The following is a 124,917-nucleotide window of genomic DNA, read 5'->3' as shown; positions in this document are numbered from 1 at the left end:
TTAGAAATGTTCAAATAGTTTTGAGAATATTTAATTACTTTTGCAATGCTAATTACTCGCCACTTATGGGTTTTGATATCTTGATTATAACTTGTTCAAATAGCTTTTAGAAAATGTTTCAAATGATTTTTAGAATATTTGAGTACTTTTTGCAATGCTAATTACTCGCCCTTATGGTTTTTCGAGGGTATTTCTTGGTGCTTCATTATTCTGGATGTACTTAAATAGTTAGGGACATTAAATTTTTAGGTGTAGAGAGAAAAAAAGTATTTTGGCCAAAAAATCGCTAAGGCTAGACTTACAATTTTTGTCATTTCGTAAAATGGATTTTGTTCAAAATTTCAGTATAATTACTCCTAGATATTAACAACAAGGATCTGTTAGCAAGAATTGATATCTGATTATAACTTGTTCAATGGCTTTTAGAAAATGTTCAAATGATTTTAGAATATTTTAATTACTTTTTGCCATGCTAATTACTACTTCTTACGGGTTTTTTCAATTAATTTCTTGGTGGCAACTAATATTATTCTGGATGTACTTAAATAGTTAAATACATTAAATTTTAGTTCAGAAAAAAGTATTTTGGCCAAAATCATACAAGAGCTTTAGTCCTTACAATTTTTCGTCATTCGGCCAAAAATGGATTTTGTTCAAGGAAATTTCAGTATAGGTACTCCTGAATATTGCTTGAAGATCATTGGCAAAATTTGATATCTTTGATTATAACTTGTTCAAATGGCTTTTTAGAAAATCATTCCAAATATGATTTTTAGAATATTTTAATTACTTTGCAATGCTAATTACTCGCCACTTATGGAACCGAGGTCCATTTCTTGGTGCTTGTATTATTCTGGATGTGCTTAAATAGTTAGGCACATTAAATTTTTAGTTCAGAGAGAAAACGTATTTTGGCCAAAAATCCTTTGGAGCTTTAGACTTTACAATTTTTGCCATTTTCGGCCAAAAAATGGATTTTGTTCAAAATTTCAGTATAGTGCTCCTAGATAGTAACAGCAGGATCTGTTAACTTAAAATTTGATATCTTGATTATAACTTATTTCAAATGGCTTTTAGAAAATATTGAAATGATTTTTAGAATATTTTAAATTACTTGCCATGCTAATTACTCGCTTCTTATGGGTTTTCGAGGTCATTTCTTGGTGCTTGTGTATTGTTCTGAGATTATTGCTTAAATAGTTAGGCACATTAGAATTTTAGTTCAGAGAGAGAAAAAGTATTTTGGCCAAAAGTGTGCAGGCTTTAGTCTTACAATTTCGTCATTTCGGCCAAAAAATGGTTTTGTTCCAAGAAATTTCGAGTATAAATTACTCCTGAATGTGCTGTGAGATCTGTTAAGCCAAAATTGATATCTTGATTATAACTTGTTCAAATGGCTTTTAGAAAATGTTCAAATGATTTTAGAATATTTTAATTACTTTTGCAATGTAATTACTCGCCATATGGGTTTTCAGGTCATTTCTTGGTGCTTGTGTATTATTCTGGATGTACTTAAATAGTTGTTTATTAAATTTTGCTTTAGTTCAGAGAGAAAAATATTTTTGGCCAAAAATCTTTAAAGACTTAGACTTACAATTTTGTCATTTCAATAAAATGGATTTTGTTCAAAATTTCGAGCAAATTACTCCTGAATGTGCTGTAAGGATCTATTAACCAAAATTTGATATCTTGATTATAACTTGTTCAAATGGCTTTTGAAAATAAACAAATAGTTTTGAGAATATTTTGAGAGTACTTTTGCAATGCTAATTACTCGCCACTTATGGGTTTTCGAAGTTGTTTGATGCTTGTGTATTATTCTGGATGTGCTTAAATAGTTGAGGACATTAAATTTTAGTTCAGAGAAAAAAGTATTTTAATGAAATCATGAGCTTTAGACACCACAGGTATATCATTTAAAGCCCAAAAAAATAGGATTTTGTTCAAAATTTTCAGTATAGGTACTCTAGATAATGCTCAGCAGGATCTCTATATTCCTTTAGGTTGATATCTTGATTATAACATTCCATTCTTTTTGAAAAATGTTCCGTGATTTTTAAAATATTTGTGAGTAACTTTTTGCTGCCATGCTAATTCTCGCTACTTACGGGTTTCGAGGTCATTTCATATTTATTCTGGATGTACTTAAATAGTTAAGCTGTAAATTACCTTCAGAAGCGTCATTTTTGGCCAAAATCTGAGCTTTAGTCTTTACAATTTTGTCAATTTCGTAAAAAAGTATGATTTTTGTTCCAAAATTTCAGTATGGAGCGTATTATTCTGGATGTACTTAAATAGTTAGGCACATTAAATTTTAGTTCGGAGAAAAAACGTATTTTTGGCCAAAAATCCTTTAAGACTTTAGACTTACGATTTTCGTCATTTTCGGCCAAAAAATGGATTTTGTTCAAAATTTCAGTATAGGTACCAGGGCTGTGGAGTCGAAGACAAAACCTTCGACTCCGACTCCTCAAATTTTTATGCTTCCGACTCCGACTCCTTGGCCTATTTGTAATAACTATTTCTACCATCCTAATTGTAATTTGTATGTTGTAACCTGCATAGGTAAAAAGTAAAACACCGTGGCTATACTGCTACAGCTTTATTAATGATCTGGACAATATTTAAGAACTACAAAAAGATGATAGGCTTGACTTTCAAAGTTTCAATCAAAAGAAAAATAAATATATTAAGAATTCTAGATATTAACTAGAAAACACCATTTACATGTATATCTAAAAGTTCGATCTCAGCATATGAATTTTGTTTAAGCTCATAATCTGATGTGGATCTAAATGATGATCCTACAATTCCTTTTAAAGTAAAGTTATATATTTATGTACATTAAAGAAATGAATACCTTATTAAGGAAAATGGATAAACCTTACATGATTAAGTTATTAAATTAAATTTGCCTTAATCTCACCAAAAACAGGTTGTAGCTAATTGTTTTGTAGCTGAGAGCCTCTGCAGTTTTCAACGAAACAAAATTTGATATAATTCAAAATTTCAAATGGTAAAGAAGACTATCGTCCAAAATTATAGTGCTATACTGTGCCTGCTACAATAAATTCATAATAATGCTTATAAAATGGAAATAAATTCTTTTAATAATTTAAGAAAATTAGTGGGATCAGTGGAATCACTGCAATGAATATGCCTGAGTTCATGTATTTGTTCTTAGGAACAGAATAGCTTCAGTCGGAGTCTGGACAATTTTACCGACTCCGACTCCACAAGCCGAAATTTCCTCCGACTCCACAGCCCTGGATGGAAGCCCTTCTTATCACCAACCCATTTTTACAGTGGGTACTGGGCATTATAACTAGGATTTTGGAGCACCACAGTTGGCAAGGCAGGGTTGCAACTCTGAGGGAATCAAAGATTACCCGATGTAGGAATCATCTCGAGTTACAGTAAGGTTGTTTGGTTGAATGTTTCTCTTTATACAGTACTGTACACGATTTTAAGATTTTACAGGAACATATCAGTTCATAAAGAGGTAAATTTGTTCATATTTATTCTGAAATTTGGGGTATTTAAGATTGTATTCTGTAAGTGAAGATAAATATATTTTTAACTAATGACATTTTTATGGCTAATAAAGGAAATTAAATTTCTTTACAAGTGTACCTTTGGTGATGGAATTTTCAGTTTTTTTTTAGAAAGATTTGGTACAAATTACTGAGATGTGTTGTTTCATTGAGGAAAATGTGAGAAAACTAAATAAATCTTTATAATTGGTCCCTGCAGTGAAGGCCATTGGTATTAAAAACTATGGTATTTCTGTATAATGGCAGTGTGTGCATTTTGAATTTGTAAAAGTAAATATAAGATACAATGTACACAAGTTTGACCTGGGTTATAGTGTTTTAAGATTAACTCTTATGTTAAGTTTTGATTGTGGTGATAACTTTTTGTCATTCTTCAGGTATCCATTAGAGAGGAAGGTGTACGTGGTCTAGCCAAAGGTTGGGCTCCCACATGTATTGGCTATTCCATGCAAGGCATCTGCAAGTTTGGTTTCTATGAAGTATTCAAGATATTGTATGGCAACTTTATTGGTGAAGAGAATTCATACCTCTACCGTACTTCTCTCTACCTGGCTGCTTCAGCTTCTGCAGAGTTCTTTGCTGATATTGCACTTTCTCCAATGGAAGCAATCAAGGTAAATGTTATAATATTTTATCAACCTTCATACAATACTGATTAACTGGGGAGACACTATTAAGCCATATCAAGAATAATGAATACAATACACTGTAATATGTTAGAAGTATATCTCATACATTATTGAAACTACAGCATGCCCTGACAATTCGCGGATGGCACCCTGAATGTACCCAAGAAAGTCAGCGGTTTGTTTTAAAGTTGCCGGCATTTTTTGTGGCCGGGACAGGGAGCCATTCGTTACAGAGACAGTAATTTTTACTAGGAAAAAATTGCCATTTGGCAACCCAAAGAAATATATACAGTGGTCCCTCGGTTAACAAACGGTTTGATTAAAAAAAATTTGTTTAACGAATTACCTCCCATAAGGATCTTCAATTCGGTTATCGAACAAAACTTCAATTAACGAAATCCTTACGAACAACACGTTTTGTTGTAAGCATCAGCTGATGGGCGTCTGCCAATTCAGTAATCTGTTCTATGTTTACATTCATTTCCAGTTGAGTAAATATCAAGATAGTTGTGCTCTTTAATATTTTTTGCATTTTTTATATTAAAATTATTAGTCATTTTAAAATTTAGTTATCATATTGATAATATATGCAGTACAGGGAACTGGTTTTTTGTGCGCCCATCAGCCGCTTGACTCAGTCACCAGGCGTCAGTTTGGCTTTGTTGAGAGTGGAGTGAACATCTATTTTGTTGGTGTCTTGAATATTTTTGCATTTTTACATTGAAATTATTGGTCGTTCTGAAATTTAGTTAACATATTGATAATATATAGCACAGTGCAGTGTTGATTTAAATAAAATAATCTTGAATTACACCTAGTGAACTTAAAATTTTATTGGTGAAATGATTACATCAAGCATGGGTTCCCTGTAAGGTATATCATTACCTGCTGTCGTTTTAGACATTAATCATCATTATTATTATTTTATTTTTTCTTCAGGTGCGTATCCAGACCCAGCCTGGCTTTGCGTCAACTCTGCGTAGTGCAGCTCCTATTATATATGGCCAGGAAGGCTTGTGGGGCTTCTATAAGGGTGTAGTCCCTCTGTGGATGCGACAGATTCCATACACTATGATGAAGTTTGCTTGCTTTGAACGTACAGTGGAAGCACTGTATCAATATGTGGTACCTAAGCCTCGTGACCAGTGCAGCAAATCTGAGCAGTTGGTGGTCACCTTTGCTGCTGGTTATATTGCTGGAGTGTTCTGTGCTATTGTCTCTCACCCAGCAGACACCATTGTTTCAAAGCTCAACCAAGATAGTGGTTCAACGGCAGTTACTGTTGCAAAGCAACTTGGCATGAGGGGTAAGGGCCATTGTAATTTATTATTGAAAATTTATAGAAGTAAATATTAATGCATGAATTTATAATTGAATTGGCTTTTTGTAAGAGTCTAATTTTTTATTACATTTTAAATCTTGGGAGGAATATAATTAATTTTGGTGGTACAAAGTGATAGACTGCATGTCAACTTTTATATGCAAAGTAAAAGTCCTTATTTTTGGTAAATATTCCAAATGCTGTACAGTACTGTATTAGTAATCATTATTTTGCCCACAGGTCTGTGGAAGGGTCTCTTCCCACGTATCATCATGATTGGTACCTTGACTGCTCTTCAGTGGTTCATTTATGATGCCGTCAAAGTAACCTTAGGACTGCCTCGTCCACCACCACCATCAATGCCAGAATCACTCAGATTGAAGCTCGAGGCAAAGCAAGCATGAGGTGTTCCTTCAGCATTCCATATTTGACTCCCACATTTTAAAAATCTCAGACCTAATGTGAATTGAACATTATACTTAGACTTGAAAAAAAAAATATTAGGTTTATGGAAGTCTAATCCTAATCAAGGCTTTTTCATGGCCCGATTCCAAACATTTCATCTCGACTATTGAAATTATTGAGTAGGTAATATCTTGCTCTATAATTTGGTAAGCTGCCGTGCAGAATGCTTTCGACATAAGATATATGATATCTTATCCATGTAACTTCTGCACAGTAGCAGGAAACAAGTTAAAATTTAACAGTGGCAAGATTTTAGTACATGTTTGTCTGGAATAAAAAACTTAGGTTATTTTTATCCTAAACTGTATTTATACATTTCTGAATGTGTCATGTACATAGTAAGATACAATTGTATAAAATTAAAATAAAACTAAACAGTAAGACTTCGTATTTGTCTTTAGGAAACCATGAAATAAAGTTAAATTGCAATTACTACTGTTAATGTTATTGCTGAATCTTGTACTCTACAGTACAGCCCAAATGAACAGTTTACGTTCTCTCGATTTAATGGAATCCGATATAACGAACTCTTGATTTAGCTGAAGGAATTTTTTTTTGATTTGGTGAATTAGTTCGCTAAATCAAGAATAATTCCGTTGGTACGCTCACACCTACAGAGACACCTCAGACACATTATACAGTAAAGCCTACTTCAGCCTATGGCAAATGCACTAAATGTATAAAAACAATAAATAATTCTATACAAAACACCATATAAGGTTCACCACATTTTAGTAGGGAGTATTTAGGAAACTTACCAGTAACATGTAAAACCACACAAAAGGGTAAACACTGGAGCACCTTAGCTTTTGTCTTTAGTCAAGACATCTTCAGAGGCAGCTGAATTTACAAGGACAGAGGCTTACATACATAACTTCAGGTCAGGTTAGTAACATGATATCCACTAATCCAAACACAACCTTCACCGCAAACGAAATAATAACATAAAAAATTGGGTGACATAACAGGTCAGGTCAAAAACAGGAGATCCACTAATCATTTACCTACATCCACCTCAAATGCTTTCATAGCATTTTTAACCCAAGGCCAGTTATTTGTTAATACCACATCTAAGAGTTTTAAGTCTTTTTATGTGTGAGACACTGAGGAGGGAGGCTGGCTGGCTGGAGTGTTTTATCATTGATAATATGAAATATTAAACACTATAAAAAAATTAATAATTTGAGATAAAAATTACGTGACAAGCCGAATAATCCAAGGCAATTTTTCACCCAGACCTCCACTGAGCTGAGGCTGAATAGTTTTAACACTGCATGTACATGTTGCTTTCTGGAGCTTGAATTCATTTGAGAGCACTTCTGCAGCCACTGTTGATTTCCTGCAGAAGCTGATGAGCTTTGATGCTTTTGCAAGAATTTGCTCGATTTGGCCATCTTGCTCCATGCCATCTTTCATCACTAGCTGCAAAGTATGAGCGAAGCATGGACTACAGTTTGGGGGTAGACATTCAAACTTTGTAGTGTCATCATGTGGTTGGATATCACAGTCATTATCATCAAACTCATCATCATCAAGTTGTTCCACTGGGAATAGGGTGAATGCCTTCACCATATTTGCTGCATTATCAGTAACTATGGTAGTTACTTTACTTCCAACATCATAGGAGGCCACCGTTTCCTGATATATGTCTTAGATATTGTCTGAAGTATGGGAGCCTTTAAAGCGATGACATGCCAACATACGCTATTCATGGCGTGGTCAAGGATGAAGTGACCAGTCACACCTATAAATGACCTCATATCCCTACTGGACCACAGGTCGATGGTGAGATATAGATTCTGGACTTATAACTGGGTCTTCAACCTTGTCTGAACAGTGGTTGAATCACACTACTCAGATGCTTACGACTGGGCATTGTGAACATCAGCTCTGCAGTTGCCATGAGTATGCGGAATCGCTCACTTCCATGCAGAGATAGGGGAAGGAGATCATGGACAATAAATGCCAAGATACAATTAGTAAGTTCCATCTGTCGTAAGTCGGTGGATTTCCACTTGGTACCGGTACTGTTTCTTGTGAACTTATTCATGGGGTGTTGTTTTGGATCAGCTACTGGATCATCGAGCTTTGCATAGATGTCTGGATGGTTCTTCTGAAAAGAAAAACAAAATACATATAATTAAGCTTGCATTACCCTGAACAAGCTTATCACCAATGTTCTTCAGGTTTAGAATTCATATTTTCCATAAGAACACATATCACTGACAGAATTCTATAACCATTACCTTTTATATCTCAATTCCATGCTATGTCCATGATATTATTCCATGACAATGGTATGTCTTTTGTGAAATGGCAGGATTCTACACCCGACGAATTAATTTTGTAGGTGTTACCGCAAGCAGTAATGAGTAGGATGACACATAAACAAACATTATGTTATGTTATGTACATGTCATTTTTAAGTTCATTTGTTGAAAAATATTGATTAAGACAAAAAAATTATGTCCGACACTTAGATCGATTTTTTTTTTATTGGGCACCCCCCCCCCTCCTACATCCTTGTGTAAGGTTGTGGGGTACGTGATGTTTGGGTTTGCATATTAACTGCAATAAATACACATTTAGAAAAATATATAAAATATTGTGATACAAAATTGCAGGAGTACATAACTGCATTAAAGAAAAAGGATTGGAATTTTCTGATGAAAAAGGGGGGGGGGGGGGAGTTCAAACTCCCAAGACCTTCCCCCCTGGATCTGCCTTTGGATAAACATATCAATAAGTATGTAACCCAAAATATATACTGTATTGAGGTACAGGGTACATTTGATTAAATATCTTGAAGTATCTAGTAACAATGTGCATCTGGAATTGTCTGGCATCTGTAATAGTAGTAGAACTGTACTGGAAATTAAAAAGATGTCGTCCCTGATCGACAGCGCATTTTATGCTGTGCTTAGAGGACCCACTTTCCTATCTTCTGTACAGTATTTTATAGTCTTTGGTATATTTCTTACAGCTGCTCTCACACTTGTAACACTAGTATTCCTCACTAGTTTACTGGTACAGGGGGTCCCCGGGTTACGAACAGGTTCTGTTCCAGAGGACGTTCTTAAGTCGGAACACATACTATGTTCATAACGTACTTACAGAGCAATGTTTAAAATCCCACTATATCATAACCTAAGTCCTTAAATACATCTAAAATCACTTAATTTAGGACCAAAGAAGAAATAGAATGACAAATTAGAGGAATGAAAGTAAAAAATAAGTCATCAGGTAAATAAAATACTGTACGTACTGTAAATTTTAAGTTTAACCCTGTTCGGAATTGGCGGGCGTTCATAAATCGGGGACCTCCTGTACTTGGTTAACACTGCCAAAGTTTTCACCCCATTATAACTTAGCTAAAAGATTGGGTTTATAAATATTCTGGCTTGATAATTAGTTACAGTATAAGAACTTTAGTTTTACTGTAATTATCTCCATTAACTTGTAACATTAATTACCTGTATATATTTTTGGGGGTTATAAAATCGTACATAAATACTTGTATGTATTAGATTAAAAGTAAATACAAAAAAAAAAGTCCAAATATACTAAAAGCTGATTTTATTAATTAAAATGAAAAACATATATTATTTTTGTTAGGTTACTGAATATCTGATGCCTCTCAGAATAGAAAGTTCTGGGAACTAAAAAATCCATTGAATTACAAATTATATTAACCTTCTCCTACATACTGTACTATGACCCTGAAGGATTATCCACCTGGTAAGAAAAGGGAGAAGGTTGAAGAATTTTTTGGTAAATAAAGGATCTCTAACATAAATGATTCATTAACATAAACTGTAAAAACTTTAGGTCCCAAAGAACTCTTCAGAGTCAGCTCCTGTCAGCATTCCAAAGGGAACAGGAAAGGATACTAGTTGTTGAATCCAGACTCGGTCATACAACTTAACTTCTCAGTGCAGATTAATTCACAGCACAACCATTAGGAAAACCCCAGGCCAAAAGTTAATCGTACTGGCAAGTTGCCCCCCACCATTAGTAACAAGGTGATGTACTGTCTGTCTACTGTCATTCATGAACAACAGTGGTGTGGATGGACCCCCAACCTCCTAACCTAATGCAAATGCACCCTTGTCCAACACTACCTATACTTGTAAAATGGATACTAATTCCTTAATGCAGATCATAATTAGCAATATGATGAAGCCAATTCACATAACTAGACAATTACCAATGAAAAACCTCATAATACACTTTATGTTACAAGGTTATGTTAGTCAGCAAATTGCAGTAGCTCAATGGGAGCATTATTTGTAAAGGAGCCTATATTTAAGATCCCTTTACATTACCTAGAATTAGGCATCGGACCAAAGTCCAATATGGAAGACACCACTGTGCTGCAGAATGGGTAGATCAGACTTCTGGGAAGGAGGACAATTCACTTATAGCAACAACCTAGTTTGCTCCAACTGAATGACCCGGATCTGACCAGCCGACTATCAAAACCCTTTTAAGGATTCCCGTTAAAAAAAAAAAAAAACATAAAAAATAAAGGATCACATAAAACCTTAAAGAGAACAGTGCATGCATATTTTATATTCCTTTAGTAAAGATTTTTGGTGTTAATGTCTGAAGTGGAACTTCCCTAAAATTCCATGCCATAAGTCCCTCTCAGATACATATATCTCCTTAGAACCCAAAGACCATATCCCACATCTAATATACAATATGCTTATGAAAAATAACCTGATACATGTACTGGGCTTAATATTCTCAGTGTATGGGGGGGGAGTAGTGTTAGCCTCATAACCAACTTACCATAGACAAAAGGGAAAACTTTTCAGCAGACACCAACAAACAAGTATACATATTAGACCACCTACAGTATGTCTACATTTGACAGCAAAACCTTTACGCCTTCTCCCTTTTCAGGTACTCTTTGCCAAGATGATATCCTCTGAAATCCTTCTATGAAGGTGAAGGATAGAGTAAGCATTTAACTTATTAGATTTTTCAATGTCAGTCTAAGTCAAGGTTCAGAGATCTGGGTTTTCAACCTGTGCATATTTACAGCCTACACAGCTACTTAATTCATATTTAATGTACAGTAATGAAACATCCTTTAAATAAAAGAGACTCATATAAGAAACAATAGTAGGCCATCTGTTTTTCACATGGTAAAAAAAATTATTTGATTGAAAATACAGGAGGATATTTATATATCTATTTTGATGTCTTTTGAGAAAACTACCATATACATACACAATCTCATTAACTAATATACTTTAAATGGGATGAAAAGATTATTTATACAAAAGATTAATGAGAACCCTTACAGATTTATCCAAAGGAGAGTACCAGTTTACCGTCTGGCCACCTTAGATTAATCATACAAGTCTTCTAGTTGTTTCCTAAGGCATAACTTTAGTTGAGAGACTTGCTGACGAGAGTGGGGTGTCATGGGTGCCAGAGAAGGACGCTCGCAGTTACCAGCTAGCTCTGTGAATGTTGACTTATCCCATGGTTTTTCATTTTCAAATTGTTCATCTTCTTCTTCTATTTGAACAGGTGTCTGGTTGATAAATTTCTTTGCTGGAACACTGGATGGTGTTCGTAAAAATCTGAGAAAAACAATGCAAATACAGTACAGTAATACAAAATTGATTCATGTAATATAATACACACAACCTGGGTAAAAACACATACTAAATATCTTCCTTAGCCAGAATCCCTCAAACCTGGAACTCTCCTATTGACAGAACTGAAATTTGCATTGAATTTTTCCAGAAAATCTCTGAATTCTGGGTTTGGGAACAAATTCTAAGGTTGAAAATCAGGTGCATTTTCAGAAAATTTCAAGAAAAAATCTGTGGGAATAAATTTTCAGGACATTCCAAAAGATTGCATCATGCTCCAACCAATTCCTACATGCCAGGTGCATGGGTGGCCCATCTGCTTGGATCGCTTAGTTCATATTCTGCTGCCATTGTAGAAGCTTGTTCCCTTGATAGCTGCTGTTTTGTGTACAGTTTGTGCTGTGCAGTGCTGTACATAACTGTATCAGAACAAATTCAGCTAAGAATAGAGTGTTAAAAGCAGTGTTAAGAACGTATAAAGTGATTACAGTTACGTGCACTATACTGTACATTCAATAAGTGGAAAACACTGGAGCACCATATCTTTCATCTTTATTCAAGACATCTTCACGTCATAAGACACACAAATCCCTCACCCCAACAATGAGTGACCTGATATTGCATTAGGTCAGATCAGTAACATGACCTACTAATCTCCCACCCAACCTCCATCGCAAATGTTAAGACGTGATTACAGTTATGTATTGCAGTCAGCTGAGAATGCCTCAGCATAACTCCTCTTAGCAACCACCTCCATTCTATTGGCTACTTCCTCAGTCTTAGCAAGGATCTCTTTCCCAACTTGCTCTAGTTTGGCAACCAGCAAGGCTCAAGCTTCATCTATTTTCGTCCCTAGGGAACTCGTTCCCTTATGGCTTGCAATCGCCTCTTTCACCTTGAGTATGCAGTCAGGGCAATACCAGCAACAGCCTTCATGCTTTACGGCAGTTAGCATCTTCCTAAACGTTGCATTAGTCAGGCCTGTATCCTCCATATCCGACGTCCCCCTGCGATAATCACACATCATACTCATGGTTGTTGTTGTTGTGGGGGGGGGGGTCAAACAGCACCCATGACCCTAAAATGTTCTTTGCTTTGTTTTGAGAATGCTTCTTAGGGAGGCTTCTTAGCTCAGAACCCCCAAATTTTTTGTCCGAGTCTTCCAAAATCTGGATTTACCGAGTCCAGATCTTCGAGGGTTCACTGTATACAGAAAAAATCCTCAGGAAAGCTGTTGCCTATGGCTATATACTGACGTGTTTATTGCATAATTCATATTATCTATGTAGCTATGCATGATTGTTCTACCCCCCTTCATTTAGAGGCCCTTCTGCTTACATAGCAAATGCTGTAGAAAAGTATTTATAATAATATTTTGGTGTAAAGTAATACCAATCACTTGGTAAAAATCATTATCTGGCACCTTTCTCAGCTAGCTAGCCAGGGAGACCGTCATCACGAGAGTCAGTGACCCATCAAACATATGAAAGTTAGGTGCAATCGTGAGTTGCTCTCACGCCACATTTATTGGCCAGCTTCTCAGAACAAGGTTTTCTAACCTTCAAATTCCTAAGGCTCAGCCATTTATGGGCTGATTCTAATAAAACAAAAACTATGTAGCAGAATAACATATTGTGCATGGCATAACATATAGGTCTTCTTTATATTTGGCCTGGTTCATTATTTACTGATTTAACTTTACAAATATTTGGAGATAAAAATGGTAAGTTAGGGAAAAAATTCATGCACCCAAAAAGAAAGCAATAATCAGAAATATATACATATATACATGTTATGTTCAAGAAGAGTAAATTACCAATATTCCACATTAATTTCAATATAATTTAGCAAGAAGTTATGGAGAAGTAGGATTTTGAAAAATGATATGAATAAAGGGGAAAAATCAGGGATTAGGGATTAGGCAGAATCGATTCAGGGGTATTATAGCAACAATGTATCTGGTGTCTTTAATTGCTGACAGGAAATTGATATTGTTTATAAATTAATAACGATTTTCGTGCTTCAGCCAGATGCTCCCCTTAAACTGTAAACAAGAAATCGAACCAAATTACTGCAATATACAAACATGTGAATGATCCCATATTATTTTAACACAGTATAATATAATACCATTTTCTGCCCATAAGACAATATTTTGTTAAACATAAACAAATTTAAAACTGCTAACATACCTGTTATCATGTTTCATAAGGTTCCAATATGACTGACTTGCATTCAAATAGTTTGTTGTGTTTAAGATGCTAGACTCAAGGACACTCGAGTCTTGAGTGACAGAACCACCTGCCTTTGTGTTTGTGTCATCACAGCAAGCCGCACTGAATACTGATGTTCCATGAGAGATTATAGTCTCATCCATAGCAAAATCATTTTCCTATGAAAAAAATAAGAAATATTAATACAGTAAGGTCATGTACTTCGCGAGTAATATAGACTGGAAAAACTGCGCCAAATTCAAATTCGCTAAATGCAAATACATAAACTAAAGGGAAAAATAACAATATAGACTGGACACTCTACATCAACCTCTGATTTTCCCATTTACAACCTCCAAATGATACAAATTCTGCCTTTATTGACTTGATTGTGCTTTCCGGAAACTAGTTTTTAGACCTTCCTCAAGTAACTTAATCACACGCTGCTTATCCTGCATCGACTACTTGGCAAGCTTAACTCCCTTATGATGGTCCCGCTTCTCCTTTTCCTTATTTGGCTGCTTAGGTGGGTTTGTCCCACCCCCACCAGCACCAGTAGGACCCCCAGTAGAGGCAGAGGCCATTATCTTGACTCGACAGGTGGTAGCACACAATAACACTCCTGGCGGTCTCTAGGATGGCGCGGGCTACAACGCGATAGTTGCGTTCTTGTAAACCTCTTTTACGTTCACCACAGGCAATTCAATCACCAGAACGCTTCTTGGAAACATTCTTCTCATCTTGTCTTTCCATATTTATCGCTAACACAAAAAAATTGGAGAAAATAGCGAAAATCACGGAGCAATTGACAAAAACTCGGCGATTCAATTGATCACGTGATGTAAACAGAGAGCGCTGGTGTAAACCGTAATTAGTCCTCACTGCGAAACATTCATTTTACTTATTCGTTTCAAACATTAATTATGGGTAACAGCTAAATTTGAAGAAGAAAAAGAAAAAAAAAAAAAAAAAAAATTACAGAGTACGTATCTCAAAAGACACTTCACAAACAAAAGACACGAATCAATTGAACATGTGATGTCGAACGTGAACCGCAAACATTGCATAACCCCGCCCCGAGCTTAAGATGTTGAGGATGGAATCAAAACATTGAGGATGGAATCGCGCTATAGCCAACATTCGTATGTAAAAGTTCGCAGTTTACAAACAGCGTTCCCCTGTTCATCAATCGCGTTACTTAAGTCCTACTATATATATATATATATATATATATATATATATATATATATATATATATATATATATATATATATATATATATATATATATATATATATATATATATATATATATATATATATATATATATATATATATATATATATATATATATATATATATATATATATATATATATATATATATATATATGTATATACAGTAGTACCCCGCTTTACGCGGTCAATTGAACCCACAGGGTACCACGTTAAGTGAAAACCGCGTTAAGTGAACAACAGAACATATGGGATTAATTCCAATAGAGACTGGCCCGACCCCCAAACTCTACTTTTTCCGACACAATACCTATGTTCTAGTAAAAATAACATCTTAATTTTATGATGGTACATGCACACAATTAATACTTAAGAGAAATAGAGAAATACAGTCGCCAAGTTAATGTCCATTCAAATAATGGACTCAACTCCCTCCCTCTTCTCACACTACACTGCTGGCTCTTCACTCTCTGAGAAATTTTTGGGGGAAAACCACTAGATTTTAATAAATAATACCTCAAACTAAAGTTAAGATAATGTAATTGACATTGCTGGATTCCTTGTAAGACCAGGAATATTTTGAATATAAATGTCATATATTTTGCACAAAAGATAACATATTTACTCAGAGTAAATATTATATCTAAAATTTGTATGTCAAATGCAAAATCTATGATGTTTATATTCAAAATGATCATCAAATTGTAAGAATTCCAGCAATGTAAATTATATTCTGGCCGGGTAATTTGTATGAATTTTATGAGCTAAAACAAATATCTTCAGTTAATAATAAAAAAAATATTCTTCACGACACTATCTGTCAATCAAAGTACCCCACCTTGCCTCCGCCCCTCTTCCAACCGCGCCAGATGGTCGGTCCGTTCCAACCCTCCTTACAAGAGAAATGTTGGGTGAAAAACTAGATTTTAACATTTAGTATTAAATAATACCTCAGATTAAAGTTAGGATAATATAATTGACATTGCTGGATTCCTTGTAAGACCAGGAATATTTTGAATATAAATGTCATATATTTTGCACAAAAGATGACATATTTAGTCAGAGTAAACATTATATCTAAAATTTGTATGTCTAATGCAAAATCTATGATGTTTATATTCAAAATGATCATCAAATTGTAAGAATTCCAGCAATGTAAATTATATTCTGGCCGGGTAATTACACACAATTGCAGAGTTTCAATTGCTTCTCTTCCTTTGACAACACAACATACATACAATATAATGTTTCTCACCTTTGATCTTTTTTCATTTTTTCATTTATTTATGGTTGGTTATTTAAAATAAGGCCAATTCACTTCAAGTATTGGCATCAAATTTTACCGGCTGGTGTACAGTAGTGTAAACACTAGTGACTCACTTAAGCATCTGTTATTTAACTGGAACTATTGTCGGTGTGAGTAAAATTTTTCCATTTACTGTACTTGAAATAGATTTACCGATTTATTTGTTTATTTATTTATTTATAATATTATATTAAACACACTGCAAGTATTTTCTTTAATTTATATACTTGTTTCGCAAAAAAGGGAGGCTACCACAGTCAAGGTCACTTTCCCTTTCTTGTCACTGGCAAATGGGTGTGTGTGTGTGTGTGTGTGTGTGTGTGTGTGTGTGTGTGTGTGTGTGTGTGTGTGTGTGTGTGTGTGTGTGTGTGTGTGTGTGAGTGAGATGATAGCAGCTGTGTTTATTACCGGGGTATATTGTTCTTTTACGGTATGTTAGACTGGTTTATAATACATTTTTATTATTTTAATATACCGGTAATCTTAATTTTAATCCAGCTTCCCAAACGTAAGTTTCAGTATAAAATAATTAGTGGTAGGACCTTGTGAGTGGTTTACCATGTTTCCATCACCACTCTTGACACGCTAAACCGCAATATTTAAGAGGTAAGAATTTTATATTTGGTGCTTAAGACGACCCCCTAACTTTGGGCTGATTTTTTTATGGTTCAAATTCCGTCTTATAGGCCGAGATATATGGTAAACAAAAATAAGTTATTATACATACCAAACCTTTAGGGGTGAGAGAATCATTGCTTTCTGTAGCATAATCTTCCTTGTTCTGCAACATCATTCGTATTCTTTTCAAAGGCGATAAAGAAGCCATAAAACTTTCCATCTGTAAAAAAAAAAGTTATAAAATAAACAAATCTTGTTCAGTTACAAAATGCATATAATTCTTAAGACTGGATGATTAAGATATACTGTAAAATCTGAATTTATGTATAATAAATTGAAACATTATTATTTCCTATACAAATATACCATATCGAGATATTCAAAGATAAATTGTTGCAAATTTTATCACTGAAAATAGCACCTAAGCAAATACGGTCATTAGTGATGTTATAAGTGAGAAGAAAACAAAAATTGCCCTCGCCAATTACTGTACCTTTAGCCACAAAAATGTTTATTTTAGACATAGCTACTCAACATACAGTACAATGTGAGCAACACCTGGCTTCCAAGGCTGAGGAATATCTTCCTACACTAACACTGTCTTCAGATGAATCAGGAGATTTCAAGCATAACTTGATGTTTGTCTATGCTTGCTTAATTATTATTAATTCAATAAAGTCTATGAGAAATCTGTGACCATGTGGTCCTAAAACCCTGTTTTCCTGTGACACAATACTTCTGAGAACACAATTTCATATAATGCAGTGTTTTCCCAGAGTGCAGCACCAGCACTGCTCTAAGTCAAGGTTTACTGTACTGTACAGTAAACCCTCACCCTTTTATCATGGATACCCATGACAGGGGGTCGGCCTCCATCCACCCCGGACATCTGCAAACCTCCCTCAAGGTTCTAAAAGCTTCCCAAGTCCCAACATAGAAATGTATATGGCATGGGTGGATTCTCAGGTTGTGCAGTGTGAGATGAAGTGGATGTGTAGTGTGAGAGGGTTTACTTGAGGGTTTACTGTAATTTATTTGACAATTTATAGTAAAAAAAAGAAGTGTTGAAACATTATGCAAGAGCCCAGCCATCTTATTACCTCCCCTAAAAGATTCTCTCTCCACTTAATGAAAACTTATTCTCTCATTTCATTCATTCATTAATTGTAATGCAGTAACACCTGCAGTTTATTGTACAGAACTAGAGTGCAGCTTAGGTTGTTATTAATGACAGGAGATGTTAGTTCCCTCATCAGAGGAGGGAAGTTCTTTTCTTATTTTTGTTCTTTACAGAGAGACTGTGGTAAAAACAATGCACATCATATCAAGTTCTGTAATAACATGGGTTTAATATATATGGAATCATTTAGTGACAAATGCATTTAATTAGGAATGCAGGAGTAGTCCTTCAACTGATGGCATTAACATAAATATTTAATGTCACTGCACTTACCACACCAGACTCCTTCATCTGTTGGCGTCTTGTATGACTTTGCTTCATCAACAAATTTGCCTTTTTATTAATTTCATCTTGTTCCTTAAGTAAATTTTCTATTTCAGTTGTAAGTTGAGGAGCAGAACTCTGGCCAATGATAAATTTAATTTGTGTGTTGGTTGCAGCATCACATGTATCAACTTTCTGAATACATGTACTAGTCATATTTTCCTTTCCTGGTTCCTGCAGTGGAGTTTCAGTATCAACATGAGTTACATTTCTTTTATATCTATCTGAAGGTCTTTGTACTGGTTTGCCAATAATTGGTTGAACATCACTTGGTTTGGGTAGCTTTGAGGCGCTACGACGTCTTGGATTTTTATTATTTTTATAGGTTGGTGTTCTAACTCTCAATGCAATGGCACTTCTCCTCCTGGGAATTTTTCTTGCAGATCTCTTTTGTTCAGAAAAGCTCACTTTTTTTGAGAACTTTTCATTAACATTCCAGGAAGCATTATTAGTTTTGTCTTCTTTATTCAGTTTCTTTGGACTTATTGTTGATGTGTGCTCATTGCTACTCTCATTAACAGCCTCTTTAGACTCTACTGTCTCAATACTGGAGTGAGAAGTCTTAGCCTCATCATCTATTATACCAGTCTTAAATATCACTTTCCTCTCTTCTTCACTGTGTACACGGGACTGGCAGATGTAGTTAGGAAGTTTTTTATTTCGAAGATTATAACCAGTTTTCCTCATTCCAGAACTTGTGTCAGCTAAGTTTAGGAGACTCTTTTTTATAACTGGTTCTGGGATTTTCTTTGGCTGTTGTTGATGATACGGGGCTTGGAGAATGGATGCTTCTGACTGAAAAACAAATATGCTGTACCAACAATTTAAGAATCAAATGTATAAAGTATATGAGTGAACTGCTGCAAGAGGAAAATAAAATCAAGGTACTGTTTACTAGAATAATCAGACTAAGAGTTATTAAAATACTGAAGGTAATGAATTAATGGAAGATTTATTTAACCAATATTTCATATACATCATTAATAAATATGAGCCAAAATCTTCATAAACACTCACAATTACAGTTGTCATATCCATCATGTTCAGAGGTTCAGTGTGATCTTCTGGACCATCTCCTTCATCTCCACTTTCAAACTGCAGTGTACGGCAACATTCCTGTATGAATTAAAATTCTGTGGTTAAATGGTGAATGGTATGTACAGTAGTGTACAAACTACTGTACTGTACTTTGACAATTTCATCATTTACCCACATTGTAATTGTGTTTTTTGCAAGACTCGGAGCAAGACAGTTCACGCAAAAGTTTCATCCGTAAACTTAATGACAATCACTACACCTTAAGGATTGACAACAAGGTTAAACATCTTACTTCGACATGGGATAGGGTGGGTGGAGAAGGTGGTAAGCCTCCATTTTACTTTTAACAAATTTATTAATAAGTGTGTGTGTGTGTGTGTGTGTGTAAGCAATACTTACCACAGACAGTCTTAGGAGTTCTTACCTTTCACCTAATTAAGTGCTACCAGTCTGCCAATATAAGTACTTAACCAGAAAGAACATGTAATGGGTTACCTGTGATGACTGTACGATGCCCAAATGTCTCCGGGCCTCCTGGGGATTTCTTGATAAAAAAGGACCTAGAAATCAGAAACATAATTCATAGTTTTATTTTATGTATATGAATGGCAAAACTCACACTGTATAAACAAACATTTAAGAAATTTAACTCTAATTTTCTTACAATCTTAATATAATAAAAGTCATGGGCTGTGACATCACCTGATGGTCCCTACTTTATTAAGAACTTTATCTTTATTATTATTGAGTCACGTACAGCACCATAATCATTCTGATCCATGCATTGTTGGACATTGACATTCACTCATTTAAACCAAGATAATGAATTTAATCCAACCCAGGCGTAGTTTCACACAAGTATGTCAACTTGCCAGTCACCTGGATGTTCAGAACTATACAGGGCGGCATATTCTCTCATAATCATATTCTTATTAAAGCCTCACCAGAATAACATAGCTATGACTCAATACAGGCAAAGCCCCAACAGAACTTTATAAAGGACTCATCACCACTTCATATGAAAATTCAACTAATTATCTGGCAGTTCTGTAGAGAAAGGTTGATTATGCATAAGTGGGGTTGTAGGTTGGTAAGCCTTGTTTTACAAAAATTAATGTGATTTTATCTAATGTCAAAAGACCCATAGTATTTTTTTTTTTACACTTTGCAGTATATGGTAAAGTAAGTTGTGATATTCTGATAGTGGAGCTGCAAATCCTTTACTCAGTATTATTTGTGTGGTGATGGAAGTCATCCTTACTGTACTAGGTATAATACTGTACCATATACATTATAATGTTTTGTTAATTTTGTAAAGCACAAAAATAAAACAAAACACATTACACTTGGCCCCCAAAAATATATATTTTGCTGGCCAATCACCAAACCCTATTTTTTCCATTTATTGTATTATTTACTATTCAACAACAGAAGGGCTTTCAAAGAACCTAACCTATTCAGCTAGCGAGGGATGCCTGTACAGTATGTGTAGTGCCTAAGAAGTATAGTACAGGTATAGAGGATAATAAAAGCATGAGACACAAAGCACAGCAGCGAGCCCATTACCACTCCTGGTCTTCCAGCAGCAACAAATCACCATGTGACCATCTCTTATTCCTGCTACAATACTTCATTACTCACACATGTTCAGAATTAAACTAGAAAATTAAATACTATACATACATTATAAATATACTGTACAATGATATAAAGGTGTCCACATTGTTTGGCTCTGATGCAAAATATTTATAAAATGTTAGCTTTTATTGTGGATAGACTTTGGTGACCTTTAGTGAGAAAGGAGCACATCCCATTTCTCAGTGTTCAGCAAATTACTCGGCACAGTATTTTCAAGAAAATTATTACCGTGTTTTTATTGAGAATTTACTGACTAGCCATAAATTTTAAGGCCAAGTCTGGATCCAGCCAGCTTGAAAACTTTGCTTCCCCCAGAGTCAGTGTGGAAATTTACTGGGAATGAATTGGAGTCAAATCCTGAAAACCATCATGGCCGACACAAAAAGAAAAGCATGGTGGTCATTGGCTAAGTGAGGTCAGGTGTTCATTGTGCCTCCTCCCTCTAGTTTAATATAAGGGGAACATTTGCTTCTACTCTCAGTGTTCAGGAGATGGCTGCAGTACAGAACACAGCAATCATAATATTGGAACCAACATGACCTGCATCTAAGCCAATAACTTAGTGAACTATTAATTAAGTCACTTGGTTCCAGGCTCAGCCATACGATGGGACTTCAAGTTCAATCCTTCATTCTCACATACACTATAACACAAATTGGAGGCATCATTTAATATATAAACATAATGAAGAAAAAACTACCTTTCTTCTGAGAAAACCTCGGAGAGACTCTCAAGGAGGTCGGCTTGGCGTGACTGCCTATCTCTTTCTTAGCAGACAGCTTGGAGTTAGACTTCTGTAGCGAGTTCCGCTGTTGCCCGTGTATCTCTTCCATAATGTGTCGGAATTTCTCCATGTTTTCCTTCTTTCCTGTAAAACATAAAATCCTCATAAGTATTTCTTAAACATTTCTTACGTGCATGGGAGTTATCGAGCAGATCGTGGGAGGAGGAGGGAACAGCATTGAACATCTCAGCCCTTCCAGTCTCCCGTGTCCTCACATTTACTGGTACAGTACTACAATATACACACGACCCTGGCCCCTAATAGCCTTGGATAATGAGGAGTGTATATCGAAAAATAAGTGGTGAAAGTTGCTGTCTGGAAAAACATCCCCCCTAATTACACTGATTCTTATGGGGACAATTGCCCTGATATTTGCAAATTCGTTATTCACAATGACTTTTAGGAGTGCATGCTTTACGATAACCTGTACACAGCTATAAAATCTGACAACAAAAGAAGCCTTTCAATTTATGAGCTTACCTTTCAAGATTATCGATTATGGACAACAATAGTGGGCTGACATCCTTTCCAGTAATGGGAGTGATCAGTGAAAAGCATAATCTACCACTGACAAGATTGGTTTCATAGAGTAATAATGAATGACTTACTTCTTGGGCTGATAGGCTTTGTATTGTAAAAACTAAAGATGTCATCTCTAGGGTTTCTTGTAGATCTCTGCAACTGTTGATCCATCTGAAATACAAAAATATTTTCTGACAATGATAGTAAGTCAAAGGTTTTGTTAACCCATAAAAAGAATACAGTGAACCCTCACTTTAAGCGGTTAATTCAACCCACGGCGGCCCGCGTAAAGTGAGAAACGCGTAAAGTGAACAACATAACATATGGGATTAATTGAAATAGAGACCGGGCCGACCCCCAAACTCCACTTTTTCAGACACAATACCTATGTTGTAGTAAAAATAACATCTTAATTTTATGATAGTATGCACACACAATTAATATTTAAGAGAAATACAGTTGCCAGGTTAATGTCCATTCAAATAATGGACTCAACCCCCACCCCCCCTCTTCCCATGCTCGCTGGCTCCTCCCTCTGAGAAATGTTTGGGTGAAAACAGTACAGTATATTTACATTTTTCGTAATAAATAATACCTCAGACTAAAGTTAGGATAATCTAATTGACATTGCTGGATTCCTTGCAAGACCAGGAATATTTTGAATATACATGTCATATATCTTGCACAAAAGATAACATATTTGCTCTGGTTAACAAAATTCTTACATTAGATCTAAAATTTGTATGTCTAATGCAAAATCCATGATGTTTATATTGAAAATGATCATCATATTGTAAGAATTCCAGCAATGTAAATTATATTCTGCCATTACTGTTAGGAAAAGAGTGAATTGTGGGATAGGGTGGGTGGAGAAGGTGGTAAGCCTCCATTTTACTTTTAACAAATTTATTAATAAGTGTGTGTGTGTGTGTGTGTGTATGTAAGCAATACTTACCACAGACAGTCTTAGGAGTTCTTACCTTTCACCTAATTAAGTGCTACCAGTCTGCCAATATAATTACTTAACCAGAAAGAACATGTAATGGGTTACCTGTGATGACTGTACGATGCCCAAATGTCTCCGGGCCTCCTGGGGATTTCTTGATAAAATAGGACCTAAAAATCAGAAACATAATTCATAGTTTTATTTTATGTATATGAATGGCAAAACTCACACTGTATAAAGAAACATTTAAGAAATTTAACTCTAATTTTCTTACAATCTTAATATAATAAAAGTCATTAGAATATAGAGGAATGAAAAATTAAATCCCAGCTTTTGGCAAATATGCGATGGGGAACATTTGCTTCTACTCTCAGTGTTCAGGAGATGGCTGCAGTACAGAACACAGCAATCATAATATTGGAACCAACATGACCTGCATCTAAGCCAATAACTTAGTGAACTATTAATTAAGTCACTTGGTTCCAGGCTCAGCCATACGATGGGACTTCAAGTTCAATCCTTCATTCTCACATACACTATAACACAAATTGGAGGCATCATTTAATATATAAACATAATGAAGAAAAAACTACCTTTCTTCTGAGAAAACCTCGGAGAGACTCTCAAGGAGGTCGGCTTGGCGTGACTGCCTATCTCTTTCTTAGCAGACAGCTTGGAGTTAGACTTCTGTAGCGAGTTCCGCTGTTGCCCGTGTATCTCTTCCATAATGTGTCGGAATTTCTCCATGTTTTCCTTCTTTCCTGTAAAACATAAAATCCTCATAAGTATGAAATATTTTCATATTACAATGAAAGATGATCACAGTCACTCAAAACTTTTAAATAATGATGGATCCTTAAATCCAATTTTACAACAGAACCAATAACTGTGACCTGTGCTGTAAGTACTGTTGCTCACTATGTCTACAGACCTTAGTGGCCAGCAAGTAATCTATTAAGGGCCCCATACAAGCCTGCACAGTACTTGTAGTAGTATACAGGGGATCCCTAGGATACGAACAGATTCCGTTCCCGAGGAAGTTCGTAAGCCGGATTTGTACGTAAGTCGGAACACTCTCTCTCTCTCTAGCTTTCGTCTTTATTGAAGACATCTTCAGAGGAAACTGAATTTACAGTGACTGAGAGAGGCTTAAGTTACATACAATGGGTTCAGGTCAATAACATGGGATTCACTAATCCACACACCACCTACACCGCACACGAAAAAAGAAATTATAAAAATGGGCGACGTAACAAGTCAGGTCAAGTCAGGTCAAGTCAGGTAAAAAATAAATGAGACCCACTAATCATCTGCCCGACATCTAACTCACATTCTTTTAAAGCATTTTTAACCATGGGCCACTGACAAATAAATTTACTGAACATATCAGTTTTGTACTGACTGTGGGAAATATAAAATCCCACAGAAGTATTACCTGTCGTCACTAAAAGAAAACGGATCTATAAGGTTCGATAATAGTGAAACAAACTGAATCCATTGAACCAATTATGAAAGAGGAGGCGATACTTATGTATAGATGTAAATAATTGTGAATATTTTGGGAATGGTACTGTAAGTAACTAAGAATTACTTCGTTAGTATTATTTGTCATTACTAAAGTACAAGCATCCCCCGTGTTACCGAACCCCGGGTTGCGGAATTTTGCTCTTACGAAATTTGTAAATTATGACCAATAATTTCGTGATATGGCCTGTAACTCCGCCCTTACGGAAATTGGGGGAAAAATAAAAAAAAAATAAAAAAAAAATCACCATATAAAATTAAAATTTTTGTTAAAAATTATAATTTGTTTGGTGTGGATTTCTTGGTGTTTGCTACAGGTTGACAATCCCTTATTCGAAATCCTTGGGACCAGAGGCATTTCGGAATTTTTCGGTTTTCAGATTATTATTATTATTATTATTATTGTATTATTATTATTATTATTATTTTTTTTTGTATTAGCCCATCCGGGCACAAGTCACTGACCCACATTGGGGCCTGAGGGGCAAAAATTAAATACTCCTGTAATAATAATAATAATTCAGATAAGTAAAAAAAAAAAAAAAAGAAGCTGCCTATCTACCTATTGGACAAACTAAAATCGTTCCGGACCACGGGAGTTTCCGGACCACAGAATGCCGGACTAGAGAGGTACAACCTGTATATGTAAATTAGATATCTTACCTGTAAGAGAGGATAGCATCCTAACCAACCACTTGGATAATTTGTAAGTAACAAAACCCACAGAACTCATGATAGGACATAATGGATTATAAGTTTATGTGTTTTGATCAATCCACACACATAAGGTAAAGTGGGATTGATCTGTGAGAACTGTTTAATGAGATTTGGGCTCTTTTTCAATAACTCCTTCCTTTTAGATGACTTATTAACATTTTTCCAGGGGATCTTTTCTAAGCTCACAATAAGTGCTTTCACCACTAAGTAAGGAATTCATCTTTTCATTATACAGTGATATCCCAGGTAGCAGGAACAATTGGTGCAGAGCACTTCAAAGGATGAGAGATTTCCATGTAACCAGACGACTTTCTCAAACCCAGAAAAATTTCTTATCCAAGGAATCTTTTCTGGTTACTTCCCCAGAACATTTCTGGGTGCTGGGGATGTTTTCCTTGAGTCTAAACTACTGGGTTCCATAAATGCAGTTTTAATTAAGTAAGAAACTCCATTTCTTTACTATAATAATCCAGAATAATTCATCTAAAAGTCTGGTTAATTAAATATATGTAAAAATTAAAAATGACTTTAGGAGTGCATGCTTTACGATAACCTGTACACAGCTATAAAATCTGACAACAAAAGAAGCCTTTCAATTTATGAGCTTACCTTTCAAGATTATCGATAATGGAAAACAATAGTGGGCTGACATCCTTTCCAGTAATGGAAGTGATCAGTGAAAAGCATAATCTACCACTGACAAGATTGGTTTCATAGAGTAATAATGAATGACTTACTTCTTGGGGTGATGGACTTTGTATTGTAAAAACTAAAGATGTCATCTCTAGGGTTTCTTGTAGATCTCTGCAACTGTTGATCCATCTGAAATACAAAAATATTTTCTGACAATGATAGTAAGTCAAAGGTTTTGTTAACCCATAAAAAGAATACAGTGAACCCTCACTTTAAGCGGTCAATTCAACCCACGGCGGCCCGCGTAAAGTGAGAAACGCGTAAAGTGAACAACATAACATATGGGATTAATTGAAATAGAGACCGGGCTGACCCCCAAACTCCACTTTTTCAGACACAATACCTATGTTGTAGTAAAAATAACTTCTTAACTTTATGATGGTATGCACACACACATAATATAGAAGAGAACAATCAATAAGAGAATAATATACTGTAGGGTAGGTTAGAAAAAATCAAGGTTAGGTTTAACACTTACGTTAGTAGAAGAGATGGGTCGGCGTACGGGAATGGAGGCTGGTTCCGAGGCAGAGGGCCTTTGTCTTGCAGAAGTCGCCAGTCGTCAATGTGAGTGTTATTTAAGATGTATTTACTATAGTTTTTCCTTTATTAATAAGTAAAGTAAAAGAATATTTATTGTGAGTTACCCTGTACGGTATATGATGGTTCCCCTAACCTGTACCATTTACATGCATTCTTATGGGAAAAATATGTTTAATTTATGAGTTTCTGAATTATGCGGTGATTTTCAAGAACGTAACCCCCGCGTAAAATGAGAGGCGGGTGTACTGTATTGCTTATGAAGGGTACACGTATTAATAAGCATAGATTATTACAGTAACGTATCTGTACGAATTAATGAAAAACAAATAAACATTATTGTATCATGAATGAGGCAGTATTTTAACAAACAGTGAGGCGACCCTTTGTGGGAGGGGATGGCGCGGTCACTTTTACCCCGCCAATGGACCCTTCAACCTCTTCCTAATTCACAACAAACGGAGCATAAATTAATGCTTATAAAATGTCACTGACTTGACTTACGAGAATATAACTTGCATTGCTGGAATTCTTGTAAGATATTGATTCATTTGCACCATACATAATCATTTTAGTAATTAACTAACCTAACCTAACCTAACCTAACCTAACCTAACCTAACCTAACCTAACCTAACCTAACCTAACGTATATATACCTGCAGTGTCTACTGTACATACACTTTGTATACCAGCATTATCTAACTACATGTTGGGCAAATAAGATCGTATATGATGACTAACTGGAATATCTACAGTTTTTAATATCAAAAACAGCTCAACATTTCTATCATAACAAACTATAATTTAAATCAGGTAATTATATAGGACTAACCCTCGAGGGAAATGTTAAAATGAGGATATATTTAAAATAAACGCTACTTAACATTTGTGGGTATGATGAACAGACCTAACCAACCAAACCTACCTAACCTTATCTAACTTCCCCGGTATATTAAAAAGAAATGACTTACTATATGGTGAAATCTGAGGTATTTAATGGACGTGAGATAAGGCCTCATCCCTGGTGGGTTAGTCCTATACATTAACCTCAACTCATTACACACAGTTAGATTACATACACTAAACCTTCACCACTTGACTTAAGGTACAGACAATGACAAACGGTATAAAACTATTAATACTAACCACAATAGAGGTAATAAGGTTGAGTCTTGCCCGCCAACTATTTGTAAAAGTAAACATTAACGACGAGACAGTGTTGCCAGATGACTGTACCAGGAGTAAGAGGAGAGACATTGGCTACACTGACAACTCTTCACAGCATACATATCTAAACATAAATTGAAACAACTACGTATTTTAATGTTTTCCACACAAATCGCTTTTTTCTTACCTTTTAGTAACATATAAGAATATAAGAATGGAGGAAACTACAGTGGGCCTATTAGTCCATACTGGGCAGTCCCGTTTACACCCAACCCCTATTGCTCATCCAGCGTGTTCCAGTTAATAATGATATTTGGTAACTTGTTCCATTCATCCACTATGTTTCCAAACCAGTGTTTACCTATTTCACGCCTAAATCTAAATTTGTCTAATTTAAAACCATTGTTACTAGTTCGCTCCTGGTTGGATAGTTTCAGTACCTTTGTAATATCCTCTTTGTTTAGCCCTGCCTTCCACTTATACACCTCTATCAGGTCGCTCCTCGCTCTACGTCTCTCGAGGGAGTGCAAATTAAGATGCTTTAACATGTCTCTATACTCAAGGTTCCTAATGCCCGGGATTAGTCTTGTCATTCTCCTCTAAATTCTTTCTAGAGATTCTATATCCATCCTGTAATACGATGACCAGAGCTGAACTGCGTAATCCAGGTGTGGTCTCACAAGAGCAAGACACAGTTTTAGGATGACCTCGCTAGTCTTGTAACTAACACTCCTTTGTATGAACCCAAGTACTTTATTAGCCTTGTTACGAGCAAAAACACATTGTTTACTTGGCTTAAGGTTCCTACTTATCATTACTCCTAAATCTTTCTCGCAGTCGGATTTCTCTATGGCATCGTTGTTCATCTGGTATCTGGTTTCCCTGTTTACATCTCCTATACTGAGTACTTTACATTTGTCCATGTTGAATTTCATCTGCCATTTTTCAGACCATTCGAAAAATTTGTTTAGATCTTCCTGTAGTTTTGCTGAGTCCTCGTCAGATTTAATAACACGTCCTATTTTAGTGTCATCAGCAAATTTACTTATGTTGCTGTCTATGCCGATATCTATGTCGTTTATGTATATAATAAATAATAATGGTCCAAGTACTGAGCCTTGGGGAACTCCACTTGTGACGTTGCTCCAATGGGACTTAGTGCCGTTAATGCTCACTTCGCTGTTTCCTGTCCTGTAACCACGCCCTAATCCATTTAAGGATGTTACCTTTGATGCCATGAGCTTCTACCTTTCTAATTAGTCTTTCGTGGGGGACTCTGTCGAAGGCTTTGCTAAAGTCGAGATATACCACATCATAATTGTGCCCCTCGTCCACCGATTCGAAAACTGATGAAAAGAATGTTAATAGATTAGTTAGACAAGAACGTCCACTTGTGAAGCCATGCTGGGAATCATTGATCAATCGGTGCTTCTCCAGGTGATTTCGAATAGAGTTTGAAATGATTGCTTCCAGTAATTTGCCTACTATTGATGTTAGACTGATTGGGCGGTAGTTAGAGGATAGTGATCTATCCCCCTTCTTGAAAATCGGTATTACATTCGCTATCCTCCAGGATTCTGGTACTACACCTGTTTTTAAGGACATGTTAAACAACTTTGCTAAGGGCATACTAAGCTCTTCCTTACATTCCTTTAATACTCTGGCAAATATCTCATCAGGACCAGGTGACTTATTAGGCCTTAGTTTGTCTATTTGCTTACTAACATCGTTACTAGTCACTACTATCTCGCTTAATTTGTTTTCTTCACTATCTCTGAATAAAGTCTGTGCCCCGGGTATCATGTTTAAATTTTCGGTGGTGAAAACTGTTGAAAAATATTTATTCATATTATTGCTCATTTCTCTGTCGTTATCAGTGAGCTCGGCGGTGTCTGACCGTATTGGTCCAATCTTTTCTCGTGTTTTAGTTTGATACATTTGGTAGAATCCTTTGGGGTTCATTTGCTTCCTTGCTATCCTTACCTCATTATTCCTCTTTGCTTTCTATGTCTAGGTTTTAACCCTACTATTAACCCTTCCTCATTATTCAGTGAGTTTGTACTGATTTATCCTTCTACCTATAGCAACTTCCTTTGACGTAGTGATGTTCTTTAAATAATTATTTATCCATTTAGGGTCATTGTTGTCTGATCTGAGTTTTTTGTATGGTATGTTCTGCCTTTGTGCATTAAGTAACTCACTATTTAAATTGTCGTGGAACTCAGCAATCTCAGATCTCGTTATCAGGTCGGTGTCATCTGTCAGGTTCACGGCCAAGCGCGACGCCCCCTCTCTCAGCTGCCTCTTTAAACTGTCAAAGTTCGCCCTTCTGAAATCTGGTACTTTAGTGGAATTTTCCTTATGTCTGCCCTGAAAATCTAACTGGAATCTAATTTCTTTGTGATCGCTGTTTGCAAGTTCGTTCCCTACCTCGACACTGCTAATGAGGTTTTCTCTGTTTGACAGAACTAAATCGAGTATATTATTCCCCCGTGTGGGTTCGGTTATATGTTGACTTAGAAAACAGTCCTGGATCGTTCCGAGAAAATCCTCTGATTCTGAGTTACCCGTAAGGTCAGTCCAGTCTATTTGGCCAAGGTTTAAGTCGCCTACTATACAGACTTTGTTGTGTATGGAAGCCCTGTGCATTTCATCCCAGATAAGTCGCTCATTGACTCTTATCAAGATTAGGAGGTCTATATATTACTCCTGTGATTAATTTTTCCCTACCGTCGATTAATTCTATCCAAATTGTTTCTGTATTCCGCTCAGTTTTTATTTCCTTATTTATTTCACACTTCAGATTATCCCTAACATAGATTGCTACTCCGCCTCCTTTCCTGGTCTGCCTATCGGTATGGAACAATTTGTAACCCGCAATTTAGTATTCGACAGGTAACTCACGTGTGTCTAGGTTGATCCATGTTTCAGTGAATGCTATTATATCGATTTTTTCGGTACATACCAAGGCCCTAATATCATCCATTTTGTTTCTCATACTTCTACTGTTCGCGTAGTATACATTTAAGTTAGTCGTGTTCTGAGTCCTCCCTTTACCGCGTTTAGTTTTAAACTCCCTGTCTAATTTAGTTTTGTCACCATTCCTAACACTATTTCCCTGTAATTTTTCACTTTGTTTACCCACTCCCACTGCAGTCTCCTCCACCCCCGTGCTCATATGTTCTCCTAGCAGTTTAAAGACTTCGATATCTTTTGAACTGCCCCCTCTAGAGCCCCAGCCAGGGTTGCTACTCCATCCCTAGCATAAAGGTCCCTTCTGCCATAGAAGTTGTCCCAGTTGTCAATGAATGGGACTGATATTGACTTGCAATATCTGCCAAGACGGTCGTTGACACCAACCGCCATTGACAACCATTCACCGCCAACTCTCCTTCTAGGCAGGACACCGCATATGATAGGGATCCCTCCCTTAGTCCTAATACGATCTATAGCTGCTTTGAACTTATCAAGAAGCTCCTCGCTCCTACACCGGCCAATATCATTGCCTCCTGCACTGAGGCAGATAATGGGTTTGTTCCCATTACCAGACAAGATATTGTCCATCCTGTCAATTATATCCCCCACCCCAGCTCCTGGCAAACACACCCTCATCCTATTTTCGTTTTTACCACAAAAGGCCCTGTCCATGTACCTTACCTGTGAGTCACCAACAATTAAAGTTTTTATACCTTCCTTGTCAGCCCTGTCCCTGACTGTACTAACGTCCAATTCGTCTATCAAGGGACTGAACGGGTTGGTACACTTAGCTGTTGTTGTCGTATCCTTGGTGTACTTCTTTACCACCAGCTTCATCTTCCCACTACTCACCACCTTCCACTCGCTTGAGTTTTCGTCAGACACTGGCTCCCCTTTTAATTTCGCCAGCTCTTCCTTTAATTTCAGGTTCTCCAACGTGGCCCTCTCAATTTCTTCCGTGGCCCTCGCCAATTCTTCCATGGACCACTCCAGTTTGGTCAACAAACTCACATATCTTGTAAGATAATGTATAGCACGTCATCATCGTCTTCATTTTCTTCAGTGGACAATGTCGAAGCTTGTCTGGTGCATTTTTGTTTGACTACTCATACTTATGACCATAATTTGAAAAGTCATATGTTACGCAAGTTTCTGACATCCTTTTAAGGCCAAAGTGAATGTAAAGTAATGCATTAATGGTGTCTGTTTTCATTTTATTCCTTAGCTTTTACTTTTACTTTTATCCTCTTCACCACTGATCGGCTCGTTAGCCGCTAGCGCGATAGGTTGTGGGGTACGTGATGTTTGGTTCACACTCAGGATGGGATGGAGAAAGGAAACTCACAATGTGTTCTCTGTATACATATTGTATTGGATGTACAATGCAGCTTGGTGCTGGGAAGGCAGCATGGTTACAAGCGTTGAGTAGTGTATTTTTGGGTAGATATACGTAACTTTCTTCGTTTATTTTTATTCATTTGCATGCACACACCATCCTAAATACATAGTGTGAAAAAAGTAAAAGAAATAACTGCCCTAAGGGCAAACCCGTATTGTACTGAAATGCACTAAATAATTCCTAAAATTTTGTCAAGTGCAAACTATAGCATAATTGTATTGAAATTAATCCACATTTTACAAGAATTACAACAATGTAAGTTATATTCTCCCAAGTCAATTCAGTGACTTTTATAAGTGAAAAAGTTAAACTTTCTCTATATGACTGATAAGAATCCTTAAAGAACTGCACACTGGGTAATCCCCCCGCTGGCTGGTCAATACCTCACCCCCTCTCCACCTCCATACCTGGCTGTCAACCTCACCTCCCCCTTCCCAGGGATGAAGGTAGTTTTCAGCTTAAAGTTTTTACCTTATAAAAATTCAGACTAAACTTAGCAGAATATAACTTGCATTGCTGGAATCCTTGCAAGATAGTGAATAATTTGAGTATAGACATTACATACTGTGCCAAGAATGATAAAATTTTAGTCCTTTAGTGTAGTTGTAGTACATCAAGTACAAATGAGTACAGTAATATGTTGCTCCAAATTATGACTTTTTCACAGGAAAAAGTCTGCAAAACTAACCCCAGTAGTGAGGATAATATGTACTGTATTTTTGTTGTTTTTTATATCATTATTTATCGTTTTTATACATTTAGTACATTCACCGGAAGATTCAGACGATTGACTTTTCCAGACAGGTGGTTCCCCCCTTTAGTCCTGATCTTCGAGGGTTCACTGTACTTTTACACCAGAAGGAATGAAAGACAACATATGAAGAAATAACATGTGCGAGTACGGTATTTACTTTTATTTGGCCTCCCTGCATTAAGTGGGAAAAGCCTTGAAAGAGTTAAAAAAATAACTACAAAAACAAATTTCTTCTCCATAAATAGAGGAAAGTATATGAGATAGCTGTTAATCCTCAAGGTTCTATAACACCATATAACATTCTAAGCCACAAACATACCAAGTCTATTTTTAGTTTCTAGGATCGATAAATCTGATTCGCAAGAAGTTTTGCTGCTGTCTCATGATCAAGTTAGCACGAAGAAGCAATGCTACATGTTCCTTTTTAGTGGTGTCATCAATGTCAATATATGGGTCATTCTGATTCACTAACATCTGTGTAACAAGGCGCTCCAGGAGACTCTCCATTGAATTACTTTCATCCTGAAACACAAAATATAAAATTAGTCATTATTATAATGTACTAAATACTGTACATCAATCCAATATAAGTAAAGAGGAGAAGGAAGAAGAGAAGGCATTGGGGTGGAAGAGAAGTCACCCCATGGCACCATTTCACCCATAAAATGTTAGTTCTCTTGGTGTATTTCATGATTATTTTCTTTAAATCAACACTGCACTGCATTATATATTGTCAATATGCAAAATATATTTCAAAATGACCAATAATTTGCTTGGAAACAGAAAAAAAGCGTTTAGTTGAAGAGAGTCTCAAGCAAGATGTTACCTCCAGTGAAAACAGAGAGAGACTAACGCCTGTTTGCTGTGTTAAGAGGCTGGATGCCGCGCATTAAACTAGTCACTTTACCTTCAATTATGTTCAATAATTGTTAAAATGACTAAAAAATTGAATATTAAACTTTTAAAATTATTGAATAGTATAAACTTCTTGATATTTACTAAAATAGTAAGGAATTTAAACCCTAGAACCGATTAATGTATTGGCGGACTGATACTAAAGCTGGTTGCCCGGTCAGTGCAAGCGAAAACATGTTGAGGTCGGTTCGTAAGAAATTCGTTAACCGAATTTTTGTTCGTTAACCGAATTGAAGATCCTTGTGGAAGGCAGTTCGTTAACCGAAATTTCGTTAACCGAGGCGTTCGTTAAACGAGGGGTCATTGTACATCACGTTTCAGCAAAATTACTATTTATTTCTGAGAATATATTCATTCAGGCGCAGTTTAGGTAAAATATACATGTGATGTAACATTTTTTTAACTGAAAACGATTCGAAAAACACGTACCCTCTAGCCCTGTTCATTGAGAAGACTGGGAGGAGCTGTTTGGTGCTTAAGACGATGACAAGGAAAATGATTTTGGTGGATTTTAATGAAAATATTCAGAAATATGGTATCGTAGTATTTATTCAAGTGAATTAGGATAGAATATTATTGTAATACAACAGCAGTGACGATGTGGAGGAGGTGGAGGGATAGAGCGGGGAGGAGTAGTGACTGGCGGGAGCAGCGACGAGTGGAGATGCCAGCCAGTACATTACGGGTGTACAGTATTAATTGTTTTTATAGCTCTTTTTGCATTTTAATATTAAATACTGTACATTACGTTTCAACAAAGCTACAATTTATTTCTGAGAATATGGAACTGTAATATTTTTGCTGAAATGACGTACGTATTACAGTGGAAAGTGGGATAAAATTGTGACGAAAGCAATGACTTTCGCTTTCTTTCGTTCAAAAGATGTTACCGTAATTGCTTTTCGAATGGTTTTCAGTTGTGGGATTATGTGGCTAATGATAGGATAGAATATTATTGTAATACAGTACGGTACAACAGTTTTTTAACTGAAAACCATTCGAAAAGTGATTACGGTAAAATCTTTTGAACAATGAAAGAAAGCGAAAGTCATTGTTTTCGTCATGATTTTATCCCACTTTCCACTGTAATATGTACGTCATTTCAGCCAAAATATTACATTTCCATATTTATTTCTGAGAATATATTCATTCAGTCACAGTTAAGGTAAAATATACTTGTGATATAATATTTTAATGAGAATACGGTATCTTATTTTTTTTTTTTCAAATTTAATTAACAAAGATTGATGTTTCAAATGTAATGAACAAAAATTTATGTACAGTATCTATAAACAAACTTTAAAAAAAGAAAACTTTGTTTTACATCGTCCTGTGCATACCATACCATGAATTTGGCTACCGCGGTACTTTGGGCTTGCTATGATGATGCAAGAGATCTGCCCTGGCAACTGTACCGACACTCACAGCTGGTGGTGCGTTGGTGCGTAGTTTCCATTGTTTACTGGTAGTTACTGGTAAATATTTTTCAACCTAACGAAACTATTACCCGTTTAGAGGTCGACCCCCAATTTTTTGCCAAATAATTTGGTCTTAAAAACTCGAACTACACACAGGTATATACTGTAAATAAGGAAATGGGGGGCCAGGGGATTTTTAAGGGGGGGGGGGGCAGCAAAAGTACACGGATTTTTAACATTCACAGGTATCTCTGTTACCTAACCCCCACGTATGTTAAGGGCCGACTGTAGTGAGAAACAAAATATGTATGTTGTGTTGTCAAAGAAAGAGAAACAATTGAGACCCTGCAATTGTGTGTAAATGAGACAGAAAGTCAGATCAGCAACCTGGGACTTGGTCACAATTTTCGTGATGCCATATGGCAGCAGGGTCTACCATTAGACAACACATTATGCTTCCAATATCTTCCCAGGCGGTAGTACCTTCCTGTTTGATAGCTGCCTACTACCTACTGCAGGTATATTTAAACAACATAAGATCCATATGATACAGGCAAGAATGGAGCTGTGTAAAGGGGTTAAATAACTAGCCATTCATAGCATATCCCCAGTGTTACCAGATTACCTGCCTCATACCATGCAGGTTGGCTTGTGGCTTGAGATTAACTTTAGCCATTGACTGTACCTAGTGCCACAAGTAGGAACTTTCTTACCTAAAGTACTGTACTTCCAAACTATAAAGAAAAAGTGATACAGCGCTATCTTGAAGGAGGAGGAGAAAAAGAAGAATAAAAGTGTGTGTGAGTCAGGTGTTTCTAACTCAAGGCTTTAACGTACAGCAATGTTGACAAGTTCTCTAAACTTACTTCCTCCGGATAGAACTCAGAAAGTAATGTGTGCAGATCACTTCGTAGTGTCTTGAAAACCACTGCTGACCGCTTAAACCTGCAAGAATAAGAAAAGTAAATATCATTATATGAACATCTAATAGCCGAGAAAACTCATTCAATCTGTTTATTTTATCAACATTAGCTGACCATTCTGTACACACGTCAGTTGAAGATGAATAGGGGGCTACAGTCCTTCTACACACTGTACTGTCTCTTAAACTGTTTCCAACTTTACGGGGAAATCACAAAAGATATATATAGCTTAACTTAACATTCTCTACTATCCTGAAGGAATACAAGTAGGTATGTTTATTATGATCATGGGCCAGAAGAAAGTGACCTCAGTGATCTCCCTGCCAGAACAACCCTTGTCCATGGGGATTACTGCATTCTAAAATACTGTAGTGAATCTTTCCATTTGAATCAGAACTGGGTTGATTTATTTATGTTGGGCCGCCAAAAGGTTGGAAGGTTGTTTCTAGGGTAAAACATCTCAGGAATCTGAAAATCCATTTCTTACAAATATCCACTTGGACGTTTTCTTGGAAAATTGCCATAATCTGACCTAACTGCATCATCTGATTTTTGCTCCTTGGCAGAAACAATGAGCATCATATCTATCATCCTGGGCCTTTAAAGGCCACTTTTCATCATTTGTGCAAACAATCATCTTGGAAAAGTATTCTTTGTTTAATCACGGTTTACTTGACTTGCTATACTCGTACATACTGAAATCAGCACTAAAAATGTTTCTATCCCAGTTTTTTATTTCCTGGCTTCTTTAACAAATCTTAACTACATCCAGAATTTGATTGATTGGTTTAGCTGTGCGATATTGTTCAACTGATACACCTTAATCTTTGCTTATCAGTAGACCGATCATTATTAATATTCCAGATGGCCACGAGGACATTGTCTCGTGTGTTATTCACATCAGCCAGAAACATCACATTGGAGAGACACAGCTACATGGAACCAAGTCAAGACTGCTGATCACTTTAGGAGGAGACACTTCAAGATATCTAAATATTTAGCAGTAAAACTTCCTGCTACGAGGATTTCACGACTGTTTCTGCCAAGAGTGCAACGGAAGATGGAAGACATCTTATCGAGGAGCAGCATCGCATACTGAGATCTGACACTAGTAACATCGCCATTAGTCAGAATCCCTCTTTAGGGGAGTGTTCGGCTGGAGCATGAAATTCATTAACAATTAATTGATCAATCAATATCAATTTCCTGTCAGCAATTAAGCACACCAGATACATTGTTGCTATACCCCTGAATCGGTTCTGCCTAATCCCTAAGCCCTGACTTTTCCTGAAGGATGCTTATCCTGAAGGATCCTCATCCTGAAGGAAGCTTATCCTGAAGGATCCTCACCCTGAAGGATCCTTACCCTGAAAGATCCTCGCCCTGAAGGATCCTCGTCCTGAAGGATGCTTATCCTGAAGGAACCTCGTCCTGAAGGATGCTTATCCTGAAGGATCCTCGCCCTGAAGGATCGTCACCCTGAATGATCGTCACCCTGAATGATCCTCGCCCTGAATGATCCTCATCCTGAAGGATCTTTGCCCTGAAGGATCCTCACCCTGAAAGATCCTCGCCCTGAAGGATCCTCGTCCTGAAGGATGATTATCCTGAAGGAACCTCGTCCTGAAGGATGCTTATCCTGAAGGATTCTCGCCCTGAAGGATCGTCACCCTGAATGATCCTCACCACGGCGGATCCTCACCCTGAAGGATCCTCGCCCCGAAGGATCCTCACCCCGAAGGATCCTCACCCTGAAGGATCCTCGCCCCGAAGGATCCTTGCCCTGAAGGATCCTCGCCCTGAAGGATCCTCGCCCTGAAGGATCCTCACCATGAAAGATCCCCACCCTGAAGGATCCTCGCCCTTAAGCATTCTCATCCAAAGCAATAATTTATCTGGTTAAGTGACTTATTACAGTAAAGTTGCAGAGAACACTATAGTTATTTTACCAAGATGACTAAAGTGTAGGCAACACATACTGACGGAGCAGGCAATACAAGTTTATGACCAAGAGGTTCAAGGCAAGTGAGTTAATTCACATATTTTCCTAGCACACAAACTGACTTGCTAGCTCTTGTATTTGCATAACCACTAATCCATCGTTTGGGCTTGTTTCAAAAACCCTAGTTTAACTGGGTGAGTTGCTATTTATGAAGTCTTTAAACTGTATCAGCCATGACAATGTTCAGTACCAGCCCCAGTTGCAGAAGCCCCCTCTGAACAAGACAATTTCATTCAAGAATTTTTTGGCTGGTAGATCTTACAAGTAACTTATGAAATGGTGGATAAACTACAGAGCTTTTAATATTGCAGTTGGCATGGAATAAGACTGAAAAAATGAGGTGGTGTAATAATAGGGTGAGGGAAGTATTGGATAACAGGGGGACAGACATCCAGGAAGCAGTCAAGTGTAGGCAGGATCATTGGGTATGGTGGCATGTGGTTTATGGAAATAGACTTGCTGCTGATGGGTGAGTCTGAGTTGTATAAAGTGACACGTAATCTAAATGTAAATCTTAGGGTCATATTTTAGAAGGAGAACACCAGCCAAAAAAAAAAATAAATACAGACAGCAGCTAGAGAAAATGAAATAAAGAGAATAATAGGAGAATCTCTGTCAGTTAAAATAATACAGATGTGTTGATATAATTAAATAACACACTTATAGATTGGATTAGAATAAATTTCTGTTTGAATTAACTAGTAAACTTACTCTCCACAAGCCAAAAATAGGTAACTGCTGATTTCTGATTAAGAAAAACGAGGAAAAGAAATACCTTCTTTTTAATGTCTCCAATTGGTCCTTCTCTGATTTGTTTTTGAGGATTTGGGTCAGGTTTTCATTAACAACAGTTGCCATCCTTAGCCTCTCCTGACACTGCTTCTTTTCCTTTTGTAATTCCTTCACCTGAAGAACAAGAAATTACAGTACCTGAAAATTAATACTATTTATATTAACAACAAGTCTTCACAAGGTCTGTATTACTCAACTAGGGTGTGAACACAGCAGGAACATGACACCAATGAGAAGAAACAGTAACTACATGTGACTGTAATTCTTATTTTACTGAACCCAATTGTCTTGAGCTTCAGGGCCTGGAACAATTCGGCCTCCACGTCATGGTCTTTGTCGTCTCCCTCACTGCTGCTGCTGCTCTCAGTCTCGTGCACGGACTTCTCCACCAACCTTTTTCCTGACTTGAAAATTCAAATCTGTAGAAAGCTGCGCAGGTGCGATGGCGGCGTGCTCAGCAAAATCTTTCCAGTTCGTCTTTATAACAAGATAATTCAATATCGAACTTGGAAAAATAAAATTTTTTAGAAGTTGACGAACAAATTGACGCTTGACGCTCCGCTCGGGTGAAAAGTTGACTGCGTCACATGCCCAAAAAATTTATGGCGTCAGCGTTAACAAAAAGTTGCCGCCGTCCATTGACGGTGTTAAATTAACGGCATCAAATTACCACACTGCTCAAATCAAACTTATTTATTCCACACTATATAAACAACGTGGTTAAGAGATAAACAATTTAGTGAACACAAGGTTAGCCTAATTTGAACAAACTTCAAATTGTATGTAAAAAAATAAAATAAATAAATTGCTATGGTAAATAATTAAATTGATACATAATACTGCACATATCATAAAATACAATAATACTACATATATTTAATTCTTAAAAATTGAAAATCCGAGCCAACTTTAGCCAAAACTTGGCACGGATTTTAAAATGTTGTCTTTTCTTTACTTGTTAAAAATGGAAAATCCAAACTAACTTTGGTCATTTGTACAGCATATCACTTGTTTTTGCTCTCCCCCCCACCCAAAAACCCAGGATTTCCCACAGGTTCCCAAAGACTGTTAAACGAAAAAACGAGTCATTTGCGATAGAAAGAAAAGGTCAAAATCGTTCAAAACTCACCAAAAACCATCGGAAAAATGTAAGTTTCATGCCCAAAACCATTATAGCCAACTTGTAAAAATTTACTACCATATGTGTTAAAAAGTAGTTATTTAAAAGTTCAAGTTAACCTAACCTAACCTTAACCTAACATAACTTGGTGAATATTGACGACTGACTTGCGGATGAGTTATTTGTTTTACTGTTTATTTTTTTTACTTTATTTTCATCAGTGAGTTTGGATTGATAATCAATTCTTGTACAAATGTTTCGTTTGGTGGGTAATTAGGCACATACAGTACTACTTTGTCTTCTCAGTGGTAATGAGGTGATGACCTCTCATCCCATGATGTAAACAGCCAATTATATTGAAGTATTTAAAAAAACTCCGCCACCCGGTCTTGATCAACGCTGGTGCTTAGTGTATGCTTAAAAACGGCTGTTCTCACATCCACAAAAAACTTAAAATTACACCATATCATAATAGGTTCTTTCTGTTTAATATACTGGGGGTCCAGGAGGCTTGGCTAGGTAGTTAGATAAGGTTAGGTAGGTTTGTTTGGTTAGGTTGGTGAGGTCTTCTAACAATGCTTCTGCTGCTTGTTTTTCATATTAAATAAGGTTAGGTTAGATTTCAGTTATAAATAACTACTTTTTAACACATTTGCACAAACTATGACAATGTCCACTATAAAACACAGTGAAATTGTGGCATTTTTATTACCGTTTTCTATGAAATATCGGCCGTGGGTCAGTCATCAATAATTACCGTACCAATTACCCCAATGGTTTTTGATGTGTTTTGAACACTTTTTACCTTGATTTTTATAGCAAATCTCCAGATTCTGCGATGGGAGGGGGGGGGGGCTTATCTCAGAAACTATTGATTTGCGCCAGAAATGAAGGTCAAATTCGTTCATAACACAACAAAAAACATCGGAAAAACATAGGGTAAAAATTTACGAAACCGTTATCACCAGAAGGAAATGAGCGATTTGGTTTCAATTTTTTGTACACACTATTAGCATGATATTAAACACAGAAATGGAAATGACAATACATAGAACCTGACCTAACATGCCCATAGGCTGGGTATGTTAGGTCAGGTTCCTTTATGTTTTATGTATATCGTGTTAATTTATGTAGATTAACAACTTACCTTAATATTTAGGTTGATATACATCAGCAATGGCGAGGAGGAATTTGTGGAAGCGTTCACTATCATTTATAGGAAAAGTCTATTCAGCGAGGTAAACCAAAAAAATTGGGGCTGGGAGAATTGTGAATTGGATAGACTAAATAAAAAAGAAAAAAAGGAAAGGTGTAGACATTAACTACCACCAGGAGTCTGTTGAATTTCTTTATTTTTGCTTTACTTATTGTTTTGATGTTTTTAAGTATATTAAAAGAAACGACAACTTTCTATTATGATTTTAATTATTTTTTTTAGGAATTTTTTTAAGTACTCTATCCTACAATCATAAATTCCTTGTTAGTGGGCAGGGTGAACACGGTGAACACTGATATTATGGCATTAAAATTAAGTCTCTAGGTGCATTTGTGATGCCAAAAATCATTTTCATACCTTTTAAAGAGTCCGGCAGCACAATTTCCCTGCCTCCGCCATTGTTCGTTGTTGCATAAATTCTGTATTATTAATCCCGATCCTTTAAATAAAATAAATACGCATCTTTATTTAATTTACATTACGTTAATACCGGTCTATTGTTCTTTTGTTTAGTTATTAAATGCATTCAGCCTTCTTTTCATATCATCTAAATAGTACCTATAAGTGATGTGTGTCATATTTTTACTTTTACAGGATCTTTTAGACTGATTCCAATCTCTTTTAATTGTTTTGAATACCGTTAACAGTCGTCACAATTCTCTAATAACTGTCTCTCCTCACATTTATATGTATCCTCGGGGTGGGGGGGGGTTGTACATCACGTGGAAAACTGTCTCTTGAACATCATGGCGAAGTACGAAAGTTGTGATTATTCATATCGTGATTTATCAAACCTAGTTCTTGATGAATCTCGCTTGATATTTTTCATTTGTGACCGTGGGTTAATTAAGAATACTTGCAAATGTTCGAAATGCGGAAGACTTGCATATTACAAACAACAACTTTTAATGTAATACGCGATCCTACGATTATGTCCACAGATGCCTGGTGTATATAAATCTCAATATTATGGTAAATTGTTCAAGATTTCCATTTTTGTGTTTAATATCATGTTATTAGCATTAAACTAAAATCATACATTTAAAACTTTTGCATAGAACCTAATAGAACCTGACCTAACAAAACCTGGGTATGTTTGGTTAGGTTCAATAAGGTTAACAAACCCTGGCTATGTTAGGTCAGGTTCTATACATTGTTATTTCCAATTTTGTATTTAATATCATGATATAAGTGTGTATTATGTGTTTAATAATGCATAGAACCTAACAAAACCTGACCTAACATACCCAACCTATGGGTATGTTAGGTCAGGTTCTATTAGGTTCTATGGATTGTCGTTTCCATTTTTGTGTTTAATTATCATGATATTCGTGTGAAGAAAAATTTTCAACCAATTTGGACAATTCCATCTGGTGGTAGCCCATGTCTAAACCTTAAATAAAAATACTTAAAATTATAATAGAAAGTTGTCGTTTCTTTTAATATACTTAAAATCATCAAAACAATAAGAAAAACAATTTCTACTGATAACGGTTTCATAAACATTTACCAAACATAATTTCTACTTCAATTTCATATAGTAGCAACAAGTGAAATTTAAACCATAAAAACATGCAATAACTCGAACCTTTTTCCTGTAAGCAGACAAAGTCCTAGCATTAGTAATGGCCATTATCTCTGAATCCTCCTTGACTATCCTCATCAACAACTGGTTATCAGCTGGCAGCTCTATTAATCCTGTCTTCATAGTGGCTTCTATTTCACTCTCGTGTTCCATCTTGATCTTCCTCAGGTCCGTCTCATTACCTACTGGTGCCTTGGTACAACTTTCTCCAACTTCCTCCTTTAAGTTCTCCAGTTGTTCTTGTATTCTGGTTATCAGTTCTTCAAGGCTGTTTCCCAGTCTTGCTGAATCAACGTTTTCACTCCCTGATGCCATTTCAGTGACATGCCAACTGACACTTATGACAATTTGGTTTGTTTACGTCGTCATGAACTTCCCGCCAAGACCAACCCGCCAGGATCCCAACCCACGGCCCACTAGCCCATGACTGTGACCGGGGAACGCTAACAACTGGACCACAAAGCCTGTTCAATGAGCTTATGGCGCCGTGAACCTCTAATGGGGACTACCCGTATACCGTAGGTGGTCAGAGTAACGTTTCCAAGCCGGATTTGGTAAAACGTTACTTCATCTCTGGTGATGAATGTTCTTTTGGGCATCTTTTTCAAAAACAGCCCAGTTTCATCCACATTGAACACTTGATGTGGAAGATAATTTTCTTCTTCCATCAGTTCTTTAAATTCCACTAAAAACTTTGCTGCCCCTTCCTTATCAGCACTAGCAGCTTCACCATGCCTAACAACACTGAAAATGTCACTTCTTTTCTTAAATTTTTCGAACCAGCCTTTGCTGGCCCGAAAATCTTTAAATTCTGTGCCTGAAGAACCAGGTTGATCTGTCTTTAAATGTTCGTAAATCTCCCTGGCTTTTTCACAAATAAATTCAGTAGAAACTGAATCACCTTTCATCTGTTTTTCCCTAATCCAGATGAGATGTAACCTCTCAGTTTCTACAATTAGGGATCTATTTTTAAACACTCTGGTAGATTTCTCTCACTTTCACTTCATTAAATTTGTCTTTCTGTGCAAGAATTGTCGACACAGTTGATGTCGACATGCCATATTCTTTGCATAGTGCATTTGTTCTAATGCCTTCTTCATGTTTGTTTATAATTTCGTGCTTGGTTTGGATTTAAATCGCTTTTCTTGATCTCTTAGGCCCCATGCTGGATTAAAAAAGCTCAACACGTGATATTTTAAGTTTAAACTTGGTGTAATTCAAGATTATTTTCTTTAAAAAACACTGCACTGCACTATATATTGTCAATATGTAAAATAAATTTCAAAATAACCAATAATTTGCTTGGAAACACAGAAAAAAAGCATTTAGTTGAAGAGAGTCTCAAGCAAGATGTTACCTCCACTGAAAAGACAGACACCGCATTTACAAAATTGATAATAACATGGTTATATTTTGTCCGATTTACGCTATGTCATCTTTCCTATTTGTCACAGCTGCCAACAATATCTCTGTCAGTATTCATTCTTGAACTTTTACCACAGCCTTATTCACCTTCACTTACGACAGTTCCTCATGTTGCACTGAAGAGGCTGGGTTTAAATCTATACGGTTGATTTACTCCGTGTATTGGTAATGTCAAAACAATGCGATGAAATGGGCCTATGTTCTTCATGAAACCATCTCCGTTCGTCGTTCTCAACGCTATCAACAGTTGGTCAACGGTTGTCAGTATTTATCTCTCATATTACGCAAGAACATAAGAATGGAGGAAACTGCAGCGGGCCTATTGGCCCATACTGGGCAGTCCCATTTACACCCAACCCCTATCGTTCATATATCCATCCAACCTATGTTTGAAGCTATCCACCGTATTGGAGTCAAATTCAAATTCAAAACATTTATTGACAAATAGATCAAAAGGAGCTGGTTAGCATGCTAACTAGCCCGCCCAAAACTAGTCTTAACAAGGCCTCTTTAACATTCTACTCATCATAAATCAGATATGTATACAACAAATAGATATGCATAAAATCTACAATCTTATGTTAAACTTACAGAATTTTTTCATAATATTCTTGACCATATTTTTGTTTCTAAAATAACAAACCGTCTCTGTAATATCAGTAATACGTTTGCTGCCGGATATGGAGCGACGACTCTGCCAGACAAACGAAGTTGACCCTGGGACCCTGCAAGTAATCTTCCTTGAGTACTTCATACATGGCTTGACAAGTCGCAGGTATTATGCAAGACAAACTTTGTTTTGATATCCTCGTTCTATACTGAAGTGACGTATAGGTGCACCCAGTTGAAAGATACAGTATATGCGAGTTGCCTCTAGACGAGCCTCTGCAGATATACGCTCCCTCATATTGGTATCCTGATTTTTTATATATGGTTCCACTTTCGCTAGAAGTTTGTAAAAGGTGTTGGGGTCCATTCTCATGTAATTGGTGAAGTCTTGCTCATGTCCATCTTGCAGTTCACGTAAAATCGTGGCATGACTTCCCAATACTTTTCTTCGACCTAACCACTCTTTGCACCATTCCCTTTTCTGCATTTGGTTCTTCTTTTTGCACATAGCAGCAATTATTATAGTACACAACGCTATGCTCTTCGCTTTAACTGTCCGACGATTATTCCTGCGACACACCATGGTGATCGTACCGCACCCGCCACTCCCGACCACCTACTAGTTACCGGCGCCCGACTATGACTGCCGCCAACCACCCCCGTGTGTACATCAACACACAGGCACCGAAATAAGAACATTCTTCTTGACATCGTCCCTTGGATTTTCCATATATTCCAAGACAGAGTAAAAAATGCTCGTCCGATCACCAAGCATTTCCTTGTTTACTATATTCTCTTTAAAAACCGAACCAACTCTATTTCCTAACTGACTATGATTACCATTTTGCTCTAGATTGCTATCCACAATATTCGAATCCATCTCTACTAATGTTTCACTTTCTTTTGAACTATCTTTATTAACAACAGCAACATCACTATATGGCACAAGATTCACCAAGCATTTCTTGATATCCAATACTGCTCTTTTTTTTACGGGTATTAGCCCACCCGGACACAGGTCACTGACCCACATCGGGGCCTGGGGGGCGAAAATGTAATAATAATAATAATAATAATAATAATAATAATAATAATAATAATAATAATAATAATAATAATAATAATAATAATAATAATAATAATAATGTTTGAGCTCATCAATTTCCTTACGGAGTTCTACTAGTATGTTAGGGGCTATAAGGTTATTGCCCCCATTACCTATGTCCTTCTCTGATGCTGCATTACATATTTCCATACGCTTTTCCCACACATTTACAGCACTTGGTGTCCCTGCAACATCGCTCCTCACAGCGTCACCTTTATCCTCTTGATTAGTGGACTGAACTCGTGATTGCAATTTATGAACTTTTGGTTTTTTAGGACACACCCACGAGCTGGCATTGTGAGCCCCCCCACAATTACAGCATTTTGGTGAAATTTTCTCCTTCGCTTTAATTTTATCTCCACATACCTTAGAATCATGCATTTCTCCACAGAATCTACATCGAAAATCATTATGGCATTTCCACGCCATGTGCCCCCACTTGCAACACTTACCGTACAGCATATTACTGGAGAATCGTTGGAGACAGCAACCCGTTTATACCCCAAACACCTTTTCTGGCGCTGAACCTTTGATTAGCGCAATTAGCTGCGGCTTAGGTACTAGTTCTCCATCAAATCTAATTACACGTCTCTTGGCCCAAAAAAATCTTTCGGCAGCCAAACACATCTTGCACTTAAATTTGTCTAATTTAAATCTACATTTGTCTAATTTAAACTAAATTAGCATTGACAACGCTCCATTTTTACTCTGAATTGTGTTGTTTCTCAATATTGTTGAATTTGTTCGGTTACAGTGATGGTTAAGTGACATCGACTTAAGCTGCGAGGTTGGCAAGTTCATAATCTTGATTTAGAAACACGGATCAGGTAGGATGGCGAGACTGTTTCACTTTCTTTTGGCTTAAGTGTTGTCTGAAAATCGCAACAGTAAAAAAAAAGACGATTCAAGAAATACAAAGCTGTGTAATATATATTAAATTGACTGATAAACAAACTCTAGAGGTTGTTCAAGTCTGGCGGCGCTGAAGCATTTTCAATACCTAGGGCAGAGTCAATGGTGTGAGGGAGTGATTGACTGTGTCCTGCTCTTATTTTCCTTTATTGTTTTGCTTTGACTCAGTATGTGTGGTCGTGCTGCTACAAGTTTTACTTATAAAGACTCAGGTTTGATGTTGCTTGTGTAGTTGTAAACGATTACAGAATTATGAACATTTGGACAGTTAGCACGTATGACTGCACTTGTCATGCCATGGTGGATGAGTCAACAACTTTTAAAGAAGCAACCTTGAGTCATGTGGCATAGCATCATATTAGCCCGAACTGGTAAAGAAAACTTATGCTGGCTATATTTACATCGAGGACAAGTTGGCGCAGTGTGGCATGTGTTGGCAAGGCGCGGGTGCCTCCACAGTACACACTGGGGCACGCTTTGGGCATCAGCTATGTTGCACAAGTCTTGTTTACTGTTGTCCACCAGGAGGACGCCGCCACCTCCACTTTGTCTTCACCTACCACATCCCATCCATGGTGTAGCCAACTTCCTACTGAGGCTGTGTCTCACAGTGGCCCAGCTGTAGTGGCCACTACCGCCACCTCTTGGTCAGCGCCGCTCACCGTGCGGCGCCCACACCTGGCCGCCAGTAACACATGTAATGGTCACTGTATTTACTGCTCCACTCGCCTGTGATTGTTAAACAAATGTGTTATGGGAAAAAATTACTGTTAAAAAACAATTTATAATAATGTGTCGCTGCCACCCGTATAAGATACGACGCGCTTTAGCCAATTTTATTATTTTATTAACTTGTAGTAATGGATATCTTCATGCGGGAATTTTGTGAAGGGGGCGTGATACAGCAGGCAGCGTGAGACAGCGTGAGTTCGCACACAGCTTTAGTCCCAGCCTTGGAGACATCATGTGACAAATGGAGACAGGTCGAACCCATTTATTAAGGTATATTTTTGCTGGGTAACTGATGTCATCTGTAGCCTACTATTTACAATTCAAAGATATAAGATGGGTGTGAGCACAGCTGGTGAGGCTGAGGCTGAGGGCACCTCCCACTGCGGCTAACCTGCCGCCGCCACTGTAATACCACACTACTGTTGACGCTATAACCACGATCAGTGCCAAGCACTGTGATATCGCCCAGAGAAACAATTGGCATCACTTTGGCCCGAAAAAGTTGGTATTCACAAGAGGTGCCGCCACTAGCAAGGTGCGGTGTCCAGTAAACCTCAGTACAGGCCAACGCCCTGCATGGGCACCTCATTCACAGTAGCGAACCTTCTCTCAAGAACTCAACACTTGGAATACCAGACAAAAAATGTGAAATAAATTAAGAAGTTTGTTTGCGTATATACTGAAATAAGAATTGAAATAAAATATGGTGTGATTTTAAATACGTGAGCTATTTGTTGAGGCGATAAAGAGAGGGAAGACAAGTTTATAGCGACACACGAGTGACTAGTACCCCAGTGGTCGCCTGTGGGCGCAAGTGAGCTACTACACTACTCTGTCTGATTAACTTGAAAGAAAACACAACTACAGGAAACAATTAAAAATATATATAAATACATGCAAACGAGGTGATACAGAACCAGTGAGCGCGTCACGCTAGACCAGCCACCGTTATAAGATGAATTTTATGTACTATAAAGGCTTCACCGACGACAAGACTACTACTTCACACGTCGGCTACAAGAAGAAGAAGGATCCTAGGAAGAAAAATAACGCCTTTCAACATGGACCAGAAGGTAAGTGTGTGATGATGAGACACAAGAGTCCAGTCCTATAACACCAGGTTAAGGGACCAAACTAACAACCTTAAATCCTTCATGATGTACAAGCTTAAATAAACGACTTTGAGTCAAGAGTGAAAACGGTAAATAAACTATTTATTCTCTACGCTTCAGTAAAGGTGATGGGTTAAAATAAAATACAATTAAAAGTATACAGAACTTTAAATAAGAGGAAGTTTAGATAGTATCATCAGTGTTATGACAGGTACACCACGAAGGCCGTACATGAATCTGAAACATAAGTAGGAGCAAAAATTAGGACAGCGTCTTATCATAGTTAAATGTTGACTAAACGTATGAAGATATAGACAAACGGAGGGTGTACGGCAAAAATGGCGAAAACTCAGTATTATAAACAAATAAAATCGGCAGCTCTATGAAATATAATTTTTAGTAAAATATCTTAAGTACATGTAGGTGTTGGTTGATTTGAATGCTAGAAGTCCTGAGTAAGTAGACACAGATCGGGAAGAAACCAGAGTGTAAATGATCATGATATTGACTGTTGAAGAGAAATGTCAGAAAAAATATTATACAATACGTTTACGAGATGTCATAGTAGTTAACAGTGTGAAGGACGAGGAAGAAGTTAGTGCTGGGAGGAAGATAATGTATGATTATATACCCACCACACCCAGTGTATGATTATATACCCACCACACCCAGTCTATGATTATATACCCACCACACCCAGTGTATGATTATATACCCACCACACCCAGTGTATGACAGGTTAGCTTCGCACAAATGACAATGTTGCCAACCTCACACACGAGTGTTGTAATTTCCTACATTTAACTGTGTTTGTAGTCTCCTAGTAACATGTGTTGCCAATCAAATTTATGTGATTGTTGTCAGACTTTCCCATGTAACAGTGTTGCCAGTTTTCTTACATGTAAGTTTTGCCAGCCTTCCTCACGTGTTATTATTGCCAAACTCCCTATATAATATTGTTGGCAATCTCCCATATGTAACAATGTTGTCAACCTCCCACATGTGACAATGTTACCAACCTCCAACATTTGACAATGTTGCCAACATCCCATGTGTAACAATGTTGCCAACCTTCCACATGTGACAATGTTGCCAATATCCCACATGTGACAATGTTGCCAACCTTCCACATGTGACAATGTTGCCAACCTTCCACATGTGACAATGTTGCCAACCTTCCACATGTGACAATGGTGCCAATCTCCCACGTGTGACCCTCCATGCCATAAGGACTGAGCGTGACCTTTGCCTCGCCAGGTACCTACCCTCACCCCCTCCTGAGGAGGCAACAGTCGTTCTCCCCTTCCTCGCCCGTGTTCTCAGGTAAGTGACTCCTCACACTCACCTTCATACTGCCTCTGTACTAATACTGTCCCTTATACTGCCTCTGTGCACTCCTAATACTGACCCTTATACTGCCTCTGTGCACTCCTAATACTGACCCTCTTACTGCCTCTGTGCACTCCTAATACTGACCCTCTTACTGCCTCGGTGTACTCCTCGTAATTACCCTCATACTGCCCGTCCACTAATACTGACCCTCATACTGCCTCTGTGTACTTCTAATAATTACCCTCATACTGCCTCTCTGTACTCTTAATATTGACCCTCATACTGCCTCTGTGTACTCCTCATACTCACCCTCATACTGCCCCTGTCCACTAATACTGACCCTCATACTACCTCTTCGCCTACACACATTTAGATATTGACTCAAAGTCTTTAACAGCTATATATTATACTGTGGGTAATGGAAAATAATCCTTATATTTTCTTATGTCAACCCTCTGTAGTAACAAGCGCACAGAGAGGCTGACCCCGGGCTACAACATGTTACGGGCGATGCAGGTGAGCAATACTGTACTGTACTGTATTGTACTGTACTGTGGTCTTCGTCACGCATTATATACTCTCAGGTTTGTAGGTGATGCTCAGCTGCCATACAGTATGTCAACTAATAATTTTCATCCTTCATATGATAAAGGGTTTGCCTCGGAATTACTGTACTTCAAAATACAATAAGAAAAAATATTCGGTCAAACATTTTTTACATTTACCATCGATCTTGATTTGTCCTGTACGTCTATAGTTATTGATGGATGGCTGACTTAGGTATAATCTAGGTGAAGGCCAGTACAGTACAATAAATCTAAATCTTAATTTGCTCGACTAGGGTTAACTTTACACGTAGCTACATCTGTCTCGGTCCGGTGTACAATATACTGATAAACTATACCGTAAGTTTGACGGCCCCGTGGTTGTCTAGGTCAACTTTCTATGGGATTTTGTTCTATACGACCACATCAGACTATCAAGAGGTGCTCAAGGGGTAAATTAACCCTCCTCCCACGATGCATATATGGGTTATAACCTGTGTGTGTGTGACAAAACATAATTTAACTAAAAGGAATAAATGTGGTTATGAAACTCTCACATAGTCATGCTAACGTGTTGAGAATGTTCTGGGTGGTGTAGAGCTGTGATAGCCTGTGTTGAGACCGTGCTGGGTTGTGTTGAGCTGTGCTAATGCTGGGTATCAGCTGTGCTAGGCTATATGAATGCTGGGTTTTGTAGAGGCGTGCTAGCTTGTGTTGATTCTGTGTAAGTTTGTGTTGAGCTGTGCTAGTATATGTTAGCTGTTCTATAGCCTGTGTTGAGACCGTGTGGGTAGGCGCTGCAGGGAGCAGTAGTAGGCACAGTGGGGACACTTGTTAACAAGACGGATGTAAACTTGGCGGTGAGAAGTGACAAGAATATTAAGCGAGGTGTGTGTGGGTGCTGGTTAATATGTCAACCTAACCTAACCTAACCTAGCCTTTATTACCGGCCACCATAAATTAATTGTGACTTTTTTTCTGTGACTTTTTTTCCTGTGACTTTATTACCGGCCACCTCTCCAGGTACCCGAGGGTTAAGCAGGCAGTATCTACAGGAGGTAATGCTCTAAGATTCAATGTCCTATAATGGTAAATACCTCTTGTTCATTTCTTTTTGTTTGGTCAAAATTCTCTCGAAACCAATGTAATTATTTTCTATCTAACACAGAGGTTTTGAGGCCAGTGTGTCAAACGTATTCCTCCGTGTACACATACAATGCACTCACTAACATGTACACACAGACGTACACAGCAATAACTAGAAAGACAAGCTAACGTGCATATAATAAACTTGCACAAACCCACACATATTCTGGTAATATTTTGCATATATCACAACTAACGCTTCAGTCTCCCTGGTACCAAACAACAAACAGTGTGTGTGTGTGTGTGTGTGTGTGTGTGTGTGTGTGTGTTTGCCAGCTAGTCGGACACTCAAAATTTGGCAGCTGCAACGTTGTAAATAGTCACAGTAAATATAAAAAAGAATTGTCCACAAGAGCTTGGACAATCCAACCTACGTTTACGAACACTTAACTCTGGTTAGATGACCACGGATGCACGGCACTACTCAGATGCCATTATTAACATATCATAAACAGCCACACCACATATCAAGTATGTTTCCAAGACATTGTCCTGTTTCCCCAGGTTTCGTTTTGTTTTAGGCAGGCTACATGAGGCCAGTTGAGCACCACATGCCGCAACTAATCTCAGCACTAAGCTTGTGAAGGAATAGGCGCAGGGCCGTAGCACCACGTAGTTGTCTGGTGCAGTGTAGAACTGGTGTTTGGTGTGGGTGTGTGGCTCTTTCCGCGGCTGGTGACTGTCTTATTTTACCTACCAAGCACACGGGAAGGCTTCTCATCAACATGTTTCACAACCGTAATGTCACGTAGGTTAAATTTATCCTTATAATGTAAGGTAGAAACACGGATGGAGAAGTTTGACGAGTTTGACGACTTGTACAGAGACTCAGTAACTCTGATAATATTTATTTATGTTAGACATTGTTGTGATGACGAGTGTTAAGATGAATACTGTATGTCTCCCCGGCAGGCCACCCCCTGGGGTGCGAGTGCGAGGTGTGCTCCACCGAGTTTCCCCTACGCACCCACCTCCTCATCGACATGTCCTATTCGAGGCTGAACCAGGGCCAGGCGACGCCCAAGACCAGCACCGGCTCAAGGTTCAGCTTTTTCTCCCGCAAAAAAACGTCTTCCTGCTCGACGGCTGACCACACGGCCGCCACTCTTGCTCTGTTGAAGGAACAACGACGCATCAGTGCTGCTAGGGTGAGTGCTGGTGTTGAGGAGGCTGCCAGGATGAGTACTGGTGTTGAGGAGGCTGCCAGGATGAGTACTGGTGTTAAGGAGGCTGCCAGGATGAGTACTGGTGTTAAGGAGGCTGCCAGGATGAGTACTGGTGTTGAGGAGGCTGTCAGGGTGAGTACTGGTGTTGAGGAGGCTGCCAGGGTGAGTACAGGTGTTGAGGAGGCTGCCAGGGTGAGCACTGGTGTTGAGGCGGCTGCTAGGGTGAGTACTGGTGTTGAGGAGGCTGTCAAGGTGAGTACTGGTGTTGAAGAAGCTGCCAGAGTGAGTACTGGTAGTCAAGAGGCTTGTTACAGTTTCCAGTTACCCGTGGAATCACTAATCAGAGGAGAACTGGAAGCAACATTCATAAATGTTTATCGGTTAAGTTTTGAAACCCAAATGGTCTTTTCTCAATTTATTAAGAAAATAAACTATTGCACAATAACTGGTAGATCACCGTAATTAACGCTATGAGCTGTGAGCGTTAATAATGGACAAAGCTTTGGGTATATTTAGCTTCTTAGAGCACACGTCTGGGTGGCTCAGAGTCGGGAGTAGAACTGGCGACAGCTGGCTACTTAATTGATGACTCTGCAATCAAGGTGTGAGGGAACTGTTGAAATGCACTGTCACATGTCCACTAGATGACTACTCACAACTCATAGGAAAGTTACCGTGGGTGATGTAATTTTATAAACCTAATGTATGTAACAGACATTTATATAAGTATTACTGTCTGTTAGACAGGGGCTAATACATTGCTCAGCCACCACCCTCTGAGTTCTACGTGGAGTAAATTTACCACGTAATATAATATAACACCTATGGGTACCTATCCATATTATACAAGATTAAATGTGCTGTAGCTAAACTGAGGAATCTATAACCTGGGGTTAAGAGTCTGAATTCCTGGCCTTAAATGCCTTACATGCCTAACCTTCAGTTCCCCTTATGTAAATTGATTATTTGTATTTGACAGGTTTGACCGAAATAAACTGTATCGAGTTGACGAGGCAGGTTAATCTCCTTACCGGGCGATCATAACCAGCATAAGTAAATTTGCTGATGACACTAAAATAGGACGTGTAATTAAATCTGACGAGGACTCCTCAAAACTACAGGAAGATCTAAACAAATTTTTCGAATGATCTGAAAAATGGCAGATGAAATTCAATGTAGACAAATGTAAAGTACTTAGTTTAGGAGATGTAAAGAATATCACTATTGAATTAAAGAATATCACTATCAGAAAAGAGGATGTTCTTAAGAAGATAAATAAACTAAAGAAAACAAATCCCCAGGGCCGGATGATATTTTCCCTCGAGTCTTGAAAGAGTGTAGGGAACAGATTAGCGGACCTCTCGTAAACTTATTTACAAAATCATTAGACACCACAGCTGTGCCAGACTTGTGGAAACAGGCAAATGTAGTACCCATATTTAAAAAGAGAGACAGAGCATCAGCGTCAAATTACCGGCCGATCAGTTTGACGTCAGTAGTGGGGAAATTTCTTGAATCAATTATTGCAGATAGCATCCGATCGCATCTAGAGAAAAGCAAATTAATCTACGACTCTCAACATGGGTTTACAAAGGGAAAATCTTGTCTAATAAATCTGCTAACGTTTTTTTAGGAAAGTCTTCGAGGTAGTAGATAATGACGAAAATTACGATGTTATTTACTTAAACTTTAGCAAAGCATTTGACAGAATACCGCATCAGAGGCTTCTGAGAAAAATTAAGGCTCATGGTATCGAGGGGAAAGTTTTAAATTGGATAAAATCTTGGCTCACCTATAGAACGCAGAGGGTCAGCGTAGATGGTGTTAAATCTGAGTGGTGCCGTGTAACCAGTGGGGTTCCCCAGGGGTCAGTACTAGGCCCACTCTTGTTCATAATCTACATAAACGATCTAGATACGGTGGGCAACACGCTGGGTCACAAGGCGCATCCACTGGGAGTGTTGACCAAGAGCGCTGAGCCAGACGTCGACCAATCAAAACAACCTTGAGCTGAAGATTGGGGTAGGCTCACCCTGGGGGGTGCCTGGGGGTGGGGTATGTGTCTCGGTGCTGGGGTGTTTCCTATCGCTGGGAATGAAGGCTTGCTAACTTGTTGTGCTTAATAGTCGTAAACAATTATGAGCACATCTTGAAAACAGAGGTCAGGGTGTGGCGGTGCTGCATTGGACAGTGTTGCAACATATTGACAACACAACAGTCATATATTGTTTCTCACTTTTGATTTTTTTTTCATTTTTGTATTTATGGTTCTTTATTATTATTATTATTATTATTATTATTACATTTTCGCCCTCTAGGCCTGTGACCTGTGCCTGGGTGGGATAATCCCCGTAAAAAAAAATAATAATACAAAATATTATGAAGTGATCAATTGTATTAAATCACTTATAATAATAATAATAGATAAAAATTTATACGTTAAACTGGGACGTCAAACAAGTGTTCCACTCGATGTGTAATGTCTCTCACTAAATCATATATCCAAGTGCATCATTGGAGTATGTCAAACTTTAAAAAAAAAATCAGCTTATTTTTGTATGGATTCGTAGATCCGCTGCCACCTTTATGTTACAGTTTCCGGTTACCTGTGGAACCGCTAATTAGAGGTGAACTGGAAGCAACATTCACAAATGTTTATGGATTAAGTTTTGAAACCCAAATGGTCTTTTCTCCATTTATCAAGAAAATAAACTATTGCACAATACCTGGGATATCACCGTAATTAATGCCATGAGCTGTGAGCGTTAATAAAGGACGAAGCTTAGGGTATGTCTAGCATCTTAGAGCACACGTCTGGGTGGCTCAGAGACGGGAATAGAAATGGCGACAGCTGGCTACTTAATTGATGACTCTGCAATCAAGGTGTGAGGGAACATTGGAAATACACTCACATGTCCAATTCATTACTACTCACAACTCATAGGAGAGTTACCGTGAGCGAAGTAATTATATAAACCTAAGGTATTTAACCCACATTTATATAAGTATTACGGTCTGTTAGACAGGGGCTAATATAGGCTGCCAGGGAGAGTACTGTTGTTGAGGAAACTTCAAGGGTAGGCACTGGTGTTGAGGTGGCTGCCAGGGAGAGTACTGGTGTTGAGGAGGCTGCCAGGGAGAGTACTGGTGTTGAGGAAACTTCAAGGGTAGGCACTGGTGTTGAGGTGGCTGCCAGGGAGAGTACTGGTGTTGAGGCTGCCAGGGTGAGTACTGTCAGGGTGAGTACTAGGAGGCTGCCAGGGTGAGTACTGGTGTTGAGGCCAGGGTGAGACAGGCTGCTGAGGAGTGTCAGGCTAGGAGGGTTGAGTAGTACTGGTGTTGAGGAGTCTGAGGAGGTGTTGAGGAGGCTGCCAGGGTGAGTACTGGTGTTGAGGAGGCTGCCAGGGTGAGTACTGGTGTTGAGGAGTCTGCGAGGGTGAGTATTGGTTTTGAGGAGGCTGCCAGGGTGAGTACTGGTAGTCAAGAGGCTGCCAGAGTGAGCACTGGTAGTCAAGTGGCTGTCAGGGGGAGTAATGGTAGTCAGGAGGGTGCCAGGGTGAGTACTGTTTTTGAGAAGGCTGCCAGGGTGAGTACTGGTGTTGCGGAGCTTGTCAGGGTGAGTACACGTGTTGAGGAGACTGCCAGGCTGAGTCCTGGTGTTGAGGCGGTAGGGAGTGTACTGGTGGTAATGATGGTGCTAGGGAGTGCACTGGTGATGGTGAGGGTGCTAGTAAGTGTACTGGTGGTAATGATGGTGCTAGGGAGTGTACTGGTGGTGACGAGGGTGCGAGTGAGTGTACTGGTGGTGACGAGGGTGCGAGTGAATGTAATGGTGGTGACGTGGCTCTGTTGTAAGGAGTTTGCCAAATTAATTCACGTAACGCCCTAAACTTAGCTTGACTTGGCAACCCTCCTGGCTCCTCTCTCCCTCGCCTACGGTAAAGCACACTTGTCTCAGCTGTAGTTCAGCTGACCTGTGATATAATGAGAACCCAACAGCAGCCAACCCAAAGGTAAACATGTGTGTGATTTCGCCATGAGGAAGACACAAACTCCTTGGTGTCGGTCATAGATAGTTCATTGAGTAGTCGGCATTGTATTTGTCAACTGTTACAGTGAAACGAGTTCATGTAAATAAGACGGACACGACGAGAATGAATTGTTGTGTTTTAATGACAGCTTTCCACTTCGTTTGAGTTCCTGCTCGAACGGATCTTCGTTATGTTTAGGACGGCTGGTAGGAGGTATTTGCCTCTCATACTGGTTATTTACACTTGAATCCTCTTTTTCTTTGGGGCTATCAACACCCCCTACTATTTGCGAGAGCAGTTGTTTACATAAAACAAGATATGCTGATCCATCGGTGAATTGTGGGAGAAATTCTCTTGGCGTCTCTGTGTGACATAACTCGGTTTCGACCATGATCACTTATAAGTCCTCTCCTAAGATAATGTCCTCTAACATTTTCGAACATATTGTTACGAGTTGGGGAATTAGAATATAGTTAAAAGTCTACCCCGATCCCAACAGGCAACAACAATGTTCGGATCCACGTATCTTTGTGAAGCTGCATTTTCCACGCTCGTTGCTGTCAAGACCAAGTACAGAAACAGGCTGAACGTTGAAGGGGATTTACGTTGTGCACTCTCTGGCATTCAACCACGCATTCAAGATCTAGTAGCTAAGAAGCAGTGTCAAGTATCTCACTAATTTATACTCAATAAAAATACTAAAAACACAATATTTTTCATTTTTCTTTAAAATCTGGGAGGGAATTTTATGCATAGATGCAAGGGGGGCGTGGAGGGAAGGACCAATTCCTAGAGGGGGCGTGGTAGTAAAAAGGTTAAGAACCACTGCTTTAAACCATACACTCAGCAGAATCAGGGCATCTTGTTGTGCAGGTCGCGTGGGAGGGGGGGGGGGCGGCGCACGTGGTCTCAGGCTCAGATTGAATGTTTGTTCGAGTAAGGCAACGCCAGCACTGTAGTTGAAGCCAGCGGCGATAACAATGTATTGTTGTTACTCTCCTTAACTCTGTCTCTGTACCAGTAGCTATTGTAGTGGTAGTTTTATGTACCGTACTGAAGACTTTAAGGAATGATGGGCGTCTCACGTATTACTCCAACGAAGAACGATATTGCCAGGAATGAACCAACCAATAATATTCTTGTTTTATTTTACCGCCTTTAAATAATTATCATTAACTCAGAGGACCGCGATGTGTCTGGATGACTAACGACTTCCTCGCCATCAGTACAATACTGTCGTGTTTATTCTGTGTTGAAAATCTAACGGTACTTGATTTACCCGGAGCCTTATTGAGAAACCACCAATGTGACTTATTATAGGCAAACCAATATAAATATTGCCTGACTTGGAAAGACAAAACAGTAGAGTACTTTTTTTTCTGGCGCGTTAAGAGAGAACCAACACTTCATCAATTCATACTTAACTCTGGTGTGCCGTGACTACTTAACAGTGAGGAGTTTGTTATCAAGAAATACTAGGTGTGTGTTCCCGCCACTTTAGCCAAAGAACGTTAGGAATGCAGGACTGTGGTCACCAACCCTCAGATATGAGGGCGGTACTCCGAGTGTTATAGTATTTGTCCTTGTTTTATCTTAACTTAAACAGTTTTTACTTAAACAATTAATGATCACTGTTAACGAAGCGACTGGATCAGATTTTGATGTTGGCTTTATCGTTTCTAGTAATGTTTTTATTCGGCCTGGCAAGCTGACGGGCGCCATGACGTTATGTCGTACTCATTTCCTGGCTTTTATCATTGGTTCTTAACCGATGGTGGCTGCGTTTAATATTGTCTTGTAATAATTATACTATACTATTGGGCTGTGAGACCCCTCTATGTAATATCATTTGCCTTTATCCTTTACCTTCGCCAAAGGTGGCACTGTAAAGCGGAAACTCTCACGAGCCCAAGACGGATGTGACCCTACCTAACATGGCAGGTTTTCTCCGGGTACTTCACCCAATACTAAAACTGGACAACAATGGTCATAACAAAGTAACACAGAATAGACCAACCTGCAGGTAGTGACGCAGGCTTATGGGAAATATACGAGTTCATTAATTCACTTCTTGAAACCAACTCCTTCATCCACACCAATTTAAAACCACTGCTACCTATCAGTTATCGTCAAGATCATCGAACTGTCTCCTGGATTTCACAAATTTAAACAGGGTGTTGTGTTGTAGTGCGTCCAACCCTCTGAAACATATTACTGAATCTTAATACCCAAATAAACTTACCTTTTCTAGATAACATTTCAAAATCTTCTAACTGTTCAGTGTAAAAAAATAAATATAAAATTGTCATACACTATTTAAATGTTTTAATGCACATGTGAATAATGATGATATCCACAGTAAAGGTACAAACAAACACTCTTTACGAAGGAAGGTACCACCAGTTTGTTGTGTTGGCAGGCGCAGCAGCAGGCAGAGCTTGAGGCCGAAGAGATGGCAGCAGCCTCCCAAGACCCTGTGACCTTGGGTACGCTCAAGCAGGACTCACTCATGATCCCCGTGGCCAAGATGTCACACTTCTTCCCTGCCGGACACCCGGTCAGTGCCACGCCCCCTCCAATGTTACCTTCTCTCTTATAATGATAATTATAAGAAGAAGAGTAGCAATATCCACGATTTAACTATTAAGGAATGTTTGTGCAACATTGACCATGGTTGGTCGCTTCCCACCCTACGGTGAGTTAAAACAACCCATCACTAGACAGTTATATCTAATTTTATCATCAATTAATTTTCTGACAACTACAGTGGTTTGTTCCTGCTAAGATGAGGCATAGTTCAGTGACGGTGTGATGATTAGAAGGCTTAAAGTGGCTGTAGGCAATAATGTACTTCCCTAGTCAATAGAGATCTTACCGCCAGAGACACTTTTCCCACACGCATTTTGTTTCCAAATTTTCTTGCCACGTCATCGGTGTTTTGCTTTCCGTCACCCGTAATTTTTAGTCTCTCTTGCTTCACTACTACTACTACTACTACTACTAATAATAATAATAATTATAATAATAATATTAATTATACTACTACTACTACTTTTTTGTTTTTGTTTTTTATTAGGTGGCCTCCAGCCTCCCCCAATAGCCACACCTTCGCCACCATTTATTTACCTTAATATTAAATATCCTAATACATAAGAAGCTATCCTATCTGTATTAAATTAGTTGAGCCGCAGATCTATGCGGCATTCAGTGACTGTTGCCTCATAGTCAATATCTGCAGCAGTTGTCGGAGTAGGGGCAGAAGCTCTCGTTCCCCTGAGGCAGAGCAAAGCCGACCGAAGGAGAGAGAAGGACAGTCACATCTCATCCGGCTGTAACATAACTTGGCTACAGTTTCTGTTCGAGATCAACCTGCGAGTCTGGCGCAGAAATGATTCACTTAACGTATCCACCAGAGGTTGTGAACACTAGAGGAGGAAGCTGCCTTGATCAACGTTTTGAATTCTCTCCCCATATGCCCTTCTCTTTGTCGTTCTCTGGTTCTATGTGCAGCATCGAGAGCTAGGTTACGGTGACAAGTGGCCATGGGATCAAAAATCCTGATGTCGAAGAAAGCTCGCTGTTCCCGCGTCCAGAATCCTCGAGCACTGACGTCCACACGGGCTTCATTAGATGTGTTTGAAGTCCTGTGTTGGAAGATCTCACCATCCAGTGGAAGGAGGGTCGGTTCTACCATGACGTCCTGGCAGATTTCCTTCAACATATTTGCTGTGAGATCCCTTACCTCGTCATGCCTCATGCATATGAAGCCCCCCTTCTTGCAAACCATGGCGTGATCGCCATCATAGGAATAGCCACACACGCATTGGGAGGGCAAACCATCTACTGGCCAACTGTACCTTAGAGCAATGGCATCTGTAAATTCTTGTTTGTTAAGGCTGAAACCATTTGCCCTTATCGGTAACGTAGTTAACCAGTTCGGAGGCGCCCAAATTTCCGCGCTTATAGCTACTTTTTTTTTAAAACGTGGCCTCCAGCCTCCCCCAATAGCCACACCTTCGCCACCATTTATTTACCTTAATACTACTAAGCTACTACTACTACTACTACTACTACTACTAATAATAATAATAATAATAATAATAATAATAATAATAATAATAATAATAATAATAATAATAATAATAATAATAATAATATTATTATTAATAATAATAATACTGCTACTACTACTACTACTAATAATAATAATAATAGCAATAATAGTATTTATAATAATAATATTATTAATGATAATAATAATAATAATAATAATAATTATAATTATAAGGCTACGGGAGTAAACCCCGAACGAAAAATGTGAGGTGGAGCCTCAAACTACTGACATTTATTATTTTTTATGCTTTGTCACCCCAGTTTGTTAGTAAACATTCATTAGTATTTAATTTACCATAAAATGAGGGTTAACGAACAGCAGAAATAGCACCGCTTGGTATTTGTGTGTAAATGTGTCTGAGAGACAACTGCTTTCTTGATGGAGCATTTTAACAATGGATCCGAGTTTTAAACCCAAAGATAGCTCATTTCCAATTCTTATTTAAAGGCGTCTATGAACAACAATATTGATAATAATAATTTTACTCCTACTGCTACCTTTTTTATTTTTTTGTTTGTTAAACAACGTGGCCTCCAGCCTCCCCCAGTAGCTACCCAAGCTGTGTTGAGTTAGTTGAGCCGCAGATGTATGCGGCATTCAGTGACTGTTGCCTACTACTACTACTACAGTACTACTAATAATAACAATAACAATAATAATAACACTCCCACGGCGGTAGTGGACAAGTAGGTTAATTATTGTTTTTTTTATCTTTCTACATCATTTGTCTTGTTTGTTTTGGAAACAAATGTAATTATAACGACAGAGAACAAAACAAAAATAGAAGATCAATTAGTTTTCAAAATATTTTACAAATTCATCATCATTATTTAATTTGTTTGATATTAATCTTTAAACTATGGATTATGGAAGTGAAATTTAATTTTACAAGAAAGGTATTGATTATAATTAATTTTATATCAGTGTCCTGCCATGATTTGGGAATCTTTTATTGTTACATTATAGAGGTAAATAAGAAAGGTTTCTCACGAGTGTTCCTCCGCCAGATCCCCACCACGTCGAGCACTGGCCGCCTCAGGTTGCTGGAGGCCCCCGAGCAGCAGCTGCACGTGGTGTTTCACATGATGGGTCACGCCGTCCACGTAACCCCGGCCCTCTGCTCCCCCCTCTACGACCTCTACACCCACCACCGTGAACACGTGGTCAAGGTGACATTCTCCCCCACACATAGTCACCATCACCTCCTCCATAATAGCTATGAACAACATGTAAAAGTTTGACAGTCTTTGCCATGACTAAATGGAGTCTTGCGGTTGAGTGGATACAGAATTCGCCTCACCCTCTGTTTCAGGGGTTGTTAGGGAAGTGAATGCAATAGAGAGCAGTACAGGCCATGCTGCCTCCTTGTGTAATGAAGAATTAGTATACAATGTGCTGTATCCACGCTGTCACTAACGGGTCCCACTTTACTTCACCTAGATTTTCCTCGTTTTCATTATTTTGTATTTGTTCTTTAACGCCATCCATTTAATTTATGATTGACGTTGGCTCTCTCGCTAGATACTCTTCTGATCTGCTCACACAATTATGCTTTAGTCTGTACCACATGGTTGGATCTTTCTGACAGCACATCTTGTATTCCTTACGGATACTAATAGAGGCCCTATAGTCACAGCGGCTAAACCTAAGTGAAGATTATCAACACTCGGTGCTTTCAAATAAAAAAGGATTACGAAATAATGTTTTTAGTATTATCACAAAAAATTATACAGTGGCTCTTGGAAGGAACACTCACACACACGGTGATGTTCTTGTGGCCAGGAACATAAACGCTGCTGTTCTTGTGGCCAGGAACACACAGCCTGCTGTTCTTGTGTCAGGAACACACAGCCTGCTGTTCTTGTGTCAGGAACACATACACTGCTGATCTTGTGTTCAAAAACACATAGGCTGCTGTTCTTGTGGTCAGGCAACAGCAGGTTGCTGTTCATGTGTTCAGGAACACAGGCTGTAGTTATTGTGTTCAGGAAAGCACAGGCTGCTGTTCTAGTGTTCAGGAACACATACACTGATGTTCTTGTGTTCAGGAACACACAGGATTCTGTTCTTGTGTTCAGGGACACACAGGCTGCTGTTCTTGGGGTTAGGAGTACATACACTGATGTTCCTGTATTCAGGAACACATACACTGTTGTTCTTGTGGTTAGGAGTTCATACACTGCTGTTCTTGTGGTAAGGAACACACAGGCTGCTCCTTTTGTGGCTAGGAGTACACACACTGATGTTTTTGTGTTCAGGAACATATACACTGCTGTTTTAGTATTCAGGAACACATACACTGCTGTTCTTGAGATCAGGAACACACAGGCTGCTGTTCTTGTCTTCAGGAACACACAGGTTGCTGTTCTTGTGTTGAGGAACACACAGGCAACTACATCTCTTCCCACAGCCTGCCTTGCACCTTATTGTTGCCACTGGTCGGTCAGTACTGATCGGAAATAGCCTCCCATCTCTGAATTGCCATCCCTACTCGGGAGGAGACAACTCACTACCCAGCCACTGTTGCACCGTTAGATAAGTTCTGTATGAGTGGTACTTGGCAGCAACTGAAGTTGGGGGTAAGCTTTCCAGTTGGAACCCCTCATGTACCGTACACTAGGTAACGATAACTGTCTAGAGAGGTAGACCGAAGTGCTCCATACAACTTTAGTAGAAATAGTTCCCCTACTCGCACAACTTCATCAAGAGTAGAGTCCGGTTGAGAAAATGTATTCACCACTCTCCAATCCTCCTTACCACGATCAAAAATTGCCAATGCTTTCTGTTTACCAAAGTTATAAAAGGCTGAACCAGTGTCTCAACTGGTAATAGCATGCACGAACATACAGTAAGATGGTTCTTGACAAGTCAGAATTCTTGGTTCGTTGTTTCATATTGTTTGAAGGCCTGATATGATCACATCAATGACTAAAGTCAGTTATATGAGAGGAATAAGACACATGATGTAGGGATGTACTGTATGTGTATATCTTTGGTGAGGGTTGAGCGCCGCTTCTCTCTCTCCCTCAGGCGTTCAAGGCGGCAGTGTCTGGTGTGGGAGTGAGCAGTGGCGTCCTCCAGGGAATGGTGCTGGTCAACCTGGAGCGGGGAGGTGAGATGGGCGCAGGTCAGTACCACTCTACCTGTCTCACACACTTGCCCAGTGTATCCGACACACACCTGGCCCCTTTGCCTGTCTCACACACCAAGCCTCTCTACATGTCTCACACAATTGGTCTCTGTACCTGTCTCACACACCTGTCCTTTGTACCTTTGTTTTCAAAATAATTAAGAAACATTTTAATCCCGTAAACATTAATAATGACGGGGTTAATATGTTTCTGGGACATTGATATATTGCTTTCATCTTATGACTATCACTACCTTACCTAAACCTCCACAAGCACTGATGTTCCTCAATAGCTGTGTGTGTGTTTGCAGTGGAGTTCCCGTTCATGATGTTGTGGGTGGTGGACGGACGGCATTGTGATACCCACCAGGTGATTAACAAGGTGCGAAACCTTAGCCTCGAAGCCCTCGACCCCGCCAAGACCGGCTTCACCTGCCCCCACTACTTCGACACCTTTGAGGAGGTCGCCATGCTGGCCCGCCCGCCCCTCGGTATGTTGAGTCCCTTACACCCCATTTCCATCCTTATATCAACACCCAGAGAGCTTTCATGGCTCACACCAACCATTAGTATTATTCTCTGGACACTCGGCAGGCTCATGATGGTCACAGTGAGCAAGTTAACTTGATACCTGCCTCTTACTTGACTCTTTTATGAATCAATATCTTCCAAATGTACAGTTATTTTATTGTGTTAGTGAAATACGTAGAGTTATTTAACAGTCATTCTCATGTTTACTACCACAGTCAATGTGCTCAATATATTTTGATGTCCCCCTGGAGAATCGTTTGCCCCCCCTGGTGACTCTTGACCCTCTGGTAACTCCTTTGTACCCCCTGGTGATTCTTTTGTCAACCTGGTGACTCTCTTGACCCTCTGGTAACTCCTTTGTGCCTCCTGGTGATTCTTTTGTCAACCTGGTGACTCCCTTGTACAATCCTGTTAACTCTCTTGTAGCCCCTGGTGATCCCTTGTACCCCTTGGTGAATCTTTTGTCCACCTGGTGACTCTCTTGTTCTCTGGTGACTCTGTTGTTCCCTGGTGACTCTCTTGTACCCCTGGTAACTCTCTTGTCCCCTGGTGACTCTCTTGTCCCCTGGTGACTCTTTTGCCCCTCTGGTGACTCTCTTTTCCTCCTGGTGACTCTCTTGTCCCCTGGTGACTCTCTTGCCCCTTGGTGACTCTCATTAAAACATAAGAACATAAGAATTGAGGAAACTGCAGCGGGCCTATTGGCCCATACTGGGCAGTAAATTTTACACCCGACCCCTATCGCTCATATATCCATCCAATCTATGTTTGAAGCTATTCAGCGCATTCGAGTTAATGCCGATGATTGGTAACTTGTTCCACTCATTCACTACTCTATTTCCAAACCAATGTTTATCCAACTCGCACCTAAATCTAAATTTGTCCAATTTAACATCATTGCTACGAGTTCGCTTCTTGTTGGAAAGTTTGAGTACATTTGTAATTGTTATATCACCTTTGTTTAGCCCTGACATTCATTTATACACCTCTATAATATCGCCCCTCACTTTATGTCTCCCGAGGGTGTGCAAATTAAGATGCTTTAACCTGTCTCCGTGCTCAAGATTCCTAATGCCTGAGATTATTCTTCTCATTCTCCTCTGAATATTTTCTAGGGATTCTATATCAATTCTGTCCTACGTTGACCAAAACTGAACCACGTAATCCATGTAAAGCCTCACAAGCGCAAAATATAGTTTTAGGATGACCTCGTTTACTATGTAACTAACACTCCTTTGTATGAACTCAAAACTTTTTTAGCCTTGTTGACTTGGTTTAAGTTTCCTACTTATTATTACTCCTAAATCTTTCTCTCAGTCCGATTTCTCTATAACATCGTTGTTCATCTGATATCTGGTTTCTCTGTTAATCTCTCCTAGGCTAAGAACTTTACATTTGACACATTAAATTTCATCTGTCATTTTTAAGACTATGCGAAAAATTTCTGTAGATCTTCCTATAGTTTTTTCGAGTCCTCGTCAGATTTACTTACACGCCCTATTTTAGTGTCACCAGAAAATTTACTTATATATAAGTCGTTCATGTATATAATAAATAGTAATGGTCCACGTGCTGAGCCTTGGGTACTCCACTAGTGACGTTTCCGCAATCGGATTTGGTGCCGTTAATGCCTACTCGCTGTTTCCTGTCCCGTAACCACGCCCTAATCCATTTTAGAATATCTCCTCCAATTCTACGAGCCTCTACTTTACGTATTAGTCTTTCGTGGCGGACTCTGTCGAAGGCTTTGCTAAAGTCGAGGCATACTTCATCATAATCGTGCCCGTCGTCCAATGATTCGAAAACAGCTGAAAAAAAATGTTAATAGAATAGTCCAACATGAACACCCACTTGTGAAGCCATATTGGGAATCACTGATCAACTTGTGCTTCTTCAGGTGATTTCGAATAGAGTTTGAAATTATTGCTTCCAGCAATTTGCCTACAATTGATGTTAAACTGATTGGACGGTAGTTAGACGATAATGATATATCTCCCTTCTTGAAAATTGGTATCATATTCGCTATTCTTCAGGATTCTGGTACTACACCCGTTTTTAATGAAATGTTAAACAAATTTGCTAAGGGCTACTAAGATCCTCCTTACATTCCCTTAATATTCTATCAAATATTTCATTGGGGCCTGGTGACTTATTAGACTTTAGCTTGTCTATTTTTTTTTAAGGGGATTAGCTCACCTGGGCACAGGTCACTTACCCACATCAGGGCCTGGGAGGCGGAGATGTAATAATGATAATAATAATAATAACATGAATAAAGAACCATAAAGAAATACAAAAATGAAAAGAAAATGATCAAGAGTGAGAAGCAATATTTGTATGTTGTGTTGTCAATGGTAAGAGAAAAAATTGAGACCCCACAATTGTGTGTTTTTTTTGAGAATTAACCCCGCAGGCTGGAGTCCATGACCTACAACTGGGCCAAGAGGTGAAAAAACCAAGAACAGAAAGAATTGATAGAAAATCTCTCCACGAGTGCCGGAAAACCAGCTTTTAAAGTGAGACAGAGTGTATAAATGCAAACACAGAAGATAGAGCATTCACAGTTTGGCTGTGTGTGAGAGAGGTACCATAACGGGTTAATCTCATGTGACCGACATCCACAGAAGCAGTGAGCTGTGGGCAAGACGTATGTTACAGACCCACAGCCTTGCCAGCGGTACCTAAGATACCAAATCCACTGAACAGCGTTAAAGTACCTGTAAAGAAGTGAAACAACATTGTGGTGAAGAAAGGAAGAGATATTGGCTATAAAGGAGAGTTAATAAGACGAAATGCCTTTGATTCCACCCTATCTAAAGGTTGGACGAAGAAGAGGCCACTCTAGATATAGAACGATACTCAAGTTAGAACGAATGAATCCTATATACTTGGAAGCAACTGCTCCGGTGGTAACTGCAGCATCTTAGCATTCCCCAACTTTCAGGAGGCAGCTTTGGCTATATTAAGGATGTGTGATTTCCAGGACATATTGGAGAAATGGCTGGGCCTTATGTTATTTCAGAATTTGGCAGGATGGTAGCGATCTGAAATGTGGTAATTGGGTGTCCAATTTACAAAGTGCAATTAGTAAATATTGAGTTTAATACTGTTGAACTTCACCAAGATTTGTACCTCCCCACATTCAGAGATGCTGCTGAGATGCATTGATAAAGTAATGATATCAGTTCTAGGAAACAGATCTAGTTTGAGAGTTAGGAGAGGAAAATCTGAAAGAAAGTGAAGAAGTGAAGAATCATCAGTGTAGAATGGATAGAATTAGTTGTAGTGTAGAATTAAATCATCGATAAAAGAAGGAAGAGAGAGTGGGGGTGAAAGAACAGAACCCTGTGGGACACCACTACTGGTAGACAAAGAGCGAGAGATCGATCCCTCGACAACAACTGCCATGGATCGGTTCTCAAGGAAGCTAGAGATGAGAGAACAAAGTGGGGGAGAGAAACCAAAAGAGGGAAGTTTAGATAGCAAAGACTTGTGCCATACCCTGTCAAATGCTTTGGAGATGTCGAGGGCCACGACAAAAGTTTCCCCATAATCCCTAAGAGAGGATGACCAAAGATGGGTGCTATAGGAGAGCAGATCACCAGTAGATCTCGCCTGGCGAAAGCCATACTGGTGATCCGACAAAAGAGAAAGGCGTTCAAGGTGACGGAGAAAATGGGAGTTCAAGATAGTTTCGAAAACCTTAGAGTGGGATGAAGTTAGGGCAATGGGGCGATAGTTAGAGGGATTAGAATGGTCACCCTTTTTCGAGATGGACTGAACTGAGGCATGCTTCCAAGAAGAAGGAAAAGTTTGGGTTTTGAGGCAGAGGCGAAAGAGGCGAGCAAGCTCAGGGGCCAGGGCTTCAGAACACGAGGGGGTATTCCGTCCGGTCCAGGCAGATTCAGCATCCTGAGACTTGGTCAAAAAAATTTTGATGCCATATGGCAGCAGGGTCTACCATTAGATAATACATTATGCTTCCAATATCTTCCCAGGCGCTAGTACCTCCCTGTTTGGTAGCTGTCTACTACCTACTACCTGCCTACTAGCATCGTTATTAGTCGCTATTATCTCGCCTAATCTATTTTCTTCACTATCTCTGTATATCGTCGGTGCCTCTGGTATCATGTTTAAATTTACGGTCGTGAAAGCTATTGAAAAATATCTGTTCAGATTTTTTTTCATTTATACGTCGTTATCCGTTAGCTCGCCAGTATCTGACTGTATTGGTCCAATTTTGTCTCGTGTTTTAGTTTGATACATTTGGATGAATCCCTTGAGATTTGACTTCGCCTCCCTTGTTTCCTTGAGTTCATTATTCCTCTTTGATTTTCTTATCTCGGTCTTAACCCTACTGGTCAATACCACACTGGCTTTTTGGCTGGAATATTGTCTTAACTAAATTCTCATAGGTCTGTATATTTTCTAAAAAAAAAACATTATATAATTTACTCTAAAAACATGGCACTGTTACAGTGTCCTGGTAACTCCCATGTCCCCCTGGTAACTCGGTAACTCTCATGTTCCCCTGGTAACTCTCATGTCCCTCTCGTGTCCCCCTACAGAGAAGGTGTCCCGTAAGGCCACTACCTCCTCCACGGGTTACATCATCACAGTCTTCCGTGTGTTTGAGGGTGACGACGGCGAGAAATTTGAAAGGAACTGGCTGGGATGGACAGGTATGTGAGCTGGACAGAACGGATGTACAAGTGAGCTGGACAAAATGGACAGGTGAATGAGCTGGACAGAATAGACAGGTGAATGAACTGGACACAACGGATATACAATTGAGCTGGATAGAATGTACAGGTGAGTGAGCTGGACAAACGGATATACAATTGAATTGGACAGAATGGACAGGTGAGTGAGTGGGATAGATCATAGCCAAGCTGGGCTGGAGAGGTGAGTGATTGGGACAGATGAGTAAGCGGGACAGAATAGACAGATGGGCGGTGAGTAGAACAGATTAAGGACTTACTAGGATAGATCTCTCAGTTGGTTTCGGGGAACAACTTGGTTATTTCTAACTTTATTTTAGTGAGTCGAGCTTCAGCTAGTGCACTTGCTATATTAGACCTCAAGATATCACCCTAGGAAGTGAAAAGGCCAATATTAACACATCTAGAATAGTCTAGGCTGCTACCAGCTAGTAGAAAACTGAAAAACTTGAGATAAAGGGTAACCTGCGCAGAAGAGCTCATTACTGCCTGCGACGTACAAAGAGTTTACATTTCGGTCATCATTCTTCCTGGCCTGACTGCTGTAGCTTGACGTTAGAGACTGCTCCTGCTTCAGTTTTTTCTTCGCATTTGGTTTGTGTCTGTTACTTTGCACCATCTGTGAGTTTTTTTGTCAGCAGTTTGCCATGATGTTTTCTTTTCTTAGTTATTTAGGAGAGGGAGCGTTGTGTTGCTGGTTGACGGGTTGTTTAGGAATGCCGGTTCCCTGATCCCAGAGGTTGCCCTGCGGGAATGCTTGGCCGCCCTTCCGACCTTCTTCACGGAAGCTGACCCCCGCCAGTCGCCAGTTCAAACCAGGCACCCTACTCATCAACGACAACAACGCTCGACTTGTACTCCAGCGTCTCTTTGTCGTCTCAATGTCGGCCATTTTCACTCGCCTCCAGTGGGAGACCTTCCTAGGCTCCCTCAACCACACGACAGAGGTGGTTCCCCGGAGTCGTCTGCTTCTCCACTGCCTGACCAGGGAGGTCAATGCAGTCGAACCCAGGGATCTCGCACGTCTCATGCACTCTCCTTGTCCGCCCTTTTTTGCCCCTGGCTGTCTCGCGACGCCCTGCGCCGGTGGACGCTCTGGGTTCCACCAACGCCCACCCTGTTTTGGTGATTTCTCTCGTCCAGGCTCTCGCACAGAGTCGTTACTCGGTTTCGCTGTCTGGTTCGGGTTTTGGTGGCAGAGAGAGACGTCTGTAGTCCTTTCTTCTGCCCTGCTCCATTGTTTTATTTCTCATGTTTGTTTTTCCATCCCCAGCTTCAGAAGGTGCCCTGCTCGACCATGAGGTGTTCGACCAGGTTCTAACAGGATGGCCACTCCGCCTGTGCAGCTCACGCTCAGTGCTTGGAAGACAAGTTCGACTCGAGTCGCTGTACGGTGTGTTCTGATGGGTGGCAGGGTTTCTCAGCGAGGCTGACGGAGATGTGAATTCCTAACACTTTTTCTGGCAACAGACACCGGGGCTCCCTCCTCCTGGAGGCACCAGAATCTCTGCTGCCCTAGGCCCCTCGGGTAGAGACCACTCTACCCAGGATCCCAGGCCGAGCAGCCCTCGTGCCGAGCTGCTCTCGAGCCGATGCCTCGACCCGAGCTGCCCTCGAGCCGAGCTGCCCTCGAGCCGAGCTGCCCTCGAGCCGAGCTGCCTTCGTCTCCTCCTCCTGTCTCCACTGTCTCGGCTCGGGGAGTCACGCTGATTCCTTCTACAACAGGCACCACCACCCCAGGTCGCCTAGGACAGCTAGGAGGAAGCGGCAATCCTCGAACCCCGCGACTCCACCAGGGCCTCAACTGGGTTGTCCGGGCAGCCCAGAGTGTCCTTGGAGAGGCGGTCCTCATCCTCTCCGGACCTCCACCGTTACCAGCCCTTGCCAGGTGTTTCGGCTAGGACGGACCAATCTCCCCTACCGACCTCTTATGGCTCCCTCCCCCCGGGCCAGGCGACCTTCCACGGCGCCGCCGGGTAGGACGGCCCCTCTACCCCCTCCATTGTCCCGTCTAGGTCGGTCCCTGGCCGTCCAACCGTAGCCGGAGATGCCGGCCACCTTGGGTGCACCCACAACCTCTAGCCCTACCACTGAAGATGCTGGAGGCTCTGTCTTTCTGGTTCTGGGCACAGCAGCTGCAACAGCAGAAAGCCCAGGCTCTCCTCCATTCAATATCCTGTGGCACGGAGATCCATCCCTCGCTCCCCCTCCCCGGACCCATTAGTGTTCTCGGAGTTCGGTTCCGAGCCGTAGGGGCCGGGTCCTCACAGGGGCTGCCTGACTACTCCGACTCGGACCAGGAGTCGGTAACTGCAATTCCCCCAGTCCTTACAAGGCCCAGGCCTTCGTCAGGAGAAGGGAACTTCCCCGCACTTACCGACGCTCCCCTCTCTATTAAGACACCTGATGACATCATCAGCCAGGGGGCATACAAGTGGGCTCGGGGTCCCACGGGACTGGTTTGTGCACCGGCACCATGGGAGACTGGCCATTTCTTAAGAGTGTAAAGCGGGGGGAGGACCTAGTTCTCTCTCCCCGTTCCGAACTAGAGGTCCGACGACGGGCGGACGACTTAGGTACGTAGTACTTCGAGTTCCGGCAGCTCCACCTGTCGAGAAGGGAGATGGTCCCAGCCCTGTCAGGACCGGTCGCGGCCCTGGACGCCTCCTGTTCTGTGTTGTCCACAGCAGTTCCGTCCCGAGTGGCAACGCTGCAGGACGGTAGGTGTTGCCTGGGCAGCCGGCCAGGCCAATTTTTCATGGGAAAAGGTTGGCCTGGACCTCCAGTCAAGGTCACCGTAGTCTTATCCCCCCAGGATGACCGGGTGCCAGACCGGGATGCGGAAGTGCGGCAAGGCCTGTTAGGATTGGCACCCTTTGCTTCAGCATAGCAGCCGTTTTCTGCCTCAAGAGGCAGGACACTTCACGTTCAGCCGAACTGCTGTCACACTCGGAGCAGATCTTCAAGGAGGCACACCACTGGAGTATCCACCTGTCCGTTCGATATGTCCCGGGATCGAGAACGTCTGGGCCGACGCCTTCTCCCGCTTCAAGGGGACGTCAGTAGAGTGGACACAGCGTCAGAGTGTTTCAGTCACTGACAGATCGGTGGGGTCGGCCGGAGGTGGACCTCTTTGCCTCTTAGACATCCGCTCAGCTCCCGGCTTACTTGAATCGGTTGACGCCGAAACCACACGGGAGCCCAGACGCTTTCACGGAGGATTAGAACACTAGAACAGATGGACCTACATCTACCTGTTCCCACCCCCTTGCTCCAAGGTCTGCCACAAGCTTCGCAGCTAGGGAAAGGTCCTCCTCCTGGCCCTATACTGGCCGGCTCAACCATGGTTCTCAAAGCTCCTCTACTGGTGTCCGCATCCACTGATGTTGGGGGAACTCCTGCCTTTTCGATCCCCTCGTTGCCAGGCTAAAGAAACCACTTCACTTACACGCGTGTGGAGTTTTTTCCGTGCCTCCCTGAGTAGATTGCATTCACCTAGAGTGGCGGAGGACATCTTGTCAGGACTAATACGAGTCCTGCTGGAAAGCTTCCCAGCAGTACCTCAATGAGCAAGGATCTCCCACGCCCAGTGAAAGTGTAAATCTAGAATTCCTGTCATTTATAGTGCACGAACGAGACAGGTCTATCCCGACCCTCTCCGTCACCTGGCTCCCCTCACCGACAACCCTGGATTACGGATGCGGGGTGAAGGTTAACAGATCGGTTACCCTGCTGCAGCAGAGCCTGTTCCACCAGCGACCACCTGCTAGACCACCCTGGACCTTCTGGTCCTTGGAGAAAGACCTCGCTCTTCTGGGCTCGGATCCATTCACCGCCAAAGGACCGCCTACTACAGAAAGTCCTATTCCTCGTAGCGCTGGCCACGGGTTTTAGGTTCCTCCCAGCTCAAGGCACTCACGAGGTTCAACCACTGGACTTCCTTCGCTCAAGGAGATTCTGCAGTGTCCCTGGCACCTTCTCCCACCTCCCTGGCGAAAAATGAGCGGGAGAACCACAAGCTCCAGCCAGTAATGGTTACGGCATGGAAGGTGGAGGGCGAGCACACCTATAGCCAGCATCATCTCTTCGTTCATCCTTGTCGGGCCGCCCGCTGTCAGTAACAGGATTGGCAGGCAGGTTGCGGCAGGTTATAGAGGAGGCTGACCCTGGGAAGGCGCCACGTCCCCATGACGTATGGGGTGTAGTGGCCTTGCTGGCTTTCCTGAGGACCCACTCCCTCTCACGGGTCCGGGAAAGGGGTCAGTGGAAATCGGCCTCTTGCTTCATAGCAGATACCTGTCTCAATAATGTCAGACGCACCCTTTGTGGCAATGGGTAGCACCCCTCGACCCACAGAGAGGTACGCTAGAAAAAGAAAAGTTAATGTAGCTTAATCTAAGAATAAAATTCGAATGGACCTCCGTGTGCTCACTGTTCCCCTTATATCATAGTACCCTCCTTCCTGTGGAATATAGCAAGTACACTAGCTGAAGCTCGACTCACTAAAATAGGGGCTTTGAAGCTTGCTGAAAAGCCTATTTTTGGTGAGTGAGCGAAGCTAGTGCACGCACTTTCCCGCCCTTCCTTCGGTTTCATCCCCTTGCTATTTTTTATGTAGGTTTTGGAAAGTAATGACCACCGATAAACCAACCCCAGGTTACCCATTCTCTCAAGTTTTTCAATTTTCTACTAGCTAGTAGCAGCCTAAAACTATTCTAGATGTGTTAATATTGGCCTTTTCACCTCCTACGGTGAAATCTTGAGGTCTAATATAGCAAGTGCACTAGCTGAAGCTCGACTCAATTAAAAATAGGCTTTTCAGCAAGCTTCAAAGCCCCTATTATCATCATAAACAGTCATTCTAAGGTAACTCACACAAGGCAGCATCTCCACAAGTTAACGTCTGGTATTAATTTTTTATACAATATTATTCAACATTATTTATAAGTATTTTGTCTGATGGCGACCTTTTGATATGTTGACAATATAATGTAAACGTGAGTCAACAATAATCTTTCAGAAAAAAAATACTGTAAATATGAAGGTGCGGTCAAGGTATTCGGGAGTTGGCCTTTCCCCGCAAGATGAGATTTCTGAAAGGACATAATCCAACGACGATAATACTCCTCATCAATTGGCCTTCTTTTGGTAATATTAGGTACACATTTGTATTACATAGATTAAAATAACCAATGGTCCCATTCACATCACTAAACATGAAACCCAATATTTTTATTATTATGAATTTCTTATTATTATTGTTTATTAATGTCAGGAGCGAGAACGATGTACAAGAGCTTGACGAATGAGGTCGGGCTCCGAAGGCTGACACTGCACAAGTCCAAACCCCAGAACGGCACCCTTCACTACGTCCTCCTCTGTGACTGCTCCAATTTTCTTACCTGCATCCACCAGGCGGTGAAGGCCATCCCTCCTCAGGATGCGGCTGTGTGGGGACATGGGGCTCTACAGACCTATAGCTACTTACTGAGACGTTACTCCTACCTCCTTGTCCTCACCCTGTAGCATACTCTTAATATAAGATATGTTTTACGAACACTTGATCTTGTAGAGAGTTCTATTTATTTTTTGTTAAGAATTTACTGAATATTTTAATAATGTATAATCATTTCTGCAAATATACAAGTTAGTTGTGCAAATGACACTGTGATCAACATACAACGATAGAATAACGCAGCTGTTCGTCTTGTATAGTAGATTTGTAAGTGTTGTGCCAGTGTAGTGGTGAGGGCGCCTGGAACTTCCATTTGATGGTAGCAGAGTATCATCAGTGTTAGTGAAAGTGAAGCATCATGCTACTGCCTCTCACATATATTTAAAATCAACTTAACATTAAAAGTCATAATTTTTTCTTAGCTTTCTTGATTTTTTCTATTTTAGGTACAACTGCTTTTCTTTGATTTTTGTCAGAAAGATTGGAATAATAACGATGACATTGATATGTACAGAAACTATATACAAATGGACTATCTTTAGAAAAGGTGGAATATACACGTCGATAACATTAATTCTGCAAGCTCAGGCCTGAGGCGAACAAGGAGCTATTCACGGGGAGGCGCTAGATCTTGGAGATTATACCAGTTGACAGAATAGTTCAGGAGATTAATGACTTTCTCAAATAGACAACTGACACTAATTAAACTATAAACATCAGATTCTCTGATGTCGGGGCGACAAAATGATGTAACTTCAGGCGCGATCAGAAACTCATGGATACCCCCACGGACGACATAAAATACGCCACTCTAGCTGGCAAACTCGACACTCACTTACTTGACACGTTCTACTAACGATAAGGACAGTTGAAGCATTCTACCCCACTCACAATGGATCTTGAATGTTCCAACTGTAAACAGACATATCTAAGTTGACTCAAAACAAGGGTGTTCTCTCACACTCAAATTCATTTTATAGAGAGGTTGGTTTCAGTAAGTCAGAGAAAATGGGGTAACGGAGGACTGAGGTGTCTTGAAGTGATGAGAAAACGGACTCCTCAGATGGAGGACTCAAACGAAAGCCGAGTTACATGTTTTGTGGGCTATTGAGCGTAATATGAATCATTTGATTTTGGCGCTAACTGAAGTGTAAGACCGTGGTCATTACAACTTGATCAACAAACGCCTTTCCCTCAATACCAATATTTTGTTCTTTTTTCCATCAGTATATAATACAGTTATCTCTTATTTTTCCTCCTCAGTGTACAACAGTTTACATTACCCATCATCATCTCTGACGTTTGCCTCGAGCTGCTGGAGGCTGCCCACCATCCGTGCCTCCACACTCGCCTATTTCATTTTTCCAAGTCGCGCATTTTCACCTATATGAAGGCGCCAATTCATGATATAAGTGTTAACAAATTATGTTTGATGAATATTGTTCACTTCTTTGATAACTGCCCTGTTCACACGGCACGAGAGATGAAGCGCTGGTCAGAGGAAAGGTCGAATGAAATTGACCTTTTGGACTGGCCATCTAAATCTCCAGGTCCATATTCAATAAGTTTCTTTCAGTTAAATAATACAACTTTTTCTTTACCCAATAGAATAATAATGTTGTATTTTTATTGAAACATTTAATATCACAAATATAATATTGTATAGGGCCATTGCTTGTGCTAAGAGATTACTATGACTGTTTGTGAGTGCTACCCAGACCTCAACCCTATAGAGACCATTTGGACCCAGATAGTGAACGCGTGGGAACCTGAAGACAAGCTAAACACTGGTCCAGACTCCTCCTACACACCCAGGACGAGTGTGAGCAATTTGTGAGGAACCAACCACCTATATAACATTGTGTCTCAGTCCCAAGAAGGCTCCAGGGGGCTATATAAAAGGGAGGCCATTGGACAGGCTATTGATATTCTGTATGACCTGTGTTGGTAAATATTAAAAGTAAATGTGATTTCCACCCTCGTATTTTTCAATATTTTTCCTCATATCTACGTTATTATAAATATCTAATTACTGGTGATTAAAACCTGAACAACTTAAAAAAAATGATAAATATAGAAATGGATGGTACATTATAATTGTATTAGCCCGTCAGACAGACCGTAATACTTATATTAATGTGGGCTACAAACATTATGTTTATATAATTACATCACCCACGGTAACTAGCCTATGAGCCGCGGTTAAGATACTAAACGCCTGGGCAATATTTCTATAATGTGGGTCAGTTTTTATAAGACACAATTGAAGTGATTGTGATTGTGGTGATAGTGTAGACTGTAGTGATTTTGGTGATGACGAAGATTGTGGTGATGGTGAAATGATTGTGGTGATATTGGTGAGTGTTTCTGGTGATGGTGAAGTGATCGCGGTGGAGGTGGTGACGCAGTTGTGGTGAAGTTATAGTGGTGAAATGATAGTGGTAGAGTGATTGTGGTTAAGTGATTGTGGTGGTGAAATGATTGTGGCGGTGTCGATGAGAAAGTTGTAACAGCACCTTTTGCATTAAATAAATAGTCACCCAAATGATTAACACCAAATAATTCGCTAAGTTATTAAACAATGACTTGGTAGTTGTTCACGTTATACGCGGCTCACTCACTCTCTCAGAAGTCGAGCGAGGTCACCTGACTAATCAAAACACAACTTGACGCCCGCTTCTCCGCTCACACGCTCGGAGGAGAGGGGCCAGAGTCTTACCACTAGTTAAGGGGGTGAACATGTAACTTAAGTGTTCATTATATAAGTGTACTCAAAACACTTCCCTGGAGATAATTCACAATACATTCTCTCCCAAACTAAGTACTGTGTATATAATTACTTCAACAATAAAGAAAAAACCCCAAAAGAAGTGTTTACCTGAGCCCTGCCACTTAAGAGTTCCAGAACTTATTTATAACAATTAATGTGATACACAACAGGCATTACAAAGTGATAAGAACATAAGAAAACAAGGAATCTGCAATAGGCCGGCGCATGGCAGCTCCTGTCGAGAGTTACTACCACTCTCTATCATCCATGAAACTATCCAACCTCCTTTTAAAACTTTCCAGCATCTCAGCACCCCACTACAAAGTTGCTAAGCTTGTTCCACTCGTCCACCACCTATTTTGAACCAGTTCCTTCCCATCTCCCTCTAAACCTAAACTTATCCAACTTAAATCCGTTGCTACAAGTCCTATCCTGCTCCGGAATACTATAAGAACTTTATCTATATCTCCTTTATTCCTTTCACAGCATAAAATTCATAGACCACTTAAAACACTTATGAATACACCAATGAAGACTGAAGGCATAATGTACACAGTTGAGACATCTCTATTACGCCGACTGGGAACAACCACTTATAAGGTTTGATCATGGACACGATTAGGTGTTAATCTAATGTTCATAATCCTCTAAAGCCGTGTTAAAGGACTCCGTATAAATGCTAAACCGGATAATGGTCTAGGGGAGAAGGTCGGGTTAATCAGCGAGGGTGGTCGCCTTGTTCTGGTACCTAACCTTAAACTCCTACAACCAAATCACGTTGAAATGGATTTCTACCCCAGTGAAGCTGTCAAGATCATTCAGTATAATTAAGTCCCAGTCATCAACATTTCTATACAATTAATGGGCTATCGAATTGACGTAGATTGGAGAGAGAAATAAGTTGTAAGGGAAATATACACAGCGACATACCTTATATTTTTCAACACCAACACACACATGATGGCGTCTGTATTTTATAATCCTTGACAACTGGATGTATTAATTTAGGAGCATTTTGTAAACGTTAACTTCCGTCACACATCCACTAATCGCCTCGACCGTCTCACTACTGGCCGGCTCCCTCCCTCCACGTCTGGCTGTCCCTGGTCTAAAGTTCATCCACATCTCCACCACACACTGAACCATCTCCAGTACGAACATACGCTCTTGTGGTGTTGAAGCACATGATATAAAGCGTCACTTGCGAACCTTAGTAATAACACTTAATCGGATGGCTGCCGTGGCCATATTTGTTTTGCTTAATTTGACACCATAAGGAAGTACTGATACCTTCCAAAGTGACAACTGAGAGCTCGACTCCCAGACACTGAACCACCCGATCGAAACTTCTATCTAACCGACGCTCTTGTAATGATAAGGTCCGGATATTACATGTAAATGCTCACTAACAGAAAAACTGAGTATGTCTATCCACATACTAACTTAGGTTAATAGCCATCTTAATAGCAGTTTATCTATCTATCCACATACTAACTTAGGTTAATAGCCATCTTAATAGCAGTATTATCTGTCCGAGCCACGGCATCCACAACTCCTGTACACACGGCGGAGAGCTACACTGCCGCCGCCTCCTCCTCCCTGGACCCCACAGTACAACACAACTTGTTATCACCTTACCTTCACTCAACTGCTAATAACCACACCGTAGAGTCCTGGAAGTCCTCACGACGCCACAAACACGAGGTAATCCACAAACAGCAAACGTAAAACATGGAAATAGCGATCAAATACTGTATGACCTCACACACACACATGTTGCCGCCACCACTGCCGTACCTCTAATGATCACTGGCGAGTGGCGAACCCGAGGTGCTTCGATTCATTAATTCATTGGTTCTCTTTACTGATTCATATGAAAATAATCGACTGGACGGCGGAAAGAACACCATACACGATTGGTCCGTCATCTATAATCTCATTAATTTTCTTAAATCACTTCTATCCACCATTAGCTAAAATAAAACTGATAATTATTAACGAAAGATAGTCATGAGTTTCGAAGCTTCGTCAACGATCCGCTCTTATATCACTTAACTACGTAGTTCACAACCAAACAAGCAGTTGGCTTCCACGGTTAGCATAAGCCTAATACTTCCATTACTATTTTTATTATTATTACTATTATTATTATTATTATTACTTTATTATTATTACAAATATTATTATTATTATTATTAGGCCGTGAGACGTGAGTTAATGTTCGACTGATGACTCGCTCTTTGCTCATGAAGAATATCAAAATCATCAAATATTAAATTATTTTTTTTCTAGGGTGCAGATACTGGGAGGGAAGGAGTCGTATCCTTATGTAATTCCATGGGACAGTATACCTTAACCAACGGCTGCTCTCCAGGGGGGTCACCTGCTACGTCTACCTAAGACGAATTAAAATGAGTTCTGGTTTACTTCCGGCTGCTGTGTATAAGCTCCTCCCCACACGGCATCTCCAGCACCAGACTGTCTTTCATATAATATATTTTATATAAGAAAACCACCACCTAGAGTTTCTATCCATCCATCCTGAGTGCTAGACAACATAATATAGCGAAACCCTACAGTGTTACTTGAAGATTGGCTGTAGGTAGAAAGATGTAGGTCACCACAAGGCGAGGTCTCAAATAGCGGAGGTCGGCGTGGCTTAATAGTTGACCTCACTGATGTAGGGCGGCGCTGGTTGACCTAGACACGAGGTGCGGCTGGAGAATTCACGGGGTCGGCTACTGAGTGATAAAACGTTTGCAGGGGAGGAATCCACTACAAGTATCCACTACAAGTATCCACTACAATACTCCCTCGGCCTCACGCGAGCAAGAGTCTCAGTCTGAGTTATCAATTTGTGTCACTCCATTACTGTTACCTGTATATTACATAGCACATTTTTCATAGTTCTGAGTATTTTAGTTTGTAATTGTCTTTAATGAACGGTGAGACATTCCAATTTTTAAATACTGTACAGGAAATATGGGATTCGAACTCGAGTCACAGTGTAGAAGTACATGATAACCGCTGTACCGCTATCAAATAAGAAATTAAAATTATATTGTGAAATGTTTATATACATAATTTAATAGATATCAATATTTAATGTAATATATAATGACTTATCTCAACCAAAAACTGGATATATAATAATTTCCGGTCCTCATGTGAAGCTTCATTAGTTGACCTTCCAACAGCTGACCGAGATGTCCCGTCAGAGCATGAGAGCCAACGACCCTAAAAAAGTGGTTAGTGGATAATTAAGACACATTAATAGAATTTCATGATTAGTTTAGTCTGTTTAAGAATATGTGCTGTTGGTTTATCGTTATATGGAGGTTAGAAGGGGTTAATTAATTGAGTACTGAGGCAGGTATACAGTGGGCGTTTCTGAAGGTCTGAGACAGTGTAGGTAACCAGTAAAACAATTTGGTAAAGGTTTGGAAAAAGTTGATCATGGAATTATATTGATTTGTATTTTGGGAGAACAAGAAAGAAAATAAGGTAATGGTGGAGGAGATGGTTAATACCAGAGAAAAGGGTGAATTAATGTATGAACAGCACTGCCACCAGAAGGAAAGATGTAACTCATCCTTGATCAAAAACTGTTATTTCTTATAAAAAACTAAGGTGAGATTTGAATAAAATACATCCAAATGCATCAGAAACCAAACATCTAGACCCCTAACTTTCACTAAATTAACTTACCTTAACCTAACCTAACCTAACCCCAGTAGGGTATAGATTTATTGATCTAATTTCTTAGGCATTTCTTAATGAATATCTGTTATACATACACAAAACATGTCTAATAATATTTTTAGTGTAATTTTGTAAAAGTAATTTGTAAGGAGATAACTCAGATCCATCGTGATGCACTTCGCTAACCTAACCTAACCTAACGTAAAGTAAATCCTACGGCTATGTTAAATACCCCAAAGTAACAGAAACATTGGTAATTATATCTCCATTTTGGATAGGCGAGTCTTTGGAATTTAGCGTTTTTCCGCTGTTTATTATCTCAATATTTTGACTACATTTCAATGAAAACATTATTAATCAGGTTTTATTGATGTAAAACATATTCGTTAAAATTTTACCCTGATTTAATATACTTTTGGGTACTTTTGGGTAATTCGTTGGACCGTCCAAGAGGCTTCAAGGGTTGAGGAATGTATGTATGAGGTGGAAATTGCCAAAAGTAAGCGCTTCTATGTCATTTGAAGATGTGCTAAACCGAATAATAACACAGTATTTTAAAAGAGGCGATAACTTTTTATTTTGACTATAATTATTGTTTTATTTTTTAGTTCTCTATGTATGATCACAAAGAATGAAGGATGAGAGAAATTGTTGGGTAAAACACGGTGAAAAAAATTATTGACTAAAATGATGCCTCTACTGTACATGCTGTGTGTGACAAAATTAATTATATATCCTAAATACTCCAAAAAAATCTACCGAGTCAGCAAGTGTTGTTGGTTGCTGTTTTTTTTATTTTTTTTTATAATCGACCAGCTCAATCAGTGTACTCTCACATCAAAAAAAAAAATAATGTATAATTACACCATGGCAGCTCAACAAAGTTGCTTTCATTGGTACCAAATATCAAAATAAGTACTTATACTTTAATATGGCTACGAGTCTGCCCCCCATGCTAGGAAGTTTGTAAGGTTAGGTAGTTTTCTTTGGTTGGTTAGGTCAGGTTCTATTAGGTTTTAGTAAATGTCGCCTGTTTTAAAATACTGTATTGTATTGTGTGGACCACTGCCACTACCAGAAAAAATTTATGGATTTCTTTCATTTCTGGCAGTGGATATTTTGCCTTGACCAGCTAAGTTCCTACTAATACTATTTTACTATGAGTGCGCTCTGATTAGTAAATATTTAGAAGTTGCTAATACTTATTTATACTGTACACTATATTGAGTCTTGTATAGAGAGAAAGAATAAACATTTATTCCATAGAGTTTTCATTGGAAATTTATATTTTTAGAGTATTTTAATAGATAAAATTAACAACAATATTACTTGTTTAAAGTGGGCAGGGCTTTAATGTTGAGGATAAATTTGGGGTAAAATACTAAAAATAACAGTAAATGATTCATTTCTACATGTATAAAGCATATAGAGACATCATTTTAGTGTTACTTAACCAGTTTTTCACCGTGTTTTACCCCACAGTTTCCCTCATCCTTCAGGCCCTGCCCACTACAGGTGATTTATGATTGTAAATAGAGAAAAAATACTTCAAAATTAAGTAGATTTCTTTGGTTGATTAGGTCAGGTTCTCGTAAGTTGCCTCTTTTAAAATATTACTGTACTTACTATTATGATAAGAACATCTGTGAAAAAAATGAACAAAACTTAACAACTTCTTCTGGTGGTAGTGCTGTTCATACATTACCCCAAAATTTTTTATGGAAATACACCAAAATAACACGAATTTCCACATCAAAAGACGAAATTTCAACAATAACAGTGGTGCACTGGCTACACAATGAGACAAAGATGGCGCCTGACGCTCTTGTTGTGAGCCGCTGTACAACAATATTCATGCGCCAGACGAAATAGTCCCGTATTCATCCGCGTTTGTTGTAGGAGTTGCGTTTGTTATAGCATTCTCAATTTTATAGGTAAAACCGTTCGTTATGGGAATATTCGTAGTAGGATCCATTCGTTATAGCATACCCCACTGTGTTTAAAAATGTTTATTTTCATTCATGAAAGTGCTTGTATTATTTCTGTTTTGCTAAAAAAAAATCCATAGAAATGCTTCACCATTTATATAATGGAGTTCATGTTACAGAATTTCAGTGATACAGTCAGCTTTTAAAGGATGCATTCCTTCCATAACCCGGGGGATTACTGTACAGTACCGTACCTTATACTATAGTGTTTTCCACCAAGCACACCCTCATAACTCAATATGTACACTGACATGACTATTGTATTTAGTACTGTACATTGTACTGTAGTAATACATACAACAACTGATCTATGTGAAAAGCTAAGTTCAATCGAAGTTGACTTTAAAACATTAACATATCTTTGGTCATCTTGTTGACTTTACATACAGTGTTCTACTTTAATTCTTTGTTTTTTGGATGATCTTGGTAGATGTGTTGTTGATTAAAGCCTCTTGCAATTGATCAAAATGTGTAGTATGTAGCGCTCTTGCCAACGAATACTGTACTAAACTGACTCTCCTCTAGTGTTAATTTCTCTGCTCCTTTATTGATTTCTTTTTAATTCCTATTTTAGCGGTGATTCGTGAGGCACCCCGTATAGTTTTATGCGAGATATACAGTATGAACTTCATAGTCAGGTGAAGTGAAAACTATATACTTACACATGTACAATACTGTAGAAAAAATAGCACTTTCATTTTTGCTTGGAGAATGGAAGCCTTTCATGGAACAACCTTGAAATCTATTGTGGTCTTGAATGGATTAAAATTACCATTATTTTTTAGGGTTTCAGACTATAGTATGGAGATGTTGGTGTAACTGATTCACTGCCTGTACTGAATTTTCCAAAGAAATTACAGTACATTGTAATTTTAACACTGCCTTACTGTTCACAACTGGTTTATTAAGGCAGATAAATGGAGATGGTGTAAAGTTAGTGAAGTTTAAGAGAAAGAACGACATAGAAGACCCTTAGTTTTGTAATACTGTGTTGTTATGTGTAGGAGCATTTGTTTAGGGAGAAGTATTGTAGAAAATTACAGTGTGGAGATTGTATCTGCTGACTACCCCTGTTGCTGACCCTTGTGTTAGTACTGTACGTCCATGTGTGTGTGTGTGTGTGATGAAATGTTTAATTTTGTTGTAGAGTGGGGAGCTGTTTACACTCACCTATGGGTCGCTCGTTGCTCAGCTGCTGAAGGACTACGAGAACGTGGATGATGTGAATCGCCAATTGGAGAGAATGGGCTACAACATTGGGATGAGGTTAATTGAAGACTTCCTTGCCAGGGCCAATCCCGGTAGATGTTATGACCTCAGAGACACAGCAGATAAAATTCAGGTGATGATGGTTGAATGAGAAGTCATGATACAGTCTCTTATATAGAGGTTTCACATCTAACAAACCCTGATATAGTAGACTACACTCCATTAAATAAGTGTTGTTAAGGAGATGTTAATCATAAAGCATATATGTATCTGGAGAGTGAATCAAAATACCTAACTACTGTAACACTGTTCAGGATGGTCATCACCAAGAGCAAACACAAACTCTCCCTTTATTTGTTGTCATTCATTCAGTCTCGATGCTGTACTGGACGAGTTCTTCTACAACAGAGCCCAGAATATTGTGTCACATGCATAATACTCGACATCACTAGTACGTCGATCTCCATATATCATTTATACCTTATACCTTTCAAACACTCGGATACCCAACCTTCATTCTATTCTTCTATCTCACTGCTGTCATCCAGTTTGTGTGTGGGATAATATGATCGATCATCACTAGAATTTATTAGAATTATCAATAGACGAATTGATTATCAGAATTTGGATATAGGAAGATACGCAATACATTATCATGGTTTGCAAGGTCAATATGGTACAGCAGATCCAAAGAGTATCAAGACCTCGGGCATCGGAAACATTATGAAACATTGATACGTAAACACGTCTGAGGTTATCGCTCGTTTTCTGTTCCATCGGACTCTGGGATCTTGATACTTTTTGGATTAGCTGTACAATTCTTTTAGCTGAATCTTTGACTCAAACCATATTCATTATTTCCAATTTAGGATTTATTGATTTACAGTATTTCCTGGAGGACTCTTCAATAACTGCACTAAAAACAGAATTACTGTATATATGAGTTCATATTAGTGAAGCAAGCAGATAAGCCCCACATTGGTTATTATTTTCTCATTGTGATCACCGCTGCCTCAACTTCAGCTTCCATTACTGGTAGCTTGATCTTTAATACCATTTTGTCTTATATTTTCACTCTGTCATCATCACAGTTCAGATCTCTACCATACTGGGTAATTATATCCTCTTGTTAATTCCTTTTGTCTTTCTCTACATAACCTGTCGATATCTTTCTCATTGCACTTTTTTTTTTCCAGCCAGCGTTCTTTTTTTAATTTTTTGTTAAGTTGTTTGTAAGCCTAAATTCCTCTAACAACTTTCTTCTCTAACCCATTTTCTTTACATTCCCGTGTTTGATCCAGTTAGTTAAATTGGTTATGCAGTTTGTACTTTTTTCACATCTCTAATATTTTTTATTTTTTATTATTTCATCACTGTTATGTTTCCTGCTCCATAAATCCTTCTTCCAGCAATACCTAAAACATCTTTGACTTTATTCTTTTAATCTTATATTTTACTCACAGAAATCCTCTTTAACTGTTGTAGCAAGCCTTCAAGTTGTACCTGGGAGTGTCACCAAGTATAGGGAGCTGGAGTCCTGGTGGCGATGAGTTTTCAGTGGTGCTGGAGACCAACCCAATGGCCGAGTTCGTGGAGTTGCCCGACCACTGCCTTGGTTTGCGATACTCAAACATCATGGCTGGAGTTATTCGTGGGGCTTGTGAAATGGTATGTCATGTTTTGGTACATTTTTCTGTAAAGGATAATTTTTGGGGGAAGGGAGAGCTCATAAGTTGATAATGATAATGGATAAGTGTGTGGTGAAGTTAAGTTATGTTGGTGTAGAAATGGAAGTTGTACTTTGCTGATTGTAAACAGATAATTTTTTTTTTATGGGATTAGCCCACTGGGGCGAAAATATAATAATTATAAAAAATATTAAATAAAAATATAATCATAATAAAGGACCATAAGAAAAAAAAAAGATCAAAGTGAGAAAAGTTATACATTATGTAAGTTGTTTTGTCAATAGTAAGAGAAACAATTGAGACCCTGCAATTGTGTGTAAATGAGGCAGAAAGTCATATCACCAAGGACTTGGTCACAATTTTTGTGATGCTATATGGTAGCAGGGTCTACCATTAGACAACAAGGCGGTAGTGCTTCCCTGTTTGGTAGCTGCCTACTACCTACTGCTGCTTCTAAATTGAAAAATGAGTTGTGCAGAATGCTGAGTAATTTTTGGGAAGTATTAAGAGAGGATGTTGATAGTAAATACAAATCGAAGTTTTAAAGTTTGATAAAGATGCTTGGACAACCTCAATGCAATGTCAGCATGAATAGGTAAAAATTGAAAGTGGTACATTACTGGTAACTCAAACATTTGGGTTAATGTGAATAACATCCTGGCAATGGATAAACTATAGAACAGAATATTAACCCCTACACTTTTAATAGTGTACTGTATTTGGCTAACTCCAGATGATTATCTTGTGCTCAGAGGCGACCCCTTACACAAGTAGTTAAGGCTGGAGTTATCCTGTGTGAGAGTGCAGGAATATATGGACTCACATTTCTTAACTATGACTGTTGCCATTCCTAGATACACCATACTGTATTTGAACTGGGAGAAATTCTACCTTAAGGGGAGTGTCCGGCTGAAGCACGAAATTCATTAATAGTTGATCAATCAATGGGAGTTTCCCGTCATCAATTAAGGACACCAGAAACATTGTTGCTATATCCCTGAATCAATTCTGCCTAATCCCTGATTTTTCCCTTATAGTCTTCTCAATTTTCAAAATCCTTCGTCTCCATAACTTCTCGCTAGATTACGTTGCAATTCGTGTGGAGTACAGTAGAGGTAATTTACACCTTTTGAGTGTGAAATATAGATATTTCTGATTCTCACTTTTGTTTTGGGTGCAGGAATTTTTTTCCTCCAAATATTTATAAAGATAAATCAGCAAATAATAAACTAAGCCAGATATAAAGAACATCTACAGTAATGTTCAGCTATGTACAATATTTTATTCAATTACTTAATTTTTGTTTTATTAGAATTAGCGCATAAATGGCCGAGCCTTAGGGATTTGAAGGTTAGAAATTATAATTCATAACCTTTATGGTTTTTGTGTAAATAAACACTGTGGCAGCTGGTGCGCGACTTGAATTATGAATATTTGGCGGTAAAATATACAAAGAGTGGTAGTAATAGAGATACAGTACAGTAGGCCCTTCAGATTCATGGGGGTTAGGTTCTCAAAATGGCTGCGAATCCGTGAATAACCTTTGCTGAACGGGGGGAGGGGGAGGGTTTATATTTTTACTTGTGTACAAAGAAATGTATATGCCCTTGATGTGTTTGCCCTTAGGACAATTATTTCTTTTACCTGTATTGTATATGTGTGTGTGTGTGTGTAGACACACAAAACACATACAAATAAATAATAATGGGAAAATCCTCTCACAAATAATAAGAAACAAATGTACTATAGGATTAAAAATGTTGAGTCCACCCTCAAGGCTACTCCGTGCTTTATTAATAACAAAGCATGGAGTAGACTTGAGGGTACACTCAACATGTTTAATACTACATTTGCTTCTGATTATTTGTGAGAGGATTTTCCCATTATTATTTATTTGTACCGGGTATGTGTTTTGTGTGTCTACACACACACACATTTATACAATACAGGTAAAGGAAATTACTGTCTCTAGAACGAATGCTACCTGTCCCGGCCGCGAAAATGCCAGCAACTTTAAAACTACCTGCAGACATTCTTGGGTACATCCAGGGTGTCATCTGCGAATAATAGAGGACCGCAAAATAAAAATCCACGAATTATCTGGGAGTACTGTACCTGTGAGTTTGTATTTTGTGAATTATCACGACTCCACTGTATATGAGTCCCATGTTTGTCTAAACCTGTTACACAATGTTGTTTGGCCCCCATAGTAAGCCAGCAGGGTACATTATCTTGATTTCTTATGGGTCTTCAATGAGTTAAGCAATATCAATTTGTCATTATTTATGATAGTAAAGTCCTATTAATACAGTATTGTATATATGAACAGGTACAACTGGAAGTCATGGCGTGGTTCATTGCAGACCAATTAAAAGGTGACAATGTGACAGAAATTCGGGTCAAGTTCGTCAAGAGATTAGAAGATGCCATACCTGCTGGTGAAGACTGAATTGATCTTAAAAGATGTTATGTGTCAGAGTATGATGACCTTGTTAGAATATTTGACCTTACTAAAGATTTATAAGGTATGGATTGCTTTTTATTTTGTAGTTTCTGTAGTAAGTTGATCACAGTACTTCACAATACAAATGTTTAGCTTCTGTAATTTAAATGCAGAGGTTTGTGTTTTCATTTCGATATATGTGGATAATTGAACGACTTTAAATACAGCGCATCGCTGCCTTTATATTCCAGTTTAATCTTAAGTATCTAATATAGATCCCACAGAGAAGTTTTAACTGTCAAGAGGCTTCCTCAGATTAAACACAATACTGTACTGTATAGCTAAATATTCATTGCAGGTATAATTTCATTCAAAAGTCGAGTTATTTGTTACTTACGACATTCCTAGAATACTTTTCTTAACAGTTTGTTTTTGATGTAGGGTATCTCAAGTCAGTAATGAAGGACATTTAGGTAGTGATGATTTTCTACATGTTTGAGGAACTATCTGATTTTATTTTTTTCAGTTAGGTGCAGATTACTACTCGAAATCGAAAAAAAATTAGTAGTTAGCCTAACACAAAGGATAGCACAGTCTAAATAAATGTTACATTCATATCTAATAATGAAATCATACAGTAAATGTAACACTTTACCTTGAAAAAATATGAGTATAACTTGATGGGGAGAAGGTTGATGTTGAGGTTGATAACATCGAGCTTCTCGTGTTATATCCTTTCTTTTATGATCATCACTGGGAATTCGATCACCAGAACGCTTCTTGGAGATATTCTTCTTTACCATATTCACAGTTAATACCACAAAATTGGAGAAATAGTAAGCAAAAATCACGTTACAGCAAACAAGCGTTCGCCCTATACAAATATCGTTCCTCTATTCATAAATCGCGTTAGAGCAAATTCGCGTTATAGCGGAATTCACTGTACTGTATCATTCATGGATTAAAAAATTAAAAGACTGCCTTAATTTTTTTTTATTAATAGTAACAAAGCTTTATATTCAAGCATATATCCAATGGAATCGAAGAAACACTTTTTTTTTTTTTAATTACAACTACATAGATATTTCTGGTTTTAGACATATTAAAGAAAACAGTTGCTGTAACAAAATCTTCAGCAAAATGCTGTGTTATAGTTAAGGTTGTCACATCCCAATGGTACTGGATAGTCTTCTTTTCACCAGTACCTGAAATATCTGGTATAAACTCATTATAATTTCATAAACAACCTATGTTTGAATTAATGTAAAATTAAAGTATGTAGTTGCCAGATAAATGAGGCACTGATGGCTGGTGCTCACCTAATGAACCATTGGATGATGGAGATCTCAACTCCTACTTATCATGACAGTCATTGGATAATAATTTTTTGATAACACCCATGGAAATTATCACAGGACAAAAGTTTCATGTATTGGGCAATATTATTACTAAAACATTTAGAGCAAAATTAAAAGTGTAAAAAATAAGATTATCCTGTACATTATTTTATGTTAAAAGGCAAGACCATAATCTAAATGGGAACATTCCATAGTACTTCATTTTGATAAGGTTAGTAAAATATCTTACACATGTAAACTACAATAAGTAACATTGGTGTGTCATATGGCTACAAATGGTATTCCTCACACACAAAATAGGTTAACGGGCAAAATAAAGTTGAATCGGGGCTACATAATGTGTGCATTCAGTTTACAGTATCTTCCAACACACACATGTACCCAAAGTTCAAAAGTTCATAAATGTTAAAGTTCACTCCTACTTCAATATAAAAAAATAAAAAAAGTTTATAAAGCCAGAACACAAATACAATATATGCCCACAGCACAGCATGTTTGAAATGGTGTTCCCAATTCATGATTTATTGCTACACATAGCTATGCATAGAGTAGAGAAAGAGAAACTTGTCTGATCCAAGAAACAAACAAGCATAAACATTCAAAACATTGCTAAAATATCAACCAAACAATATCGCACGGGTGTCTATCACAGACACCACTTGCTTAACATCAGAAACTGACACCCAACAGTACTTGTAGCAGTTTTCATATATTTTACCAGATGCCATATTGTCAACTGAAAGGTAGAGAACTTAAGATCTCGTACAATCCAAATGATCAACTTATGAAAAAATGATTATTAATGTAAATGAAGGTAAAATAGGCTTGATTGAAACTAGCTACTGCATGAATATTTATCATACAACACCTAAATATACATAAATATCCTTTTTTTGCCACTATTGCTCTCAAATTTATATATATACTTTTTCTTAAACTTTGGTACTTCCCTCCCATCCCAAAAAGGATAAATAAGTAAAAGTATGGTATGAGCTCTTGAACTAAAGGGGCTCATGGGCAGAGCAGAGAGGATGAATAAATTGAAAGATATGATCAATTTGAAAAACTTGGAAAGAACACTGCAATCATCTGAATAAGAAAGATTTCAATGACAAAGAAAAAAAAAACAAGGAACTGACTACCCTGTATATGACTGGAGCTGTGTGTGTTGGGGGGGGTCTGGTACAAAGATGAGCCAAGTTGGATTATACTTTCTTAGCAGAGTAATAAGAAAGAATACAATTAAACTGAATTAATAACTAGTCTTTATAGCCTCTTAGCTGCATGCAAAATTCACAATCAAGAGATACAGCACACATCTTGCCTTACTTTTATGGCTGGTAATTTCATTGTGCTGAGCTCTCCTGCACAATGGACTAGGTAAGAAGTAATAAGCTATAAATCACATCTCTGAAGAGCCTCTTAGTTTGATTTCAACTACAGTACCTATATTTAAAATTGTGTAGAAATACAAAATAATGCAAGAAGTTATGTTCAGTTAAACATGTCAAGCCCATCCATTAAAATCCTTAATGTATGACATTGCTTAATCTGCTGGAGAATAATGATGGCACACAACAACAAAGGACAAAGAAAGAGTTGTATAAAAATATAACACTAAAATATAAGCTCCACTTTTCTGCATGGGAGGAATGTTAATACATAGAAAAGCATTAACTTCTCCAATTCTCATAAGTCAAAAACAGGTAGTACGGCATACACTGGAGCAGGTGATGATGTGGGTTGATGGTTAATGTACAAATGAAAATACAAGGGCATACTGTGGAACTTCCCTTTTGTTTAGTAATAATGTTAAAACTGGATATCCAAGAAAGACCATTGACAAAGACAAAAAAAAAAATCCCATCATTCACACAATTCTGTGTAACACAAGATAGAAGGGCCTATACTGACTATACTATAGGATATTTTACGTAACCCATTAATTAACACAATAATATTCTTATTCTCTAGCATAATTTGTCAGTTAACAAGTGATATACAGGCCTATACAAAATTTTTTTACCTTCAGTACAATACATCTCCCAGATGGGTCTGATCATACAGTTATTATATTCAGTCACTTAAGAACACAAGATCTTGTCAGCCTAGCTTCAGACTTGGAAGCTTTTATCAAGTGAATTTTCTACTAAACGTAGTTTACTCTCACTTTATTCTTACATCCAATTCACAAAAAAGCATCTTTAGCTCACACTTATAATAAAACTGAACCATTTGATAATGCAGTGTAAAATGACTAAACACGTGGGAGCCAAGATGTATAATACAAACAGATATCGAGTTTGAATGTAAGAGCAATTACATTTTTCCTGATGTTACTTCATGCAGATAAAAAAACAAACATTTCTTTAACAAAAACAGAAGAACAACAAGATCTTTTATGTAAAGATGTTAAGTAGTTTGGGAGGATTTTCCAAGTACCATTCTGCGGTGCATGAATAAAGTGGCACCTTTATTACAATTTGATATTAAACAACTACTACTGTACTGTACCACTGGTTTCCTTTCTTTATGAGAAAAGCCTGTTCCTGGCATGATGCAACTGATGTGATGATAATATAGGAACTATTAAAAACCTCACCATGAGTGTGATCCTCACCAAAGGAATGAAAAAAATCAAAAGGCAATGGTAACAGCTAAATATATACAGGCCACAAAGTTGAATTTAAAGGCATTAGTACTGATAAAGACACAGTGATGACCAAAGACTAAAGTGTGTGTATCTGGCAAGGTTTTACCAAAGAAAATCTTAGTAACTGTAATATCCAGACATCAATTGTAGACTAAACAATGCTATCTCAAACAGTCTCCCCTTTTGTAGTGGAAGTGGGTTGGTTGGGGGTCAGAGAAACGAATTCTTGAATAAAACCAAATACTGTATACCATAAAAACAATTAATAAATGATGTACCTGTACCCACCTTTCTTTTAATATAATTACAGTAAATAATAGATGAAAATAATTCATTTGAGAATAAAGTAGTTCAAATCTGAGAACCATAAAAGGTGCATGTAAAGCTGGAGTGATGGTTTCAAGGTAAGACTGTTTGTGACAAGAAATGGATGAAGACTGAAATGATTGGAAAATATTTCTGTAAGCGGAAAATACTCAAAAGGGGATGCAATAGTTAAAAATTAGAATACGTATATAAATTATTGACGCAGTAAAGTTACTGCTTAGGATCGAGAGCTGAAGATACAGTACATCACAAAGCAATAAGAGGACTAAAGAAAGCACATAACTAACTAACTAACGGAAGACAATTTTGTTCTTGCCATTATTCAAGTCATGCTGAATTGAAAATAATGGTGTTCTTTGCATGCATGCAGACATTTTAGTGTACTGTATACAGTACTGCATTACCATTAAAAGTTGCATATTTCTTCAGGAAAACATAATGATAATAACTTGCTACAAACACCCTCCAAGAATAAGTGCTGAATGTAATCTTGACCTAAAGGCTAGTTATAACCTGAACAGCACTTCTAGGTCAGCCATCATGACAAATACACAAACCTCACAAGGAAAATCAACCACCTTACTTGATAAATCAACAAACATCACTTACTTGTTATCCACCTGGCCTGACTAATCAGTATTTCTTACAAAGGTACAAAACTTCAATCTATATGACAATAGATTGAGATACCTATAGTGTTATGATTAAAATCTGTTACTACAAGTGACAAGAGCATGACAAACACTAAGTAATCACAACTGATTGCTACATTAAACAGAGCCAAGGAGCATATATTCAAGAGCACCACCTCTCATATTAATTATATAATATCAGTGAATAGCTATTATGATCAACCCAAACTTTACTTCAAACATACAGTAACGATGACCCATGGAATACAGTCAATTAAGAGCAGTTTAACATGGAAGGTACAAACAGATTAGTTTTCACTGCATGTGATTTATACCAAAAGTGCCATACAGTAACTCTGACAAGTGCATAACTCCAGGAAACTTCCATCTGCCCATCAACTAAATAAGGGTTTGGGGGGGAGTGTCTGTAAAATAGTCAAATTAAATGCCTAAAATATTCATAAAGACCAAATTCCCTCAAACTATGTTACAGTGTTCAAGTAATTTAGAGTGGCCATTACTGTATCTGTAAATATTCTTGGCTAAGATTTATATACTAAAAAATAAAACTGATGAAAACAAGCAGTTAAAAGCTACCTACTCCTTATGTAATTTTGCCTATGCAATATGAATGTGCCAAAGAATGATAACCAGATCTGGCAGTCTCCTAACAATGCATTACTATACTTTAATTGCAATAGTATATGATTTTTTTATTCATTATAAATCCAGCTGAGTAGAATATTTACTATACCTTACAAATTTAATTACTATACAGTATATATATTTTGTTTTTTGTATTTACACAATGGTATAATGAAGGAAGCATATTCCTAAGCTCAAAGATGTAATGTAGCAATTTGTCAGTTGTATTTCTAAGTTCAAGTCAATATGGGTAAAGTTAAGGCTACATTAAGGCCACAAAAGTGTACAATTCACATCACCCAATTTTCACATGTTTGACACTGAAATGCTTCACTGTCAGTATGAATAACCATATTCACAAGCTTTGGTACAGGAAGTGAAGTATCATCTATACAGTATAACCTAATGTGATTCCAGACAGGCGTTTCAGCTGCGCCATCACAAAATAAAGATGCTCCCAGCAAAACAGAAAAAGCGTTCACAAGAGCCCTACAACACTTCATAAAATCATAGGTTTTTGTATATGTACATTTATCTAAAAGAAAGAAATGCAGTATAAGCAAAATTGAATGTTCTAATTTAAATTCTATGATAAATTATTTTCTCAATTGAACCTTATCACAAGTGGCAAAGGTTCAGGGTCTTCAATCAACTAAAATTCACTAATGTGAATGATTAGCTCTTTTAATTACATTTATTATCTATAACAAAAATATGTTGGCAAAAACTTTACTGAAACAAAAGAAATGTATTTATAATAAAACACTTGAATTCATGTAATAAATCCCTAAAGAAGACCCCAATGAACTTGATGCTTTCTGAAGGAATTCAGCTAACACGTTCCACATAGTTTGCTGGCAACATGCCTGTAACTCCAGTGCGTTGAATGGTGCCAGTCATCCAACCTTCATCAATGGCTGTGCAATTGATTATGAGGTCTCCATCCCTGAAGCTCACCTCGTCTGTGTCAGCTGCCTCGTAATCATACATAGCACGATAACATCGCTGAAAGAATACAATTGTCTGTTCAGTTAATACTGCATTAGCAACATGAATACTTTTCTATTATCTCTCTATAATACAATAAAATCCCACTCATTTATTGGATATGAACAAAATCGAGAAAATAAAAATTCATCTGATACAAGTGCAGGAATACCTCGCTATTTGCAACCCCGCCTATACTTGTATACAGTGCTTCCAAACTGCGGCACGAAAAAATACGCCGAGCGATCTAGAATTCTTCATATGATGATCATATTTTCCAGCGTGTCAATAGTGATAGGGTCTGGAAGTGCCTGTGATAATATTTGACAGATGCAGGTGAACTGAAGCGTGAAAAACACGCCAGAGTGAATACTTGTCTTCTCACATACGGGGGTGAAAAATGCTCGTGTGAAGTAGGCCTAAGTAAGGCCCTACGTGTGTGTGTGTGTGTGGTCTTGACAGGTCACCAACTACAGTACATCACCTTACCTCTCCCCATTCTGGGCCAACCTTCGAGGTGTGTTGTTAATTTTCAAGTCATAATTTTCAATAGATATACATATTATTATTCAATTTATTTTATTCTCTTCCATGCACACACAATCGTTCATAAGGAGTGCAGAGAAAATTATTATCTTAATGACAAACATTTCTCATGTCCACAGTAGCTAGTGTATGATCACTGAAGAGAAAGGGGGAGGGTGGCTGGTGGTCACAGGAGTGTGGTGGGTAGTGTGAGGTAGTGGTGGCTGGTGGTCACAGGAGTGTGGTGGGTAGTGTGAGGTAGTGGTGGCTGGTGGTCACTAATATTGTGGGGAGTTTTATTGGTTAAAATACTATAAAAATATAAATGTCCGACGGAAGCGCAATAGAATAAATTTGTATATATTTTTTTTTAGTTTTCTCCCTATATAAGAGTCAATAAATACAGCAAATATATAACAGGAAGGTAAATCAGAATCATTGCCAGGTTTTATAGACAGAAACTGCCAAAGCCCAGACTTACTGGTGCTAGTCGGCTGAAATGCACACGCCTACAGTTTCGAGAAGCACACAACATATCAGCTGCACACAGCAGAGGCCAGCCTTGGGTGTGTGGGTGGTGATGGGGAAATCTTTTAAGCATTGTCTGGTGAATTTTTTGGGCCTGCAGTCCCTAGCCTTTTATTTTATATTGAATTACCAGGTACATGTTTTTTTATATCGTGATTAGTGTGTTTTGCGAATACTTTTGGCCCCTATCTCACAAAATAACCCAAGGCTAGTGTAGTTCTCATATTCTTTATACTGTACAGTAGCCTCGGGTCATTTTGCGACTTTCCTTCAATTTTCTATTTCAAATCTACTTAAATTACTACCATTTTCCTACAAGTGAACTCTCAGTCGCCCGCACTAACTGTGGTGGAAAGGGTCTGGTTAGCTGAAGGTCAGAGTATCGAAATCAAGGACAAGGGTATAGAAAAGACTCCCCCATTTAACACCCCAGAGAGAAATACCATACATGTACAGTATATAGTTCCAAATCCACCAAACTTGGGACTTTAGGTTTTGTTTTTATCTTAATTACAATCTTCTAGCCATACTTAGCCCTTTTACTTTGGCATATCAGTTTTATTGGTTTATATGGTTAATGCCAGATGATTTTATTCAGCATCTCAAAATTCTGTACAAACTAATTAATGAAGACAAGAAAGAAATCTATAGTCAATGATGATAATGGCAACACCTCATCCTGTAGCTCTCTCTCATGTGTGGTAGTGACCATGATTGACAGGAAGAGGTCCTATTCTATCCTGTTTATTGTGGACCTACATGAACATTCTTGTGTAAAATATTTAACAATGAATAAAGGAAAAAATGAGGGAGAGCACTACTGAAATGTATATTAAATTGAGTCATCCAAAAGGCTTAGCCACTTCACTGTAGTAATCACTTTTCACACTTTCAAAATGTTAAGGGTTTCTTTGTGGTGTATAATCTCGGCAATTCAGTGACTCAGTCCGTGTTTTATACAAGCTATGTTTCTACTGCTGCCTTTCAAGTTAACTTCTTCACCCTTTAACACAGGGCTTTTGTGAACTCCTTTTGCAATGTTAATAGAATGAAAAGACAAGACGCACATACCATGGACACAATTTTTATATTTAGTGCATAGACACACCAACACTCACCCCAAGTTGTGTGGGTGGAGCATTAACCTTGTGGAGAGCTGCTGGGTTGGAGTTAATCTGTGCAGGTGGAGGCTGCTGGTCTCCATAGAGGTTGGAGCGTTGAACCTGAAAGTCATCAATTCCTTATCAAATGTTCTTTTAAAATCAAGAGCTGGGTTACACAAATGTTTAATTATATGTCTAAGCCAATAAAAACCTTCCACACAGAGAGCACCGTCTTTGTATGGAGATTCTTCAAAATATTCATCCTTATTTGAAATTCAAAAATATAAAGTGAAACTATGTGTTAATTTACCTTCTCGTGTTTTGAGAAACCCAAATAACCAAATTACTCTAAATGTTGCAAACAATGCAAATATAATTCACTCATTTTCATCAATTAGCTGATCGATTTTCATCTCCATCACACAAAGTCTAATTAATGATGTATCACTGCATTCAAAAATTGTACTGATGCCCCAGGAACTCCTCCACTGGTGTGACTCTGATGTACCCCAAAAATCCAGTACAAAATTAGGAAACTCTACGCTGTATGGTATCTCCCAACTCACCTGCAACCTCTTAAAAGTGGGTATCATTAGTGATTCAGCTGCCAGAAGGCCCGAGTTAAAGAGTCTGTCACTGATACACATGTAGCCTATGATGCCAGCAAACCTAATCTCAATTGACCTTCAGTTCCTAGCTATGCTGGTTATATAATGGGATTTTGGGTTCAATCTCCCATTAATATCTGATACAGCTTCACCAAACTATTTATCATAATTTTTTTATATCCACAACGCTGTAGTGCAGTACAGTATTAAAATGACTACTACAGTACTTCATCATCCTACTACAGTACTTCATCATCCTACTACAGTACTTCATCATCCTACTACAGTACTTCATCATCCCACACATATTTATTCTTCTTACAATCAACCCAGATAAGTAGTGGTTAAGTTATGAAGCTCTACTTCTCTTACACTTGAGTGTCAAGAAACCAAAAAAAAAAAAAAAATCAGAAATAACCAACTTCCTCAAAGTCTCATCAGATGACCTAGCCTGGGTGCCAGACAGTACCACCAGAGCACTCAGAAAGTAGCAATGTGCATTCTAAGCTGGACTGTTACTCTTAAAATGTCTCAAAACAAATGCAGGAGTGATGGTACAGGTACGGAGTGCAGAAGTACAAAGAGAAAACAAAATGCTGAATTAGAAAAATAGGAAATTCTCTGAAAACTCAATAAGAGTCAGTCAGCAAGTAGACTCTGTAGCCAGTATGGTGTAGGAACAACAACAAATTATGAAAAAAAAAAAAGAGGTGTGACGAATTACTGAAGTTTTATGCATACAGCAAATTAGAGAAGGTCATATGCAAAAGAAAAAACTTGAGTGAAGCCAGTGAACTGTACAGTATGGTCATTGAAACAAGGAGTCACCGTGATCAATTTGCCTCCAAGATGCTCATAACTGCATGAGCTACACAGCTGACTCTCCATTTCTTTATCCCATCTGTTCATCTTTCAGCACCTTGCTCAGAGTTAATTTGCATATATGAATAAAGAATAAAAAGGTAGTATAATACTGTTGCATTTTGTTTTACATAACAAAAAAATTGCAGAAAAAACAAGGAAAAATTGGGCTTGATGGTCAGAGCCTGGTAGAGTAGTGACCGACATTGTTTACATGGCTACCACTCACTGGACCGATGCATAATAACAACAACTGGTGAATACTGAGGATAACGGGATCATGAGTTCTTATTATATACAGTATATAAAAAATATAAATAAACTACTGTATAATACTGGGTGTCACAAAATATATACTGTACCAACCAAAATATCCTTGTATTCGGGATATATAAAACATTATCAGTGAAAGAAAAGTAAATACCAAGGCAACGATATATTGTGAAAAATCAACTTTCAGGTCTGTGTACAGTATAGTCAGCAAACAAACAGTCCCGATGACTATTCACAGCATACCTGATATGTCGTCTCTTGTCGGTATCCTCCGCCCACGTTGGCATTACCGGTAGTCTGACTGATGGAGCCATACTGTTCATTCACTGGATCATAGTCAGCTATGCTGCCTACACGGCGGCTGGGCTGCTGCTGCACTGTAACCACCAATAAAACATTAATCTTACACCATGGTGGTTGTCTTCTTTATCAGAATGTTTCAAAAAATATTGTATAAATCTAGTGTAATAATACAGTATACAGGGAACGTTAATACATGAATATACAGTAAGTCATACTCGAAGATCTATCTGCCTGAGAAATAACGATAAAAGTTATGTAGGATGCAGTATTGTGTCGAGTATTGACAGTGTAATAAATATAGATTCAAAACTCGCCTACCCTTTTAGTTCACAACTTTTCAAAAATTACACCAGATTAAAAATTTACAAAATATTTACTGAAACAAAATTTTAAAATACCTTGTTTCTGGGACTCATCAACACTGTACACGCAATGTCTAAATAATGTACAGTACTTACTTCTACTGTACAGTACAGTACACCTAAAGAAAAAATGCTACAAATTAATCTAAATATTCTTCAATTATTAGTTAACAACACTCTGTTGGTCACACAAAGTTGTCTATCTATGAGCCACCAACTTAAGCCTCACTAACAATATGTATGCAAATTATACAGAAAAATGAACTGCATAAAAGATCTTTCTATTGTACCAACGAATTTTCCTTCAATAAACTGCTTTTTATTATGTTCATGAGGGCCTCATGCATGTTAATGTCATCCAAGCATGACACCCAAGTTATTAAGAGTACCTGTACTGTACCTCTTCAGTCATAATGAAGCTACACAAAATGGCTATTAAAGGTCACATGCAAAACAGTTCCTCAAAATATGGTGAACAATATCAACCCAAACAAGTGTTAATTATTCCAAGGAGTAAATATAAAATAAAGAATTGATTCTGAAATACCATCTTATGACTGAGCCCAAGGCTGTACACCTAAGTTAACCGTCACACACTATACACTAGAACCAATTGTTATGATTCCTCATCAAAACCAAGTACAGAAAGAAATCTTCATTAACAACAGTTCACCGTATGTCGTGGCAGGTAACGAGTTGGAAACACTATGCCCAGAGACATGTAACTTGACCTACACCCAATACAGCCAGAGTGTGGTGGTCAGGTGTCAAGTTCTTCAGTTCTAGTAATTACCACATTAACCTGAGGGAATGAGGGTATATATTGTATCTAAATTACCTAGTTCTGGGGTCTGCCATAAAATGGGATTTCAGGCACAATCTTTCATTCAGGCACGGCATGGTGGGGTATGGGCAAACTGAATGACCCACCCAGGCCAGAATGTACTAGCTGGGCCACCTAAGGGGTTCTTAAAGTCCTTTTACAATAAACTCTAGAGAGAGAATATAATCAGCAGGTCAATCTTCCAGGACACAATATCTCAAGTTCCAAACAACCAACATCCAAATTGAAAAATACTTAAGTCCTAAATTGATCTCCTACTGATTATCACTTAAATGCCCCATATTAGACCTGAAGCAGCACTTCCTGAATACTATCTCTGCACATGCCAAAGAATTCACTTAGAAACATCTCGGATAAGACTTCTGTCCAGTCCAGAAATACAAAATGTTAAACCAACTGTATTAGTCACTGGCAGTCGCATTTCTCTTTGCATGACGTGGGTTATGTCTCCCATAAACTGGGCACAATTTATGTAGTTAGTAAATTAATAAAACCCTTCAGTATGTCAAAAACAAAGTGAAATTCTCACAAATATCCATAAATTACAAGGATCAACCTGAAATTTCACTAGAGCTGAAAACAAAGATAAAAGCACTTATCTCTGTCCTAACTAACGGGAAGGAGATACAGCTACTGGGGAGCCACAACTACAGGGCTTCATGTCTGATCCTCCATTATAGCTGATCTGGATGATGGTTCTGCTGATCTGGCACACTACACACTGTACATGGTGAACTGTTACTTTCAAAAATCCCTTTCGAGACTTGGTTGTAATGGGTAAGCATCAACAATTGGGGCATCTCCTAAAGCAACCTTAAGTTATTTTTCAAGCCTGGTTCTCACAGGCTTTGAGTAAGCTATGGGTGTAAGAAGTATACCAATCGACGGAGAATTTAAAATAGAAAATGGGAAAATCCTTACCTCAAATTCACACATTTAGCACTTACTCCCCTGCTTTAGGTGATGCCTCAATTCATAACGTTGACCTAGTGAGTAAAGTCTCAGGGTTAGTCCCAAATTCATCTTCTTGACAAGTTTTACCACAGAAAATTTACTATTTAATAAGATTTACAAAACCCAAGTTTACTGCATAGAGGCAGAGCACCCAGTTGTTCCTGGACCACAGTTTAAAGGTTAAGGGTTTGGGACTAGTTTAGTAAACAAAATATGTCTCTTGATAAGCAATGGAGAACCAAACCAAAACTCAGTTGTAAGTACTGTATCTACTAAAGAAGCACACCATCACACACAGGCCAAAATTTCCTCAAGAGTACCCATCTCCCCCTTCACAATGGTGGACTTAAGTGGAGCCCCTTGGTAAGACTGTTCATGGGTAGGGGGATGCATTGCCACCACTTCATTTCTTCCAGATGGCCAGTATAATTCAGACCAATCCCCTACCATCCCATACTCTACTCCATACATCATCTGTAGATCATCTAGTTGGGAGACAGAGTAGCTTCAGATTCTGATAATAGAATACTGTACTGTACTTACAATGATATAAATAGTGCAGCAAGTTTTTTCTTACAGACAGAACTCTTCTCTATACCATCGCCATGTACGGTAGATATCCTCATGTAGAGATTCTATGTCCACAGTGTGTCATTATATTACCACCTTCACTGGAGCTCTAATTCTTTAAATTACTTCATCTTCTTTACCTTCTGTGACCATTCACTCACATTAACCATCATCAGAGTAAGTTTAACTCCAGTACCCCTTCCCTCTGGCTCCCTCAAAAACCTCACAAGCATTCTCAACCTCCTCCTCTGCAAGGTGCACAATATTGCACTGTACGTGGACACTTCTGCCATATAACCTTGAATGTTGCCATACCTTCACAGCCTTCATTTGTTCACTTATACTTTCTTTCACATTGTTTGTTTTAAGGTATAAATTAATATTTAATCCCCTGTTATCTAAGTTCCCCATTCAAAACTTTTTAAAACTGTCTGTTATATTAGGTAACTTGCTACAATACAACTTTACACCCCTCTAAAATCCTTTACCTTCTACGTACACTCTGCAATACATCTTGCTGTGCATACTAAGTTTATACCTTTCTATATATGAGAATAATCCATAAACTCTAGCTTTAAGCACAGCCATTTAGTCAACAATTTTAAATGATTAACACAAATTCCTCTTAACCCTAAGAGATTAATTATTAAATCAAGAAAAAGAAATGTGGTCCTGGACTACCATTTTATAACTAATACAGGAATAAGTTAACATAATACACTCCCAAGCTATTAAGGACTTTCCCAGTGAAGCCCAAGGCCGTAGTGAATGGTGTTAGTCCAAGGATCACTCTGCTGCACGGAACCCTTCTCTCAAGATGACAGCTTATTGGTCTTGGTTTGCCCTGTGATGTGACGAGGCGTGGTCCTGCACAGCCCGTTCTTTCTACTACAACAACTGCACCCCATTTTATAACGTCATAAACAAGGTTCACAGTTATAATCCTATTGCCTACCTTCAAGGCAGGCAATGAGGCATAAGGCAAGCTCTTAATCTTATTCTAAATAGATGAAGAGTCAAACAGATACATTTTTCTTCTTTAGCTGGCAGCACCTCACAACATTTCTCGTCTGATCAGTGAAGTTAAGAAATGTTGGGTCTGGTTAATGTTGCACCTGGATGGGTCACCGCCTGGGAACGCCAGATGCTGCTGGCTGAAGGACCCTACTCGAAATAGCATCTGATGGCTTTGCTGGCTATGTATATAAATTATTATTATTCTATTCCATAGTTGGCAAATGATATGGTATCGAGAAGCTGAACTGTGACAATGTTAAATAAGGTGCAGTTTGTGTAGCATAAAAAACGAGCTGTGCATCACCATGGCTCATCATAGTTCCATACTGTATCTTTAGGTAAACCATTCATTACAGCACTTCACTTCTTGTATGTTCACCATCAAGGTATTCCATCCATTTCTAATATTCCCAATTGACTTTTAGATAAACTCCAAACATGTTTCGGTGGCCATCCAAAAGTGGTGTCACAAGAGAAAAATCACAACTTACCACCCTTGGACACCCTCAAGATGTGGGTCATGGGAGCAGTGTCAGCCCCCTTGCACTATGCCAGGATTATTACTGTGTTATGTGAACCATATGTTGTGCTTGTGCTTTCTGTCAACTACTTCTGAAGGTTCCCCAGGGCTTTATTTAGTTTTCTAATGACATTGCAGCTAACACACAAAAAAATGAATACTGTAATTGCTTCAACTTTGAAACTATGATAGAATTCTGCCTGCCACACATCACAGGCTGCCTCCAATACCAACACCATCATCTGTGAAATATTTATACTATTCTGAATTTACTTTGTTCTATATTTTCAAATCAAGAAGTGTATTATTAGCAAACTTGAAGTTACTCCTCACTGGCAACACAAACTATTCCATATTTCTATCAATATTTGGGAGGGCAACACAGATTTAAGTATTTTCATGAACATGGTGATTATTCTCATGTATCTAAGCATTTCTATAACTCCAATTCCAACAATGTAATATTATACTGTACAGAAATATAACCCCCACATTACACCGAGTTCTAGTTTACAGCACATGAACTGTATAGTACAGTAAATATGATCCTACATTAATGCTTGTATGTGTACAAGCACATGGTAGATAGCACGTAACTGAACTTCTGTAGGGCGTCTTAACTGTACACTCAATTAGGGAGAAGCTTCAACTACCTACTGCACCTCTATCTCCTAGACTGAACTATATAACATAACAGAACAATATTTTACCATTGTAGCTCCATTATGTATTTATTAAAACAAATATATGATCATTAAATATCATTGCTGTATATGGATAAAAACACATAACCAGACAGGAAGCTCTCAATAATGGCTGTCCTTCAAGACCCTGAAAAAAACAAATTCTATGAAGAATTTTAGAGATACAAGGTTCAGGAAGAAGCTAATCTATCCAGAACAATCAGAGTTGAATGAAGAAACCACTTCAGCTGGTCCACACGGCTGGAATAAATGCAACATAAACATATTCACATACACAGTCCAGCATCAACATACAGTACTGAGGAGCTGGATACAAAGAGATCATAAACAATAAGAATAAATAATAGTACCGAAGACACCAGAAGATATTAACACAATGCAGCTTCAAGACAATACAGTACAGTACACCCACCCAATCATCCACACTGGGTAACATAGTGCACCTGTTTCATACAGTCTCTGCTAGTGGTGATTAGTTGCTTACATTACAAAACATGAAATGCACTACTTAATGCAACACTATTGACTGCAAATATCAAATGCTACAGCCCCTGCAGACACATTAATGGGACGAGAGAGACAGAGAGGCATTAAAAAGTCATAGTGTTTTAAGACAGACAAGGATACTACTGCCAGCAACCACAAAAAACCCATCAAATCATGCAAACAATTTTAAGGTACTTACCATTACTAGTATCCAGAAACATATGTGAAAATGTTGATAATTCTGCCACTAACTATTTAGATAAGAGTATCAATTCTGGATAAATTATTGAGGAATTTAATCTGGATTATAATTGACAGAGAACCTCATGCATTTTAAACTTTACATTTGGAAAACCATACATTTATTCCACTTGTAATTTCAACAGAAAAAAATAGAAGGAAGAGGAATGACAAAGAAAACTCATATTATGTCGGTAGCCAGAAAGGGTGACTAATTTATTTTCAGCTGGTTTTAGTTTTGGTGATGGAACTCTTAATTTAATCTTAGGAAAGTGGCAAGATTGTTATGAACAGATTCTTTCCAGCTAAAACCAAAGTCACATTACCATAAGAGGGTCAGAAACATAAGGTAATACATACTGTAAAACCTTACCTTGATAAAATGTAAAGGTGACAGAGCCTGTTGTAATGTATGTTTTCAACAAAGCCACAAAGGAATGAATAATCATGTTTTACATTTACTCTACTATATATGTAAAAACAAGAGACAATGGAAAGGTGGTGTAAGAGCAAATGAAAAAGCATATACTGTGCAATGATATGCACTTGCATCTAGGAACTCAAGAGTACAGTACTGCTCTACAACCCTGTGTGTGTGGTCAGAGGAAGAGATCATGGCGTTGTGTTGAAAGAAATGGTACGACTCAATTGCCTGTCTATCTTTAATGACAATACCTGGGAACCCTTTATTAATTAAAGAACTAGCTTTAGCTGGAGAGGCAGTTGTTTGCAGCAACCTGGCTCCTCTTTCAAAAGATACTGTACAGCACTGGTCCCCAACCTGTAGTTTGGGTACCATATTGTGGAGCCCACAAGGGTTTATTAGAAAACTGTGAAATAATTGGGAATCTCTGCCAGAATGAAAATATGTCGTAACTTATACGACTTTAGAGAGAGAAATCCTGTTTATCCCAAATCTGTCATGTAAAAGACGTGTGTATTTACCACAGACCGGGGCCAGAGAGCTAGCATGATCCAAGAGTAAGTGTAAAAAGTATAAAACTGGTAACAGTTAAACAGTTAGACTTGTGTAAAAGTGTAAATAACTGTATACTATATAGGATTACTTTTTTACCTTGAATGTAGATCCAAAGTTTTGGCGCCCTCCTCTATATTGACAATGACAAATGTGGCCAAGAGCCTACAAAAGGATGGGGACCACTGCTGTACAGTATACTATACCTGTAAGTGTTCCATCACAGTACACAGACTGATAATGTGAGTCATCCACTGAGACCATGGCCATAAAACAATAAATATGAGAAACTAAATAAACAAGAGATCATGAGCTTAGACTGGTAGAGACAAGGGGGCCTTCTTTCACACGCACACACTCATGCACACACACGCACGCATGCACACACACATGTATGCACACAGTTCTCTCTCAACACTAATTTCTACAAATATAACTTCAATTACTTTATCTTTGTCTCCCTCTAGTTGTCAAAAGTGATGACTAATCTTGTCTCTGGCAACATCAGTACTATACCAGCCACTGACAGCTCTTGTATGACACTAAAAATAATTTAGGCATTTCTATTTTGTTTTTATTTGTCACTGACCCAAAATGTAATGGATTGGTATTCAAATCATCTAAATAAAATATAGCAAACTGTGAAAATGCAATGAAACTAAATCTATTAATTTATTGATCAATAAGAAAGGTTCAGAGAAGCATTAAAATGAACACACTATATGGCAACATGCAGTACCAAGTGTATTCATAGTTGTTTAACTTTACTCAACTGTGGCTTATTTATTTTTTCATTTTTATCTGCATACCTCCCAATTACCAGCTATATACTGTACTACCTTTCTGTTACTCCCTGATACTAGATCATTTACTGTACCTGGTCCAGTCTGACTGGAGTAGATGAGAGTCTGAGATGTGCGGGCGGAGTACGGCGAGTTATGGTTTGCATCGTGAAACATGTTCTGGGGAGTAGGATGGTGATGGTAGGATGAGGTGGGAGGAGGCTGCTGCTTCTGCTGTGGCTGGTACTGCTGTTGATGCTGGTGATGGAGGAAGGAGGTGGAGGAAGGCTGGGATGGGTGTCGGTGCTGAGAGGATGGGGGAGGTCCACTGTACTGTTGTTGGTGGGGAGCAGCATAAGATTGTTGCTGGTGCTGTAGGTGTTGCTGATGATGCTTTTGTAGCTGCTGCTGGTGAAGCTGCTGCTGCTGTTGCTGTTGTTGCTGATGCTGCTGCTGTTGTTGCTGCTGTTGCTGCTGCTGCTGTTGTAGTTGTTGTTGGTGTTGTAGTTGTTGTTGTTGTTGTTGTTGTTGCTGCTGCTGTTGTTGCTGCTGGTGCTGCTGCATTTGTTGCTGCAGATGCTGTTCCTGCTGCCGCTTAATGTCATCACGTGGTGGGGCTCCAGCTACCACAAACAAACAACCAAGCTAAACTCAAGAGCACAGATACCATGCACAATATGCTAATGTGATTAATTAAAATCAAGAACAGAAGAAAGCAACAGCTCTGACAAGATATTTACATTCACTGCATACAGATATGTTTTACTGCTGCTCTCTACCTGCCCATGCAGCAACACAAGTATAATAACAAGACTTAAGAGAACACATGTAAGTCACCTTGACACACTTGTAAAGCCAACTAACTATGTACAAAATATCAATAAAATGCTCAGGAAGCACAGCAAGCAACACACAATTAATATAAACAAACAGAGAAACTGCACAAGTCCAGTACACAAAACATTCCCCAGTGTGAGCGTAGTCATCGTGGGCAGCACATTCACCTGGACAATATCCAATATGATGCAAAGCTTCAGGAGTGATAATAAAGTCATCATCGCCCTCTTACAGGATTGGTACACCAAGTCTTGGATAGTAACACTGTATATCAACATAAAAAAATTACTGCAATAAATCACCGCACTGTATTCACACATGTAGTTATAATATAAACAGGTTCTGGGTGATGTACCATTGCCTGGAAAACTAATACCTGGAGACAATTACCATTCAAATGCATCTAAGGATTAGTAGCTACTGTACCAGCACACATCACACATTAGTGGTTAAGCAACTGAAGCCAAAGTAGAGCAACTGTCACTAGCTACTTCTAAGACAATGGGGCAACAAGAAAAAACAAGAAAAAATAAAATTTTAGTGCTTACTTGCATAATGGTTGTTAGTCGGGTAATTTGAATGTGAAGCACCGTGTCTGTTAGTGCTAGTTGGGTAAGACCCACTTGAACCATTTGCAGGCTTGCCTGTATAGTGGTTATCAGAAGCATTCTGTCCATCCATAGACTCAGGATAATGGTAATAACCTCTCTCATCAATATAATCTGGAGGGTACTGGGTGTTGGCGTTGGGGGCTCGTGAATTAGAGGACGGGTGGTAACCGGGAGAGGGATTGGGATTCTCTTTGTGTGTGTAAGCAGAAGGATTATTGTTTGATCTCGACTGTTTGGATGAAGGGTGAGCTGTGGAGGACTGGTGGTGGTGGTATGGTTGGGAAGGGACGTTGGTTCGAGAGTTTGAGGAGTAGGAATAATCATGGGGTTGACGGGAATCTGGGGAAGCAGAAATTTCCTGATCGTACTCATAGGCAACACTGTCATCATTTTGTGCGTAAGAGGCTAATTTATGGTGGACAGATGCAGAGGCTGTGGCAATGTCTCCTCCAAAAGTATCAAGCCATTGGGACCGCTCTGGAATGGTATAGTGGAATTCTTAGTGCCATTATAACTACATCCAGGTTTGAGGCCATGCTATTATGGACCCCTAATGCATTAACTTAATATCATGCTGAGCAACAGTGCACATTTCAACTTAATGGGAAAAATTAGTAAAGTTGCAGTCCCCCCCTCGGGTAACACGGTGCTAACAAGGCTTATAATACACCTTTTCACATATACGTTGAGACATTGTTACATATCTATTTGACAAATTTCATAACCGAATGACAGAACACACATCGAATGACAATCTAATATAACTGTTCGTTCATGCTGACGGAAATGATTGATATAAGTTATGAAGTTGGCCGTGAACAATAAACCGAGTCTACATATATATGTTTGAGACTGTAACAATTGAAGAATGACATACCACCAACAGTTATTTTAGATTGTCATTCGATATGTGTTTTGTCATTCGGTTATGAAATTTGTCAAATAGTTAAGTAACAATGTTTCAACGGATATGTGAAAATGTGTACTGTAAAATGCTGTGGTAACAACTTATCATAACTGTGTAGGAGCACCACTTATTCACTAACAGGTTAAGTATCAAGCTACTACACAAACTAAATCCTTCCGGCAAGCTATTTTGTACATTTTCTTTAATCCTATTTTCTAACTTTTGTCACTATTATGTTGCTGAAAATAAAATTTCATAAAGCTCGACATATTTTTAGCAAATCTAAATCTCATCTTTTGGAATGAAGTAAGAGCAACTACAAGCGAGTGTCAGTAATATTAACAGTATACCAGCATGCATAATTAACCAAAGTTACCTCCATCATCCACAATAATCTACCTTCCCTTAACAAAATGAACGGTCGCAAACAAGAGTCCTGTTACCTACAGTATTCTGCTGCTCCACGAACCCCAAGACTCAGACACTGATGCATTATTCTATTCATAAATGTTTCATATTCACGAGTCTAAATCTTGGGGGTGGTGGAGCAGCAGAGAAGGTGACGGGAGTTTTGTTTGTGATCCAGAGTTTTCACTTGTGACTTAAATGAAAAGGCAATACAGTACTGTAGGAATACCTTTATTAACTGCTACAGGTAACTTAGGAGTGCTTTAGTGAGTATTTGTATTGAAATTTAATACAGGAAATGCACTGCACTGTACTTGAAAAGATCCTGTACCTTATACTGTACTGTGAATAAAAACCACAAACTGGACACCATCCTTACCAGTGAGTTTGTAATACTGTCCTATATGATGCTGTACTATATGATGCTTTAAGTAAAGTTATAATTTTATTACTTACAAAAGGCGTAAATGGTCATCACATTTTGGTGAAGTTATCAAGACAAATGTTAATTTGAATTCTGAATATAATTTTTCTAAGAAAGAACAAAAATTTCCATGTTCCTCTGTGCCCATATTACCACACATACTCTTCAGTAAATATTTAAGTGGTATCAGTTTCCACAGTGGAGATGGTCAGTGAAGAGACTGTGTGAGGGAAGAGGTTTCATGTGGCTGCCCCTTCCAACAGAGCTCTCACACAGGGGGATAGATACTGGGCAGATAAGCCTTCATCTTCTGCTGCCAAAGACAGGTAAGGTTTAACTTTTGTTGCCTTGCATTATTCCCCTTCCATAATATTTAAAACTACTACATTATCTGGACTTGAATATTTCAGTGAGTTTTTCTACGCAATCTGGTTAATATTGACTTCAAAACACTTGATGGTTATGTTATGGTTTGGTATGGTATAGTACGGTAAGGTAAGGTACAGTATGGTATGGTATAGCACAGTATAATATGGTATAGTACAGTATAATATGGTATAGTACAGCATAATATGGTAAGGTACAGTATGGGTTGGTGTGGTATGGTATAAGCTGTTATTAATTAGTAGCATCTTTTATAATATTTAGTCATGCTCCACAGGTCTGGTAAACCAAGTAGAAAATACAGTACAGTACCGGGTTAATGTTACACCGAGAAAGTCCCCTTACACCGCCTGGAGAAGAGATGAGGGTTATTCCATGCATCGTACACTACACCTACTCTTCTCCCATATACCAGTGTTCTACATGCTACACCCCACAACAACTGTTTATTCCAGTCTTCAAACTTTATTTCATAGTTTCATACGTCACTGAACAATCACACGACACTCTTTTATGTATATTGAGAGCAACGTTTCTTTAATCCACCAAGACCACTTTGTCCGTTATTTGGGTTCTGTTTTTTTTTCTTTTATCAACCAAGATTATTCTATTTTATATTATCCTGCAGAAAGATTAGCTTCATACAGACAGTTCTCACCATCATCAACCTCCTCATTATTAAACAGTGATGAGAAATTTTCAGTAAACATTAAGTGTATCAGTAACTTGTATGAATTTCCTGAAGCTTAAAAAGTTCCATATTTACCAAATTATACAAAGTATGTGAGTAATTAACACAAACTTGAACCATGTTGTGAATAGTGAGAATGAAGCAACAATCCCTTTTGAAGATTTACAAGAAAAATTATAAAATACTCTGTGCTCACCAGAACAATTGTTGTACAGTGCAGGACTATTGTTACATATACAAGCTGTGTTTGATGTAAGTTGAGGGAGGAGGTTACATCTTTATGATCACTATTATGACACACTAACACAAATGAAGGAGTGGTCTTGCAAGGAACCTCTCTTTCTGGCAGATCATGTAGCCTGGTATCTCTCACAGGGCAACTTACTGGATCTGTTTTGTCCTTGAGATCAGCCCTGATATCATCATCCAGGGCTAATTTGTTAATCCTTTTAGATACACTGTACTGTACTGATTACCTTTCCCTTCCTCATGCACTGTTTGCCTCATATCAAGGGGATGTGGTACAGTGGTCGCCCTGAATGGCTGGAAATCTCATTGAGAACTTTTAACTGCCCAAGCAGCACCGAACATTCCAAGACCAATGTTTGCTACCTTTGGATATGAGTGAATCTAGCACAATCCACCCAGTGTTTCTTCAGTTCTAGCTGGCCAGTTATGAAGCTCTGGGAAACGGTAAGGTTTCTGTGCTGTTTAGCTATGGATTTCACCATATTTTCTCAATTTCTTGCTATTGCCCCTAAATACAGTAATATTAAGCCAGGAGGAAGGAGAAGGCATTATAAAAACTACAGGACTGGACGGCCAAGCCAGAGGAAAAAAGCCAGTCCCTGCATTCACTCCCTTCATCTAACTGAACTGCTGGATACTACGTGCAGTATTTAGAGGCATTTGTGCCTACATCATTGGGAATTTGCTTAGAATTTCAAATTTCATATACGTACTGTACTGCATTTGTTTGAAGTACCGTACTGTACACCTGTACCAGGTTTGTGAATTTGTTTAAAGTAGTGAGGTCTGAAATAATGAGGTTTAACTGTACTGTATTCAGGCTTTAGCAGTTTATACCAATTAACAATGTTTAACTTTAATTGATCCATATGTTCCATGCATTTACTTTCATTACATTTCTTTCGTTGCTTTTCCTTTAAAGAAATACAGTATATGAATTCATTGGTAAGCTTAATGACTTTAAAACTGGCATTCCTCACTGCCACACACTTGATACTGCACTCGACTTATTGGTCACTTAGAAAACACAAGTACAGTAAACTAAACCATGTAGCCCCAGCGCGTGTGATGGCAGATACACACTAACTGTACCTCCCTTGTCTTTCTGGACATTCTCTACAGTCATATACAAGTGCAGAGGACAGATCAAGATGTTTCACATTTGACAACACACTTTTCAGTAAATGTTGTAAAGCCACTAGCTAGCCAGCCAACTATAGTACCTAGTAAACCAAGACAGATCTGGACATTCAGACACAGAGTCTTTGTCCAGAACACATCAACTTAAGTTGGTGTTCAATCAGCTGCTGTTGCTACTCCTCTTACTGTTAACCATCACCTTCTCTATTAAAACTACTGTACCATCTCAAGTAACTGTTTTTGGTATTACAAATTTGATCATATTTTTCTTAATAATACAGTATCTACTTCCACTAGCTCATCTACACAATACACAGCATTAACAACATGAATGATGAGTATTACAAAGGCTGATAAATATATCTTGTAGAGAAAATAAAGACACAATTCACTTAATCACACCAAATGTAGATTCAAAGGTAAAGGTCCTTCCCAAAATTCTGCAGACTCAGGTAAGGAGACCATTCCTCTAAGTGGCAGTGATCTCCACCACAGCGCAATGTTCTCACTTCATGGCTACAATACTCTACCAAACACACTAGAATACTGTACTTGAAGATGCAGACTGACACTTTACATGGAAGTACAGTTAATGATCATGAATTTAGCCGAGTGTAAGAAACCTTTAATAAATCATGACTCTATGCTGTATATGATTAAGAATTAAGTGTGACCGTCCTTATGTACACACACTCACAATAAAATTATCTTTAGGATGGGTATCAAAATGAACACTGCTGCTGTGACTCCTGTTGTCCTGATTGGGTTGTCAAAATCATTCGTCCGTTGTCATTTTGTCTAACACAAAACTGTAAAGACACTTTTTTGATTGTGCGTAAACAGGACAAATTTCAAGTTTCCCTGGTAGATACAGTCGTAGTGGGATGAATTCTTAAGATGTTGCTCCATTAAACAATATCTTAAATACCATGAAAGTTCTCGTTAATTTCTGTACTGTACAACTTAAAACAAATCACATAACTGTTTGAATACTGTATGAGCTTTGTTGCTTCTGCCTGAGAGCAATAAGGATATGTACACTGTTTGTTGAGCATATCCAGGTAATCTGTAAATACTGTCTGTCATTTATCACAAAATTTACAACCTGTGAATGGCCCTCAATGACCCAGGCAGTTGATGGCGTCTAAAACAAAAACAACAATGGATATATCAACCTGAATTCACAAATGGTAAAAGGTTAAAAATAGATGATTAATACAGTACTGATATCCCACTTCGTAACTGAGGCTGGACTTGTGTTATGTAGCCAACAAAGTCTGCCAGGTCAGAACTCATATAAAAAGTGGCTAGGGGCTGATCATATGATTAGAATTACCTTTCAACAATAACTACAGCCCTGAGGAAGTCTTAAAAACATGTAGGTGAAGTCAATTAAAGAATAAAGCCAGACAAGTCATGTGGTACATCAGCAGAGGACATTAACCCAGTCCTTTGTTCAGTTATGGGAGCAACAGTCCAGCCATCACTGCCAACCACCACATAAAACACCTGCGAGAGGAAGGAGACATGCCAAGTCACTGAGCCTGACTTTAGTTATAATAAGTGACTTCAGAAACATTTCTCCATATTTAACCTAATGGCTATCCTGGGTCATTTATTTTACCCAGTCAGACTGAATGGTAGGTGGTGGTAACAAAAAGTTTCACATATCAGATAGATATTTAGTAAAATCAGTCTATATATGACAGGCTGAATAATTATTGTGATATTAATTAAAATCTTGACACAATAGGAATAAAAATTAAGCATCACAGACAGACTCATGAGTGAGGCTTGAATTGAGTCATACCAAAACAAGTTCTTGCCTCATGAAACAATAAGGAGGCCACACCATGGATGTAAAGCCCAAGTGCCCTTCACACATGGTACAAGACACACGGCACTTCAACATATATTCATCCCTAGGTGGAACAAGCGGCCCAGAACACGAGCGACTGGAACTGAATGATGATTTGCTGCTGTCTGTCCCAAGGTATGACTGAACAGATGATGTGGCTCACGAGTCACCCAAGGTATGACTGAACAGATGATGTGGCTCACGAGTCACCTCATCTTATGCTTTAAATACAGTCATTAGTTTATTCGACGACCCTAATGATTATAGGTACAGGACGTGCAGTAAAATCAGTAGGAACAGAATCGGATCAGATCATTGTGAAGAATGTAATTAAACTTTATTCCTCCCGAATTTGAAGTTCCTGTTAATTGCTCATCCTAAAATACAGTACAGTACAGTACACGGATACTTGTAATACTATACTGTACCGTACACCTTTCAATGCTCTGTTTAAAGCTAGAATGTAAAGCTAAGTACAGCAGGTGATTAGTCTCTAGCTATTTTACTGCTGGGTTCTGAGCCGGATGATGCATAACACAAGTCTCTCAGTACGGCCATTATGTAATTAATGTATTATCATAATATGGAAAACAACATCTGGTACTAATTCAAGGTTTAATAAATACAGTACTGTACTTTTCATCAGTTGTCACTCCCTTGTACAGCAGTTACAGCCTGTACTGTAATCTTGCATACTATAAGTCTCACTATACAGTACACTATCCGACACATTACAAGGGTAAGAAAAAAAATCCTCTCAAGAATGATAGCCAATACAGTATACTGAATAATACTGTACCTGTATTTATTATATTCCTGATGTATTTATCTCTCCGAACAACTTAATTTTAGTGTTTAATGATCTGGAACTTCTGAAGGAGTTTTTCTAGATACTACTTCCCCTCCCTAGACTCACTGACTGGGAAATATCAGATCGTCCACAAGTGAGGAGACTGTACACATTACCACTCCATATTCTCCACTCAGGATCAACCCCAAGCAGTCAAATAAAGTGAAGATTTATCTACCATAAAAATTAACAACTGACTGATGTGCAAAACTCTTATTATTGTACGTAAAAAAAAATCATAAGACCTAAATTTGTCACCTGAACTAAAGGGCGACCAAAAAAAATCTAACAATGCAGCTGTAAATTATCATGTGGATCTGTATAGGATAAAATATTATAAAATATCACATTTACTTAATTAAGGACTCCATTATATATTAGGTAAGGACTAACTGGATTGGGTTTACCTGGAATAAGATAAACAAACATTAGGAATCGTTACCTTCATCATCTTCGTTGGGTTCCGCTCGCTTGCGTTCCATCTCCGTTTTCTTGGCCAGCTCACCATGATATATCACATTGCTGCCACAGGGAGTAACAAACGTTAATAAGAGCTGTTAATAGTATCTTGCCGTGTGAAATCAATCGAACGACGTGTCCGTTATGTAGCCGAGGTCGTGAAAGAGAATAGTACTCGTTCGGCATTTGTAATCTTAGCCAAACCCCCATGGATCACCTGAATATTACCCCACACACACACAGACAGACAGTTTCAGGGTTTTCAACTTCAAACAGGTTAAACAGACGGTGGGGGGAGGGGGGGAGGTGTCCGAGTGGCTGGGAACGTATCTTATTGAAACCCATGTTATAGTGATTCTGATTTAAATACTGTTCAGTTTTTTCACCTGGAGGGAGGGGGGGGGAGGGGGAGACATCTGTACAGCATTGAATACTGTATTTAATGTTACTGTACCATTTATATACAACATCTCTCTCTGACAGCATTGAATAGGCATTTCATATTATACTAAATGATACTCCAGGAAAATATATTTCAAAGAAGTACCGAAAAATAAAAAACAATAAAAAAATATTAAAAAAAATAATTGTAAGCATCTCTTCACAACTAGGTATGATTATTATTCAAAAAGTATAAATTAGTTGTTTTTGTTTTTAAGTATCTAGACATTCAGTGCTGTACATGGGCTTAAGACGACTCACTGCTCTTACAAAAACCCTACAGCCAAGACATGTAGTATAATGTAGCTGAAGGTAATGTTGATTCTATACAGTATTTATAGACCAATAAGTTATATATATTCCCTCCCTTGACACATCAATGATAAAATAGTTTCCATAATGTCAACCTGTAGTCAGATTTTGTCTTATTTTACCTTATTTAATTTCATCAGTGACGTTGATGCCTTAAACTGACTAAACTTTCACCAGTCTTAATAATTGAAGATGTCACTTATATATAACTTTACCGAGTGTGTTGATGGTATTAGTTAGTATAATACAGCACAGGTATGAAGTCTTGGTATTCCTCTGACGTGTAAAACATCCTGGTGAACCATTACCCACATGTCTTAAATGAACTTATTACTACTTATTATACAGTAAATCTAAAGATACGAAATTATATAACAACTCCTATAAGAGCCACAATATATTGCCCCATACTTCATAAAGAAAACTTAAGTAGTGGTGAGAGGTTTTCTATATCTGGGTACAAACTATAAATGGCTGATATATATATAACCAACACACCTTCCTTCCCTCCCCTCTCCCTCCCAAGGACACCCACCTTCCCTCCCTCCCCTCCCCTGGGACCCACCTTCCCTCCTCCCTCCCAAGGACACCCACCTTCCCTCCATTCCTCCCCAGGACACCCACCTTCCTTCCTCCTCCCTCCCCAGGACACCCACCCACCTTCCTCCCTCCCAGGACACCCCCTTCCCCCTCCTCCCAGGACACCCACACCTCCTCCCTCCCCAGGACACCCACCTTCCTTCCCCTCCCTCCACCTTCCTCCTCCTCCCCAGGACACCCACCCACCCCTTCCTTCCTCCCTCCCTCCCCAGGACACCCTCTCCTCCCCCAGGACCTCCCTTCCCTCCTCCCTCGACACCACCTTCCTCTCCCTCAGACCCCACCTTCCTCCATCCTCCCCGACACCACCTCCATTCCTCCCCTCCACCCTCCATCCCTCCCAGGACACCCTTCCTTCCCCCCCTCCCTCCCCAGGACCTTCCCTCCTCCTTCACCTCCTCCCCCAGGACACCTCCCTCCCCTCCAGGACACCCACCTTCCTCCTCCCTCCCCAGGACACCCACCTTCCCTCCCTCCTCCCCAGGACACCCACCCCCCTCCCTCCCCAGGACACCCACCCACCCTCCTCCCAGGACCCCCCCCACTCACCTGATGATCTGAGTGTTCTTCTTGAGCCGCTGAGTCTCTGGGTCGTCGGCAACCTGGGTGAACTTGGCCTTGTTCTTCTCGAAGTCGGCGTGGTACTGTACCTGTGGGAGGACGACACACTGGTCACTAGGTGTAGGAGGACGACACACTGGTCACTAGGTGTAGGAGGATGACACACTGGTCACTACCTCACTAGGGGAAAGGTCAAGGCAGGGTTAGGTCCCGAGGGATAATTATCAGATATGGCCAGTGCTATGTGTGGTCTGGGGTGTGTGAGTTTGTTGGCCAAGCTGGAGAGGACCAAGGAAGAATTAGAGAGGGCCACGTTGGAGAACCTGAAATTAAAGGAAGAGGTGGCGAGGATGAAGGAAGAGGCGAGACAAGGAAAGCCCGTGTCTGACGAAAACTCAAGCGAGTGGAAGGTTGTGAGGAGAGGGAAGACCAAACTGGTGATGAAAAAACACACCAAGGTTACGTCAACAACGACATCAACAGCTAAGTGTACCAACTCATTCAGTCCCTTGATAGACGAATTGGACGTTAGTAGTCAGGGACAGGGCTGACAAGTAATGTATAAAAACTTTAATTGTTGGTGACTCACAGGTAAGGTACTTGGACAGGGCCTTTTGTGGTAAAAACAAAATAGGATGAAGGTGTGTTTGCCAGGAGCTGGGGTGGGGGATATAATTGACAGGATGGACAATATCTTGTCTGGTAATGGGAACAAACCCATTATCTACCTCAGTGCAGGAGGCAATGATATTGGCCGGTGTAGGAGCGAGGAGCTTCTTGATAAGTTCAAGGCAGCTATAGATCATATTAGGTCTAAGGGAGGGATCCCTATCATATGCGGTGTCCTGCCTAGAAGGAGAGTTGCCAGTGAATGGTTGTCAAGGGCGGTTGGTGTCAACGACCGTCTTGACAGATATTGCAAGTCAATATCAGTCCCATTCATTGACAACTGGGACAACTTCTACGGCAGAAGGGACCTTCATGCTAGGGATGGGGTACACCTGTCTCGGGATGGGGTGGCAAACCTGGCTGGGTCTCTAGAGGGGGCAGTTCAAAGGATATCGAAGTCTTTAAACTACTAGGGGAACATATGGGCACGGGGGTGGAGGAGACTGCAGTGGGAGCGGGTAAACAAAGTAAAAGGTTACAGGTAAATAGTGTTAGGAATGATGACAAAGCTAAATTAGACAGCAAGTTAAGACCTAAATGCGGTAAAGGGACGACTCAGAACACGACTAACCTAAATGTCTACTACGCGAACAGTAGAAGTATGAGAAACAAAATGGATGACATTAGGGCCTTGGTATGTACCGAAGAAATCGATATAATAGCATTCACTGAAACATGGATCAACCTAGGCTCACGTAAGTTACCTATCGACTACCAAATTGCGGGTTACAAATTGTTTCATACCGACAGGCAGACCAGGAAAGGAGGCGGAGTAGCAGTCTATGTCAGGGTTAACCTGAAGTGTGAAATAAACATGGGTATAAAAACTGAGCGGAATACAGAAACAATTTGGATAGAATTAATCGACGGTAGGGAAAAATTAATCACAGGAGTAATATATAGACCTCCTAATCTTGATAGAGTCAATGAGCGACTTATCTGGGATGAAATGCGCAGGGCTTCCATACACAACAAAGTCTGTATAGTAGGCGACTTTAACCTTGGCCAAATAGATATGATAGAGGTGTATAAATGGAAGTCAGGGCTGAACAAAGGGGACATTACAAAGGTACTCAAACTATCCAACCAGGAGCGAACTCGTAACAATGGTTTTAAATTAGACAAATTTAGATTTAAGCGCGAAATAGATAAACACTGGTTTGGAAACAGAGTAGTGGATGAGTGGAGCAAGTTACCAAACATCATCATTAACTCGAATACGCTGCATAGCTTCAAACATAGGTTGGATGCTTATATGAGCAATAGGGGTTGGGTGTAAATGGGACTGCCCAGTATGGGTCAATAGGACCGCTGCAGTTTCCTCCATTCTTATGTTCTTAGGTGTGGGAGGACGACACACTGGTCACTAGGTGTAGATGAGACACAACTAGGGGGTGGTCATGCCGGGGGGAAGGAGCATTGTGTAGTCTCTTCTTTGATAGTCTTGTCCAGGGCTATTTTGATGCCCAGTATTTCCTTATAACTTCTCTACACTACAACTTAAAATAGTCACTCTTGTATATGGTTAGTAGTGGTTGACGCCTTGAGTAACAAGTTCGGGTTAACTTTATTCTCCACCTTAACAAAAATTAATGTGTACGAGGTGCCGCCCTGTAGTGTCTTGTGTGAGGAGCCGACAGCCTAAGGCCTTCACTGGGTAATTGATATTGAAACACTTACTTCAATAATAGTTTATAGTCATCCAGGGTTGTACTTTTTCTCGTGCTGTTAAGTGTGATGATCATGTCTGTGTACTGTACAGTGGTCCAGGAGGAACAGAATACCGAGTTGTACAGCTGAGTGATCACTGTCCTGCAGGTGGATGAACATTTGTACACACACATGCGCACACTCAGGCCAGACGCCTTCGTCCAGATATACAACACCTAATACAACAATGTGTATCCTGGGAATACAAATACCACGGCGCAAAGGCAAGGGAGGGGGGGGGGGGAGATGACGGCCCTGACCACTACCTGGTCTTCTCGAGCGTCTATGCCCCGTGACGTCATAAACCAGCCTCTGTGACGTCATGGGCTAGCAACAACATGATTGGTCGCCAACCTCAGGGATGTCCCAACCCGACCCCCAGACACTGGTGACTCATTCCCCAAACACGAGGACCTGGGATGGTCACATTCTCTGGGGAGTGATAGCCACCCTAACTGGAGAGGAGTGACCCAACTGACTCACTCTACCTACAAACATGGCGAGTCAAAATGGCATCGAGATTACACAGAGACTTGACTGTCATGTCTTAGTTAATGTGAGCGTTCGGTTAATATGTACGTAGATGGGTCAAATTAACATAAGAATCTGAGAGAACTATGGCTGGTGTAAGAGGTGAGGGAGGGTGGTGGATGGTAGGAGGAGGATCACCAAACACCGGTTGACCCAATAAGGTGCAGCGGGCCACACCTGTTGTCCCAGCCACCACTGTACCGGGGCGCCCCACCGCTGGCACATGGAGAGAGAGAGAGAGAGAGAGAGAGAGAGAGAGAGAATAATTTACCCCATTTAACTTAACATCATCTTTTCCTTCTTTTACTCTGGCTGCCACCTGACGATTTTATTCAGCTGGGGAAATTCATCTCGTACTCAAGAGGTTAAACAAAACTTCGCTACATCTACAACAAAAGCATCCATAGACCGGGTATCCATCTCCTCCTTATTCTATTATAACTTAAGTGTTTCATCTGGCGAGATACTGTACACCCCCCACCGTCTTCTCCCACTAGCGGCTTTAAATTCACACTTGAGAGTTGAGGGTCCACCCCCACCACCCCCCACACACTGTACCTGGACGCCAATAACTGTGATGTTCAACAGTGCCACAGTCATGGGCCACTCAACACTGTGCCCTCATACTGCTTCCTCATCCCTCCCTCATACTGCCTCCTCATCCCTCCCTCATACTGCCTCTCATCCCTCCTCATACTGCTCTCATCCTCCCTCATACTGCCTCCTCATCCCTCCTCATACTGTCCTCATCCCTCCTCATACTGCCTCCTATCCTTTCATCCTCCCTCCCTCATACAAACCCCACACTAACAACGACGACTCACCACACCTCTCACACTAACGACCACTACTACACAAACCCCACACCAACGACGACTACCCACACCTCTCACACTAACGACCACTACTCACACAAACCCCCACACTAACGACCACTACCCACACCTCTCACACTAACGACCACTACCTACACTAACGACCAGCGCCAATCCCATCATCTCGTAAAAGCGGTAATAATTCAGCTAAAGAGTGTGGGGTGAGGAGGAGACGCCATTGTTGGGAGGGAGGGAGGAGACGCCACTGTTGGGGGAGGAGGAGACAACAAACACTAATTGGGAGGAAGAGACGAACTGGTGGAGAAGGAAGGAAGGAAGGAAGGAAGGAAGGAAGGAAGGAAAAGGAAGGAAGGAAGGAAGGACAAATCATGGAAGAGTACAGAGGAATGGAAGGAGGAAAAGGAATGATGAATCATTAATGAATGAATAAAGCAAACATTTAGAGAGAGGAGAGTGGGGGGAGGAGGAGAGGGAAGGAGGAGAGGGAAGGAGTGGAGGGAAGGAAGAGAGGGTAGGAGGAGGGAAGGAGGAGAGGGCAGAGGAGAGGTAGGAGTGGAGGGCAGGGGAGAGGGTAGGGAGGAGGAAGGAAGAGAGGTAGGGAGGGAGGAAGGAGGAGAGGGAAGGAGGAGAGGGTGGAGGAGGGAAGGAGAGAGGGTAGGAGGAGAAGGAGGAGGAGGGAAGGAGGAGAGGGTAGAGGAGGGAAGGAGGAGAGGGTAGGGAGGAGGGAAGGAGGAGAGGGAAGGAGGAGAGGGTAGGGGAGGAGGGAAGGAGAGAGGGGAGGAGTGGGGAAGGAGGAGAGGGGGAGGAGGAGAGGGAGGAGGAGAGGCAGGGAGGGAGGGAAGGAGTGGAGGGAAGGAGTGGAGGGCAGGAGTGGAGGGAAGGAGGAGGAGGAGGGAGGGAAGGAGGGGAGGAAGGAAGAAGGACAATTGTATCCAGCAGTTATCAAATTAACGACCTGCACCCTGGCCCTGGGTCCACCTGATCACATCGTCCCGCCAAACAAAGACAGGGGGGAGCAGAGAGGGGGGGTGGGGGGCATGGAGAGGGAGGTGGGGGCATGGAGAGCAGGGTAGTAGGAGAGGGGGTGGGGCATGGAGAGGAGGTGTGGGGGCATGGAGAGGGGGCAGGGAGAGGGAGCGGAGAGCGGGGTGGTGGGGGCATGGGGAGTGCAGGGGTGAGGGTAGACATATGGGGACGGGTGAGACGGTGGAAGAAGAAAAAGTGTAGAATAGAAGGTTGAGAGGAGACGGAAGGATAAGGCAGTGAAGAATCGAATAAGACAGACATACAGACGGTCACAAAAAGCAATACCTCGAGCCTGGGTGAATGACCTTTGACCTTGTGCCCCTAGGCAACAGATGGTGTGTGTTTGTGTGCTTACCAGCCGTCTCTACTTCCCTGGAGAATATATGGGAAAAGGAGGAAATCCCCCAAGCTCTTAAAGACGCCACCATCGTCAATATTTATAAGAACAAGGGAGACCGGTCAGACTGTGGCAACTACCGTGGATTCTCGCTTCTGTCCGTAGCTGGCAAGATTATCGCCCGAGTTCTCCTAAACAGACTTCTTCCTAAAGCGGAAAACTTCGTCCCAGAATCTCAATGCGGCTTTAGACCATCACGTGGCACCACTGACATGATCTTTGCTGTCCGCCAGATACAGGAAAAGCGCAGAGAACAGCGTTGTGACCAGTACATGGCTTTCATTGACCTAATCAAGGCCTTCGACTCGGTCAACAGGGAAGCCCTCTGGACCTCAGCCGTTTTGGCTGCCCACCAAAATTCATCGCCATTGTGAAGCGACTCCACGATGGCATGAACGGCAGTGTCCTGCACATGTGTACTGTCACCAATTTCTTCCATTTCTTGGCTGCCTTCTTACTCGCGCCAGTGCCAATTTAGCCAGCAGGGTGAACGGTGAACATCGAGTACCGGATGAAGAGGTCTTTTCAACATGATTCCAGGAAAAACAAAGGTGTCGGCAGCTCATTACTGAACTTCAGTAAGCAGACGACCCTCTTGTTGCTTGCTACTGAACATGATCTACACGAGATCCTGAACACCTATGCAGATGCATAGTACACTTCGGCCTTGACGTGAATGTACGTAAGACTCAGATTCTCTTTCAGCCTGTCCCTGGTTCAGCCACACCTCCACCATCCATCCAACGTAACGGTACTACCTCTCAATGTTACCCACTTTCAGTATCGTGGTTCCCACCTGCCCACCACCGCGACATCGACGAAGAGATTCAACATCGGATCAGATGCATCTCAGCCTTTGGCAGACTCTATTCCCATGTTAGCTGTAGGAGAAGAAATTATCTACAAAGTACACGTATATCGAGAGTAGTGCTCTCAACTTCTATATGACATGTGTCATAACAGGAGGCACCTCAAGGCACTTGAAAACTTTCACCAACATAGTCTACGCTCCATCCTCCGAGTTCGCTGGGAAAACAAGAGAACAAATGCCAGTATTCATGCTGACACCAACTGTAGGAGCATCGAGGCTACCATTATCCATGAACAACTACGCTGGACTGGCCATGGACGACAGTAGACTGCCAAAGCAGCTACTTTACAGTCATCTAACGAATAGTAAACGTAACGCTTGGAGGAGCACCACACAAGAAGGTGTCAATACTTTCGAGTTAGCCTGACTGCAAACGAGACAGACAAGCGCCAACGCCGGAAAGACGCTATCCCCCCTGCACTAGATGTAGCCCACACGTGCAACATCTGTGGACGGCCCTGCGGGTCCGCTATCGGCCTCTTGAGTCACCTCAGAACTCACCAATGAAGGTGACATCCCTAATAACTCGTATCATTGTATCATGGCTGGATGGTCGTCATACTCGATTCTCAGTGACAGCATAATAGTAATAGTAGTAGTAGTAATAGTAAATAGTAGTAGTAGTAGTATGTGTGGTGTGTGTGTGTGTGTCTCCTCAGTGATAGATTCACCTACAACAACACACTGGCAGGACTCAGGACTCACTCCCTGGAAACTAATAAAATAAATTGCTTCTCCCCCTCCCTCTTTCAGATATATATTATTTTAAACGTTTTCCTAACATCACGCACACACATGAAGCAAATATACAAGACAATGAAGAAAATACAACTATGCAAATGAAGATAATAACGACGAAACAACGGTGTGGCCTACTGAGTCACACACACACAC

The 124,917-nt window shown here is 39.3% G+C and overlaps 6 protein-coding genes across 10 annotated transcripts in view; 3 read left to right on the top strand and 3 right to left on the bottom strand.

The window, feature by feature from the left end:
- Positions 1-3,931: 3,931 nt before the first annotated feature.
- Positions 3,932-6,352, top strand: LOC121856540 (phosphate carrier protein, mitochondrial-like; the record flags this gene model as incomplete). The annotated part of the gene is given in 3 exon segments (XM_042352139.1): positions 3,932-4,168; positions 5,123-5,489; positions 5,745-6,352. Coding segments are annotated over 3 exon segments (768 nt in total), but the record flags the coding sequence as incomplete, so codon positions are not given.
- LOC121856539 lies at positions 5,993-28,163 on the bottom strand. 3 transcript variants are annotated; one of them, XM_042352137.1, is made up of 13 exons: positions 28,007-28,161; positions 26,364-26,448; positions 23,979-24,146; positions 23,491-23,555; positions 22,526-22,610; positions 21,834-22,001; positions 19,991-20,055; positions 19,475-19,573; positions 18,407-19,252; positions 17,063-17,173; positions 13,774-13,973; positions 11,282-11,566; positions 5,993-8,082 (listed from the first exon to the last, which is right to left on the bottom strand). In XM_042352137.1, the coding sequence occupies exons 1-12, from the start codon at positions 28,115-28,117 to the stop codon at positions 11,329-11,331; spliced, it is 2,241 nt and encodes a 746-aa protein (XP_042208071.1). In that variant the 5' UTR covers positions 28,118-28,161; the 3' UTR covers positions 5,993-8,082; positions 11,282-11,328. The 3 variants fall into 3 exon arrangements, with proteins under 3 accessions (XP_042208071.1, XP_042208070.1, XP_042208072.1); XM_042352136.1 differs by lacking the exon at positions 5,993-8,082 and having other exon boundaries at positions 9,531-11,566; XM_042352138.1 differs by lacking the exons at positions 5,993-8,082; positions 19,991-20,055; positions 21,834-22,001; positions 22,526-22,610 and having other exon boundaries at positions 9,531-11,566; positions 28,007-28,163.
- Positions 28,164-32,458: 4,295 nt separating this feature from the next.
- Positions 32,459-47,710, bottom strand: LOC121856537. Of its 2 annotated transcripts, none has more exons than XM_042352134.1 (4): positions 47,580-47,710; positions 39,190-39,320; positions 36,356-36,434; positions 32,459-33,678 (listed from the first exon to the last, which is right to left on the bottom strand). In XM_042352134.1, exons 1-4 carry the CDS (start codon positions 47,661-47,663, stop codon positions 33,487-33,489), a joined length of 486 nt encoding a protein of 161 aa, XP_042208068.1. In that variant the 5' UTR covers positions 47,664-47,710; the 3' UTR covers positions 32,459-33,486. The 2 variants fall into 2 exon arrangements, with proteins under 2 accessions (XP_042208068.1, XP_042208067.1); XM_042352133.1 differs by lacking the exon at positions 47,580-47,710 and adding an exon at positions 43,131-43,621.
- On the top strand, positions 47,628-75,849 carry LOC121856538. The gene is given in 9 exon segments (XM_042352135.1): positions 47,628-48,983; positions 52,958-53,193; positions 59,662-59,799; positions 62,364-62,525; positions 64,387-64,483; positions 64,798-64,977; positions 69,586-69,699; positions 75,014-75,170; positions 75,172-75,849. Coding segments are annotated over 9 exon segments (1,260 nt in total). The 5' UTR covers positions 47,628-48,865; the 3' UTR covers positions 75,230-75,849.
- A 5,268-nt stretch (positions 75,850-81,117) lies between these two features.
- Positions 81,118-89,078, top strand: LOC121856536 (trafficking protein particle complex subunit 3-like). Its single transcript, XM_042352132.1, has 4 exons — positions 81,118-81,211; positions 84,801-84,995; positions 86,348-86,530; positions 88,880-89,078. The coding sequence occupies exons 1-4, from the start codon at positions 81,170-81,172 to the stop codon at positions 88,997-88,999; spliced, it is 540 nt and encodes a 179-aa protein (XP_042208066.1). The 5' UTR covers positions 81,118-81,169; the 3' UTR covers positions 89,000-89,078.
- Positions 89,079-89,974: 896 nt separating this feature from the next.
- Positions 89,975-124,917, bottom strand: part of LOC121856542 (LIM and SH3 domain protein 1-like) — a 95,641-nt gene continuing 60,698 nt past the window's right edge. The window contains exons 4-10 of one of the 2 annotated variants that reach the window (XM_042352140.1): positions 117,972-118,072; positions 116,053-116,132; positions 108,637-109,176; positions 107,347-107,874; positions 99,737-99,870; positions 97,767-97,871; positions 89,975-95,613 (exon numbers count right to left, since the gene is read on the bottom strand). In XM_042352140.1, coding sequence (XP_042208074.1) covers positions 95,437-95,613; positions 97,767-97,871; positions 99,737-99,870; positions 107,347-107,874; positions 108,637-109,176; positions 116,053-116,132; positions 117,972-118,072 — 1,665 coding nt within the window. In that variant the 3' untranslated portion in view covers positions 89,975-95,436. The remainder of the gene's footprint in view (positions 95,614-97,766; positions 97,872-99,736; positions 99,871-107,346; positions 107,875-108,636; positions 109,177-116,052; positions 116,133-117,971; positions 118,073-124,917) is intronic. The other variant, XM_042352141.1, reaches the window with a different exon arrangement.

This window comes from Homarus americanus, unplaced genomic scaffold, assembly GCF_018991925.1.
Source record: "Homarus americanus isolate GMGI-L3 unplaced genomic scaffold, GMGI_Hamer_2.0 scaffold51941, whole genome shotgun sequence".
Lineage (NCBI taxonomy): Eukaryota > Metazoa > Arthropoda > Malacostraca > Decapoda > Nephropidae > Homarus > Homarus americanus.
The sequence above is the reverse complement of the archived record's forward strand: the minus strand, read 5'-3'. Positions and strand labels throughout refer to the sequence as shown.

Bases quoted from the DNA above. Each gene is read 5' to 3' on its own strand.
- LOC121856539 (XM_042352137.1), bottom strand. From the start codon at position 28,117: ATGTCTCTCCTCTTACTCCTGGTACAGTCATCTGGCAACACTGTCTCG. The intron at 26,449-28,006 runs GTTAGTATTAAT...TTTGTATTTCAG, and splicing joins ACCTTATTACCTCTATTGTG to ATGGATCAACAGTTGCAGAG. The intron at 13,974-17,062 runs GTATGTATAATA...TTTTTTTCATAG, and splicing joins CTCTCACCCCTAAAGGTTTG to GAAAATGATTTTGCTATGGA.
- LOC121856537 (XM_042352133.1), bottom strand. From the start codon at position 43,442: ATGGCATCAGGGAGTGAAAACGTTGATTCAGCAAGACTGGGAAACAGC. The intron at 39,321-43,130 runs GTTCGAGTTATT...CTTGTTCTTCAG, and splicing joins TGTCTGCTTACAGGAAAAAG to GTGAAGGAATTACAAAAGGA. The intron at 36,435-39,189 runs GTATTTCTTTTC...TTATTCTTGCAG, and splicing joins TTGGAGACATTAAAAAGAAG to GTTTAAGCGGTCAGCAGTGG.
- LOC121856536 (XM_042352132.1), top strand. From the start codon at position 81,170: ATGTCCCGTCAGAGCATGAGAGCCAACGACCCTAAAAAAGTG. The intron at 84,996-86,347 runs GTGATGATGGTT...TAACTGTTGTAG, and splicing joins ACACAGCAGATAAAATTCAG to CAAGCCTTCAAGTTGTACCT. The intron at 86,531-88,879 runs GTATGTCATGTT...ATATATGAACAG, and splicing joins TTCGTGGGGCTTGTGAAATG to GTACAACTGGAAGTCATGGC.